The 144,179-nt window shown below is 43.9% G+C and overlaps 1 protein-coding gene across 1 annotated transcript in view; it reads right to left on the reverse strand.

The window, feature by feature from the left end:
* Window positions 1-136,858: 136,858 nt before the first annotated feature.
* The window catches only part of LOC126199130 (NADH-ubiquinone oxidoreductase chain 5-like), a 19,728-nt gene continuing 12,407 nt past the window's right edge, over window positions 136,859-144,179 (reverse strand). The window contains exons 2-6 of the mRNA XM_049935885.1: window positions 142,492-142,655; window positions 142,394-142,445; window positions 141,907-142,340; window positions 141,757-141,860; window positions 136,859-136,881 (exon numbers count right to left, since the gene is read on the reverse strand). Of these exons, the coding sequence (XP_049791842.1) occupies window positions 136,859-136,881; window positions 141,757-141,860; window positions 141,907-142,340; window positions 142,394-142,445; window positions 142,492-142,655 (777 nt within the window). The remainder of the gene's footprint in view (window positions 136,882-141,756; window positions 141,861-141,906; window positions 142,341-142,393; window positions 142,446-142,491; window positions 142,656-144,179) is intronic.

The following is a 144,179-nucleotide window of genomic DNA, read 5'->3' on the forward strand; positions in this document are numbered from 1 at the left end:
CCATATACATTAGATTCCAGAGTAGGAGTAGGAGTAGTAGTAGTAGTATTAGTATTAGTAGTAGTAGAGTAGAGTAGAGTAGGAACACCAACCTCCAACTGTGGGCTCTCACTCACCTGGTGAGTCTGCAGCTGGAGACCTGGTACTGGGGCCGGCCTCCGGTTCCCGATCACGATGACTGGCCTTACCCCCAGTACCTCCAGCTGTAAATACACAGAGAGGAAAACTACTTTTAAAAATCTTTATCTACTGCTTTAATGCTGTGTTCCTATTATAACTGCAATGACTGGCATATAAGGGTTTTTTAACATACACAGAGCTGTACGGAACCCACAACAGATTTCAGCAGCCATTATTAAGAAACAGAAACCCATGTTCATTGCATGTTTGTACAACAGAAAGAAAGGAAGAAAGAAAGAAAGCTTCCGGCATTGTCCTTGCGACAGAAATTTTATGAACTGTGCTTATACATGACACTCCAGAGGAGTGATGCACAGACCTATGCCCTCTTAAAAATAATTTTTTTTTAATATTATGATTACAGTATGAAAATAGTGATATTAAACAATATATCACACATAAATGTACATATATTTGTCATTAGATTTATTTCTATTTTGTATGTGGTGACGTATGTCAGCGAATAATGTGCACAAATTGCACTGGACAGCTATCGCAGCATTTTTGTGTGAGAAAGAGTGAGTGTGAGTGTCCGTAGTGAGTGTGAGGGGGTGTGAGGGGGTGTGAGTGTGTGAGGGGGGGTGTGAGGGGGTGTGAGTGTGTGAGGGGGTGTGTGAGGGGGTGTGAGTGAGTGAGTGAGTGTGAGTGTCCGTAGTGAGTGTGAGGGGGTGTGAGTGAGTGAGTGAGTGTGAGTGTCCGTAGTGAGTGTGAGGGGGTGTGAGTGTGTGAGGGGGGGTGTGAGGGGGTGTGAGTGAGTGAGTGAGTGTGAGTGAGTGAGTGAGTGAGTGAGTGAGTGTGAGTGAGTGAGTGAGTGAGTGTGTGTGTGTGTGTGAGAGAGAGAGAGTGTGTGTGTGTGTGTGTGTGTGTGTGTGAGAGAGAGGGTGTGTGTGTGTGTGTGTGTGTGTGTGTGTGTGTGTGTGTGAGAGTGTGTGTGTGTGTGTGTGTGTGTGTGTGTGTGAGTGTGTGTGTGTGAGTGTGTGTGTGTGTGTGTGTGTGTGAGAGAGTGTGTGTGTGTGTGTGTGTGAGAGTGTGTGTGTGTGTGAGTGTGTGAGTGTGTGAGTGTGTGAGTGTGTGAGTGTGTGAGTGTGTGAGTGTGAGTGTTTTTGAGGGAAAGTATAATTTGTTAAATCAAAAGTAATATAGTAAGTTATTTATAAAAATGTGGTGTAGCAAAGACATTAATTACGAATTTTAAAGTAATTATAAAAGAGTTTCAGAAAACTATAGAAGATAAGGTATAGAAGATAATTTGTCATTTGATTAAATAGCTACACTGCAACATCTGGCTGTAGTGTTAGGAGAAAGAAAGACATGAAACAGAAGCTGTGGTTGACAGGTGTTGAAGTCTTCCACAACTCAACAAGGAAGCACAAAAAGTGAGATTAAGTGACCAGAGGGTAAATTTATAGTTTGCCCACACCACTTGTCATAGCCAAGAACAGAAAATGTGACGAACCTAGAAAATTTATAAATATAGTGCCTGTTCTTTTGGTCCAACATCCATAACAACAGACACCATACCTTTATAAATACAGATGCCTAATGGCATATTTGCCTTTCAGTCCCAATGCATTATGTTGTGTGCTATTCCGCAGAAATACAGTAGACCTGCAAGCAAAGAAGAAAACATACTGGGTACGTAATATGGAGATTTGGGCTAGATAGGAAACATGCTCCGACACCAACAGCGATTAAGGTGACCACTCATGTAAAGTGAGAAATCTCTATCCAAATCCCAGTACAGAAGAAATTTTCACTTCCACTATTGAATAGTATCAATGCCATATTCACATAGAAGTCAAATTTCTTTTGTCAGTCCTGGATAATGGTTCATTCCGAACATGTTGAATGTATCTACAGTCCTTAACCATCACCATCCCTATCTTCGCATTTGTGTGCAAATAATCCTGCAGCATGAGAAAAAAATGCTGTGAAAAGACTGGTATCAATACATACACACTGATGAATTATATTGGGAGCATCTGAACAGTGAAGTTTGGAATACATTATAATTGGTTGTGGATGAAAGCAGGAAGTCAACTATGTGCGTATACTGTTTTGCATTATTCTGTTTCCAGTCAGGAACTACTCACTTAAAGCAATGCATTTGTAAGAAAACCCAAATTGACACAGCTATTTCAGTGATACTGAACATATTAAACAACAGTATAACAACAAAGTTTGTAGCCATGTGTGCTGAAGGTACAGGTCCTTCTTATGCTGTTTCTGGTGAAGGTTTCAAAGAACTAGGCCAATGATTAATGGATGTAGGTGCATATTCAGCACTTCATATGTACTGAATACATCAGCACAACACGACAAATATCAATGGTGTCTACCATGTCTTATGTTTGGAAACAAATCTGTTCCATTCATTAACAGTAGTTACTGTTAGCAACATAATGCATATCTTACTCTTCATCTTTGAGCTTGCATTCAGTACTGCTCAGTTCTGTCTCAGGATTGTTCTTCCATCCCTATTAGTTCTACATGAACAGTGACACACACAACTATGGATATCATAGCTCACTTAGAATTGGCCGATATGTAGTTTTGGTATGGGTTCATTGAATGCTGTGGAATGATTACACTGTGCTGAATTATTCCTGCAGCAAAGGCTGCCACACCACAGTTTCATCAATGTGTAGTGGCATTAACCTGAGTTTTGTGTTTTGATGTTTACATACGCAAACTCTGCCATTTTTGCAAAAGTTTTTCATAGAAACCATTGTAATATGGGTAACAGACTAAATCAATTAAACTTACTGTGTGACAAGCTGCTGTAGACAGTGTGTTCCTTATACCAAAATACTTAGGGACCCCTGAACAATGTCTAGACGTTTGTCTGTGGAGTTCTGGTTCACTATTTGTACTTTCTACAACCCTGCATATTTTGTGACATTGTTTTCCAGTTTTGTTAATTAGTTCATCCCAAATGTTGTTGTTGTTGTAGTCTTCAGTCCTGAGACTGGTTTGATGCAGCTCTCCATGCTACTCTATCCTGTGCAAGCTTCCTCATCTCCCAGCACTTACTGCAACCTACATCCTTCTGAATCTGCTTAGTGTATTCATCTCTTGGTCTCCCTCTACGATTTTTGCCTTCCATGCTGTCCTCCAATGCTAAATTTGTGATCCCTTGATACCTCAGAACATGCCCTACCAACCGGTCCCTTCTTACAGTCAAGTTGTGCCACAAACTCCTCTTCTCCCCAATTCTATTCAATACTTCATTAGTTATGTGATCTACCCATCTATTCTTCAGCATTCTTCTGTAGCACCACATTTCAAAAGCTGCTATTCTCTTCTTGTCCAAACTATTTATCGACCATGTTTCACTTCCACACATGGCTACACTCCATACAGATACTTTCAGAAATGACTTCCTGACACTTAAATCTATACTTGATGTTAACAAATTACTATTCTTCAGAAATGCTTTCCTTGCCATTGCCAGTCTATATTTTATATCCTCTCTACTTTGACCATCATCGGTTATTTTGCTCCCCAAACAGCAAAACTACTTTACTACTTTAAGTGTCTCATTACCTAATCTAATTCCCTCAGAATCACCCCGACTTAATTCGACTACATTCCATTATCCTCATTTTGCTTTTGTTGATGTTCATCTTATATCCTCCTTTCAAGACACTGTCCATTCCGTTCAACTGCTCATCCAAGTCCTTTTCTGTCTCTGACAGAATTACAGTGTCATCGGCAAACCTTGAAGTTTTTATTTCTTGTCCATGGATTTCAATACCTACTCAGAATATTTCGTTTGTTTCCTTTACTGCTTGCTCAATATACAGATTGAATAACATCGGAGACAGGCTACAACCCTGCCTCACTCCCTTCTCAACCACTGCCTACCTTTCATGTCCATCGACTCTTATTACTGCCATCTGGTTTCTATACAAATTGCAAATAGACTGTTGCTCCCTGTATTTTAGCCCTGCCACCTTTAGAATTTGAAAGAATATTCCAGTCAACATTGTCAAAAGCTTTCTCTAAGCCTACAAATGGTAGTAACGAAGTTTTGCCCTTCCTTAATCTTTCTTCTAAGATAAGTCGTAAGGTCATTATTGCCTCATGTGTTCCAACATTTCTACAGAATCCAAACTGATCTTCCCCCGAGGTCTATTTCTACCAGTTAGTATTTTGTAGCCATGACTTACTAAACTGATAGTTTTGTTATTTACACATCTGTCAACACCTGCTTTCTTTGGGATTGGAATTATTATATTATTCTTGAAGTCTGGGGGTATTTCGCCTGTCTCATACATCTTGCTCACCAGATGGTACAGTTTTGTGAGGACTGATTCTCACAAGGCCGCCAGTAGTTCTAATGGAATGTTGTCTACTCCCGGGGCCTTGTTTTGACTCAGGTCTTACAGTGCTCTGTCAAACTCTTCACGCAGTATTACATCTCCCATTTCATTTTCATCTACATCCTCTTCCATTTCCATCATATTGTCCTCAAGAACATCGCCCTGTATAGACCCTCTGTATACTCGTTCCATCTTTCTGCTTTCCCTTCTTTGCTTAGTTCTGCGCTCTTGATATTCATACAAGTGGCTCTCTTTTCTCCAAAGGTCTCTTTAATTTTCCTGTAGGCAGTATCTATCTTACCCCTACTGAGATAACCCTCTACATCCTCACATTTGTCCTCTAGCCATCCCTTTTTAGCACTATTGCATTTCCTGTCGATCTCATTTTTGAGACATTTGTATTCCTCTTTGCCTGCTTCATTTACTGCATTTTTATATTTTCTCCTTCCATCAATTAAATTCAATGTATCTTCTGTTACCCAAGGATTTCTGCCAGCCCTCGTCCTTTTACCTACTTGATCCTCTGCTGCCTTCTCTACTTCATCCCTCATAGCTACCCATTGTTCTTCTACTGTATTTCTTTCCCCCATTCCTGTCAATTGTTCCCTTATGCTCTTCCTGAAACTCTCTACAACCTCTGGTTTAGTCCATTTATCCAGTTCCCATCTCGTTAAATTCCCACTTTTTTGCAGTTTCATCATCTAAGATACAATTTCAGTATACTGTACATTCATTAATAAGTAAAAATACATGTGTCGCAATTTAAACTTACAGAGCAATAAACTAGTCAGCTTTGTAGACCAGTTGTTCCAGACACTGAATAAGTAATTATTTATACATTATTTATGTGGTTCAAAATCATTAATTACTTAAGATACTATTTCGTGACACCACTTATTCCTGTACACTGTCAAAAAAATGGTTCAAATGGCTCTGAGCACTATGGGACTCAACTGCTGAGGTCATTAGTCCCCTAGAACTTAGAACTAGTTAAACCTAACTAACCTAAGGACATCACAAACATCCATGCCCGAGGCAGGATTCGAACCTGCGACCGTAGCGGTCTCGCGGTTCCAGACTGCAGCGCCTTTAACCGCACGGCCACTTCGGCCGGCTTGTACACTGTCACACTTTTCTAAAATTCTCATAACTGACAGTCTGAAATTTTCTGTACATGGTGCCATTCTTAAGTTCCCTAAATAATTTAGCTCAAAGGAATTATTGAAAATTAAAATTTTTTAGTTACTTGAAAACAGTGACTGTTGGAAATCAGGGATATTTTGTTGAATATCAACAAAGAAGCGCCTTGTGGTGTAAAACAAGGATACAAATCATTTGGTACATGAAAGAGTTAGTTCTCAAACTCATCTGTTTGCCACTATAATCATCATCATCATCATCATCATCATCATCATCATCATCAACAAAGATAGCAGGAAGAATGTGTCAGAGTAACCTTTGTAGTCTTCCAAATTCAAGTTCAAAAGGAAACTCTTCACAGACACCTTGAATGTGAACTCATTATTAAAATTTGGTAAACAAGAAGAACTTTAAATTCTCTTAGACAAGCATGACATACAAATTTTAGCAGTACAAGAAAATTTTTGGAGAAAAATGATACAGAATCGAAAACAAACACTAAATTTTTTGAGGAGAAACCAGCAATAAAAATTATAAAAGGAATGCCAATACTTGCTACTGCCCTCTAAATTCATAAAATGTTTGAATATAATGTGATAATTTCAATCTCATTCAGAAAGAGACACTTCTGACAGTGAAATTGCAAAAATAAACAGTATACCCTTTAATTGCCACATTCCTTTTAATGATGATGATAAGAAAAATATGAGTGCAGTAGCAGTATCTGATAACTTTTGGAAGACAAAATATCAAAAGCTACAAAAGCCAATTTTGTGATGCTACTAGATTATTTTCAGAGAGTATCCATCGCATAAAAGAATGAACAAAAATGGCTCAGGACTTACTCATCTTCATAAAACAATTCAGTTGAAGTTTATGTCAACTTCTTTCATAAAATGCCAAGGAAAGCAAAATGGTGGATATCTCCAAATATAATACTAGATGCACTGCAATGAGATCAAGTGGCTATTTCTCAAAGCAATACTAAAGATATAACGAATGTGGAAGTAACAATGAGGGAATTTGTCTCTGATTATTACATGACAAATTAAACTGTAACTTCTCCCTAATAAAAACCACAAGAGACAGCAAAAATTGATTAAATATAACACAGAGAGGCTCAACATCAAAAGAGAGACAATACAACATTTTCAAGAAGAAATTAAAATATAAAAATGAGGAAAATGGGAAGAATTATCCAAAGCAATCAAGAAGGAAGTGAAGAATGTATTGGAACAACACAAATGAAGATAGTCTGGTGGAATGAAACGTGTGAAAAAGCAGTTGCAGAAAGAACAAAAGAAAGGAAAAAAGGTATTGTTCTCGGAAGACTAAGCACTTTGATGAATTTGAAGTGCAAAGGAAAGAAACAAAGAATAATAAAGGGTGCTAAATGGTCTTTTGGGAAATGTAAACTTCTTGACATACAAAACAACTTTGTTAGAAATCACACCCAGAATTTCTGTAGGATTTTTAAAAATCACCTAAAGGGCAACCAAGCTTCAAGTATTTACACTACTGGCCATTAAAATTGCTACATCACAAAGAGGACATCTTACAGACGTGAAATTTAACCGACAGGAAACTGATGCTGTGATATGGAAATTATTAGCTTTTCAGAGCATTCACACAATGTTAGCACCGGTGGGGACACCTATAACGTGCTGACATGAGTAAAGTTTCCAACTGATTTCTCATACACAAACAGCAGTTGACCGGCATTGCCTGGTGAAATGCTGTTGTGATGCCTTGTGTAAGGAGGAGAAATGCGTACCATCATGTTTCTGACTTTGATAAAGGTCGGTTTGTTGCCTATCGTGATTGCGGTTTATCGCATCGCGACATTGCTGCTCGCATTGGTCGAGATCAAACAAGTGTTAGCAGAATATGGAATCAGTGGGTTCAGGAGGGTAATATGGAATGCTGTGCTGAATCCCAACAGGCTCGTATCACTAGCAGTCGAGAGGACAGGCATCTTATCCACATGGCTGTAATGGATCTTGCAGCAATGTCTCGAACCCTGAGTCAGCAAGACAACAACCATCTGCACAAACAGTTTCACAACATTTGCACTAGCATGTACTATCAGCCCGGAGACCATGGCTGAAATTACCCTTGATGCTGCATAACAGACAGGTGCACCAGTGATGGAGTACTCAATGATGAACCTGGGTACACGAATGGTAAAATGTCATTTATCGGATGAGTTCAGGTTCTGTTTATAGCATCATGATGATCACATCCATGTTTGGCGACACCGCAGTGAATGCACAATGGAAGCATGTATTTATTAGCACCATACTGGCTTATCATCCGTCATGTTGGCATGGGGTGCCATTGGTTACACATCTCAGTCACCTCTTGTTCGCATTGACAGCACTTTGAACAGTGGACGTTACATTTCAGATGCGTTACGACCCATGGCTCTACCCTTCATTCGATCCCTGCAAAACCCTACATTTCAGCAGGATAATGCACGACCGCATGTTGCAGGTACTGTACGGGCTTTTCTGGATACAGAAAATGTTCGACTGCTTCCCTGGCCAGCAAATTCTCCAGATCTCACACCAATTGAGACATCTGGTCAATGGTGGCCGAGCAACTGGCTCATCACAATACGCCAGTCACTACTCTTGATTAACTGTGATATCGTGTTGAAGCTGCATCGACAGCTGTACCTGTACGTGCCATCCAAGCTCTGTATGACTCAATGCCCAGGTATATCAAGGTTGTTATAACGGCCACAGGTGATTGTTCTGGGTACTGATTTCTCAGGATTTATGCGCCCAAATTGCGTGAAAATGTAATCATATGTCAGTTCTAGTATAATATAGTTACACAATGAATACCCATTTATCATCTGCATTTCTTCTTGGTGTAGCAATTTTAATGGCCAGTAGTGTACTTCAGAAATGAAAATGGTAAAATAAGCAAATAACCAGACCTGTAAATTAATAATAAAGTTTGGTACTTTCAACAACTCTGCAACTGTGGACAAATGAACTATTAGCTAGGATTTCCAGATCTTCATGGAAAAACAGAAGCAAATCTACCTCCCACAGCTAAGGAAATTTTAAAAACTTAATAAATACTGTGGAAAACAACAAAGCCAGTGGACAAAGTTATAAAATGTCCCAACCAAAAATAACAACTTCAGACCATATTTTAAGAAATATGGGAAACTGGAAAGTGACTCTTACCCATCCTGTGCACAAAAATGGCGATTAGCATGATGTAAACAGTTGCAGAGATATATCTCTACTGTCAGTGAGCAGGTAGAAGCAACACTTGATAGCTATCTGTGAGAATATCAGAGTGGATTTAGAAAGGGCAGATCTTCCTCAGAACAGAATTTCAACATCAAGTCCATAATCTGCCACACTTACAAACTCTAAGGGCATAGCTTTAACATTTATATATTTTAAAAAGGCAATTAAATTTTTGGGACAAATGATACATGGAGATACCATGTGGTATAACCATGAATGTTTACAACACAAGGTCTCTGTCTAACAATTTGAAAATATAGCACTACAACCCAGTTGCAGAGCCAGGTGAAGGTTTAGTGTCGAATAACAAATTACACAAATTTTAAGTCATAGACAGAAGAATCATTTGAAACATGCTCACTGTGCTAAGAAATATGGAGGTGTAGATATTGGGAAGTAACAAATAACTAAATCACAACATAGAAAACATAGTTAAAATGCTACAGAAGAGGTGATCGCTATTTTTGGACACTTATATCGAATAAACAGCAGCAGCTTCACCAAATAGATTTTAAAATATATTTGTAACAAGAAAGCAACAACAACATGGATTCAAGAAGTTGGCAAAGATTTGCAAAGAAGCATAAGTATAAAGATGCAACATAAAGACAGTCTTAAGAAGAAATTGTTGCAAATGAAAGGATACAAGGCAGGAGGGAGAAGAGAACAGGGTCATAATTGTCTGAGGAGATAAAAGGATATGTAGTGAGAAGATGAAAGAAACCAGGAGGAAGAAGAAAGAAGAAGAACAAAGGTGGAAGCATTAAGACTGCATGTGGTCACTGGCAAACCCAAATGGAAAAAGAAAAGTGGGAGAATAATGTCTGCCAAATCATTAATATACATCCACAGCAAGGGCCACACACTTCCCTAGAGCACATCTAAAGTTACTTCTAGTATGTTCTGTGAAGCTCTAGGCTGTGTCTTACCTACCAATATATCCTCAGTCTGGTCACAAATTGTATTTCCTTTGTACATATCTTAGTGCAAAAAAACATCAATATTTTATGATGCTGGTACACGATTAGATTGACAAGTTTTGGAACACAGAAGAGATACATCTTTAGTGCATCCTGTTAAATCTGTTATTGCTATATATGCAGCTGATACCAATAATGGTGAGCAAATTATTCTTGCCTGAAGTCAGCCTTTCCATTCTTTGTGCTTTTATTGTTAGGGGCATTACACATGATCTAACACAAGTTCATATGCCTACAGTCCAAAGGTTACAGTGTGCTTTTCCACTATTTTTATAAATTACATTACCTTGTTCTCACATAATGTGGGCAAACACTCTTCAGCAAATAGTCAACCTATGGATATTATGTTGACACAAGGCACTGCTAGATTTTAACTGAAAATGGCTGAATGGGTAAAACAACTTTAAAATGTTAATTGCCTTTGAGTTACAGCCTCAAAAAAAAATTAACAATATTAGGTTGGTACATAAGTTCATAGAGTTTCTGTTTTGCATGCTGGTGTTCTGGTTGCTATGGGTGGCCGTATGTGACCTATCCACTTGCTTGTTATTGATTAGAATGTGAATAGCACTGACCATTCCTATCCTCTACCATTAATGGTGACTAAACATTTTGTCTTTATGCTTAATGTAAGTGGAAGAATGGAAAGGAATGCTCGAGTCTGAGCAAAGGAGAAACTCCCCATACAAAAACAGGTGTGCATCCACAAAAGATAATGTTATGCATCTGGTGGAACAGAGATAATGTTCTTTTCTACAAACTCCTTCCCTGAGTTGTAATCTTCACTGCTGACATTTATTGTTTACAACAGACCTCCTGCAGATGCAATCAAGAACAACAATCAGGAAGACTATTTGCTAGTCCACAATAACACCCACCAGCATTCTACTAGACTGACGAACACTATACCAGAGTTGGGTTCAGAATTCATTCTGCACCCACCTTTTTCACCTGATTTTTTCACCTTTTCTGCTCCGTCAAATGACCTTCACCAAACTTCCTTTTTAAGTGAAAATACACTGTGAACATCATTGTACGAGTTCTCCACTACAAAACCACATTACTTCTAGAGTTGCTAATTCAGAATGTTACCCCAGTATTTATAGACTGTAGTAAACAGTGAAGCAGATTATGTTACTGATGATGACAGAAGCCTCCATTATGCATAACCATGTTTATTGAACTTTAAGACAACACTATATTCTTGTGCATCAACTTAGTATGTTCCATTGGTCATGAAAGGGTTAATCTGGAAACAAGCAGTAAAAGGCTAAGCCTGGAATAACATTTGCCACTGTGTGTCCATCTGCAAATCAGATATATTGTCTTAGACCTTCAGGCCAACTGGGTGAGGACCTGTGTTGGGCAGATCAGGTGAGAAGGTCAGGATGGAGCTATGTGCAGGAAAGGTGATAGTGAGTACTGAGGCAAGGAGGATTGTGTAACTTAAGGATGAGTTAAGGGGAATTCCCATATGTTTAAATAAGGAAAGCTGGTATGGGAGTGGAGTCTCCAGGCCACAGGTTGTGAAGCTGCCAACAAGTCAGGCATCTTGTGCACAACAGCATGTTGTCACGGCGTAGTCAATTGCATGCTTGCCGTATGCGGATTGAGAGCAATTGTGGTTCAGAAATGGGCCAGGCTATTTCAGACATCAGTCACATGGCAAAATACTGGTTTGGGGGAGAGGAGAAGGATTACAGGGACGCTATTCTTCATTTCAAGACATGACAATGAGGTTTCAAATCACTGGCTATGAATGTGGTTGACTTTTTCCAGTCCCCAATAATATTGGAAATTTTCCTCTTCAAGAATCTCAGCTATGTTGAGTGACAGTTGTATGCTTAAATATATTTACCTCAAGATGATGAGCTAAATATGTGCCATGACTACACAATAAAGTGTGTGGGGTCTAAACATTGTTGGTGCTTATCGTACTGTGCCAATTGGCAATGATTACTTACCTTCATCCTGGGCTACTTTTCAATGTCTGTCTGGTACTTAAAAATTTGCCTTCCTTTATCTTTGATCACATTTCCCCTACAGTCTACCACAGTACACATTTTGAACACAACTGCAACATCTGTAGCCACTGCCAATTATACACTATGAATTATGCACTACATAATTAACATCCAGTGTCAAGTTTAAGTATAGAACTTTGAACAAACGTTTCACTGAAATAATTTAGCTTACCACCAATAAAGAATTAAAGTCAAAGAAGAAGACTAAAAAGAAAGTATCACATAAGAACACATTAACATGCAATCATTAATGTAAAATTAAGCTACTGAAGAAAGCAAAAAGCCTCACCTGCCAACAGCTCCTCGAGCCTTATCTTTTTAGGGAGCTGAAAAAAAAGGATAATATTAATAATAATAATAACAACAATAACAATAATAATATATATGAACTGAATTTAAGTGTAAATCAAACGCCTTTGAACATGGCAGTAGTATGTCCTGTCACTGCAATGCTCATCTCTGTATTAGTAAGATGGTAAATTAAAATAGTATTGGAGATAACAAATCAGGTGCAGATACAAGTAGATAGATGTGAAAGTTTATTGAAGTGACATTTATGAAAACTGCATAATGATCCAAGTGAATAATCACAAAATTTTTGAGTTTCAAGTGAGCTCAATTATGTGAATTCACTAGAGCTGCCAGCTGCCACGTACAGCCACTGTCACAGAGCAGACAAAGGTGGCCAGAAAATGCAAGTTAGCATGGTGGGAATGCAGACCTCAGCTGCCAGATGTTTGAAGGTTGGTGTAAGCATACTCCCAGTGACAAATACAGTATAGTTTGCAAAAATGAACACTACCTCAGCTATGACCTGGTGAAATAGTCCAAGAGATCATGAAAAGGGAAAGGAGTAACAGACCATTATAAAATTACAGGTTGTCAGTCAGGAGGAAGGAAGTAGGAGATGATATATCACATAATTGTCTCCATTGTATTCCAGGTTACTGATCACCAACAGATCCCTAACTTTTGAGGCTTGGTGGTTCTAGTCCCATTTAGCAGACATCACAAGACATACGCCACACAGTGTAGCAGAGTTGTGGTAGCTTAGAACTGTAACTTCATATATGAATCCCTTTCTTTTTCATTGGCAGTGTGATGCTGAGAAGAAGCACTAAAGGTCACATGATCACTGAATCCCAATCATAGCAATGTTATCTTTTTGCAAATAATGTAATGACTGCATACCTATGCAACTGGAGGACACTGGTCTCAACAGTACGTTATTATTTAATAAGATTTGTCTATTTGTGGACAGACTGACCTGTTCCATAGTATTGCATCTTAGAATAATTCATCATCAGAGTTCATATGATTGATTCCAGCATACTCCAGCATGCTCCCAGAGCATGTTGAAGATGTGCTCCTGGATACTTAAGATAGAGGGTCATGCAACCATGTTAGGTTGCTTCTTACTGATGCACGCAGACTGTTCAAGGTACAGTGTTGGTTCGGATCCAGAAAGTTATTTTCCTGCTATGTGAAAATATGTATTTTTTGTGTGTGTGTGTGTGTGTGTGTGTGTGTGTGTGTGTGTGTGTGTGTGTGTGGTGTGTGTGAGCACACAGTCTGTTAGCCACCATACTACAGTCGTGAATTACTGCAGTTCAAGTGGCTACAGCAGACTGCAAATGTGACAAACATAGCACTGTGGGCATCCAAATAGCTGTTGATGGCATTCATCTGTGGCCACTGGCATCTGTGAACCAGCCTCACTGCATTGTAGCTGTACACACAGACAAGTGAGACTGATGTGTTTCATAGCGAACACTTAATACTGTGGATGGCGTTAAGGTGCTATGCAGAAATGTATGTCTAATTTACAAAGAAGATACTGTACATGTCTTTGAGTTGACTATGTGACAGTGGGATCGATGATATAGGCATCACAATGCAAAAGTATTGTGACAGCTTAACATGTATTCATATTGACACTGCAGAGAGGAACAGTGGGAGTGAGGAAACAGCACACCAGTATGGGAGTTCCAATATCTCCAAAATTTTATATCCTGCAACGAAATGAACCACCTATCCATGTGGCTACACAGCTTATCCAGCAAATTACCATGAACAAGTGTGGTACTCAGTACTCATGAACTAACATTAGGCAGTCCTTATATGTAGTTAGAACTATTACAAGTAGCTAATTAAACATTTATACAAAATCCAACTGCAATGTAATTTTGGATTCTGTGATGTGCAAAAGGGAAATCTTACATCACCTGGAAGAGATACAAAGTGTCAAAATGGAAGGCTTAAAATAGTCTGTAAGATCACTGTTCAATAGAGCTACAGACAATGCATCCATACTCCATTTTTGATACACTGTAGCATTTGATCAGGAAGATGCTAGAGCAGTTGATGTGGGCAATTTCGAAGCTTCTTTGTATTTTGGCCTGGTGTATCCTCTGTGATCATGACTAATACAGATGGAAGGTGATGTGACAGCAGCAGCACAATGTGACCAATGTGAACATGTCCAATAAACACAAAACTGCAAGTAAGAAATGCTTGTGGAGTAGTGGCATGAGCAGGGGCATAATTTGACTGGGGCAGGCAAAGGGCTAGGGGTCTCAATGACATACACAATAAATAAAATAAGAAAAATTAAAAGTGGAACAAAAAGTGGAAAAATAGATAAAAGCAACATATCTTAATCAGGTCCATGAATGTCCACAGTTTGCCATGGGGTTGCAGCAGTGGTAAGTTATTAATCCTCTGAATGGGAAGCATATCCATTTTGGTTGCAACAGCCTGTTTTGTTATGGTTTTAGGATGCAAAACTGCTACGGTCATTAGTGCCCAATCTGTGGCTTAGGAAAAGGTAAAGAACCAAACTGGAAATCAGGAGCAATGAGAGTGGAAACTCAAAAAAATGGGTAAACTAAGAAACAGAAGGGAAGCTTAGGAAACCACTATACAAGGGGGGTTGTTTGTCCCAAAAAGAGCTTCAAATGGCTGATGTCATCTCACTGATACTAATAAACTCGAGATCGCAATCAGCTGAGCTCGTGTCATCTGCTAAAATGGAAGACGTATCAGGTGACAGCTGTAGATGGGTGCATAACAGAGTAAAATAGGGGCACTCAAGTAAAAGGTGTCTCACCGTCCACAGTTGAGAGCAGTGGGGACGAAGCACGGGAGAACCACCACTTAACAGATGTCGATGGCTAAAAAGACAGTGCCCTATCCAGAGTCTAGTTAAAATTACCTTCTCCTGATGATGAGATCTGGGGGAAGAGGTCCAAACACAAGGAAGAGCTTTCACGTCCCACAATTTATTATTGAGAACTGCAGACCAATGTGAGTGCCATGAAAGAGCAACACAATGACATAAACCCTTCTGTAGATCGGTTAAGAGAACCGTGCGAACAGCAGACTGAAGAAGAGAGACTGCAGCCTTGGCTGCTATATGAGCCACCTCATTTCCATGGATACCAACGTGTCCTGTCATCCAGAGGAACACCACAGAGATGGCCCTCAAGTGGAACAAGTGAAGACAGTCCTGAAACTGGTGGACCAGAGGGTGGACAGGGTAGAGGGCTTGGAGACTGAGGAGAGAGCCGAATGAATCTGAGCATGTAATATACTGTATCTGCTGATGGCGACAGATGTATTGGACAGCCTGGAGAACAGCGTAAAATTCCACAGTTAAAATTGAACACTGGTCGGGAAGCCGAAATTTATTAGGGGTGTCACCAACAATATTAGCACTCCCTACACCAAATGATGTTTTGGAGCCGTCAGTGTAAATAAATGTGGCATCCTTCATTTGTACACATAGAGCAGAAAATGCCTTATGATAAACAAGAGAGGGAGGGGTACCTTCCTAGGGAAACTGACAAAGGTCACTGAGCAGGCAGGTCCGGGGCGAAGCCAAGGTGGTGCTCTACCCCTAATTGTCAACAAAGTTTTAGGAAAGTGGAAGGGAAGAGAACATGGAAATTGACAGAAGCAGACTCCTGGTGGTAGTAGAGAGTAAGGGTGGCCTGCATACCCTAAATCCAAGAAGCTGCCAAAAACAAATGTCATGGGCCAGATTAGCAGTCATGGAAGGCAGATGGCTAGCATAATGACTCATTGTCAGAAGGACAGATCAACGATTGGACAGCAGAAGTTCAGCAGTCTCAGCATAAAGGCTTTCCACAGGACTGGAGTAAAAAGCTCCAGATGCTAAACGTAATCCACAGTGGTGGACAGAGTAGAGACGCCGAAGAATAGACGTCCAAGCAGAGGAGTAAACTATGCTTCCACAGACCAATTTCAAGTGTACTAGAGTGTACTAAGGTGTGATAGGGGCAGAGAAGGACCACTCAGTCCGCTCCCCAGGAGGTACCATTCAGGACACAGTGGATGTTGAGAGATCACAGACTGCGAGCCATAAGATAGGATGTGTGGGAGGACCAGCTCATTTTCCTGTCAAACGTAAGACTCAAGAATTAGCGACCTCTGCTAATGGATTGTTGACAGGACATGTACAGAGGTTCTCTGGCCCTCACTACATATAACGGCAGAAATTGACAAACGGTCATACTGGGAGTAAAGCGGAAGCCGGTTCCAATGCTCGAAGAGTGGAGACGATTGAGACATCCTTGAAGACTTCATTCAAGAAGGCTGGTCCATTGAGAGCTGTAGTAGATCGCAAAATAGTCCACAAAGAAGGAGCCCGCGACATCGGGAAGTAGACAATCCATAATTGGATTTATGGCGATGGGAAACAGTACAACACTTAGCATGGAGCCCTGGGGTACCCCATTTTCTTGGGAGAAAGTACGGGTGAGCGTAGTGTTCAATTGCACTTTAAATATGCGCTCTGCCATAAATTTGCGAATAAAAAGGGGCAGCTGAAATCGAAAGCCCCAAGAAAACAGTGTGCGGAGGATGCCTCTCCTCAAACAGGTATCTTATGCTCTCTCCAGATCAAAAAATATTGCTACTGTTTGGAGTTTCCTGAGAAAATTTTTTCATGATGAAGTGGAGAGAGCAACAAGGTGGTCAACTGCATAACGATGCTTTTTCAAACTGCACTGGGCAGGTGTTAAAAGACTTCAGGGCTCCAGCCACCAGGTTGAATGGCAATCCACTATACGCTCTGAAACCTTATTTACACTACTCGTGAGAGTAATGGGGGATAGCTAGAGGGGAGATGTTTGTCCTTTCCAGGTTTCAGAACAATAATGACAATAGCTTTCTGCCATCTTCTGGGAGAAGTACTCTCCGTCCAAATTCGATTATAAAGGCGAAGGAGGTAGCACAGACTGTGGTATGGTAAATGCAGCAACATTTGGATGTCGATACCATTTGGTCCCGGGGTGGAAGAGAGAGAGGAAGAGAGTGCGTGCTGGAGTTCCCGCATGGAGAAAACAGTATTCTAGCTTTCGCCATTTTGAGAGGAGATAGCAAGGGGTCGAACTTCTGCTGTACATTTCTTCAGGGGAAAGGCTGGCGGGTAATTTGAAGAGCTTGAAATCTCAGCAAAGTGTTGACCCAATGAGTTAGAAATAGCGACTGGGTCCACTAAGGTATCATGCACGACAGTGAGCCCAGATTGGGGAGAAACTAGGTGCACCAGATAACTGTCGAATTTGACTCCGAACTTCAGAGGAGGGAGTGATGGTGTCAAAAGAGCTAGTAAAGAAGTCCTAGCTTGCCTTCTTGCTATTGCGGATGATGCGACAGTATCACACACAGAACTGCTTATAGTGGATACAGTTGGCCAAAGTAGGATGGTGGCGGAAAACCCAAAGAGCATGTTGCCACTCACGCCTCGTTCAACCAAGGAATTGCCAAGGGGGGGCAGATAAATCGGACGTCTGAGGTCTGAGGTATTGAACATTCCATGGCTGTAAGAATAACTTCTTTAATATGAGTGACCTGATCGTCGACGCTATGAAAGTGACGGTCATCGAATGTCACTAGAGTGAGCAGGTGATAATGGGGAGGTTGAACGGATGATATTTGCGCTGGCCGATCTTATGACTGTGGCATCAAAGGTGAGATCACAAGCCTGCCGGGCTGCCTCCTTAGTAGGCTGAGGAGATGCAAGGACAGTGCTATATTTACCTGTGGGAGGCACCGTGGGCTTGTGACTTGTGAGTAACTTACGAGCAGCAAGTGTCAACACCTTTTCCTTCCCTCTGATTTCCTGAATAAGATGTTCATCTTTGAAAATGGGGCAATCTCGAGAGGAAGCAGCATGGGCATCCTTGCCTCATGAAAAGCATTTGCCCGGATTTGAACACAACTGGCTGGTATGATTAAACCACTGACACTGTTAGCAATGCCTAGGTTTGGGATGTAAGGGTGAAATGAAATTATCTTGTAGCCCACTTTAATGTTTGATTGAAGTTGAACTCTGTCAAATATCAAGAAGATAGTACAGGTTGGTACCAAGTCCTTGTCAACCCTTTTCATGACTATGTACAGTTGTTACGAAACTACCAGTCTGACAAGGTCGTATTTCCTCATTGGACAATCCATTGAGTGAGTGTGTATAAACCACACTGCATGATGAATTTAAAGTGCATTGCACTTCCACCCAGACAGGGAAGGTGTGTAGCAGTGAAGTTCACAGCAATTTTTGTGCCTGGATGGCACTGACTGCTTCTAACAACAAGGTGCCATTTCGTCATCGGGAACAAGACTTTACAGGAACTGCAATCATGTCGACACCTTTCTGAATAATGAAAGGGTTGACCGTGGAGAAGTCGTGACCTTTGTCAGACCGAGAAACAACAAGGAACTGTGGCAACGATGGAAGAACTGTCTGTGGCTGTAACTCATTCAATGTTCGCTTGTGAGCAGACATAGTAGATGATGATGAAACCCTTGCAGAAGTATGTCCCATGGTTACTAGCATCTCCAATGGTGTGCTCCTTCCTTGTGGGAGCCATCTCTGTGTGCTGTGATGTGATCATACTATGCCTCCTGCCAGATTTACATATATGATAATCAATTTAACAATGTTTGTGGAGAGACGAGGGTATGAAGTGTCAGAGACAAGTGGCATTATGGTTACTCCCCATATCATTTGCTCCTATTGAAAGGTGCAGGAATGAAAGACAGATTGCCACTTAACAAGGAAATTTAGTGCCTGCTCTTGCTATTGTTATGTAGCACTAACTAGGCAAAATGGTCAATTGTTGAGATCAGATAGCCTCTTAACAATGATGTGCTGTATCAGGCTATGAAGCAAGCACGATGGAAATTACATGTTGCAGTGTCAATAGTTTCATTTGGTCTCCATTTACAGGAAGAACAATTTCAATGCTGTAGTCCACCCCTCAGAAAAAAATTTGTCCAATGCAAACAAATATGACATTCTTTATTATCCTAGCCCACCATAGGAAGAACAGCACACTCCATCAATTAACTACAGCACACAGACCAGTTTCAATATTTGAACACTATTTAGAAACTACAAGCCATTCTCATAGCCTGGTTCCTGAGAGAGAGAGAGAGAGAGAGAGATATATAATGTTAGAAGAAATGTTTTGATTATTTTTGGGCAAGTCCAGTGGATAGCAATAGAGTGGAAGGTGGGCAAATCAAAAATAACAAAAAATAGCTTTAAAACAGTGCTCTCTTGATTTATATCTATTCATGTATGTCGGCACAGATTAAGTAAACAGAATGTAATAATCAAAACTTAACTGGAAGTAGTTTATTTCAGTTACAAGAATGAAGTGAACTAGAACTAGCTCAAATTTTCTCATCTCATGTTTGATTTTTTCCGGTCACCAAGGGATTTTCCACTGGCCCTCGGACAGAAAAGTAAGCAGCAGAAGATGAAAAATCATTAGATACCTTATGTGTGAAAATACATCTTCCCATGCTGCATTCAGACAGAACTCTGCAACTGCCAGCCAATGTAGCACATTTTCCTCACTGAGTTCCTGTTTTACAGTTGATCTTTGGGCAAGCAGTACAGCTTTCCTCAGCCGTCAGTTAACTGTGTCATTCGAACTGAAGTTGGTCACTCACTTCAACTGCTTCATATTTAGGAAACGAGAGGACAGCTCTTACACACAAGCTCCATATGGCCCTGCTTTGCACTGTCTCTTCCTGCTCGAGCAAGGAATGCTGCTGGTAGTGCCTGTTTCAACATAATTCTTCCAATATCTCTACAGTAGTCAGTGGAGTGCCATATCTCCCACATGCATCTGAAACCAAAAACTTGTATTATTGAATCAGAGTGTCAACTGTCTCCAACTGAATGCTACCAGTGAGCCATTGCAACTACTTGCTCACAATGTTATTTCTTCTTGTCACTTTCATGCTGACACCTGGGGAAGAAGTAAATATGCTGCCATGAAAAGGTGTGACTGTGGTGACAGGCTGATCACCGTCTGGGCATAACCGCTGTGGTGCCTACCTGTGGAGGCTGTGTAGGGCAAGACAGATGCTTTCCCAGGGGTTGTAGGTCTTAATCCCACCTCTGACAGAGGTGATGCTTCCTCGAGTTTTTGCACATCTATTCGTATCTGTGTCCCTAAATAAAAATTTATGAACCAGTTCTTAAGAAACTTATCTTACCTTGAACAATTACTTGATAACCGTACTGATGACTCTCTGAATGCCAGTGACTATAGCAGATGTGTCAGAGTCTGATGTTTCAGAAGATATACAGATAAAGGGAAAAGTTTGTCTGGTTGACTTGTTGCAAATGGAACTAAGTTGAGAAGACATAGGCAGCTAGTTTGAATTTGATCCAAGTATGAACCATTTTAATATACATGTGTCCAATTTTGAATTCTTAAGCAAAAGGAAGAACGGAAGCAGCTACAGCAGATACACATGTAATGTAACCCATGTAATGTATGTTAGTTGCTGATGGCTTGTCCTTAATACCATCCATTTATTGGGTCACGAGTCTGACATTCCAAAGATTCATCCATCACACAAGTTGATATTAATCTACAGTTCCCAATACTCCAGCAACTTCCATTCCTATTGTCATCCTTGAGATGATTGGTTGGTTTGTGGGATTGAAGGGACCAGACTACTAGGACCATATGTCCCTTTATCCATGAACTTGAAACCACCACAAGGAATAAAAGCAAACAATAGAGATAACAAGAGACAACAACACAGGACAAGAAAGACACAGACAGATACCTGACAAAAGGAATTAGAATCACACGGAGTGGGACAGTGGTTGGCCGACCATAAAAACATATAAAAAAACAAAAAAAAAAGGAAAAGCCAACCACCAAGAAACCCACTAAAAACCCCAGTCTAAAATCGTTGACCAAATGCCAGACTCTACACAAAAAAACAATGACACACACTTAGATCAAGCGATAAAAACCCCCTGCATCAATTAAACTCAAAACTAAATCTGCCATCGCAACATCATCTGATAAAAGTTTAGGAAGTGTGTCAGGAAGTGCAAACATCTGCCTGAGCAGCGTTAAAAGCGAGCAGTCCAACAAGATGAGGACCACAGTCAAAGGTGACCCACAGCGACAAAGGTGGGTCCTCATGCTGTAATAAATAGCTGTGCGTTATCCAGGTGTGACCAATGCTGAGCCAGCAGAGGACAACAGAGTCCATGTGAGAGACCCGCAAGGAGTGCCACGCACCGGTAGCCTCCTTGATGGCCCGAAGTTTGTTGGGTGAAGGAAGGGTGCGCCATTCTTCACCCCAGGTGCGAAGTACCTTCTGCCGCAAAACTGACCAGAGGTCACACTCCAAAAAGCCAATCTCCATGGCTGGTGCACCGACAGCCTGTTTGGTCACTGTGTCAACACATTCATTTCCCAGCATGCATACAGGACCCAGGGTCCACACAAAGACCACAGAGCGGCCACTACTGGCAAGTGTATGGAGGGACCCCTGGATAGCCATCACCAGACGAGAGTGAGGGAAACACTGGTCGATAGCTCGTAAACCGCTCAGGGAGTCACTACAGATAATGCAGTACTCACCTGGGCAGAAGCATAAATACTCTAGAGCGCGAGAGATGGTGACCATCTTGGCAGTGAAAACACTGCAGCCAGCTGGCAGTGAATGTTGTTCATAATGTTCCTGTAGAATAAGAGCATGACCGACATGACCAGCAACCATTGAACCATCAGTATAGACAATGACACAGCCTTGAACCGTGGCAAGAATTGAGAGAAAGCTGCAACAGAGGGCCTCAGGAAGGACTGAGTCCTTCAGGCCCAGTGCCAAATCGAGCCAACACCATGGGTGGCACACACATCCTGGGGGTATACACTGGGGGCCCAGAAAAGAATGGAAGACGGAAAACCTAAAGCCCAGAGAGAAGAGCTCTGACGGAAACTGTGAGCATACACCCTGACCTGTGCTACCATTCCAGAAGGTGGATGATTGAATGAGGGAACAGAAGACGATAAGTGGGATGCCCGGGCAAGCTACAGATGTGTGTAGCATAAGTGGCCAGTAATTGTTGGCGCCAGAACCACAATGGAGGGACAACTGCCTCCACAAGTACACTGTTGACAGGGCTTGTTAGGGAAGCACCAGTGGTGAGTCAGACCCCGCTGTGAAATATTGGGCCCAGCAACCACTATGCGGAAGGTGTTACCGAACCATAAGCCAGGCTTCCATAATCTAGGCAGGACTGAATTAATGCCTGGTACAGCCGCAGAAGGGTAGACCGATCAGCACCTCAGTTGGTGTGACTCAAGCAATGAAGAGCATTAAGATGCCAACAGCACATTTGTTTAAGCTGCCAAATATGAGGCAGCCAAGTCAACCAGCTATCGAAAACCAATCCCAAAAACTGATGCGTCTCCACAGCACGAGAGGTTTCGTGTCGAGATAAAGCCACGGCTCACGTTGAACAGCGTGTTGCTGACAAACGGATAACGCAGGTCTTGGCAGCCGAAAACTGGGAGACATGTGCTACAGCCCAAGACTGCACATTTTGGGTAGCACCCTGCAGCTGCTGTTCAGCAGCTGCAATGCCAGTGGAGCTATAGTACAGGCAGAAGTCGTCAGCCTACAAGGAAGATGAGACAGGCATTCCACCGCCACAGCAAGCCCATTAATTGCTATCAAAAAGAGGCAGCCTCTTAATACAGATCCTTGTGGGACCCCATTCTCCTGAACTCGGGGAGGAACTATAGGAGGCCACAACTTGCATACGGAAGGAACCAAGCGACAGAAAATTGTATTAAAATTGGGAGGGGACCCCAAAGATCGTAACCATGAAGCGTAGAGAGGATGTGATGTTGCAATGCCTTCCACTTGTCAAAAATGATGGTGACCAGATGCTGATAGTGGGCAAAGGTTGTACAGATGGCAGACAACAGGCATACCAGATTATTGGTGGCAGAGCGGCCCTTACGGAACCCACCCTGAGATGGAGCCAGAAGCCCCTGAGACTCAACTAGCCAACTCAACCTCTGGCTCATCATGGGTTTGAGCAACTTGCAAAGAAAGTAGGTGAGGTTAATGGGGCGGTAGCTGTCCAACTCCAGTGGGTTCTTGCCAGGTTTCAACATGGGGATTACGATGCTTTCTCACCATTGTGACAGGAACTAACCCTCAATGCAGATATGATTGAAAAGGTCTAGGAGGAATCGCTGGCAGTCCACCGAGAGGTGTTTGAGCATCTGACAGTGGATGCCATTTGGCCCAGGAGCCGTATCAGGGCAAGTGGCTAAGGCACTTTGGAATTTCCTTTCACTGAACGGAGCATTGTACGATTCAGGGTGGCGCGTGTGAAATGAAAGGCTCCGACATTCCAACGACTCCTTCAGGGAGTAAAAGGACAGTGGGTAATTCACAGAAGTGGAACTCTGAGCAAAATGCTCTGCTAAGTAGTTTGCAATTGTGTCCGAGTCAGTGCAGACTGTTCCAATCAGTGGAAGTGCAGGTACACTGACGAGGGTATGATAGCCACAGAGTCTCCTAATCTTGGCCCAAACCCACAATGGAGAGGTACGGAGGCGAATGGTGGAGACATACCTTTCCCAGCACTCCTGCTTGCATCGGCGAATCAGGCAGTGAGCTTGCGCACAAAGCTGTTTAAAGGCGATGAGGTGTTCCAATGAGGGATGCCACCTGTGATGCTGGAGTGCCCGCCTGAGATCTTTAATCCCCTCAGCCATCTCGGGCGACCACCAAGGCACAGTCCTCCACCAAGGGGCCCCAGAAGAACACAGAATGGCACATTCTGAGGCAGTAACGATGCCGGTGGTGACCGAGTGAACCACGGCGTCAATGGCGTTATTGGAATGAGTCTCAATAGTGGCAATGGAGGTGAACAGGTCCCAGTCAGCCTTATTCATAGTCCATCTGCAGGGGCACCCAGAAGGGTGATGCTTTGGCTGTGACAGAAATATTGGAAAGTGGTCACTACTACACAAGTTGTCAAGCGCACTCCATGGGACAGATGGTAATAGGCTAGGGCTGCAGCTGGTAAGGTCGTTTGCTGACTATGTGCCATGTGCCACACTGAAATGTGTGAAGGTACCACTATTTAAAAGAGAAAGGTCGAGCTGTACCAATACTTGCTCAACGATGGTGCCTCAGCCTGTTGCCACTGATCCACCCCACAGAGGTTTATGGGCATTGAAGTCGCCGAGTAACAGAAAGATGGCAGCAATTGGACTATCAGCGCAGCCAGGACATGCTGCAGGTCATCACCATCTGGTGGAAGAGAGAGACTGCAGATAGTAACAGCCAGAGGCATCCACACCCAAACAGTGACGACCTCTAAAGGCATTTGTAGAGGGACAGACTCACTGTAAATGGAGTGATGGAAATAGATGCAGACACTACCAGGTACCCTCTCATAAGCTACCCTGTTCCTATAATAATCCCTGTAGCTATGGAGGGCAGGGGTACACGTCACCAGAAATCAAGATTCCTGAAGAACGATGTAGAGGAAAGGGTCAAGGCTGAGAAGTTGACTGAGATCAGCAAGATGGCGGAAAAAACCACTGCAGTTCCAATGGAGGCTGACATTGCCCCTGGCTGAGAAAGGTGTGAAGGGACCGAAGACGCAGATTACGCCACTGGGTCACATGCTGCCACCGATTGAGCACCTGTGTGAGTGACATCCATTGTGTCCCGAGTCAGGCCAGATATTGGTCCGCAGCGTACGCCAGAGTCTCTACCTCGCCCTCAGATGCAGAGCTTGTAGTTTGCGGTGGGCTAGATGCCATCACAAGTTTCTTCATCTTAGAGGTGGTCTTCTTGGATTTTTCTCTCTGCCCCTTGGGTTTCACTGGCTGGGAGGGCTTCACCAATTCAGTCTCCGGCATGGAGTAGGATCACAAAGCCCTACAACCAGCTGCTCATGGGCACTTATGCCATTGCCGGGCGTCATCTTTCCCACTTGTGAAAACCTGGGAAGGGAGGGACCCAAGGGACCCCTTGCAAGAGAGAGCAGCTGAACAAGTTGGACATTTCTCTAGCTTAGAAGTGGGGACGGACATCCCCAATACCCAATAGGTGTGTGGGGAGGGGATGGTTGCTCCCAAAGTAGGTGGAGCAGGAGCAGCAGGGTGGGTAGTGCCCCCATGGTCAAGGGGGTGTTTGGACTTGATCGACTTTGTGAGCCGACTGAAATTCTCTGAGCTGATAGGGCCATCACGGTGGTGGTTGTGGTGGCATATGAGGATGCCATTCACACAGGATGGAGTCATTCATATTTCCTCTTAGCCCCAGTACAAGTCAGTCGGTCCAGTGTCTTATGTCCATGATTTTCTGCTCCTTCTGTAAGATCCGGCAGTCCGGCGAGCAAGGTGAATGAGGCTCTGCAGTTGACACAGATGGGAGGTGCGGCACATGGAGTATTGGGATATGATGGGTATCCACAATCTCGACATGTGAGGCTGGAAGTACAGCAGGAAGACATATGGCCGACATTGCAGCACGTAAAGCACTTTGTCAGGGGAGGGATATAGGGCTTGATGTCACAGTAGTAGACTATCACCTTGACCTTCTCCAGTCATGTATCACCCTTGAAGGCTAAGACGAAGGCACCAGTAGCAATCTGATTATCCTTCAGACCCCAATGTATGTGCCAGATGAAATGAACACCTTGATGTTCTTAATTGGCGCACAGCTAGTCATTAGACTAAAAAGGTGGTCCCTACGGAAAATAATATCCTGGACCATATTTAAACTCTTATGGTGTGTTATGGTAACTGAAACATCCCCCAACTTGTCACAAGCAAGTAATCTCCAGGACTGGGCATAGAATGCTGTTTTTGTCAATACTGACCAAGAGCGCATTTTGGACAAGCCCTCCACCTCCCCAAACATGTCCTCTAAATGCTCTATGAAGAATTTAGACTTTTTTGACATGAAAGTCTTCAGCTCTTGTACAAACTAGCAACCGGAGAAAGTAAGTGTCACTGCCATCCTGAGACACTCCTCCCACAGTGTGGCCAGGGAGGGGAATGATTTGTGATTGTATTTCTGAGCATTGAACTGAGCCCAAGAATGCTTAGAGACTGCTGGTAGATGGCCACCAGCAAGAGATGATGTACCACACTTCATTGTGGGTCATCTGCACTGATGCCACCCACTCCGACCAAGGGCGCTCCCCACGGGCACCACCCAGCCTCTACAAGGGCCACCTGGCAGGATGGCCATTGCCGGGAGTCCCTATACCCCAGGGAGATGGGCCTCTACTCCTTGGCATACGTGGGGAGTTGGCGCAGGCATCAGCAGAGTGATCCCTGTGTTGTAAGGGGGCTACAACCAACAGGGTACATGGCAGCTCCACCACAATTGACTGGCTACTATGCTGGATATTAGGTGCAAGGAAGTCCTCGGTCATCAGCTCCGCAAAAAGCAACAATGCACAGTGCATGGTGGAAATTGCACCTAGGAATGTATCCTCACCCAAAAGATGGGGAACGAACAGAATGGCAGTGCGACAATGAGAAGGCTGGCTAGAGGTCTCTATGCACAATGGGCACAATGTACCATGTAAGGTGCCCTTCCCCAATTGGTTCGCTCTTCAGAAGAATTGGAAATATGGAGGTCAAATCCGAGAGGGGACCATCACATATAGGTTGAAGCATTTGAGACTCCTTTTAGTCACCTCTTATGACAGGCAGGAATACTGTGGGCCTATTCTAACCCCCGTACCTGCAGGGGGACCTTGAGATGAATTTGTATAGCTTTAACATTACCTGTCCCCACAAAATAATAGTATTTGTGTGAATGGAGGATACCTAGAAATTCATTAATGTGCCAGATACATGACCTGCATTGATCGAAAGTAAATTCATCTGCATACTTCAGATGTTTGCCGAATCCTTAACAGCTTACACTGGAGGTCAAGCAATTGGGCAAGAAAATTTCTTTAATTGTTTTCAACATTATTAGCATGATGCGAGGAAAATCAAAACTGGATCAATATGCTATTTGTTGTATGTAAGTCAATCACCTTTGACAATACCTCAGTTACAATCATCCATTCACCATCAGCACCAAAAGAATATCGCAGTGAGGCAGACATCAGCAGTTTGATTTGTACCCAAGTCATGAGTGATGACAGCCAATGGTGTATTTGTTCATCTATGTTTATTTGTTATGTTTGTCACTAGTAATTAGGGCCTTGCAGGTGTTCAAAGCCCTCCCATGACATCTTCACTCCTCTGTGCCCCAAACTATTGTTGCTATGATGGTCCATCGCAAGACTGCTCACCTCACCATCATCTTCCTGATCTTCCCTTTCTCATCGTTTCTTTTTGGAGCAATTAGTCTGTTGTTAATTTGCTTGTAAATAATTGCACATGCATCCACATGATATAAAGTATGCTAGAACGCTCGTTCAGTACAAACCATGTGTGACCTGAATAATATTGTAAATCCTGTGAAGGAATTGGACATTTTTTGCCATAAAATTGTCTGTGGATCTGCACTTCACAATGTCTACATTGCACTGGGTCATACACAAGCATGGTAATGGAAAGTAAACTAATAGTTTGGCACTTGTGACAGATGAGACCTGTTGGAATATAATCAAGTATTTTGTTGCATCATTTTGCTTAATTAGGCCAGCGACTGAATGATACTGTGAATTATTGGTTTTAGTGTTTCTATTCTTTACCATGATGTTTGGTTTGTGTTCAACAAGTTATATAAAAGTGAAAATCCATCATATGTCTACATCAGTAATTGCACTTCAAACCTTGGTCTTGGACCTGACTGGAAACTTGTTGCCTTGTTGGATGAGTCATCTCAAGCTGTATCAAGTGGATGAAAGTGTATGGGTATGGGTATGGAGACAACCTCACGGATCCATAGACCCCACAAGACAGGAGGTGGAAGCTCTGTAATGGTGTGGGGCATGTGCAATTTGAGTGATATTGAACACCTGATATGAAAATGCCACGTAGCTAGTGCCTCCCATCAAGTAGACAGTTAGCCTGGTGCAAGTCTTGCGAGTTGACACCACTTTGGTGACTTGTGTGTTGATGGGGATGAAATTATGAATGTAAGGACAACCCAACATCCAGTCCCTGAGCAAAGAAAATCCCTGACACAGCCAGGAATCGAACCTGGGCCGTTAAGTATGATATTCTGTCGAACTGACCACTCAAATACCAGGGATGGACACCCCTAGTATGTCTAGATGTGATAGACAGGTGACATGTACTTAAGAATCCTGGCTGATCACTTGCATCCATTCATGTCCATTGTGCATTCCAACAGACTTCAGCAATTACAGCAGGTAAATGTGACACTCCACATATCCGGAATTGCTGCTGAGTGACTCCGGAAACACTCCTTCGAGTTTGAACACTTACTCTGGTCCCCTCATGTGTGTGAATCTTATGGGTGCCCAACAATGAGGTCATCATGATAGAAAGTGTTACTGGTACCTTTTTGCGAGGACACAGTTTCCCAAAAATACAGAATATATAATGACTAAAAATAAATTGGGTTTGATGGGTTAAGTCACACAGAAGAGCTACACAGCAACAAGAAAAGAATGGCTGTAGTTTCTCCACGATTTCAGCTGTTCATGGTACCAGCACATCAAGGCCATATTCACAGATGTTACAAGAACAAACTTGTGTTACAGGCAGTTGCCACTACAACTACTGGAAAAGAATCTACACCACCACCACCACCACCACCACCACCACCACCACCACCACCACCACCACCACCACATCTCTAGCTGCTCAGGCCAGACCAATATATTAAACAGAACTAACAATCCATAGTGGAGCAGAGCAGGTAGAGGGACATCCCACACAGGTTGAAGAGGAGGAAACAGTGCAACGTAGCAGAGCGTGCAGGGACTAGAGGTGGCAGATGAGACTATCTGGTTTAGAATCGGGAGGGAGTTTGGGTGGCAGGGCGGGAGGGAGGGAGGGAGGGAGGGAGGGAGGGAGGGAGGGAGGGAGGGAGGGAGGAAAGGAAGGGGAGAAACTGAGCAGAAAGGAAAGGAGCACACAAAAGGAGAAGGGACTGGTTGGTGCACTTGCAGAGAGCTGTGCACAGAGGGGATGTGAATTGGGAGATGATAGAACAGTGGGGTGAGGGTGGGAGGGAACATTTTGGCAGAAGAAGGGAGACAGTACGTTACTGTAGGTTGAGGCAGGGATGGTTTCAGGAGCAGAGTATGTGTTTTAAGGGTAATCCAGTCTCCAGAGTTCAGAAAAGCTGGTGGTGTATGCGACAACACAGATTGCCTGGGTTGTGAAGCAGCCATTGAAATTGGGCATGTTATGTTTATCTCCATGTTATGCAGGGTGTTCCACTTTCCTGTAGTAGGTCATGTGTCACATTTACAATGAGCAGCAAACTATCCCTTCTGTAACTCTCGTCATTATACAGCAAGGAACTTTCAGGCCAGTACATTCTGACTCTTTAATTTAGAAATTCACGGCAATCCTCCTACAGTACTAGCCAGTCAATTTCTCTCTCTCTTTAATGGGTAGAGAAGGTGAATTATGAACTTCATAGTTGTTCCAGTACAAATAACTGAGTTATTCATCACATGGCCCTTACTTAAAGAATACTAATTTCAGTTAGAATTTACAGAAGAAAATCATTATGCAAGCAGAAAAATGAAAGTTCCAGTTTAAGTTGATAACGCAAAGTGCAACTTTATTTTATAGGTCCTCCTCATTATCAGGAGAAGTGAAGTTATCTGTCATCCTTTGGTAGGCCTGGGAGATTACTTGGGCCGATCATTGCTACAACCTTGTGACTCTGGCTGAAAATGGGGGTGAGATGCAATTACAAGAACGCAACAAGGGTGTTCTCTTAGCCTCTCTCACCTTAATTCTCCACAATCCTACCTACACATCATGGTCCTGTTAAGCTGAGCAACCCAGTGGACGGTTGGGTAACCAACCCCAGTGGTGAACTGGGTCAGCAAGCTGATAGGATATGGAGGACAGTGGAAGGAAATGGGAAACCACTACTGGAATTACTTCCCTAGATGTTCATGGGCTTGATCTCTTTGTAAAATATTCCAGAGGTAAAGCTTCCCCTCAATCGGTTCTCCAGGAGGCGAATACAATGAGCAGTCCAGAGATTTGGGAAAATGGAAAAGGAAGGAAGGAAAAGAAGGAAGACTTATTGAGGATTGGTAGTTGAAATGTTTTAACCCTTCTCCAGGAAGGGAAATTAGAAAACGCCAAACATGAAGTGACAAGAAACGAATTGGGTATACTCTGTATGTGTGAGGTGAGATGGGGTGGTTGTGGAAAACTAGAAAGTGATGACTTCTGATTGTACTATTCAGGTGAAGATAAAAATGGAATGAATAAGGTTGAAATTTTGACAGGTGGAGGACAAGGTGATCAAGGTTAAATATGTTAGTGGAAGAATATTGATGATGAGACAGAGAGAAAAAGAAAGACTTACTTATCATCCAGGTCTATATGCCAACAAGTAATCATTCAGATGAAGAGGTATAAGAATGTTGTGAGATGATAGAAAACTTAGCAGAGAGAGAGAAAAGAAATGCATGTATTGTTATAATGGGTGATTGGAATGTGGTAGTTGGTGAAGGACCAGAAGGAGGAGCTCTGGGAAAATATGGACTGGGTGAAAGAAATGAGAAAAGGCAAATGTTTTTGGAATACTGCAATCAAAATTTCATGGTAGTTGGAAATGCTCTATTTGGTAACCACAAAAGATGACAGTGTACTTGGATACCTCGATTTGACAACAGAAGATATCAAATTGATTACATAATGATACAACAAAGACACCAAAATTGCCTAAAGAGTCTCAAAAGCTATCCAGGGGCAGATACTTATTCAGATCGTATATTAGTCATAGCTGATGTTCTAGTTTAATTGAAAGGAACCTGGGAAGGACAGAAGAGAGAGCACATTAACTTTGAGAAACAAAGACAAAGGCAATTGTGAAAAATTGGAGAATGCATATTGTGAAATCATAAAGAAAAGTCAGGAAATGGAATTCACAGAAGGAAGGCAGGATCATTTTAAAAATAGGATCAAAAATGCAGCTAAGGAAACACTGAGTCAAGGAGAGGAAAATAATAAAAAAAGAACGGGTAACACCAGTTATGATAACCAAGATCGGTGATTGCAGGAAATGGAAAACTGTAGACACAGAAGAAGGGAAGCATAACTACAGAAGTTTAAAAAATGAATTAAGAAGGGAGACAGAAGAAGCAAAGGACAAATGGCTGACAGGAGATTGTGACAAGACAGTGAAATTAGAGAAAGAAGGAAAATATGATTTCATGTACAAAGAAGCAATGGATTTGACATTCAGGGGAAAAGAGAAACGACAATGGACTGAAGGAAGTAGACGCAGCAGATGGTAAAATGGTGAGTGAACCCCAAGAAATTATGATAAGATGGGAAGAATATATAAAATGGCTATATGCTGTAAACAGCCGACCAAGTGAAGAAGACATTGGGATAGAAGAAGAAGAAGCAGATGATGACAAAGGAAATGCAATACTAACTAGTGAGATTTAAGAGTCTATAAAGTCATTGGAGAAAGAAGGGAAAAGGGAGTTTATTGAATTGTGTAATCAAATATTCATGACAGGAAAATAGCCAATGGACTTTACAGAAAGAATCTTAATACCTGTAGAAAAGAAAAAGAACAGCAAAAAGTGTGAGAAACATAGAACAGTGTGCCTGATACACATGCAGCAGAAGTCTTGCTGAGGATGCTCAGCACAAAGCTATGTGGACAGTTGAATTGCATACTAGGAGATGAACAATTTGGTTTCAGGTGAGGAGTGGGGACTACAGGTGCCATTGGGCTACTAAAGGTGATAGGGAAAAGGTACATGGAGAGGAAAAGGAAGGTGTATATTGCATTCATTGATCTTGAGAAGCCTATTGACACTGTCAGATGGAACAAACTGATGGAAATCTTAAGGAAACATGGAGCTGGCTGAATGGATAGATGGCTAATTGAAATCTATATTTGAACCAGAGAGCAAGAGTAAAAGTAGGACGTGTGATGAATGAAGAAATTGAACTCTGAAGAGGTGTAAGACTAGGTGGTTGCTTATCACAAACACTGTTCAGTATATACCTCAAGGAAATTATTAATGAAAGTTTTGATGGAAGGGGAGGAGTTTATATAGGGGTTCAGAGAGTGGAGCGTATAAGATTTGCAGATGACATGGTTGTGATGGCAGAGAGTACAAGAGAGATGGAACAAATGTTATATAATCTAAACACAAAATTAGAAGAATAGTGGAGGGAACAAGGGGAAGAGGAAAAAGAAGATATCAAACGTTGGACAATATGAAAGGAGGCAAATATTCAGAAATGAAAAGACTGGCTATGGACAGACAAAAGTGGAAGAGGCTTAATCCACGATAAGAGCTGCTGTAAGGCAGAATACCATATTACTACTACTACTACTACTACTACTACTACTACTACTACTACTACTACTTTGGTAGTATTCCCTGCGTGATTCTATTGAGTACCCCCTACATTAGATCAATAGCTTAGGGAGAACTGTCAACTGCTGAATCATCACATGGTAAGTTAGATGCATCTTGGCTGAAATTTGTTTCAATAGAATGCTCAGCAAAAACTGAAGGTGCAAATCTAGACTTGTGAATCACTTACGAGATTGGAAGGAAAGATTTCTGTTTCTTCGAAACAGCAGTCAGGCTCATTTGTGTAGTTTCTCTCAGCCAGGCACTTACAAATATCACATCTATAACTCTTAACTTTTCCAGATGTCCAGGAATTAGGTCAGCAACGTCCCAGAATATTCACATGTTTTGAAAACACATTTATCAATTGGCATACATTCACATTTAATTCCTTTATAGGCAATAGAATATTTTGTTTTCTTAAGCAGCAGCAACAATACTAGGCATCCTGATGTGATTTAGCTCCATTAAGAAGTAGGAAGGTTTTGCAAGGATACTGGCTGTCATTGAGCTTTTTCTGTTATTTTGAAACAAGTGTCATCACAGAACTTTTAATGCTTTTCATCTTTACACAGCATTCCTCTGAACAGAATTATAGGTGGGATGCTTGCAATTACAGCATCTCCACATTCAATACCGTTACATTCTCACCATGATCACCAGCAATAATCTGAACTCTTTTTGTCTCTGAAAAAGGGTCAAGTGGCAATCCACCTTGTCCACACTAAATATATTTTAGTGTTTACCAATAAATCCTTTATTTAATTTGCAACTTGTGCCAACGTTTTGGCAATATCAGTGAAATAAATATTGTCAGCCATGTCCTGCAAGCTAGTAATTTATCGTTTTGAATGTTATTTAAATATTATTCATTTAGCAAAAGCTAAACAATCTGCCAAAAGATATGTCCTGGTTCCAGGGTTTATATTGTGGATCTACCCATATGAACCTGCTAATGAGGTGTTCACAGGTGTCACCTGTCTCAAAAACAATAATTAATTATGGCAGAGCACAATATGAAGAAATCCTCACTAAAAGAAACATAATTCTTCTTATTACAATGAACCATCGGGGTCTTATTAGAGACCTACATTCAAACAATGAAAATCCAGGGTAGGATGTAATGATGTGAGAGTGGTCTCAGTTGCCCGAGACTGCAGTGAGTGTGTTGTGCCAATGCATGTGACAAGGTTCCGTTAGATGGTGGATCTGACTTGAGTACATCGAAAGTACCATCAAGTTGCCCATCACTTAACTGCCACCATTTAATGATGATGTAATGCAGTTCAGGCATTTTTATGGCATTTTTGAGTCTTGTGGTAAATAATGAGGAATTACAGAGCACTGCTAAGCATTATCATTTGCTTAGTTAAATAATGTGAATCTCACAATGCCACTGCTCATATTCTAGTGACTAGCACTTACTTTAATGTGGCCTTTAATATGGTTTGCAACAGATACAATAACACTCAGTTTCTTGCATCAACACGTGGGAAGAAACTTAGCACTCCCATCAATGACAAGGGCATGTGCAAGTGCATTTCATGCACTGCTTAACAAGGCTCCAAGCAATTGTGCATGCACCGGTGGCATTACAACTTGATGCATCCCTGCAAGACATGATTATGTTTCAGCCCCTGAAAGAAAAAGTTGACCAGTCTGTAAGAACAAAATCTGAAGCCAGTCTGAGTCCCAATAGCTCCCAGTCATCTGAAGAGAGAGTGCTTTCCTCAAAAATAAATGTGAATCATTGCAGATCACAAGACTACAGTACCACCATGGCACAGCACACCTGGGAACAAACAGCAGTCTCCCTCCAATGCCAAGCACTTAGGTCATTGGAGACAAATCTAAGTTGCTATTAGAAGGCAAGGATTGTCTCCATAGGAAGTGATCGTCCTGTGCTTCAGTATATGTCAGGGCAGTATCAAATGGTAGAGCACATTTCATCAAGGTGTTCAGTCATGTTATGCTTTGCAAAAACTTACACTGATGCTCAAACTTCCTTGAACAGATTCTTGGAGTCAGAAGAACTAAATCATGTTGTAATGATGAGAAGAGCAGCAATGCAAAAACACACAAATATAGATTCCACAGGCAGGTTCATTGTTTGTCTTCTGTTTTGGGAAGAGATGAGTCAGTACTCAATTCTTTTCACACTGCAGCAAAATGCTTCTCTCAGACTGAATAGAAACTTGTGAGACAACCAAAGTTTAAAGAAACCTATGCCGAGTTTATGAGGGAGAACAAAGACTTAGCTACCAGTAGTCATTACAGATGCCATTTTGTGTTACATGGTGCATAGTACTGTCTCTGAGGAAGGAAGATCGACTACTGACAGTAGTGTTTGATTTTTCTACCATATTGAACATGGATTAGTAACTGAACAGTTTGCTAATGACAGGACCAATCATTCAACAGGAATTGTAATCCATAATATTGTGTTTCTGAATGCACTGCATTGCCTTCACAGCAGATATAGAGAAGACATATTGACAAGTTCTGGTAGCGGGTTAAGATCATGCTTACCAACAAATATTGTGGAATAGTGGTATGTGCAACACTTCAGGAATACCAACTGAAGACAGTCACATGACAAACGGCTTGTGCAACCTTTCTTGCAGAATGGTGTCTGTTACAACCAGCTCACAAAGAGAGTGACCACATTGAAGCAGCAAACATCATCACTAATTGTTTCTCTGTGGACAATCTTTCGTTGTGATTCAGTAAGGCCAGCAATCAAGCTCCAGCAAGATCTCACAAGGATATTTATGAAAGGTGGATCCTCACTATAGAAATGGTGCAGCAACAGTGTGACTACTCGAAAATATCCCCTCAGTGGCGCAAGACACACAATTACCTCTACTGCTTGATAACAATGAGGATGTTAAAACTTTAGGTTTACTCTAGCATCCAGCATCTTGTGAACAGTGTCAAACCAGCCCCTGATGTCTACAGCTTCATAAAATGCACTGTATTGTTTGTCACTTTGTCACATTTTTATTCATTTGGATTAATTAGACACATTGTGAGCACATGCAAGATATTTGACATTGACTATGGCAATTTAAGTTAATGTGGAATGAGCCCTTGCCTTTAGAATTGCACTCCTTGTGGCAGACGCTATACAGTGTAATTTTTATGACAGACAGCAGTTGTGTTGATCATAGAGTCATTGCTGGAGGGACACCTGTCAGCATAAAGAAGTCAGTACAAGAACTGGTGGATTGCCAAAAGAATCATCATTTGATTCTGTTTCATGTACCAGAGACCTGTCTGAATATTACATAGCCACAAAGTTACTTTTACATTACACTGCACAAGCTGTGATACATGAGCTTAAAACCATGAAGGCAGTTTTATTGAATTACTAAGCAACATGTGTGTGAAACTCTTGATACCCAGAGACAATAAGACCTGTCAATGAAGTATGTGCGATATTGATTTAAAAACCAGTGAAGTATTTTAAGAAGATTTTAGGAAGTTTGTCCGGGCACAAATGTATCAAGAGGAGTGGCTCTTCTGTCATTTTAGAGAAGTACTTGGATGTGTAATTGCAATACATATAAATATTTTTGTAAACTGTAAGTGGCAATTGGCATGTTTAATGAATACTAACTGTCGTGATGTGCACAGGCACACAAACACAACAGTTGGCTACCGCAGCACAGTTAAGTGGCGCCTGCAACTTACTGCCGGCACCTTCCGCCAGCCAGCACTACAGGCGTTCCCGCCAAACATTCAATCAGCCGCCAACTAAGCATGTGCACGAGCCTTTTTCCAGCGCAGATGGTCACACTATGATATGACCACCTGCCAGTCAGGGATCACCAACAGTTGCCAATCATCACTCTGGAATCAGCAGAGGAAGACTGGAGCTGCTGGGTTAAATAGCCGCAAGAAAGGGAAACCGGCATCCTTCAACCTGCCGCAGACTGCCACCTGGAATATACTTCAATGCAGCCAGAACATCCAGGTGCCACGTCTTTACTATGCCAGCCACCGACCCCAGACACTGCACCCCTGTACTTCCTTGTCATCTGCCAGGAAACGTTGTGAGAAAACCCCAACAAAAGAATGTAAATTCAGTTCAGTTGCTAATATTTCGATTCAATAAGGTGGCATATTCTTTGGCTTGTTATAAAATTTTGGTAGGAGAAGAAACCTTTTGGTTTTTAAGAAAGTTTATCTTTCTGTAAAATTAAGTGGTGGCCTAGTTCCACCTAATAAAATTTTTTGTTCGCTCATGGGTTGTAATCTTTGTATATATAACACAAACTGTCATATAACCTATTACTTTGGTAACATTATGTATTTCACAATGTGTATAGTATGTATGAATGAATGACAGTGGCTACCATAAAGTTATTTTTAAGTTCAAATAAAGGATTTACACTTTTATATGCTTTCGGAGTTCTCTCTCTCTTGTGCATGAAATCTGGTGCAGGTGAATGAAGCATTTCTGCAAGGTGGGACAGTAGCTGCTTTATCGTGCTTCACTGTATCTGCTGATTTGACTTGTTTATTCCATGCCGTCTCAATCTGGTTCAGTTATGTGCCATGCCCTTAGACCTGTGAGCACTGTGAGTACTGCCATTACATCAATAGAATGAAAATGAAGTTGATTGTCATTAAGATTCCATATACTATGTACAGCCTTTAGTTATTAAGGAGAGATTCTCTTCTAGATGAAGATGCAGTATGTCAGTATTCTTTGATAAACATTTTGGATTGTTCATAGAGAATTTAGACTTTAGGTAACATTTCAGTTACCAGTGCAGAAGAAGTTGCAAAGGTTCTGGGGTCAGGAAACCAACTAGAGTGCTGGACATAATGTTACTGAAGTTGTGGTAAATAGGATGAGCAGAAAGGAGTTTACTTCATTAAGTAAGTTGGAAGTGTGCAGGGCAGCACACAAAATCAGGAAGTATTGTAATGGCTGAAACCTCTGGGCTGATTAAATTTGTGGAAAGAGGTCAGGAAGCAATGTGATGTGAATTATATGCTACAAAATCTAACTTTCTTGCTCCTGGTGAAACTCACATGTGCTCTGCCAGGCTCAGGGGTGCTGCCTGACTGTCCCCTCTTCCCCAGTATCGGGGACAGCTCCTCTTGAAGAGGTCCTGATTGACAGAAAAAGAAATTGGCAGTTAATGCAACGAACATTTTACCTGCAAACCTAAAGCAACCAAATAAAATAAGATTGTTTCAACACAAAATGAAAGAGAATTGAATCATTTATGTCAGTATTTTCAAATCCCTACTGATAAGTGAATGATCAGCATCTAATCTACTCAATTATACACAAGAATCAATATTACTAACAAACTTCCAGAAAGCCAGAACTTTACTCCAGTTGGAGGCTGGCTACCTGAAGACCTTCAAGGCAAACAAACATTTACCATCAACATTTCAAAACATTACTGAACAAATTTTAAAATTTTAAATCCTGTAGTCATCTGCCTATTAAAACACACAACCTTATGTTACAGAGTTAACTCACTGTGCCAAGTTCTACAGTTACAAACAGTGAATAAGACTGTATAAGCAGCCTCACTCACTGCAGGCATATACTCACACTATATTAATCCAGTCTTTTGCAAAGAGAGAACATAGTGACTAGCAAAAAGCTTCACCCACAATTTCAAACTATCATGAATTTTTCTCAGGTATACCCAACACAAAGTTATAGGAAAAATGTTTTGCTGTTCACACAGTAAAATTGCCACACCAAACACATGCAATGTAACTCTCCTTTCTTTACTTACTGATGAGTAGATGCAGCCAGGAGAATGAGTGGCAAATGGGTGGGGTATTTCTCAGCTGGATTCTTTGTAGAAGTGGGGCAGGAAGAAAAGCGGATGGTTATGACAACATGACGGAATAGGAGACACAATAGGATTGAGGTGCAAGTGGGTGATGTAGCATCTGACTGCTGCCTTACAATCCATCCTTATACCACACAACAGACGGCTTTCTGTTGCTGCCATGTTAAGAAGCCTGAAATCCAAACTCAATGCCTATGATCTTGCCTGTGACAGCCACAGCATAGTTCCCATCCATGAGCCATGTGACACTGGACAACTTTCAAGCTTTCCTCCAATGGTCAGTCTTTATAGGTCACTGCAGAGTGGAGCACCACCCAATCCAAGTTCCAGACATGACACCAATTATCTACTTTGGAGTGCTGTGACTATATTCCTAGCAGTGCAGCACACAATACTGGTTTTTCAAGTGCAGCCTATACTGATGGTGCCTACAGCAGTGTTTGTCAGTTGTTACAAGACAGAGTGCAGGAATGTAAGCTTCAACAATAGTTCTCATATTAGTGCCAATCTTTTAGTGGATCAGGACAATGTCTACCTTGCCTTCACTGGAAAGCTGTTTCATTTGCTGCATGTTACCGTGTACAATGTGTGTGTTGCAATGAATCTCTATTCTTCTTCGCTACTCAGCAACATCTCTTTTCTTGTGCATTTTTCTTTACTTTTCCGTCTCTGAAAATTTATTACCAGTGTCTTGTATTCCATCAGGTAACCTACTTATCTGTGTTCATGTGCTTCCACACCAAGTTTACATGGTTCTGCTCCATGTTTTAAAAACATTGCTTTTGTTTCCTTTGGGTTGCAGGTGACTATACACTTTTGTTTTCTCATGTTCTGTGATTCTTTGCCTCATTCTTACCTGTTTTATCTTGTGCCTGTCTTGTGCCACTGCATCCCTTCATTCTGGTATCTTCCTGCATGTGTTGTTACACCACACAATCCCTACTTCAAGATGTCCTGGCCTGATTGCTGTATTTTTCTTCCAGGTCTGCACCTCCTTGATGGCACTGCCATCTCCTCCATGGGAATAACAGTTTTCATATTTTTTGCTGCTGTTACAGTGACAACTTTACCCTTGAGTACAGCACACAACATTGGAATCTAGGACATCACCAGTGCACCTTGCAGTGCCCTACTTGCACCTTCATGAATGATTCTCTTTAGTGACAACATTACAGCCTGTCAGGACTATTTACGCATTGCTTTCACTAGGAAGCTGTTTCACTTGCTAAGTATTATGTTGTTCCTTCCATGTTGCAATGATATTCTAATGTTCATGGCTACCTGTGCACATTTCTTTGTTGTGCATGGATCATCCAGAATTGGTGGTACATCAGACCATGAGTGTGGGTGGCAGGTTGGGCAAGGGAGTTCCTTGTTGAACTCCCTATAGAAGATGAGGCAGAATGACAAACACATTGGTCTGGGAACCGACTGTAGAGAAAGGCTTAGTGGGAAAAATTTATGAGCAAAGGCAATGGCATCCCACATAAATCAAGAGGACAAGATGTGTTTTTGTATGTACATTATCTTTGGATACATTATCTGTACATTTGTGAGGGCTAATCTAAAACTACAGTCAGGATTTTCACATGGTTTTGCATTAATAGACACACGGGTGAGTTAGCAAGGTTGGTTTTTATAGCCTATTACTGCAATGCCAGACATGTCCAGCCATTGATACTTAGTGTTAGCTGTGGTAGCTATGAGAAATGTAGAAACAGTTTTTGATGTAAAGAAATGGTCAGAATGTTAATTTTTCTGAACAGTCTACTTACAAGACACAGACATAAGTTCTCTTTCATAATAAGTCATCAGTGAACATTTACATCCATGACTAGAAGTGTAGCAAATATTGTAGTATAATACCTTCACTGACTTTGCCACCCACAAAGAAGGGAAAGATAAGAAGCTCCTTCCACAAAACATACAGTGCTCGGTTCTGTAGAAATACAGCAGAAATATACATTTCTAACACCAACTGTCAGCCTGTGTGGTCAGATCGTACGCAAACTAAACAACACATCACAGTACCACACAGAAATTGGACATTCCTACAGATGTGTGGACTCGGAAACAAACATTCTGGCAGGTCCCTTAAGTCCAATGGTTCACAGAAGAGTTAAGGGAGCCTCTGAAAATGTTGGTACCAAATACTTCATAGGGTAGTGCTGAATTTATCAACTACAGCCTGTCAAACTAGATTCGCACCCCAATATTTAATGTCATTTTCTCCCCTAAGAGGCTGTACAAAAATATTCTGTTTTGAAATTCAAATCATCCTCAATGAATGAAAAATGAGTACATAGAAAATATTTTTCATCCAAGAGCAAACTTCAAATGGAATACTCCCATTTCTAAATATTTTTGATGGGAGAATCATGAAAGTGAAGGAGTGAAATGACAAGGAAGAGTGCTTGGTAGTGGAGACGTAATGTTTTCTGTTCATCTGTCGAATAGCCAACTTGCATTGGAGCTCTCATGTTACTTGATGTGATATTATTTCTTGGTCAAAGAGGCTTGGCAGTCAGAGGTTCCGCTCAGGAAATTGCAGATACAAACAAAGAAAATCTCTTGTGAATATTAGTACCCTTATTTCTACAATGATCCAATACATAAGCAAGGTCAGATACCAACAAGTGTCTGGAAAGATTTTACATGTGCATTATCTGATATGCGATGCTCACAATGAACGCATTTCTAGTTGTCATGTCACTGGTGCCATATTGGAACAGAGAGAAAATAAAACATATTTCTCAATTACTGTTGCTGCAACTCCAGATTCAAATCACACTGAACAAACAACATTCATCCTGCATTATATTTACTGTGATAAGGATACTGATAAATGTCAAACACTTGACTGGTTTTTGGAATTTGTAGATTGTAATCAGGAAACAAGAATTGCTATTCCACACTTATTTCAATCAACACTTTTAGAACATTCAGTTCCTACTAATGACTGCCACAGACATGATTATAGTTTTGTTTTGTTTTGGGACGCATAAACCCCCAAGGTCATAAGCACCCATGTCAAAACTATGTAACACAAAAACAGAGGAGTTAAACTACTGAATATCTATCCCAAATGACCCAGAACAAGAAAGCTAAAGGCAGGGGCATGGAGAGAGGCCTACAGAAGATACCATACAGAATCAGAGGTCCAAAACTAAAATTTAAAGGTCTTTCACCATATTGCTTTGGCATTTACTCTAGCAGAACTGCACTAGGGTTTGAACAGATGGCAAGAATATATTGAATGTCTGTATAATGGGGATGAGATACAAAATGAAATTAATTTTGAAGAGGAGTAATATGTGCTGGAAGATTGAAACGGATTCACAGTATTGGAAGCAGAAGTAGAAAAGGCACTGAAGGAGATGAACAAAAAGGCATGTGGAATTGATGATTTACCAGCAGAACTGTTGAGTCATGGAAACAAGGCAAGAAAAGAAAAACGGCACTGAGATTGTCTGAGCAGAGAACAATTGAAAAGCCTGTGTCCCTGGATGGATTCCGTGGCCTGATACAAGGCAAAGAGCTTGGCTGTAAATACTGAGAAGTGTGCAAGAAGCTGATATCTAAAGATGTGGGTGCCAATAATGAAGACACACCCAACATCATGGTGAGACAGAACCATCAGTGTACACAAACGAACTATTGCGATATTCCATGCATAGGTCTTAACACCGAAGGTGCTAGAGCAAGGCTCAAACAGTGACCTTTGGAAGCAAATGGATGCCAAGGCTAACATGAGCCACTTCACAAAACCATGGTGGTGAAGGGTTCACACCCACTGGGAAAGTTGCAGGTAGTGTCAAGTTAAGCTGACTAGGCAAGCGCCAAAAGTGGACTGCAGCATAGGGCTCACAATCAATACTGGCGATCAAAGGTATCATCAAAAAAAGGATGCATAGGATGGGTGGCCACACATGGCAAACAAATGGCATACATACCTGCTGAGGAGGAAGTAACAGTGGTAGAACAGTGGTAGTTCAGCAGCTTCAGCATACAGACACAATCAGACTAGTGTTGAAGGCACTAGTGGCCAAATGGATGCCACAGTGGTGGATAGTGCTGAGAAGGCATAAGACAGATGGATGTGCAGATGCATAAACAAAACACCCATAGCCAAGTTTCGAACGGACAAGGGACCAGTACAAATGGAGGAGGGTGGTTTGAACAGAATCCCAGGCAGTACCATAGTGGACATGTAGGACACTGAGGAACCACACACAGCAGGCTGTCAGGTAAGACACATGGGAGGACCAAGAGTGTTTCCTATCATGCTTGAGCTCCAGGAATTTCATAGTTTCAATGGATGGAAGGACAAGAGGCCCAGATACAAAAATGGATAGAGAAACCATTTCTGCCACCAGAATGTCATACAGAGTGTTTTGTCGGCGAAAACAAAGCCATTAGAGATACTCCAGGAGTAAAGATGATCAAGACATCACTGAAGACACTGCTCAGTGAGACAGGTCTGTGGAGAACTGCAATAGATGGCCAAATCGTCAACAAAAAGTGAGCTGGAGGTGCCTGGTGGGAGGCAGGCGATTATAGAGTTAATGGCGATAGCAAAGTGGATGACACACAGGATGGAACACTTTCTTGGATAAAGGCAGGACCCACACACACCCTGAAAACTGATTCTTAAAAATTCCTCAAGGAAAGAGGGCAGGTGGCCATGGAAGCCACACCTGTAAAGAGTGTGGAGCTGACTTAGACCTTCTCAAAATCTAAATACATGACCACAGTCTGGGATTTCTGCAGAAAACCATTCATGACATGGGTGGGCAAAGAAACACGACGGTCAACGACAGAATACCATGCTCAAAATCCACACTGGGCAATCATAAGTAAATTGTGAGACTCGAGCCACCATACCAGCCATGTATGAATCCTATGTTCCATCACCTTGAAAATGCAGCTGGTAAGAGAGATGGGGAGGTGGCTAGAAGGGAAGTGTTTGTCCTTACTGTGCTTAGGTATGGGTATGACAGTGGCTTCACACCACCATCCGGGAAATGTGCCCTATGCCCAGATGCAGTTGTGTGTGTTAAGCAGAAAGGGCTTGTCCATAAGAGTAAGGTGTTGCAGCATCTAAATGTGGACAACTATTAAAATATCTAGTGAATTATCCATCAAGCTTTTAGCTATCCTGAAGAACATGACAACAGTCTGCACACATCTGTTTGGAATGAACAGTTTGCCATCTTAGGATGACTGTTAAAAGGTGAAGGGTACAACTCCCTGTGCAAATTGCATCACGGCATACCTCAGTTCACCAAGAACTGGGACATGATATGGTAAGGAGAAAGTGTGAGGAATGGGACATTCTGCAGCAGTAAGGATAATATTTGTGAATAAGTCCTTCTGGTCATTACACCTGGGAATTCCTGTTCTTCGAAGGTCACCAGGGAGGAGTGAAGCCTCCAGTCAGTCTTAGTAGATGTGTGAGGAGTCAGAGAGGAATATGGGTGCTCCAGTTCTAAGGCAGAAGAGGTTGACTTTATTAAGATGATCAGCCAAGAGGTCACCCCTCTGACGGGTTCTGTGAGAACCTCAAAGATGATGATGCACATTTATGTCACCAAGCAGCAGAAATGGGTGAGGTACCTGCCCAATAAACTGAAGGAAGCCTGCCCTGATGACATTAAATGACGGAGGGACATAAATGCTAGAAGGGAAAAAGTCAGGTGAGGAAGGAAAAGGTGAACTGCTACAGCTTGAAGAAGGGTAATCAGTTAAATAGGTTGACTATGAATGTCATCCACTAAGAGCAGCACGACAGCTAGGGAAAACGTCAAATGGAAATGGGGAGAAATGTGAAAGCTCAAAGCAGCCGTGAGGACATAATTTTGTTTCCTGAAGGCAAAGTACAAGGGGATGCTGTGTTGCTAAGAGCAGCGATAAATCCTCTTTGTTGAAATAAATGTCCCGAAATTTTCATTGGAGGAGAGTAATGATAAAGAGGAGATGAAAGGGCATAACCTCAGTGGCTGCCAAGTGACAGCCTGCAAATAGTCTGAGGAAGTCTTCACGGGAGTACTCATCCTGTCTTTCCGAGCCTACCGGTTGTTCGGAAGGTGAGTGTTTGATGGCTTGATGCACAGCTGGATGGGGGATGGGGATGCTACCTTCAAACTGGGTGATTTCACAACCTGATAGCTGAATTTGGCGTAATGACTGCCTGGCCACGTCCTTCATGGATCAAGAGGTAACAATAACGAACTATAGGTGCCAGATGAGAGAATGCAGGGTTTGCAATTAGCTGAGAACTTGCAAGCAACTGTGTAAGACACTTTTTCCTTTACCTGGATCTACCAGACAGCCCACTCATCAAGATACATCGGACAATCCAGAGAGGCAGCGGCATGGCCAACATTGCAGTTTATACAGTGGGGAGAAGGAGGCAGACAATCGTCCTCATGCACATCCCTACCACAGGTTACACATTTGGCTGGGTGTCAACAAGAAATTCTAATGTGTTTGAAATGACGACACTGGTAGAATAGCATCAAGTTTTTATGTACGGTTGGACTACAATAATTCCATAGCCTGCTTTGATCTTTGATAGAAACACCACTCTGTCAAAGGTGAGAAAGAGTGTGGGTGGTTACTAAGGAGGAATCTACCTTTCCCATCACCCAATGGACAGCTATGATACCTTGATCAGAGAGGTAAGATTGGATTTCGTCCTCTGTCAGACCATTGAGCAGCCTAGTGTCAATAGGATCAAGGGAAGAATTCAGAGTTCTATGGGCCTTGAAACAAACAGGATAGCTGTGGAGAAATGAGGCATAAGCAATTGTTGTGCTTCAAAATCAGAATTAGTCTCTAAAAGCAAAGAGCCATTCCATAAATGAGAGCAGGATTCACAGGGTTAACAACTGCATAAATACCCTTATGAATAATGAACAGATTTACCATGGCAAAGGGCTGATCTTCTTCAGTATGCAAGACCATGAGGTACCGTGGTGCAGCTGGAAAGGTCTTTGAATCATTAGCCTCATTCTGTCTAGGTTTTTGTATGCACTGATTGTGAAGATGACTGGCTCATTGTGAGAAAATCCTGAATGATTGCCAGTGTCTCCAGTGGCAGGCTCCTTCGAACTGGGGGTCACCTTCACAAGGGAGCGCACCCACCTTAGGTGATTGGTCGCACCTCAGCTCACACCTCCCGAACACCTCACAGACAGACCAATTCGGCAATTTGGGAAGGTTGCAGCTCAGGCAATAACTCCTCCCTGGGCCAGGCCTGTACCAGGGTTTATGTGCGAACCCTGCCTATCGACCCTGGAATTATGCATTACCCAGTCACCTGTTACACGCCAGATGCATGTGCTAGCCATCAGGAGCACACAGAGAGGAAGAAGAAAAATATTAACCTCAAAAGCCAAAGCAGAGGAATGAGAGCAGGAGGGAAACAAAGAAAGGAAAATGGAATGAATAGCTGTGGTGAGACAGTTCTAATGTCAGCAACATGCAATGCGGAACATTCCCAGTAACATCACAGACATGTTCCCCAAGGGAGGGTGCAAAGAATAGCAAGAAGATAGACATGCAGAACAGAAGGGAAAAAGACACTGCTAATGCTGGGGCCCCGTGGTAGGCAAGCACAAACCTGCCAAAGAGTGGTGAGCTCCCGGGAACGGGGAAGACATGGTTATGGCAAGGGAACTAATATTAGAGGGTCATATGAGGTTGCTCTGACATTTTTTTCAATGAAATCCTCTTGTGAAATGTTCTCCATGTGCTTTTCTTAACCTTATGTGGCTGAATGTTGCCATTACCATATACTTCATTTGGAGAGATTTGACATTTAAAACCAGTTCAGTAGCAGTTCACAATATTAGGAAATTCTGAAACACTATATTCCACATTTGATACCCACTGGAATGCTTAGTTTGACACTGTAATACCAATTGATGCTCTCTTGGGTACACTTGCCATTGCTGTTTAAACTCTCAGTAAGCTAAATTTGTCAGCTGAAACATCTTGTGGTATGCGGTGTTCTGTGCGAGATCATTCAGGTGTTTGATTATGCCATCCATTTAACTAACGTTGTTGGCATCAACTTAGTAGAGAAGCAAATTACTAGAAGCTCAAAACATTACCACTGGTGTTGAGGTAAGACACTCAGATCATATTAAGTGAATTTCAATATCTTTGTGGAAACTTGGGCATCATTCCTCCCGATCTAAATTTGCTGTGACTGCAATTACTATCAATCCTGAATTACATTAGGTGTGCACTGAGGAAAGGAAATTATTTCTTGGTGAAACCAGAAACCAATTTATTAAAGATAAATATATTTCATGTCATTATTGACAATCTTACCTGAACCCAATATGAAACAGTGAAAATTTTGGATAAAACCTTTCCTGAAATCTGTTATCACCACTACTTTTCACACCAATTTATTATTATTCTTTCTGACTCTTACTACATGAAGGCATCATGGTGCTAGTATTCTTTGTCACAATATTTAACCTTCACATACTCCACAACTTAGCCAGTGCTTGTGTCCCTTCCAGACCACTGTGGGAAACTGGAGATATGGTTTATGCCTTTTTTGTTTTACTATCTTCCAAATAATTTTGCTTGTAGTAACACATTATACAGGACATATCATAATAGCTCTTACTAGTTTTCTCAAATGCTAGAGGGCATGAAATTAAACATTTTGTTTAATAACACAATGTTAAATAGTTGCAAATATTCATTCTGTTGATGGTGCGAATGGAGCTGTCTACTGCCTGTCTAATCTCTGTAACACATCTGAAGTGAGTGCCACAAAGTGGTTCCTTCATCATCAGAATCAAGTCAAAGTCACAACAACTTAAGACTGGGGAGTATGGTGGATGGTACAGTACAACCAAGTTCCATCGACTGAACAGAGCAGCCACAGCTTGCACTCTATGCACCTGTGCATTGTTGTGCAAAATGATGGCTGGGTTGTGTAGAAAGTGTCGCTCCTTATTTAGCAATGCTGGTTCCAGGCTATGCTCCAAAAACTAACAGTAATACTGTGCATTGACGGTCTGCCATGGAGGAATGTAATGCGTTAGTGTCTCCACAGCAATATTGCCACTATAAGTTCAAACCCTCGCACTTACACTGGGGTGTGTCGAAAGGGCGCTAAGTAGTAGTAGTAGTAGTAGAGGGGTTTTGTGGGCGCACGACAGCAAGGACTTCAGTGCCCGTTCAGTATCCTAGTGAGACGGGTGTCAAGAAAAAAAGGTCAGAACATTTACATGAAACGGAACATAAAACACGGGGAACAATCATTGGAAAATATGTGCTCACCCACACCGAAGCATGGGATGAAGCAGGGCGTCAGCAGTAAAACATGGACAACACAGGAAGAAAATGAGAGAGGGAGCTAAAACAATGTAGGAGATGGAAGTGGCTGGCTGACCGCAAGGAAAAAAAGGGAGGAGGCAGCCACTCTGCAATACACTAAAACCTCCAGCCTAAAAGTTTAGGCCAGAGTCCAGACACATCACAAAACTTAAAAACCCTAGACACACACGTCTCATCGTTTGCTAAAACACAAGGCAGATCCCCATCAACTTGTGCTTCTGCCCTTGCATCATGATAGAAAATGCAGTCCGTTAAAATGTGCCGGACAGAGATGTGCACACCACAGGCATCACAAAACTGAGGAGCCTCCCGCCGTAATAAATAGCTATGCGTCAGAGGACAGTGCCCGATCCGAAGACGTGTGAGGGCCACCTCTTCCCGCCTGAGCAACCGGCAGGAGGAACGCCATGGCCGAGTGGTTGACTTTACCGACCGCAGTTTATTGGCCGTCACCGCCAGCCATTCGTCCTCCCACAACTCCATGCACTTCCTGTGGAGTGCAGCGATGACTGACTGCAAGGGGATAGGACACTGGACCACATCCTGCTCTCTGCAGGCCTCCTTGGCAGCCTGATCAGCCTGTTCATTGCCCCATATGCCGACATGACCAGGCACCCAGCAGAAGGATACCTCTTTACCCCGCCGTTGCAGCTAGTACAGTTGGTCATGTATCAACTGGACCATCTCCTCAGTCGGGTATAGGTTCTGCAGCTATTGTAAGGCACTAAGAGAATCGGAGCAGAGAAGAAATCGATCGCCCCTAACACGATTCATCTTCTCCAGTGCCGTCAGGATCGCGTGGAGCTCCGCTGCGAAAACGGTATATTCAGCAGGGAGGCGAATCCGGGTAACATGGTCAGGGAACACCACAGAACAGCCAAGGAAATTCTCCTGTTTGGAGCCATCAGTGTAAACGACAGTGAAACCGTGATGCACATCTAAAATGTTAAAAAAAAGTGACTGGAATGTAAAATCTGGTGTGCCATCCTTCTTAGAACTTGTCAAATCTAAAATAAGTTTGGGACTCTGGAGGAGCCAAGGTGGAGATCTGCTCCAACCACGACGTAAAACACGAAGACCAGCCATAGACATTGCAGCGAGGCAATCCTGTGCGCGAATCCCATAGGGCTGCGTCGCACGTTGCCGGTTATGAAATAACCGCGCCAGAGGAGGCTGAGCAACGGTATGGTATGCAGGTGTGTATGGTGTGGACAAAGTTTTATACGCCTGGCGTACCGTAAGTAGCCGTCGCCGCATATGAAGTGGCGGTTCACCAGCCTCTGCACAGAGGCTTGGTATGGGGCTAGTTCGGAAAGCCCCAGTGGCCAACCGAAGCCCTTCATGGTGGACAACGTCCAAAATCTTTAAGTATGAAGGCCTCGCGGACCCATACACCGTGCACCCATAATCGAGCCGAGATCGCACAAACGCCCTGTAAAACTGGAGCAGACAAGTCCTGTCAGCTCCCCATGTACTGTGGCTAAGACATTTTAAAATACTTAAAGCCTGAAGCGACCGCCATTTCAGGTCTTTAAGATGAGGTAACCACGTGAGCCTCGAGTCAAAAATGAGCCCCAGAAATCTCACCGTGTCTTTAAAAGAAAGAATAGTGTCCCTCAAGCGCAACTCAGGAAAGGTGAAAATCGAACGAGAACGGTTGAAAAGAACACATACAGACTTCTCGGTGGAAAACTTAAATCCACTCTTCAGCGCCCAGTCATCCAAACACCTAATCGTAAGTTGCAACTGACGAGTTGTCGTTGCAAGGCTTGAAGAAGAGCAAAACAAAGGGAAATCATCCACAAACAAAGAACACTGGACAGGACTTTTCACTATGGACGTAATGCTATTAATAGCGATGGCAAACAGAGTCACACTTAAAACGCTACCCTGAGGGACACCATTCTCCTGTTCAAAGCGATCAGACAGGACGTCACCAATTCGGTATCTAAAATATCGTGGCGAGAGGAAAGACTGAATAAAAAGAGGAAGACAACCACGAAAACACCATTCGTGAGGCTGCTCCAGGATGAGACGCCGCCAAGTGGTATCGTAGGCCTTCTCGATGTCGAAAAATACACCTAGAAAGTGATGACGGCGTAGGAAAGCTTGTTGGATAGCCGCCTCCAGGAGGGCAAGGTTATCGAAGGTGGAACGAAACCTCCTGAACCCACACTGAAAGCGACTAAGGAGTTGCCGGGATTCTAACATCCAGACAAGGCGGCGGTTGACCATCTGCTCCAAGGTCTTCCCTATGCAACTAGTGAGGGCAATACTACGGTAGCTACTTGGGCTCGTGCGGTCTTTCCCAGGTTTTAAAACAGGGATTAAAACTGCCTCACGCCACGCGTCAGGAAAGTGACCCGACGCCCAAATGGCCTTAAAAAGTGCGAGGAGGATTTCTTTGTTGCGCATTGTGAGGCGCCATAGCATACTGTAATGGATCCTGTCGTGACCAGGGGATGTGTCACGAGCTCCAGACAATGCAGAATCCAGCTCCCACATAGAGAAAGGGCAGTTGTAAACTTCATGAGAGGTGGACTGGAAGTTCAGACTACATCTCTCAGCAACCGCTCTATGGCGCTGGAAACCTGGATCCTGACTGCCCAGACTATGGCAGCATATTTTGCGACAGTTACTGCCACAACCAATGTCTCGCGGATCTGTGTGGAGAGTGCCGTTATTCATTACAGCAGCTATGGGGCACCTCCCTCCTCTGCCAGAAATTCTCCTGATGGTCTCCCACACAATGGAACTTTTGGTGGAATGATTAATGGTGTTCAGGAACTTTTGCCACGACCTCTTCTTGCTCTCACGAATAATGCGGTGACATCTTGCCCTCGCCACCCGAAAGGCTGCAAGATTCTCAGCAGTCGGCCGACACTTGAACCGACGCAGAGCCGCACGCCTGGTCCTGATTGCAGGGCGGCATTCGTCACTCCACCAAGGCACAGGTGGCCTTTTCCGGTGGCCTGTGGACTGTGGAATGGAAGCTGCAGCGGCGTGGTGGATCGTTTTGGTAATATGATCCACCCACACCTCAACATTCGCACAGTGGTCGAATTGGGCCAACTGGCTATAAAGTGTCCAGTCAGCTCCAATGAGCACCCATCGTGGTGGTCTCCTTTCGGGGCCCACGCCATCTGGCAGGTGAATCCAGATTGGAAAATGATCACTGCCGTGCAAGTCAGCGACCACTTCCCAGTGAGCACTGGCGGCAAGAGCTGGAGAGCAAAGCGAGAGATCAATGGCAGAGAACGACCCAGTCGCTGTGCAGAAATGAGTACTCTGTCCTCCATTGAGCAAGTAGGCACAGGATGACAGGAGAAGCCTCTCAATCGCTCTACCCCTGGGGCAGGTAATGGCAGAGCCCCAAAGCACATTGTGGGCATTAAAATCACCACAAATAATGAATGGCTGGGGGAGCTGTGTAAGAAGGTCGGTGAGGGCCGCGTCATCAAGAGCATCATGTGGGGGCAAGTAAAGTGAACAGACAGTCAATGGATGACGCACGTGCACGGACACAGCGACGGCCTGTAAAGTCGTCGTAAGGGAGAGAGGCAAGGAGTGGTAGTCCGTCCCGACGAAAATACCTACGCCTCCTCTAGCTCTCTCTCCACGCAGGTCGTCCTTTTTGTGGAGTGTATAGCCTCGTATCTCAGGGGAGTATGATGGATGGAAATACGTCTCCTGGAGACAGAGACACAGTGGTCTACCCTGCGATAGTAGACGAAGTTCCTCCACATGGGTCCTGAACCCTTGCAAGTTCCACTGAAGTATTGGAGCCATCTATGATGGGGGTAGCACTTTCATCCTGTCTCTCCGACGGGGCGGGGAGACTGCAGCAGGTGGAGGGGCAGGCGTGGGGCGAGATGACTTCCCCACACATACATCGGATTCCATCAACTCTGGGGAAGAGTCAGAGGAAGCCTCACGGAAAACCACATCTGCATGGTCAGACGGTTTACTACGGGATTTGGCCCGCTGTTGCTGCTGTATGGGAGCTTTCTGCGGTTTGGTGGGCTTTGGGGGAGCTGATGTGGGAGTGGTAATGGCTGTACTCGGCTTCGGAACATCCTCAGCTGTTGGAGGCGTCAGGGGCTGGCCCAAGTTCGCCACTGTAGCTTTGTCTGCCATTCGAATAGGGGCTACTGGCTCTGAAACACTGGCTGCGTTGCAAGTGCGCTGACAGCTGCATGTATTAGTGCCAACACTCACCACCTCCGTCTGCGTGGAGGCATCGACTTTTGGAGTAGGCTTCTGAACCAGGGAGGCAAAAGATGTAGCAAATGTGGGAGGTAGCATCGACTTATAAATCTTCTTGGCCTCACCATAGGGGATACGCTTAGTGGTTTTGATTTCCTGGACTTTGCGTTCCTCTAAAAATATTCAGCAGTCCCTACTCCAAACAGGGTGGTTCCCAGAGCAATTGATACATTTGGCGGGAAAGGAGCAGCCAACTCCGTCATGAGCAGCTTTACCACAGTTGCTACAAGTCGCGTCGCCTTTGCATCCTAAGGTGGTATGCCCAAAACGCTGGCATTTGAAGCAGCGCATTGGGGTCGGGAAATAAGGCCTCACACTAAGGCGAAGAAAGCCAGCTTTCACATGTTCATGTTCAGGAAGTTTCGTGCTACTGAAGGTTAGAATAAAGGAGTCGGATTTGACAAGATTGCCATCAACCCCCCTCATGATATGTTGAACATCAACGATACCTGCCGGAGCCCACTCACGTTGCAGTTCTTCCTTGGGAATGTCAACTAGATCCCAGCACGTCACAACACCTTTGCTTTTTTCTTTTTTTTTGTGTGGTTTTAGGGCGCACAACATCAACGGTTATTAGCGCCCAGACTACTTTAGGAATGCACCGCGAGTCAAGTTTAAAACAGCAACGAAACGGAAAACACGATGAAAGAGATACTAACAGGCATAGGATTAAAAAAGAAACCAGCATAATCAAATGTCCTTTGAGAGGGTTGTCAAATTGATAAAATGAAGAACGCGAGCAGCTTCTCGTGGGTCATCCGCTAAAATGGCTTCTACAGTACATGGCAGGCCAATATCGAGACGCAGGGTGTTAAAATTCGGACACGACGTTAAAATGTGGTGGACCGTCAGCAATTGCCCACATGGGCAGAACGGTGCCGGCGCAGCCGTCAGCAGATGGTGATGGCTGAACCGGCAGTGGCCAATTTGCAACCGGGCCAAAACTACCTCCTCCCGCCGAGAAGGGCGTGAGGAGGACGTCCAAGCCACGGGTAGAGCTTTCAAGGCCCGAAGCTTGTTGTCTGGAAGTGCAGCCCAATCGGCATGCCACAGCGAGACAATGCGCCGACAAATTACCCTGCTACAATTTGACGAAGGGACACAACAAGAAGCTGTCCGAGGCTGGAGGACCGCAGCCTTGGCCGCGGCATCTGCAGCTTCGTTCCCAGGGATACCGACATGGCCAGGAACCCACATAAAGCTAACCGGAGAACCGACGTCCACCAGCTGCTGAAGAGAGCGTTGGATCCGGTGCACGAAAAGGTGAACCGGGTACGGATCACCGAGGCTCTGGATAGCACTCAGGGAATCGGAGCAGATGACATATGCAGAATGGCGGTGGCGGTAGATGTAAAGGACAGCCTGGTAGAGGGCAAAGAGCTCAGCTATGAAGACCGAACAATGGCCATGGAGCCGATATTGGAAACTTTGTGCCCCGGCAATAAAAGAACACCCGACCCCGTCATTGGTCTTAGAGCCATCTGTATAAATTAAGGTCATATTAATGAACTTCGAACGAAGTTCGACAAAACGGGAGTGGTAGACTGAATCGGGTGTAACCTCCTTCGGGAGCGAGCAGAGGTCAAGGTGGACGCGAACCTGAGCCTGGAGCCAAGGTAGCGTGTGGCTCTCGCCCACTCGAAAGGTGGCAGGGAGTGAAAAATGAAGGTGTTGAAGGAGGCGACAAAAGCGAACTCCAGGGGGTAGCAGGGCGGAGACATACAACCCGTATTGACTGTCGAGAGAGTCATCAAAAAAGGAACGATAAGATGGGTGTTCGGGCATTGCCAGTAGCCGACAGGCATACCGACAAAGCAGTATATCGCGCCGGTAGGTGAGTGGCAACTCACCAGCGTCAGCATGAAGACTCTCGACGGGACTAGTATAAAACGCTCCGATCGCAAGTCGTAAACCCCGATGTTGTATGGAGTTGAGGCGGCGTAAGATTGATGGCCGTGCAGAGGAGTAGACGAAGCTCCCATAATCCAGCTTGGAGCGGACGATCGACCGATATAGGCGAAGTAGGACGGTTCGATCCGCTCCCCACGACATACCACTGAGAACACGGAGGACATTGAGAGAACGGGTACAACGGGCAGCCAAATAAGACATGTGGAGACCAACTAAGTTTCCTGTCAAATGTAAGACCTAAAAATTTTGTTGTCTCCAAGAATGGGAGAGCAATGGGACCGAGTCGTAAAGACGGTGGGAGAAATTCTTTGTAGCGCCAGAAGTTAATACATACCGTCTTCTCGGCAGAAAAACTGAAGCCATTGGCGACACTCCACGAGTAAAGACGGTCAAGGAGAAGAAGGCAATGAGAAGGCAAGGAGAAGAAGGCAATGAGACGGCAAGGAGATTATGCAGGGGAAAGAGTAAGGAAGACAGTGAGGTGGAGAAGAGCAAAGAAAGGAACCAACCAAAGGAAGGAAGAAACGAGAAGTGAAAAAGCAAAATGACCACAAATAGAGGTATTGGAACCGTCCGTCTCCGGACGCAGGCGCTAACTACCCCCTTGAGGGGGAGGGACTCCTTTTAGTCACCTCGTAGGACAGGCAGAAATACCTCGGGCCTATTCTTACCCCGGACCCGCAGGGGGGAACACCTTTGCTGTAGTTCAAGGTGCTGTGCAGTTCAGTGTCTTTGGCATACTCTCCAAGGCATTTAGCAGAATGAAGTTTAGTCGCTTGCTGGGAAGTCGAAGTTTCTACTAGCAAGGTCCCATTACGTAAGCGCTTCACCGATTTTAAGGAGCCACAGATTCCCTCCAATCCCTTTTGTATATAGAAGGGCGAAACCTTCTCGAAACTACCCTCCTTCCGTTTCACAACGAGAAACACATTCGGATCACCAGAATGCATTCTGTTACCTAAGACTGGACTTTGTAAAGAAGCGCCGGAATCAGGGGGACTGACTGCACGGGCCCTCTTAAGAGATTGGGTGGGAGAACCTTCCAGCGGCCCACCCTTTCCGCTGGGAGGAAGTCAAGAAGATTTCGAAGGATCCATCGCGGTCCCACGAGCAGCTAGGGAACTACAAGTCCACCTAGACAGAGCCCCGCGTGCCTAGGTAAGCCTTATACAACTGAGGTGCGGCAGGTTCCCCAGAGGTTGCCCGCTATCAACTGTTCCACCTCAACAGCCATGCATCTCATCGGTGCGCAGCACACCTTGAGATTGAGGGATTTTTTTTTATAGAGGTTTATGCCATCCTTGCAATCCGGGCGGTCAAGCCAAGATCCCCATTCCCTGAGACACACAACGTTCCACCGCCGCGCCGTACGGTGGTCGCTGAAGTATGCTCAGAGTTTATGGTGACAGGGGACTGGCGGCGCTTACCAGTCCCCAGCTCAGGCACCCTGGGGTCGCCAAGCCCGTACCCAGCAAATGAATGCTGAGCCCCTGGGGGGGAAAGGGCTCTAAGTACTTCACTGCAAAACAAATGTGAAATTTAGAGTATGACCTTAGCAAGAGCTCATCACAAATATGCTAGTTTTCTATCAGTGAAATTATTATAATTACATACAATGAAAATTGCAAATATTTTTATAAATGATATTTAAAATTTTAGATAGCAAAATCTGCTCAAATCCTGACTAAAAATTGTGTGGAGTAGCAGAAATATGATTTCAGAAAATGTGCTTGGATAAAAAAAATGTGTTGGAGGCTGCAAATTTAACTTGCTGTGTCAGTTCTGTAATTGGGAATCCCGTATTTCCATCATTTGACTATTAATTGTTCATTTGTTTTACACAGTCATGATCTCTCTTCATAGCCTCTCTCAAGATCATGTAGAAATATTAAAATATCTGTGACCTGCCTCAAAGATATGGAATCTTGATGACATTGTGCACAGTTGAAAACCACAACTGGCCTATGAAACTAGAAGTATGTTTTTTCAGTGATGACATGTCATAGCAGGACAGACATTTTTCAACATTTCAACATACACTCAAGAATGGCTATAAACCCATCATTGTGCAAAATAAAAGCACACTTAAATTAAGGACACTTGTTACAAAACATTCTATCATTTTTTTTGCTTTTCCGATAGTTTGCTCATCAATTGCCATTCATTCATGGAAAATATCTAACTTGTGATTTGTACCCTAAAAGAGCAAAACTGTTAGAAATATTTTACTGAATTTCCAGTCTTCCCAGTTTTACAAGATTGTTGCCATCTTTCTTTCCAGGTATATTAAGATCCTTGTTACCCTATGTTTTGTTACTGCAATGCCACTCTGGCCATATCTGTATAGGTATCAAGTGCCCATTGTTTAGAGCGAGTGATCGCAAAGCTTCACTGGTGAAAAAGTATGACTAAAATAATAATTTAGTGACCTCAGAAATCATTGATGACCTTACAACCCTTGCCACACATCCACGGCATCAGACAAAACTATATTTATGCATCAGACCAGTAATTACATGCATATTTTGCAACGAAAGTACGACAACTCTGAACCACTGGTTCTTAGCAACAAGTAATGTTATAAATAAATGTTTAGATGTTCCCTGAGAATATCATCTTTAGAACACACAGTAATATTTTCCTTATTTCCAATCAAAAGGAACTGCTAAAGTGGGCATCCCCACAATTTTTTTCCTTTTTGTACAGAAGAAATTGTGGATTTTGCAGCTCCTCAGGAATCCCACATGGACAGAAGATGGCATATTACAGCAACCTTAAGTCCTCTCTATACCACACCTAAGGCAAAAGAACCAACCAATTTGATCTCCTGGTTTTGAGGAAGTGCATAACGTTTACATTTTTACCCTGTACTGTAGGATAGTTGCAGTATCACAATTCTTCCTACAGGGAGACAAATCGTCATGCATAAACCGATTGCAATTGTAAAGGTGTGGTTAGTACTTTAATAAGAAATTACATATACTCTGTATTTTATCCCAATGAGCACATTTTGTTTATCTCCAATATTCCTCAAACTGTCATGTTTCATGTCAAACCACCTTTAAAATAACAATAAAATTGGGTTAGTATAACAATACCATGAAAATCAAATTTTAACTTATGCAAGCTTCCAGAGCCACACCAAGTATGTTACATTGTCAATAAAATTCGGTTGCTATATTTCTAGATAGCGGCCAGCCCTGTATCATGCTCCATGGCCAGTCCTCACTCTCAGCAGCCCTGATTACAATGGCTAAACAGCTTCTGGATACTGCACATTCCTGTTCTTAATGTTAAGCAATGCTGAAGTTCATGTAATGAGCAATATCCACTCGATAGTGGACAACTGGAAGCTAGGGTTTTGGAGTGAAGTGACAAATTATTCTATACTCCATGGCAATCTGATGGCTGGGTTCAGTTTGAAAAACCCTATTTTTACTTTACCTGCCATTATCATAGTGCCAACAATGACATTCACAGGAGGCATGTCTTACAATATGCCAGTCCTCCTTGTTAACTTGTTCTCCCCTTATTGCACTTTCAAAAATGCTAAATGCAGAAGGATAAGCATATATTTGACAGTACTGTGTACTGTGTACAGCAGAGGAAGATTGTCTCTGCAATGACCATTTGAATCAGTTCAACAATGCCACCTGTCATGAAGAAAAATTGTGAGGAAATTATTTATGGACAGTGACATTCCTGAAGAGTACCTTTCTGCCCATGTTCCAGCCTGAAAGCATTGGTTCATCTTAGGGATGAGATATGAAGGTGGCTTCACTCCAAACCCAATGTCCACTATTTCCATCTTCTCCAGTATCGACTATCGAGGAAGAATGGATGAAAGTTTCCCCACATGAGTTCAATCATTTAAAGGAGAAGTGTGGACACACCTCATCTTGAAGTCCACTAATAGGTGCTCAAACACATTTGATTCCAGAGTAGGAGTAGTAGAGTAGAGTAGAGTAGAGTAGAGTAGAGTAGAGTAGAGTAGAAACACCAACCTCCAACTGTGGGCTCTTATTGTTACTCACCTGGTGTGTGTGCTGCTGGAGACCTGGAACTGGGGCCAGGCTCCGGCTCCAGATGACGCTGCCTGGTCTTAGCCCCAGCACCTCCAGCTGTAAACACACAGAGGAAAACTTCTTTTAAAATCTTTATCTACTGCTTTAATGATGTGTTCCTATTATACCTCCAATGACTGGCATATAAGCATATTTTATGATACACAGAAGTGTAGTGAGCCTACAACGCATTTCAGCAGCCATTATTAAGAAAGAGAGAGACCCATGACCATTGCATGTTTGTAAAACAGAAAGAAAGAAAGAAAGAAAGAAAGCTTTTGGCATTGTTCTCCGGGACACACATTTTATGAACTGTGCTTATACATTATACTCCCGAGGAATGATGCACAGAACTATGCCCTATTAACAATATACTTAAAAAAGTAATATTATTAATACAGTATGAAAATAGTGACCTTAAACAACATATCATACATAAATGTACAGATATTGTTCATTAGATTTATTTGTATTTTGTATGTGGTGACATATGTCGGGGGACAACATGCACATTCAGCAGTGGATGCCTATTGCAGCGGATTCGAGTGAGAAAGAGTGTGTGTGTGTGTGTGTGTGTGTGTGTGTGTGTGTGTGTTTTTTTTTTTTTTTTTTTTTTTTTTGAGGGAAAGTATAATTTGTTAAATCAAAAGTAATACAGTAAGTTATTTATAAAAATGTGACGTAACAAAGACATTAATTATGTATTTTAAAGTAATTATTAAAAGGGTTTCAGGAAAGTATAGAAGATAAGGTAAAGAAGATAGTTTGTCATTTGACTAAATAGTTACACCACAACACATCTGACTGTAGTGTTAGGAGAAAATAGACATGAAACGGAAGCTGTGGTTGACAGAGGAGTCAGACAGGTGCTGGCATCTTGCACAACTTAGCAAGTGAGCACAAAATGTGATATTAAGTGACCACAGGCTAAATTTATAGTAGTAGGCAAAACGCAAGGGGGGAACAGCACTATTAATGTGCTAATGGTAAACTGCCGTAGCGTCTATAGAAAGGTCCCAGAACGGCTCTCATTAATAAATGGTCATAACGCCCACATAGTACTAGGGACAGAAAGTTGGCTAAACCAGATGTAAACAGGAATGAAATTTTAAAATCAGATTGGAATGTATAATGCAGAGACAGGCTCGACATTGAAGGGGGAGGTGTGTTTATAGTGATAAAAAGTACAAAAGTATCGAAGGAAATAGACGGAGATCTGAAATGTGAAATAATTTGGGTGAAGTTCATGGTTAAAGTGGGCTCAAACATGATAAATGGATGTCTCTACAAGCCCCCTGGCTCAGCAGCTGTTGTGGCAGAGCACCTGAAGGAAAATTTGGAAAATATTTTGAGTAGATTTCCTGACCATGTTGTAGTTCTGGGTAGAGATTTTAATTTGGTGGCTATGGACTGCGAGACTCAAACGTTTGTAACGGGTGGCAGGGACAAAGAATCCAGTGAAATGTTTTTACGTGCATTATGTAAAGACTACCTTGAGCAGTTAAACAGAGAGCGTACTCGTGGCAATAACATATTAGACCTTCTGGTGACAAACAGCCCCGAACAATTTGAAACAGTTAATACAGAACAGGGAATCAGTGATCATAAAGTGATTACTATATCGATGATTTCAGCCATTAATAGAAATATTAAAAAAGGCAGGAGGATTTTTCTGTTTAGCAAAAGTGACAAAAAGCAGATTTCAGAGTACTTGACAGCTCAATGCAACAGTTTTGTCTCGAGTAGCGATAGTGTTGAGGATCAGTGGACAAAGTTCAAAACCATTGTACAGTATGCATTAGACGAGTATGTGCCAAGCAAGTCATAGGAGATGGAAAAGAACCACCATGGTACAACAACCGAGTTAGAAAACTGCTGCGGAAGCAAAGGGAACTTCACAGCAAACATAAACATAGCCGAAGCCTTGCAGACAAAGAAAAATTACATGAAGCGAAATGTAGTGTGAGGAGGGCTATGCAAGAGGTGTTCAATGAATTCGAAAGTAAAGTTCTGTGTACTGACTTGGCAGAAAATCCTAAGAAATTTTGGTCTTATGTCAAAGCGGTAGGTGGATCAAAACAAAATGTCCAGACAGTCTGTAACCAAAATGGTACTGAAACAGAGGATGACAGACAAAAGGCCGAAATACTAAATGTCTTTTTCCAAAGCTGTTTCACAGAGGAAGACTGCACTGTAGTTCCCTCTAGATTGTTGCACAGATATCAAAATAGTTGACAGAGGGATAGAGAAACAATTAAAATCACTCAAAAGAGGAAAGGCTGCTGGACCTGATGGAAAACCAGTTCGATTTTACACAAAGTATGCAAAGGAACTTGCCCCCCTTCTTGCAGCAGTGTACTGTAGGTCTCTAGAAGAGCATAGCGTTCCAAAGGAGTGGAGAAGGGCACAGATCACCTCCGTTTTCATGAAGGGACATCGAACGGATGTGCAGAACTATAGACCTATATCTCTAACGTCTATCAGTTGTAGAAGTATGGAACACGTACTATGTTCGAGTATAATGACTTTTCTGGATACAAGAAATTTACTCTGTAGGAATCAGCATGGGTTTTGAAAAAGACCATCGTATGAAACCCAGCTCACGCTATTCATCCATGAGACTCGGAGGGCCATGGACACGGGTTCCCAGGTAGATGCCGTGTTTCTTGACTTCTGCAAGGTGTTCAACACATTTCCCCACAGTCGTTTAATGAACAAAGAGCATATGCACTATCAGCCCAATTGTGTGATTGGATTGAAGAGTTCCTACATAACAGAATGCAGCATGTCATTCTCAATGGAGAGAGGTCTTCCGAAGTACGAGTGATTTCAGGTGTGCCGCAGGGGAGTGTTGTAGGAACGTTGCTATTCACAATATACATAAATGACCTTGTGGATAACACCGGAAGTTCACTGATACTTTTTGCAGATGATGCTGTAGTATATTGAGAGGTTGTAACAATGGAAAATTGTACTGAAATGCAGGAGGATCTGCAATGAATCGATGCATGGTGCAGGGAGTGGCAATTGAATCTCAATGTTGACAAGTGTAATGTGCTGCGAGTACATAGAAAGAAAGATCCTTTCTCATTTAGCTACAATATAGCAGGTCAGCAACTGCAAGCAGTTAATTCCATCAATTATCTGGGAGTAGGCATTAGGAGTGATTTAAAAGGAATGATCATATGAAGCTGTTCGTTGGTAAAGCAGATGCCAGACAGATTCATTGGAAGAATCCTAAGGAAATGCAATCTGAAAACAAAGGAAGTAGGTTACAGTACACTTGTTCGCCCACTGCTTGAATACTGCTCAGCAGTGTGGGATCCATACCACATAGGGTTGATAGAAGAGATAGAGAAGATCCAACGGAGAGAAGTGCACTTTGTTACAGGATCATTTAATAATCACGAAAGCGTTATGGAGATGATAGATAAACTCCAGTGGAAGACTTTGAAGGAGAGACTCTCAGTAGCTCGGTACGGGCTTTTGTTGAAGTTTGGAGAACTTACCTTCACAGAGGACTCTAGCAGTATATTGCTCCCTCCTACATATATCTCGCAAAGAGACCATGAGGATAAAATCAGAGAGATTAGAGCCCACACAGATGCATACTGATGATCTTTCTTTCCACAAACAATACGAGACTGCAATAGAAGGGAGAACCGATAGAGGTACTAGAGGTACCCTCCACCACACACCATCAGGTGGCTTGTGGAGTATGGATGTAGATGTAGATCTAGTCTGCCCACACCACCTGTCATAGCCAAGCACAGAAAATGTGGCAAACCTAGATAATTTAAAGATATAGTGTCTGTTCTTTTGGTCACACATCCATAACAACAGACACCATACCTTTATAAATCCACGTGCCTAATGCCATATTTGCCTTTCAGTCCAGATGCACGATGTTGTCTTATTTCACAGAAACACAATAGACCTGCAAGCAAAGTAGAACAACATACTGGGAACAACATGCTGTAGTGTCCATCATATGGAGATTTGGGTTAGATAGGAAACATGCTCTGACAGCCAGAGCAATTAAGGTGACCAGTCATGTAAAGTGAGAAAACAGGAAGTCAACTATGTACATATACTGCTTTGCATTATTGTGTTTCCAGTCAGGAACTACTCATTTAAGGGAATGCATTTGTAAGAAAACCCACATTGACACAGCTCCTTCAGTGATACTGAACGTATTAAACAATAGGTTAACAACAAAGGGTGTAGGCATGTGTGCTAAAGGTATAAGTGCTTCTAATGCTGTTTCTGGTGAAGGTTTTAAAGAACTAGGCCAATGATTAATAGATCTAGGTGCACATTCAGCACTTCATATGTACTGAATACATCAGCGCAACACCACATATCAATGGTGTCTGCCATGTCTTGTGTTTGGAAACAAATCTGATCCATTCATTAACAGTAGTTGCTGTTAGCAACATAATGCATATCTTACTCTTCATCTTTGAGCTTGCATTAAGTACTGCTCAGTTTTGTCTCAGGATTGTTCTTCCACCGCTATTAGTTCTACATGAACAGTGACACACACAACTATGGATAACGTAGCTCACTTAGAATTGGCCGACATGTAGTTTTTGTATGGGTTCATTGAATGCTGTGGAATGATTGCACTGTGCTGAACTATTCCCACAGCAAAGGCCACCACACCACAGTTTCGTCAATGTGTAGTGGCATTAACCTGCATTTTGTGTTTTGATGTTTAAATACGCAAACTCTTCCATTTTTGCAAAAGTTTTTCATAGAAACCATTGTAATATGGGTAACAGACAATCAATTAAACTTACTGTGTGACAAGCTGCTGTAGACAGTGTGTTCCTTATACCAAAATACTTAGGGACCCCACAACAATGTCTAGACGTATGTCTGGAGTTCTGGTTCACTATTTGTACTTTCTTCAAGTCTGAATATTTTGTGACAATTGTTTTCCAGTTTTGTTAATTATTTCATAAAAGATACAATTTCAATATACTGTATATTTGTTACTAAGCAAAAAATACATGTGTCACAATTTAACCTTGAGAAACAACAACCTAGTCAGCTTTGTAGGTCAGTTGTTCCTGACACTGAAGTAGTAATTATGTATACATTACTTATGTAGTTCAAAAGTCATTAATTACTTAAGATACTATTTCAAGTCACCACCTATCCCTGTACACTGTCACACTTTCCTAAAATTCTGATAACTTGCAGTCTGCAATTTTCTGCACATGGTGGCATCCTTAAGTTTCTGAAATAATTTGGCTCTGAGCTAAAATTATTAAAGCTAAAGCTAAAGATAAAGCTAAATCTTTGAGCTAAAATTATTAAAAATTTAAATTGTTTAGTTACTTAAAAATAGCAACTGTTGGAAATCAGGGATAACTTGTTGAATATCAAGAAAGAAGCGCCTTATGGTGTAAACCAAAGATATAAATCATTTAGTACATGAAAGAATAAGTCCTAAAACTCATCTGTTTACCACAACAACATCATTAACAACAACAACAACAACAACAAAAACAACAAAGACAGCATGAAGGATGAGTCAGAGCATCCTTGGTGTTCTTCCAATCTTAAGTTCAGAAGGAAATTCTTCACAGGCACCTTGAATGTGAACTCATTACTAACATTTGGTGAACAGGAATAACTTTGAATTCTCTTAGACAAGCATGACATACAAATTTTAGCAGTACAAGAAACAGAATTTTTCGACAAAAATGTTACATAATCAAAGAAAACAACAAAATTTTTTGAGGAGAAACCAGCAATAAGAATTATAAAAGGTATGCCAATAATTGGTACTGCATTCTAATGACGATAAGAAAAATATGAGGTAAGTAGCAGCATTTGATAACTTTTTAAAGAAAAAATATCAAAATTTACGTAAGCTCAAAAGGGACAATACAACATTTTAAGAAGAAATTAAAATAGGAAAATCAGGAAAATGAGAAGAATTATCCAAAGCAATCAATAGGGCAGTGAAGAATCTATTGGTACAACAAAAAAGAAGAAAGTCTGGTGGAATGAAACCTGTGAAAAAGCAGTTTCAGAAACAAAATGGCAATGTTCTTGGAAGACTAAGCACTCTGATGAATTTGAAGTGCAAAGGAAAGAAACTGAAAGAACAACAAAGGGTGCTAAATGGTCTTTTGGGAAGTGTAATCTTCTTGACATACAAAACAGCTTTGTTAAAAATCACACCCAGAATTTCTATAGGATGTTTAAAAATCACCTAAAGGGCTGCCAAGCTTTAAGTATTTACTTCAGAAAATAAAATGGTAAAATAAGCAAAATAAGCAAATAACCTGTGAATTAATGAGAAAGTATGGTACTTTCAACAAATCTTGAACTCTGGAAAACTGAACTGTCAGCTATAATTTCCACATCTTCATGGAAAAACAGAAGCAAATCCACCACCTACAGCCAAGGAAATCTATAAAAAAGGCAATAAATACCTTGAAAAACAACAAAGCCAGCTTAGAAAATTATAAAATGGTCTCAACCAAAAAAGATGAATTCAGACCGTATTTTAAGAAATACGGGAAACTGCAAAGATGCCAAAAGGCTCTAAAGTGGCTCTTAACCATCCTGTGCACAAAAAAGGCAATAAGCATAATGTAAGTAGCTCCAGAGATGTATCTCTACTGTCAGTGAGCAGGTAGAAGCAACACTTGATAGCTACTTGTGAGAATATCAAAGTGGATTTAGAAAGGGCAGATCTTCCTCAGAACAGAATTTCAATATCAAGTCCATAATCTGCCACACTTACAAACTCTAAGGGCATAGCTTTAACATTTATATATTTTAAAAAGGCAATTAAATTTTTGGGACAAATGATAAATGGAGATACCATGTGGTATAACCATGAATGTTTACAACACAAGGTCTCTGTCTAACAATTTGAAAATATAGCACTACTACCCAGTTGCAGAGCCAGGTGAAGGTTTAGTGTCGAATAACAAATTACACAAATTTTAAGTCATAGATAGAAGAATCATCTGAAACATGCTCACTGTGCTAAGAAATATGGAGGTGTAGATATTGGGAAGTAACAAATAACTAAATCACAACATAGAAAACATAGTTAAAATGCTACAGAAGAGGTGATCGCTATTTTTGGACACTTATATTGAATAAACAGCAGCAGCTTCACCAAATAGATTTTAAAATATATTTGTAACAAGAAAGCAACAATAACATGGATTCAAGAAGTTGGCAAAGATTTGCAAAGAAGCATAAGTATAAAGATGCAACATAAAGACAGTCTTAAGAAGAAATTGTTGCAAATGAAAGGATACAAGGCAGGAGGGAGAAGAGAACAGGGTCATAATTGTCTGAGGAGATAAAAGGATACGTAGTGAGAAGATGAAAGAAACCAGGAGGAAGAAGAAAGAAGAAGAAAAAAGATGGAAGCATTAAGACTGCATGTGGTCACTGGCAGATCCAAATGGAAAAAGAAAAGTGGGAGAATAATGTCTGCCAAATCATTAATATACACTCCTGGAAATTGAAATAAGAACACCGTGAATTCATTGTCCCAGGAAGGGGAAACTTTATTGACACATTCCTGGGGTCAGATACATCACATGATCACACTGACAGAACCACAGGCACATAGACACAGGCAACAGAGCATGCACAATGTCGGCACTAGTACAGTGTATATCCACCTTTCGCAGCAATGCAGGCTGCTATTCTCCCATGGAGACGATCGTAGAGATGCTGGATGTAGTCCTGTGGAACGGCTTGCCATGCCATTTCCACCTGGCACCTCAGTTGGACCAGCGTTCGTGCTGGACGTGCAGACCGCGTGGGACAACGCTTCATCCAGTCCCAAACATGCTCAATGGGGGACAGATCCGGAGATCTTGCTGGCCAGGGTAGTTGACTTACACCTTCTAGAGCACGTTGGGTGGCACGGGATACATGCGGACGTGCATTGTCCTGTTGGAACAGCAAGTTCCCTTGCCGGTCTAGGAATGGTAGAACGATGGGTTCGATGACGGTTTGGATGTACCGTGCACTATTCAGTGTCCCCTCGATGATCACCAGTGGTGTATGGCCAGTGTAGGAGATCGCTCCCCACACCATGATGCCGGGTGTTGGCCCTGTGTGCCTCGGTCGTATGCAGTCCTGATTGTGGCGCTCACCTGCACGGCGCCAAACACGCATACGACCATCATTGGCACCAAGGCAGAAGCGACTCTCATCACTGAAGACGACACGTCTCCATTCGTCCCTCCATTCACGCCTGTCGCGACACCACTGCAGGCGGGCTGCACGATGTTGGAGCGTGAGCGGAAGATGGCCTAACGGTGTGCGGGACCGTAGCCCAGCTTCATGGAGACGGTTGCGAATGGTCCTCGTCGATACCCCAGGAGCAACAGTGTCCTTAATTTGCTGGGAAGTGGCGGTGTGGTCCCCTACGGCACTGCGTAGGATCCTACGGTTTTGGCGTGCATCCGTGTGTCGCTGCGGTCCGGTCCCAGGTCGACGGGCACGTGCACCTTCCGCCGACCACTGGCGACAACATCGATGTACTGTGGAGACCTCACGCCCCACGTGTTGAGCAATTCGGCGGTACGTCCACCCGGCCTCCCGCATGCCCACTATACTCCCTGGCTCAAAGTCCGTCAACTGCACATACGGTTCACGTCCACGCTGTCGCGGCATGCTACCAGTGTTAAAGACTGCGATGGAGCTCCGTATGCCACGGCAAACTGGCTGACACTGACGGCGGCGGTGCACAAATGCTGCGCAGCTAGCGCCATTCAACGGCCAACACCGCGGTTCCTGGTGTGTCCGCTGTGCCGTGCGTGTGATCATTGCTTGTACAGCCCTCTCGCAGTGTCCGGAGCAAGTATGGTGGGTCTGACACACTGGTGTCAATGTGTTCTTTTTTCCATTTCCAGGAGTGTACATCCACAGCAAGGGCCACACACTTCCCTAGAGCACATCTAAAGTTACTTCTACTATGTTCTGTGAAGCTCTAGGCTGTGTCTTACCTACCAATATATCCTCAGTCTGGTCACAAATTGTATTTCCTTTGTACATATCTTAGTGCAAAAAAACATCAATATTTTATGATGCTGGTACACCATTAGATTGACAAGTTTTGGAACACAGAAGAGATACATCTTTAGTGCATCCTGTTAAATGTGTTATCGCTATATATGCAGCTGATACCAATAATGGTGAGCAAATTATTCATGCCTGAAGTCAGCCTTCCATTCTTTGTGCTTTTATTGTTAGGGGCATTACACATGATCTAACAAGTTCATATGCCTACAGTCCAAAGGTTACAGTGTGCTTTTCCACTATTTTTATAAATTACATTACCTTGTTCTCACATAATGTGGGCAAACACTCTTCAGCAAATAGTCAACCTATGGATGTTATGTTGACACAAGGCACTGCTAGATTTTAACTGAAAATGGCTGAATGGGTAAAACAACTTTAAAATGTTAATTGCCTTTGAGTTACAGCCTCAAAAAAAATTAACAATATTAGGTTGGTACATAAGTTCATAGAGTTTGTTTTGCATGCTGGTGTTCTGGTTGCTATGGGTGGCCGAATGTGACCTATCCACTTGCTTGTTATTGATTAGAATGTGAATAGCACTGACCATTCCTATCCTCTACCATTAATGGTGACTAAACATTTTGTCTTTATGCTTAATGTAAGTGGAAGAATGGAAAGGAATGCTCGAGTCTGAGCAAAGGAGAAACTCCCCATACAAAAACAGGTGTGCATCCACAAAAGATAATGTTATGCATCTGGTGGAAAAGAGATAATGTTCTTTTCTACAAATTCCTTCCCCGAGGTGTAATCTTCACTGCTGACATTTATTGTTTACAACAGACCTCCTGCAGATGCAATCAAGAACAACAACCAGGAAGACTATTAGCTAGTCCACAATAACACCCACCAGCATTCTACTAGACTGACGAACACTATACCAGAGTTGGGTTCAGAATTCATTCTGCACCCACCTTTTTCACCTGATTTTTTCACCTTTTCTGCTCCGTCAAATGACCTTCACCAAACTTCCTTTTTAAGTGAAAATACACTGTGAACATCATTGTACGAGTTCTCCACTACAAAACCACATTACTTCTAGAGTTGCTAATTCAGAATGTTCCCCCAGTATTTATAGACTGTAGTAAACAGTGAAGCAGATTATGTTACTGATGATGACAGAAGCCTCCATTATGCATAACCATGTTTATTGAACTTTAAGACAACACTATATTCTTGTGCATCAACTTAGTATGTTCCATTGGTCATGAAAGGGTTAATCTGGAAACAAGCAGTAAAAGGCTAAGCCTGGAATAACATTTGCCACTGTGTGTCCATCTGCAAATCAGATATATTGTCTTAGACCTTCAGGCCAACTGGGTGAGGACCTGTGTTGGGCAGATCAGGTGAGAAGGTCAGGATGGAGCTATGTGCAGGAAAGGTGATAGTGAGTACTGAGGCAAGGAGGATTGTGTAACTTAAGGATGAGTTAAGGGGAATTCCCATATGTTTAAATAAGGAAAGCTGGTATGGGAGTGGAGTCTCCAGGCCACAGGTTGTGAAGCTGCCAACAAGTCAGGCATCTTGTGCACAACAGCATGTTGTCACGGCGTAGTCAATTGCATGCTTGCCGTATGCGGATTGAGAGCAATTGTGGTTCAGAAATGGGCCAGGCTATTTCAGACATCAGTCACATGGCAAAATACCGGTTTGGGGGAGAGAAGAAGGATTACAGGGATGCTATTCTTCATTTCAAGACATGACAATGAGGTTTCAAATCACTGGCTATGAATGTGGTTGACTTTTTCCAGTCCCCAATAATATTGGAAATTTTCCTCTTCAAGAATCTCAGCTATGTTGAGTGACAGTTGTATGCTTAAATATATTTACCTCAAGATGATGAGCCAAATATGTGCCATGACTACACAATAAAGTGTGTGGGGTCTAAACATTGCTGCTTATCGTAGTGTGCCAATTGGCAATCATTACTTACCTTCATTGTGAGCTATTTTTAAATGTCAGTTTGATACTTAACAATTTGTCTTCTTTATCTTTGATCACATTTCCCTCGCAGTCTACCACAGTATACATTTTGGACACAACTATCTGTTGTAGTTATGATGACACTGCCAATTATACACTATGAATTATGCACTAGATAATTAATATCCAGTGTCAAGTTTAAGTATAAAATTTTGAACAACTGTTTCACTAAACTAATTTAGCATACCACAAATAAAGGATTAAAGTCAAAGAAGAAGACTAAAAAGGAAGTACCACAGAAGAAAACATTTACATGCAATCATTAATGTATAATTAAGCTACTGAAGAAAGCAAAAAGCCTCACCTGCCAACAGCTCCTCGAGCCTTATCTTTTTAGGGAGCTGAAAAAAAAGGATAACATTAATAATAATAATAATAATAATAATAATAATAACAACAATAACAATAATAATATATATGAACTGAATTTAAGTGTAAATCAAACGCCTTTGAACATGGCAGTAGTATGTCATGTCACTGCAATGCTCATCTCTGTATTAGTAAGATGGTAAATTAAAATAGTATTGGAGATAACAAATCAGGTGCAGATACAAGTAGATAGATGTGAAAGTTTATTGAAGTGACATTTATGAAAACTGCATAATGATCCAAGTGAATAATCACAAAATATTTGAGTTTCAAGTGAGCTCAATTATGTGAATTCACTAGAGCTGCCAGCTGCCACGTACAGCCACTGTCACAGAGCAGACAAAGGTGGCCAGGAAATGCAAGTTAGCATGGTGGGAATGCAGACCTCAGCTGCCAGATGTTTGAAGGTTGGTGTAAGCATACTCCCAATGACAAATACAGTATAGTTTGCAAAAATGAACACTACCTCAGCTATGACCTGGTGAAATAGTCCAAGAGATCATGAAAAGGGAAAGGAGTAACAGACCATTATAAAATTACAGGTTGTCAGTCAGGAGGTAGGAAGTAGGAGATGATATATCACATAATTGTCTCCATTGTATTCCAGGTTACTGATCACCAACAGATCCCTAACTTTTGAGGCTTGGTGGTTCTAGTCCCATTTAGCAGACATCACAAGACATACGCCACACAGTGTAACAGAGTTGTGGTAGCATAGAAATTTAACTTCATATATGAATCCCTTTCTTTTTCATTGGCAGTGTGATGCTGAGAAGAAGCACTAAAGGTCACATGATCACTGTGAATCCCGATCACAGCAATGTTATCTTTTTGCAACTAATGTAATGACTGCATACCTATGCAACTGGAGGACACTGGCCTCAACAGTACGTTATTATTTAATAAGATTTGTCTATTTGTGGACAGACTGACCTGTTCCATAGTATTGCATCTTAGAATAATTCATCATCAGAGTTCATATGATTGATTCCAGCATGCTCCAGCATGCTCCCAGAGCATGTTGAAGATGTGCTCCTGGATACTTAAGATAGAGGGTCATGCAACCATGTTAGGTTGCTTCTTACTGATGCACGTAGACTGTTCAAGGTACAGTGTTGGTTCGGATCCAGAAAGTTATTTTCCCGCTATGTGAAAATATGCATTTTGTGTGTGTGTGTGTGTGTGTGTGTGTGTGTGTGTGTGTGTGTGTGTTAGCACACAGTCTGTTAGCCACCATACTACAGTCTTGAATTACTGCAGTTCAAGTGGCTACAGCAGACTGCAAATGTGACAAACATAGCACTGTGGGCATCCAAATAGCTGTTGATGGCATTCATCTGTGGCCACTGGCATCAGTGAACCAGCCTCACTGCATTGTAGCTGTACACACAGACAAGTGAGACTGATGTGTTTCATAACAAACACTTAATACTGTGGATGGCGTTAAGGTGCTATGCAGAAATGTATGTCTAATTTACAAAGAAGATACTGTACATGTCTTTGAGTTGACTATGTGACAGTGGGATCGATGATATAGGCATCACAATGCAAAAGTATTGTGACAGCTTAACATGTATTCATATTGACACTGCAGAGAGTAACAGTGGGAGTGAGGAAACAGCACACCAGTATGGGAGTCCCAACATCTCCAAAATTTTATATCCTGCAACGAAATGAACCACATGTCCATGTGGATACACAGCTTATCCAGCAAATTACCATGAACAAGTGTGGTACTCAGTAGTCATGATTTAACATTAGGCAGTCCTTATATGTAGTTAGAACTATTACAAGTAGCTAATTAAACATTTATACAAAATCCAACCGCAATGTAATTTTGGATTCTGTGATGTGCAAAAGGGAAATCTAACATCACCTGGAGGAGATACAAAGTGTCAAAATGGAAGGCTTAAAATAGTCTGTAAGATCACTGTTCGATAGAGCTACAGACAATGCATCCATACTCCATTTTTGATACACTGTAGCATTTGATCAGGAAGATGCTAGAGCAGTTGATGTGGGCAATTTCGAAGCTTCTTTGTATTTTGGCCTGGTGTATCCTCTGTGATCATGACTAATACAGATGGAAGGTGATGTGACAGCAGCAGCACAATGTGACCAATGTGAACATGTCCAATAAACACAAAACTGCAAGTAAGAAATGCTTGTGGAGTAGTGGCATGAGCAGGGGCATAATTTGACTTGGGCAGGCAAAGGGCTAGGGGTCTCAATGACATACACAATAAATAAAATAAGAAAAATTAAAATGGGAACAAAAAGTGGAAAAATAGATAAAAGCAATATATCTTAATCAGGTCCATGAATGTCCACAGTTTGCCATGGGGTTGCAGCAGTGGTAAGTTATTAATCCTCTGAATGGGAAGCATATCCATTTTGGTTGCAACAGCCTGTTTTGTTATGGTTTTAGGATGCAAAACTGCTACGGTCATTAGTGCCCAATCTGTGGCTTAGGAAAAGGTAAAGAACCAAACTGGAAATCAGGAGCAATGAGAGTGGAAACTCAAAAAAATGGGTAAACTAAGAAACAGAAGGGAAGCTTAGGAAACCACTATACAAGGGGGGTTGTTTGTCCCAAAAAGAGCTTCAAATGGCTGATGTCATCTCACTGATACTAATAAACTCGAGATCGCAATCAGCTGAGCTCGTGTCATCTGCTAAAATGGAAGACGTATCAGGTGACAGCTGTAGATGGGTGCATAACAGAGTAAAATAGGGGCACTCAAGTAAAAGGTGTCTCACCGTCCACAGTTGAGAGCAGTGGGGACGAAGCACGGGAGAACCACCACTTAACAGATGTCGATGGCTAAAAAGACAGTGCCCTATCCAGAGTCTAGTTAAAATTACCTTCTCCTGATGATGAGATCTGGGGGAAGAGGTCCAAACACAAGGAAGAGCTTTCACGTCCCACAATTTATTATTGAGAACTGCAGACCAATGTGAGTGCCATAAAAGAGCAACACAATGACATAAACCCTTCTGTAGATCGGTTAAGAGAACCGTGCGAACAGCAGACTGAAGAAGAGAGACTGCAGCCTTGGCTGCTATATGAGCCACCTCATTTCCATGGATACCAACGTGTCCTGTCATCCAGAGGAACACCACAGAGATGGCCCTCAAGTGGAACAAGTGAAGACAGTCCTGAAACTGGTGGACCAGAGGGTGGACAGGGTAGAGGGCTTGGAGACTGAGGAGAGAGCCGGATGAATCTGAGCATGTAATATACTGTATCTGCTGATGGCGACAGATGTATTGGACAGCCTGGTGAACAGCGTAAAATTCCACAGTTAAAATTGAACACTGGTCGGGAAGCCGAAATTTATTAGGGGTGTCACCAACAATATTAGCACTCCCTACACCAAATGATGTTTTGGAGCCGTCAGTGTAAATAAATGTGGCATCCTTCATTTGTACACATAGAGCAGAAAATGCCTTATGATAAACGAGAGAGGGAGGGGTACCTTCCTAGGGAAACTGACAAAGGTCACTGAGCAGGCAGGTCCGGGGCGAAGCCAAGGTGGTGCTCTACCCCTAATTGTCAACAAAGTTTAAGGAAAGTGGAAGGGAAGAGAACATGGCAATTGACAGAAGCGGACTCCTGGTGGTAGTAGAGAGTAAGGGCGGCCTGCATACCCTAAATCCAAGAAGCTGCCAAAAACAAATGTCATGGGCCAGATTAGCAGTCATGGAAGGCAGATGGCTAGCATAATGACTCATTGTCAGAAGGACAGATCAACGATTGGACAGCAGAAGCTCAGCAGTCTCAGCATAAAGGCTTTCCACAGGGCTGGAGTAAAAAGCTCCAGATGCTAAACGCAATCCACAGTGGTGGACAGAGTAGAGACGCCGAAGAATAGACGTCCAAGCAGAGGAGTAAACTATGCTTCCACAGACAAATTTCAAGTGTACTAGAGTGTACTAAGGTGCGATAGGGGCAGAGAAGGACCACTCAGTCCACTCCCCAGGAGGTACCATTCAGGACACAGTGGATGCTGAGAGATCACAGACTGCGAGCCGTAAAATAGGATATGTGGGAGGACCAGCTCAGTTTCCTGTCAAACGTAAGACCCAAGAATTAGCGACCTCTGCTAATGGATTGTTGACAGGACCTAGATGTAGGGAAGGCCGGAGAACCTCTGTACAACGGCAGAAATTGACAAACGGTCATACTGGGGGTAAAGCGGAAGCCGGTTTCGATGCTCCAAGAGTGGAGGCGATTGAGACATCCTTGAAGACTTCGTTCAAGAAGGCTGGTCGATTGAGAGCTGTAGTAGATCGCAAAATGGTCCACAAAGAAGGAGCCCGAGCATCAGGAAGTAGACAATCCATAATTGGATTTATGGCAATGGCAAACAGTACAACACTTAGCATGGTGCCCTGGGGTACCCCGTTTTCTTGGGAGAAAGTACGGGAGAGTGTAGTGTTCAATCGCCCTTTAAATATGCACTCTGCCATAAATTCGCAAATAAAAAGGGGCAGCTGACCTCGAAAGCCCCAAGAGAACAGTGTGCAGAGGATGCCTGTCCTCAAACAGGTATCTTATGCTCTCTCCAGATCAAAAAATATTGCTACTGTTTGGAGTTTCCTGAGAAAATTTTTCATGATGAAGTGGAGAGAGCAACAAGGTGGTCAACTGCAGAACGATGCTTTTTCAAACTGCACTGGGCAGGTGTTAAAAGACCTCAGGGCTCCAGCCACCAGGCTGAATGGCAATCCACCATACACTCTGAAACCTTATTTACACTACTGGCAGGTAATTTGAAGAGCTTGAAATCTCAGCAAAGTGTTGACCCAATGAGTTAGAAATAGCGACTGGGTCCACTAAGGTATCATGCACGACAGTGAGCCCAGATTGGGGAGAAACTAGGTGCACCAGATAACTGTCGAATTTGACTCCAAACTTCAGAGGAGGGAGTGATGGTGTCAAAAGAGCTAGTAAAGAAGTCCTAGCTTGCCTTCTTGCTATTGCGGATGATGCGACAGAATCACACACATAACTGCTTATAGTGGATACAGTTGGCCAAAGTAGGATGGTGGCGGAAAACCCAAAGAGCATGTTGCCACTCACGCCTCGTTCAACCAAGGAATTGCCCAGGGGGGCAGATAAATCGGACGTCTGAGGTCTGAGGTATTGAACATTCCATGGCTGTAAGAATAACTTCTTTAATATGAGTGACCTGATCTGCGACGCTATGAAAGTGACGGTCATCGAATGTCACTAGAGTGAGCAGGTGATAATGGGGAGGTTGAACGGACGATATTTGTGCTGGCCAATCTGATGACTGTGGCATCAAAGGTGAGATCACAAGTCTGCGGGGCTGCCTCCTTAGTAGGCTGAGGAGATGCAAGGGCAGTGCTATATTTACCTGTGGGAGGCACAGTGGGCTTGTGTCTTGTGAGTCACTTACGAGCAGCAAGTGTCAACACCTTTTCCTTCCCTCTGATTGCCCCATTTTCAAAGATGAACATCTTACTCAGGAAATCTCGAGAGGAAGCAGCATGGGCATCCTTGCCTCATGAAAAGCATTTGCCCGGATTTGAACACAACTGGCTGGTATGATTAAACCACTGACACTGTTAGCAATGCCTAGGTTTGGGATGTAAGGGTGAAATGAAATTATCTTGTAGCCCACTTTAATGTTTGTTTGAAGTTGAACTCTGTCAAATATCAAGAAGATAGTACAAGTTGGTACCAAGTCCTTGTCAACCCTTTTCGTGACTATGTTCAGTTGTTACAAAACTACCAGTCTGACAAGGTCGTATTTCCTCATTGGACAATCCATTGAGTGAGTGTGTATAAACCACACTGCATGATGAATTTAAAGTGCATTGCACTTCCACCCAGACAGGGAAGGTGTGTAGCAGTGAAGTTCACAGCAATTTTTGTGCCTGGATAGCACTGACTGCTTCTAACAACAAGGTGCCATTTCGTCATCGGGAACAAGACTTTACAGGAACTGCAATCATGTCGACACCTTTTTGAATAATGAAAGGGTTGACTTTCGAGGAGTCTTGACCTTCGTCCAAATGAGAAACAACAAGGAACTGTGGCACTGATGGAAGAATTGTCTGTGGCTGTAACTCATTCAATGTTCGCTTGTGAGCAGACATAGTAGATGATGATGAAACCCTTGCAGAAGTATGTCCCATGGTTACTAGCATCTCCAATGGTGTGCTCCTTCCTTGTGGGAGCCATCTCTGTGTGCTGTGATGTGATCATACTATGCTTCCTGCCAGATTTACATATATGATAATCAATTTATCAATGTTTGTGGAGAGATGACGGTATGAAGTGTCAGAGACAAGTGGCATTATGGTTACTCCTCATATCATTTGCTCCTATTGAAAGGTGCAGGAATGTAAGACAGATTGCCACTTAGCAAGGAAATTTAGTGCCTGCAATTGCTATTGTTATGTAGCACTAACTAGGCAAAATGGTCAATTGTTGAGATCAGATAGCCTCTTAACAATGATGTGCTGTATCAGGCTATGAAGCAAGCATGATGGAAATTACATGTTGCAGTGTGAATAGTTTCATTTGGTCTCCATTTACAGGAAGAACAATTTCAATGCTGTAGTCCACCCTTCAGAAAAAATTTGTCCAATGCAAACAAATATGACGTTCTTTATTATCCTATGTCCACCATAGGAAGAACAGCACACTCCATCAATTTACTACAGCACACAGGCCAGTTTCAATATTTGAACACTATTTAGAAACTACAAGCCATTCTCATAGCCTGGTTCCTGAGAGACAGAGAGAGAGAGAGAGAGAGAGAGAGAGAGAGAGAGAGAGAGAGACAGAGAGAGAGAGAGAGAGAGAGAGAATGTTAGAAGAAATGTTTTGATTATTTTTGGGCAAGTCCTGTGGATAGCAACAGAGTGGATGGCGGGCAAATCAAAAATAACAAAAAATAGCTTTAAAACAGTGCTCTCTTGATTTATATCTATTCATGTATGTCGGTTCAGATTAAGTAAACAGAATGTAAAAATCAAAACATAACTGGAAGTAGTTTATTTCAGTTACAAGAATGAAGTGAACTAGAACTAGCTCATATTTTCTCATCTCATGTTTGATGTTTTCCCGTCACCAAGGGATTTTCCACTGGCTCAGACAGAAAAGTAAGCAGCAGAACATGAAAAATCATTAGATACCTTATGTGTGAAAATACATCTTCCCATGCTGCATTCAGACAGAACTCTGCAACTGCCAGCCAATGTAGCACATTTTCCTCACTGAGTTCCTGTTTTACAGTTGATCTTTGGGCAAGCAGTACAAGCTTTCCTCAGCCTTCAGTTAACTGTGTCATTCGAACTGAAGTTGGTCACTCATTTCAACTGCTTCATATTTAGGAAACGAGAGGACAGCTCTTACACACAAGCTCCATATGGCCCTGCTTTGCACTCAGTCTCTTCCTGCTCGAGCAAGGAATGCTGCTGGTAGTGCCTGTTTCAGCATAATTCTTCCAATATCTCTACAGTAGTCAGTGGAGTGCCATATCTCCCACATGCATCTGAAACCAAAAACTTGTATTCTTGAATCAGAGCGTCAGCTGTCTCCAACTGAATGCTACCAGTGAGCCATTGCAACAACTTGCTCACAATGTTATTTCTTCTTATCACTTTCATGCTGACACCTGGGGAAGAAGTAAATATGCTGCCATGAAAAGGTGTGACTGTGGTGACAGGCTGATCACCGTCTGGGCATAACCGCTGTGGTGCCTGCCTGTGGAGGCTGTGTAGGGCAAGATAGATGCTTTCCCACGGGTTGTAGGTCTTAATCCCACCTCTGACAGAGGTGATGCTTCCTCGAGTTTTTGCACATCTATTCGTATCTGTGTCCCTAAATAAAAATTTATGAACCAGTTCTTAAGAAACTTATCTTACCTTGAACAATTACTTGATAACCGTACTGATGACTCTGAATGCCAGTGACTATAGCAGATGTGTCAGAGTCTGATGCTTCAGAAGATATATAGATAAAGGGAAAAGTTTGTCTGGTTGACTTGTTGCAAATGGAACTAAGTTGAGAAGACATAGGCAGCTAGTTTGAATTTGATCCAAGTAGGAACCATTTTAATATACATGTGTCCAATTTTGAATTCTTAAGCAAAAGGAAGAACGGAAGCAGCTACAGCAGATACACATGTAATGTAACCCATGAAATGTATGTTAGTTGCTGATGGCTTGTCCTTAATACCATCCATTTATTGGGTCACGAGTCTGACATTCCAAAGATTCATCCATCACACAAGTTGATATTAATCTACAGTTCCCAATACTCCAGCAACTTCCATTCCTATTGTCATCCTTGAGATGATTGGTTGGTTTGTGGGATTGAAGGGACCAGACTACTAGGACCATATGTCCCTTTATCCATGAACTTGAAACCACCACAAGGAATAAAAGCAAACAATAGAGATGACAAGAGACAGCAACACAGGACAAGAAAGACACAGACAGATACCTGACAAAAGGAATTAGAATCACACGGAGTGTGACAGTGGTTGGTCGACCATAACAACAAATAAAAAAAAACAAAAAAAAGGAAAAGGAAAAGCCAACCACCAAGAAACCCACTAAAAACCCCAGTCTAAAATCGTTGACCAAATGCCAGACTCTACACAAAAAAAAAAAAAAGACACACACTTAGATCAAGCGATAAAAACCCCCTGCATCAATTAAACTCTGCCATCGCAACATTATCTGATAAAAGTTTAGGAAGCGTATCAGGAAGTGCAAACATCTGCCTGAGCAGCGTTAAAATCGAACAGTCCAACAAGATGAGGACCACAGTCAAAGGTGACCCACAGCGACAAAGGTGGGTCCTCATGCTGTAATAAATAGCTGTGCGTTATCCAGGTGTGACCAATGCTCAGCCAGCAGAGGACAACAGAGTCCATGTGGGAGACCCACAAGGAGGAGTGCCACGCACCAGTAGCCTCCTTGATGGCCCGAAGTTTGTTGGGTGAAGGAAGGGCGCGCCATTCTTCACCCCAGGTGCGAAGTACCTTCTGCTGCAACACTGACCAGAGGTCACACTCCAAAAGGCCAATCTCCATGGCTGGTGCACCGACAGCCTGTTTGGTCACTGTGTCAACACATTTATTTCCCAGCATGCATACAGGACCCAGGGTCCACACAAAGACCACAGAGCGGCCACTACTGGCAAGAGTATGGAGGGACCCCTGGATAGCTATCACCAGACGAGAGTGAGGGAAACACTGGTCGATAGCTCGTAAACCGCTCAGGTAGTCACTACAGATAATGCAGTACTCACCTGAGCAGAAGCGTAAATACTCTAGAGCGCGAGAGATGGTGACCATCTTGGCAGTGAAAACACTGCAGCCAGCTGGCAGTGAGTGTTGTTCATAATGTTCCTGTAGAATAAGAGCATGACCGACATGACCAGCAACCATTGAACCATCAGTATAGACAATGTCACAGCCTTGAACCATGGCAAGAATTGAGAGAAAGCTGCAACAGAGGGCCTCAGGAAAGACTGAGTCCTTCAGGCCCAGTGCCAAATCGAGCCAACACCATGGGTGGCACACACCTCCTGGGGGTATACACTGAGGGGCCCAGAAAAGAAATGAAGACGGAAAACCTCAAGCCCAGAGAGAAGAGCTCTGACGGAAACTGTGAGCGTACACCCTGACTTTTTTTTTTTTTTTTTTTGTTTGGTGTTAGGGCGCAAAACTGCTATGGTCATTAGCGCCCAACCTGTGACTTAGGAAATAGTAAAAAAAAAACCGAAACTGAAAATCAGCATCAATGGGAACAAAGTCATAAAATTGGAGAAACTAAAAGCAGAAGGAAGGCTTAAAAATCCACTACAGAAAGGGGTTGGTTGTCCCCAAAAAAAGCTTCAAATGACTGATGTCATATCACTGGCACTAATAAACTGGAGAACGCGGTCGGCTGAGCGCGTGTCATCTGCTAAAATCGACGATAGATCAGGCGATAGCTGTAGACGGGCGCGTAACGGATTAAAATAGGGGCATTCAATTAAAAGGTGTCTTACCATCCACAGCTGAGAGCAGTGGGGACAGAGTGGGGGAGGATCGCCGCTTAAAATATGTCGATGGCTAAAAAGACAGTGCCCTATCTGGAGTCTAGCTAAAATCACCTCCTCCCGATGACGCGTTCGGGAGGAAGAGGTCCAAGCGCAAGGAAGAGCTTTCACTTCCAGCAATTTATTATTGGGAAGTGTTAACCAATGCGCATGCCATAAATGAGCAACTTTGTGACATAAACCGCTCCGTATATCGGTGAAGGGAAGCAATTGAAGAGAGACTGCAGCCTTGGCCGCTATATCGGCCGCCTCATTCCCACAGATACCAGCGTGTCCCGGGAGCCAGAGGAACGCCACCGAGACGCCCCCCAGATGGAGCAAGCGCAGACAGTCCTGAATCCGGTGGACCAGAGGGTGCACAGGGTAAAGAGCTTCGAGACTGAGGAGAGAGCTGAGAGAATCTGAGCAGATAACGTACTGTATCCGCCGATGGCGGCGGATGTAGTGGACAGCCTGGAGAACAGCGTAAAGCTCCGCAGTATACACCGAACACTGGTCGGGAAGCCGAAATTGATTTGGGGTGTCGCCAGCAATATAGGCACTCCCTACACCTAACGATGTTTTCGAGCCGTCGGTGTAAATAAATATGGCGTCCGTCATTTGTGCACATAGAGCAGCAAATGCCCGACGATAAACAAGTGTAGGGGTACCATCCTTGGGAAATCGACAAAGGTCTCTGAGCAGGCAGATCCGGGGACGGAGCCAAGGCGGTGCTGTAACCGAAGTTGTCAAAAAAGTTTTAGGAAAGCGGAAGGAAAGAGAATGGAGCAGTTGACGGAAGTGGACTCCCGGGGGTAGTAGGGAGGAGGAGCGGCCAGCATACCCTACATCAAATGAGGCGTCGAAAAAAAGGGCATGGGCTGGATTAGCAGGCATGGAAGACAGATGGCTAGCGTAACGACTTAGAAGGACCACTCGCTGATTGGACAACGGAGGTTCAGCTGTCTCAGCATAAAGGCTTTCCACAGGGCTAGTGTAAAAAGCTCCAGACACTAAACGTAATCCACGGTGGTGGATAGAGTCGAGACGCCGAAGAATAGACGGCCGAGCAGAGGAGTAGACTATGCTTCCATAATCCAATTTCGAGCGCACTAAGGCGTGATAGAGGCGGAGAAGGACCACTCGGTCCGCTCCCCAGGAGGTTCCATTCAGGACACGGAGGGTGTTAAGCGATCGCAGACAGCGAGCCGAAAGATAGGAAACGTGGGAGGACCAGCACAGTTTTCTGTCAAACGTAAGACCCAAGAATTTAGCGACGTCTGAAAACGGAAGGTTGACAGGTCCTAGATGTATGGAAGGCGGAAGAAACTCCTTACGTCGCCAAAAATTAACACAAACGGTCTTACTGGGAGAGAAACGGAAGCCTGTTTCGATGCTCCAAGAGTGGAGGCGATCGAGACATCCTTGAAGACGTCGTTCAAGAAGGCTGGTCCGTTGAGACCTGTAGTAGATCGCAAAATCATCCACAAAGAGGGAGCCCGAGACATCGGGAAGGAGACAATCCATAATTGGATTTATAGCGATGGCAAACAGGACAACACTCAGCACGGAGCCCTGGGGTACCCCGTTTTCTTGGGAGAAAGTGCGGGAGAGAGTAGTGTTCACCCGCACCCTAAATGTGCGCTCTGCCATAAATTCGCAAAGAAAAAGGGGCAGCCGGCCTCGAAAGCCCCAAGAGAACAGTGTGCGGAGGATGCCTGTCCTCCAACAGGTATCGTATGCTCTCTCCAGATCAAAAAATATTGCTACCGTTTGGCGTTTCCGGAGAAAATTGTTCATGATATAAGTGGAGAGAGCAACAAGATGGTCAACTGCAGAACGATGCTTTCGGAATCCGCATTGGGCTGGTGTTAAAAAGACTGCGGGATTCCAGCCACCACGCTGAACGGTAATTCACCATACGCTCCAAAACCTTACAGACACTACTCGTGAGAGAAATGGGGCGATAGCTAGAGGGGAGATGTTTGTCCTTTCCAGGTTTTGGAACAGGAACGATGATAGCTTCCCACCATCGTCTGGGAAAAGTACTGTCGGTCCAAATGCGATTATAAAGGCGAAGGAGGTAACGCAGACTATCGGTTGATAAATGCAGCAACATTTGGACGTGGATACCATCTGGTCCTGGGACGGAGGAGCGAGAAGAAGAGAGTGCATGTTGGAGTTCCCGCAAGGAGAAAACAGTATTATAGCTTTCGCGATTTTGAGAGGAGAAAGCAAGAGGTCCCACTTCCGCTGCACGTTTCTTCGGGAGAAACGCTGGCGGGTAATTTGAAGAGCTCGAAATCTCGGCAAAGTGCTGGCCCAAGGAGTTAGAAATTGCGACGGGGTCCATTAATGTGTCATGCGCGACAGTGAGCCCAGAGACCGGGGAGAAACTAGGCGCGCCTGAGAACCGCCGTAGCCGACTCCAAACTTCCGAGGCGGGAGTGAAGGTGTTAAATGAGCTAATAAAGAATTGCCAGCTTGCCTTCTTGCTATCGCGGATGACACGACGGCATCGCGCTCGTAGCTGCTTATAGCGGATACAGTTGGCCAAAGTAGGATGGTGGCGGAAAACGCGGAGAGCACGTCGCCGCTCACGTAGTGCATCATGGCATGCCTCGTTCCACCAAGGAACTGGGGGGCGCCGGGGCAATTCGGAGGTGCGTGGTATTGAATGTTCCGCAGCTGTAAGAATAACGTCGGTAATATATGTGACCTCATCGTCGACGCTGGGAAAGTGACGGTCATCGAATGTCGCTGGAGACGAAAAAAGTGTCCAATCGGCTTGGGCAAACTTCCAGCGATGCGGGCGCATATATGGCTGTGGTGGCTGCAGTCGAAGGACACATGGAAAGTGGTCACTCGAGTGTGTATCATCAAGGGCGAACCATTCGAAGCGCCGAGCTAGCGGAACAGTACCGACCGCAAGGTCCAAATGAGATAAATTTGCCGTGGAGGCAGACAAAAACGTAGGGACCCCAGTGTTGAGGCAAACTAGATCTGCTTGGTGGAAGACGTCTAGCAATAGTGAGCCACGTGGACAAGGATGTGGAGATCCCCAAAGCGGGTGGTGGGCATTCAAGTCCCCAACCAGCAAATATGGGGGTGGAAGCTGACCAAGAAGATGAAGGAGATGAAGGAGATCAGCTCGTGCCATTGGTGTGGACGATGGAATGTATACCGTACAAAGAGAGAACGTGTATCCAGAAAGGGAAAGATGGACGGCGACAGCTTGGAAGGAACTGTTTAAATGGATTGGGTGATAATGGACAGTTTGATGGAGAAGAATCATGAGTCCTCCGTGTGCTGGAGTGCCTTCAACAGAGGGGAGATCATATCGGACGGACTGAAAATGAGGGAGAACAAAGCGGTCATGGGGACGCAGCTTTGTTTCCTGAAGACAGAAGATGACCGTCGAGTAGGATTGTAAGAGGATCGACAATTCATCCCGATTGGCTCGAATACCGCGGATATTCCAGTGGATAATGGACATAGGGTGAACAGAAAATGGAGGAATGCGACCAAGGTCGCTGTCAACTCAACGACTGCTCTGAGCCTGCGACCGACAGCATGGAATGGCATTCAGCCGAAGGCAGAAGATCCTGATCCATAGGTTGGTCAGGAGCAGCTCCTGCCACCAGCGACTGGCCGGTTGATCGGCCACCAGCAGTGCGCCTCGGCGACACAGAAGACGGCCGAGGGCGACTTCCGCCAGGTGGTGCTGTAGATGGGACACGCCTTGGCGGAGAAGGAGAGGAACTGGGTTTCTTTGCAGCCTTCTTGGAAGTATGATGTTTAGAGGAAGGAGGAACCGATGGTTGGGAAGTTGCCGTACGTAAAAACTCTTCACGAGTATGCTCTTTTTTCGATGTCCTGGTGTCTGACTTTTGGGCTCGAGATTTAGCAGAACTCGACGAAGGGTGAGCCAGAGAGTGGGCAGGCGAAAGTGGTGAGGTTGAACGGGCGATCTTTGCGCTGGCCGATCTTACGACTGTGGCACTAAAGGTGAGGTCGCAAGTCTGCGTGGCCGCCTCCTTTGTTGGCCGAGGAGAAGCAAGGACAGTGCTGTAGTTTCCTTTCTGAGGCACGGTGGGCTGTCGACTGGCGAATAATTTTCGAGCAGCAAAGGTCGACACCTTTTCCTTCACCCTAATTTCCTGTATGAGTTTTTCGTCCTTAAAAACGGGGCAATCTCGAGAGGAAGCGGCGTGGTCACCCATACAGTTGATGCAGCGAGGGGATGGAGGTGGACAAGCACCCTCATGGGCATCCCTGCCACATGTAACACATTTGGCCGGATTGGAACAGGACTGGCTGGTGTGATTGAACCGCTGGCACCGATAGCAACGCGTAGGGTTCGGGACGTAAGGGCAAACGGAAATTATCTCATAGCCGGCTTTGATTTTCGATGGTAGTTGAACTCTGTCAAATGTCAAGAAGACAGTGCAGGTTGGAATGATGTTCGTGTCAACCCTTTTCATAACCCTATGAACAGCCGTTACGCCCTGGTCAGACAGGTAGTGCTAAATTTATTTGTCAGACAGTCCATAGAGGGAGCGTGTATAAACGACCCCACACGAGGAATTTAAGGTACGGTGCGGTTCCACCCGGACAGGGAAGGTGTGTAGTAGTGACGTACGCAGCAATTTTTGTGCCTGGAGGGCACTGACTGTTTCTAACAACAGGGTGCCATTCCGTAATCTGGAACAAGACTTTACAGGACCTGCAATTGCGTCGACACCTTTCTGAATAATGAAAGGGTTGACCGTGGAGAAGTCGTGACCTTCGTCAGACCGAGAAACAACAAGGAACTGTGGCAACGATGGAAGAACTGACTGTGGTTGAGACTCAGTGAACTTAAGTTTGTGAGCAGACATAGTGGAAGGTGAGGAAACCATTGCGGAAGAATCCCCCATGATTACCGGCGTCTCCGATGGCGCGCTCCTCCCTCGTGGGGGCCCTCTCTGAGGGCACTCCCGCCTTAGGTGATTGTTCACACCTCAGGTCACACCTCCTGACAAACGGGCGGAGGGACCAATCGGCACTTTCGGAAGGTATCAGCTCGGGTAATCACCCCTCCCTGGGCCTGGCCGTTACCAGGGGGTACGTACGTGTCCTACCTGTCTACCCGGGGCGGGGAATTACGCGTTACCCCGTCACCGGCTACGCATGGAAGTGCGTGGGTTGGCCTTCAGACACGCACAGGGAGGAAGAAAGAGAAAGGGAAAGGAAAGAAGAGAGGTCTCAAACGCCGCAGCGGAGAAGGTAGAGAGAAGAGGTAAGGAAAAGAGAAGGACAAAGGAAGGATGAAGACTTACAAGCAAGGAAGGAAGGCGAAGAATGTAGTATATGTACAAGCGTCCGTCTCCGGACGTAGGCACAAACCATAACCCCAGATAAAGGGAAAGAAAGAGCCAGAGGTGAAGGGGGGGGGGGGGGGGGGTGGCGAAGATGGGGGATGGGGAAGGATGCGGAAAGGGGAGTTATGCAGCCCGGAAAGGAAGGAAGGCCACATCAGCTCGGGGTCCCGTGCTCGCTACGCACGTATCCACAAAAGAGTTGTGGATCCCCTGGGGGGACACCCTGACCTGTGCTACCATTCCGGAAGGTGGACGATTGAATGAGGGAACAGAAGACGATAAGTGGTTGGTTGGTTGTTTGAGGTTTAAGGGACCAAACAGCAAGGTCATCAGTCCCTTGTTTCAAATATACTCCATTCTGCTAACGGGACATCTCAGAAAAGTCAGAATAATAAAACGGAAATAGGGAAAAACGTAAAAGGGCAGTCACATTGTCATTGGTAAAAAACAAATGAGGGAAGTCGGCAAGAGAACGAACCCAACACTATGCTGAAGCAGCATAGGCAAGACCACCTGTGACTTAAAAGGTACAACTGCGATAATGCAGAAAATACGTATGGGAATAGAAAGACTAACCAAGCCTTAAAAAAAGGGTTAAAAAAGAGTAAAAGGGGAAGAAAAGAGGATTCCGGTCAGGGAGGTGAATCGGGAATCTCTGAACACTGCCTACAGTGGGAGACACCCAAACACTCACCGCCCTGTCCCAACACCAGAGAGATTAAAAACCTTAAAACTGAGAATAAAAACCACTCTCCCGGAGGAAACCGAGAACCAGAGAGACCATCCGGGAATCGTCAGCCAACATCAAAGGTAAAGTGTGGGGGAGTCGGTACTTAGCACGCAGAGCCAAAAGAAGGGGGCATTCAACCAAAATGTGGGCCACTGACTGGAAGGCTCCACAGCCACATAATGGGGGTGGCTCATCACGCAAAAGAAAACCATGGGTCAGCCTGGTATGGCCAATGCGGAGACGACACAGTGTGGTCGAGTCCTTTCGGGAGAGGCGAAAGGAAGAACACCATGGGCCTGGTGTCACCTTAATTGCACGAAGTTTATTAGACAGTGGAGTAGCCTCCCAAGAATTGGCCCATGACTGTGCGAAGTGGGATTTGATGTGAAGCCGTAAATCCGCTGCAGGAGGGGTTACAGAAAACGGGGGGTTAGTAACTGCTCCCCCAGCCAAACGATCAGCGAGCTCATTTCCCGGGATACCCACATGGCCAGGGACCCATAGGAAGTCAACGGAACAAGCAGCACAGTGAATATCAGCGAGATGGTCATGGATGGCAGAGACCAAGGGATGGCGCGAAAAACACCGGTCAATAGCAAGAAGGCCACTCATCGAGTCCGTACATAACAAAACGCGGTTGTGTGGGGATTGTTTAATAAAGGTAAGGGCCCGGGAAATTGCCATCAATTCCGCAGTAAACACCCCACATGTAGGTGGCAGCAGATTATTTTCCGTTCCAACAGAGGACGTGAAGGAATACCCAACATGATCAGCAGATTTAGAGCCATCAGTGTAAAAAACAACAGCATCCCGAAACTCCCATAAAATTTGGCGGAAAAAGGAACGGAACATCACTGGGGGGATGGAATCTTTCGGACCGCGGCGGAGATCCATCCGAATTCGAGGCCGAGGAACTAACCAAGGAGGGGTGGAGGGGAGGGAGCGAGGAAGACAGGACAAAGAAGGAAGCTGAAAATCACGGTAAAGAGACGCAAGACGCAGCCCAACCGGTAAACCCGCCCGAGGGCGGGAGTCGGGTGGGCGACGTCCATGGTCTGGGAACAGGATAGAATAGGAAGGATGAGTGGGAGAAGAACGGATAGTGAGGGCATAAGACACCAGAAGCTGGGACCGCCGAACAGAAAGGGGTGGGATCCCAGCTTCAACCAGGAGACTATCAACAGGGCTAGTAGGGAAGGCACCGGTGGCCAAACGGATACCACGATGGTGGACTGGATCCAGCACGTGCAGTGTGGAAGGAGCAGCTGAACCATAAACTTGACAACCATAGTCCAAACGAGACAGAACTAGAGCACGATAAAGACGGAGGAGGAGGGAACGGTCCGCACCCCAAGAGGAGTGGGCAAGGAAGCGAAGGACATTGAGTTTACGGAAACATCCTACCTTCAGGAGTCTGATATGGGGCAACCAAGTGAGCTTGTTGTCGAAAAGAAGACCCAGGAAACGAAACTGTGAAACCACAGGAAATTGTTGTGCAGCGAGATAGAGCTCTGGATCAGGGTGGACCGTAGTACGGCGACAGAAGTGGACCACCCGCGATTTTAAAGGAGAGAATTGAAACCCATGTGAGAGGGTCCATGCAGAGGCACGCCGTATAGCCACCTGGAGCTGCCGTTCTGCAGATGCCATCGAGGAGGAACTAACCCAAATGCAGAAATCATCCACATACAGGGCAGGGGCGACCAAGGGACCGACAGAGGCCACAAGTCCATCGATAGCAATGAGGAAAAGAAGGACACTCAAGACAGAACCCTGTGGGATGCCCGTCTCCTGGGTCCATGGAGAACTAAAAGCAGTACCAACTCGAACTCTGAATGACCGATGGATCAGGAACTGGCGGATAAAAATCGGGAGTGGGCCCCGAAGACCCCACTGATGAAGGGTTAGTAAGATGTGATGGCGCCAGGCCGTGTCATAGGCCTTACGAAGGTCAAAAAACACAGCAACGAAATGGCGGCGCTGGGAAAAAGCCTGTCGAACTGCGGATTCCAAGCGAAGTAAATGATCGATTGGAGATCGTCCCTCTCGAAAGCCACACTGGTAAGGGGACAAGAGATCCCGAGATTCGAGGACCCAAGTGAGCCAACGGGCTACCATCCATTCAAGTAACTTACAAACAACATTGGTCAAACTAATTGGCCGATAGTTGTCAACAGATAGGGGGTTCTTACCAGGCGTAAGGACTGGAACCACAATGCTATCCCTCCACTGAGAAGGGAAGTCACCCTGGAGCCAGATACGGTTAAACACCCGAAGAAGACGTTGCCGTTGTGGAGCACTGAGATGTTGAAGCAGTTGGTTATGAATGGAATCTGGGCCAGGGGCCGTATCATGAGAAGATGATAGAGCAGAAAGAAATTCCCATTCAATAAAAGGTTCGTTATAAGATTCTGACTCACAAGTGGTGAAACGTAAGGTGAGAGCTTCAGCCTGCTGTTTTTGATGAAGGAAAGCAGCTGGATAGGAGGCTGACGCTGATGCCACTGCAAAATGGGTCGCAAGATGTTCTGCGATAACTAATGGGTCCGTACAAATGCCATCTGGGAGGTGAAGGCCTGGTAGGGTGGACTGCCGATGGCAACCTTGGAGAGAGCGAAGTGTAGCCCATACCCGTGACAGAGGGACAGTGGAACCAAGGGAAGAAACGAATCGTTCCCAACATATCCGCTTGCTCTGTTTGATTAAATAACGGGCTTTAGCGCGAAGGCGTTTAAAGGTAGTAAGGCTGGCTACAGATGGGTGCCTCTTAAAGTGTTGCAAAGCTCGACGGCGATCACGGATGGCAATGGCAATGGCCGTACTCCACCACGGGACTTGCCGGCGACGAAATGGTCCAGATGAGCGCGGGACAGCAAGGTTAGCAGCGCGAACAATCGCGTCAGACACGTCACGTAGGACGTCATCAATACAACCCGACAAAGAGGGAGAAAACTCGACCTGCGCAGTGTATAGAGGCCAATCGGCGCGGTGGAAAGACCAACGAGGTAACCTGTCCATCGGGGAGCGGGAAGGGAGCATGATAATCAACGGGAAATGGTCACTATCACAAAGGTCGTCGTGTGGCGACCAGTGTAATGAAGGGAGGAGAGAGGGAGAAGAAAGAGAAAGATCAATGGCAGAAAAGGTACCATGACCGGCACTAAAATGAGTAGGGGAGCCATCATTAAGAAGGCACAGGTCGTGGTCTGCAATAAATTGGTCTATAAGAAGACCTCGTCTAGATGGAAAGGCACTGCCCCACAAAGGATGATGAGCATTAAAATCCCCAAGGAGGAGGAAGGGAGGAGGAAGTTGCTGAAGAAGGGTGGTTAAGGCATCAGGTGTAAGAGTCCTGTCAGGATCGAGATAAAGATTGCAAACCGTGACTGCAGAGTCTAAGTGGACCCTAACAGCAACCGCTTCCAATGTAGTTTGGAGAGGAATCCACGTGCTAGCAATGTCTGTACGGACCAACGTACAAACGCCACCAGAAGCCAGCAAGGGTCCGACCCGATTTCGACAGAAAACACGGAACCCACGGAGGGTCGGTGAGTGAGCATCAGTAAAATGAGATTCCTGGAGAACCACACAAGCTGCAGAGTAGGATGAAAGAAGGGATTTCAATTCCGGAAGGTGACGATAGTAGCCATTACAATTCCATTGGAGAACCACAGAACGATGGTTTAAATGAGGGCTGAACACGCTAAATCCAGTCATACCGCCGGGTCCCCACCCGTCACTGACAAGGAGGGGGCGACATCCATGAATGACAGGTCAGAATCCGGTTGTGAAGTCGGGGAAGGGACCTCCAGTGACACCAGAGGCTCTTTGTCCCGGGACTTATGTTTCTTCTTCTTTTCAGGCTGAGATCGAGGAGGGCTGTGTGGCATAAAGGAGCCAGCTGCAGCAAGATCAGGAACAGGAACAGAAAGAGACCGGGCGACCTGGGGGCCGACAGACCGCAGCTCTCGCGGTCGCCGCGCGGCAGCAGACCTTTGACCTGGAAGGTGCCGGGAAGGGGCATCCCGGGAGAGGCGCCCTTGACCGGCAGACGCCGAAGGAGTGGGACACTTCTCCGGCTGGGGAGGGGGAGCAGCGCCCAGAGAAGAAGGTGTGGGAGCTGCAGGGGAGGGGGGGAGGAGTGGGGTCCGGGATGGGGGTAAGGAAGGGGGAGGAAGGGGTGAAGATGTAACCAAGGCATAACTAGATGTCATGGAAACAGGGTGCAGTCGTGCATATTTCTTACGGGCCTCTGTGTAGCTTAAACGATCGAGGGACTTATACTCCTGTATCTTTTTTTCTTTCTTATAGACTGGGCAATCTGGTGAACGTGGAGAATGACTACCATGACAATTTACACATACAGGAGGGGGAACACAGGGACTCCCCTCATGGAGTGGACGTCCACAGTCACCACAGAGAGGGTCCTGGGAACAGCGAGAAGACATGTGGCCAAAACGCAAGCACTTAAAACACCGCATAGGAGGTGGGATGTACGGCTTCACATCACAGCGATAGACCATAATCTTAACTTTCTCAGGAAGGGTATCCCCTTCAAAGACCAGGATAAAGGCACCAGTATCAATACGATTATCTTTAGGACCCTTCTGAACACGCCGAACGAAGTGAACACCCCGCCGTCCGAGATTGTCCCGAAGTTCCTCATCAGTTTGAAGGATGAGGTCCCTGTGAAAAAAATCACACATTGTACCATATTTAGAGACTGGTGAGAGGTAATGGACACAGGAATTGTGCCAAGATGGGTACAGGCACGAAGGGCCGCAGATTGGGCAGCTGAAGCGGTTTTTATCAGCAACGAACCCGACCGCATCTTGCTCAGGGAGTCCACCTCGCCGAACTTGTCTTCAATGTGTTCCACAAAGAATAAAGCTTTGACACTGGTGAAAGTATCCCCATCAGTCCTGGTGCAAACTAGATAACGGGGGAGAGGTTTTGCCCCTAGACGACGGGCCTGACCCTCTTCCCAGGGGGTAGCCATGGAAGGGAAGGCCGAAGGGGAAGAGAAGCAGCACTTGAGGAATCAGTACCACGCAGAGAGACGGCCGCAGAAGAACGGCCAGAGTTTTGGACCCGTATGCGTTTCATCTGCATAGCGTCCGCCCTGATACCACCCACTCCGATCAGGGGCTCTCCTCACGGGCGCCACCCAGCCACAGCAAGGGCCGTCTGGCACGGCGGCCATTGCCGGGAGTTCCGATGCTCCAGGAAGATGAGCAACCACTCCAAGGCATGCATGAGGAGGTCACAGCTCAGGTATCAGAAGTGTGATCCCTGTGTGTTCAGGGGGCTCAACCAAAAGGGTACATAGCGACCCCACCACACGGGCTGGCTACCGTGCTGGCTATGCACCCTAGCATCAAACAATGACGTGAACGAAAAGGTGGAATGTACTAGGAGGGCGCACGTCGGAGACACTAGGTAAGGTGCTCTTCCCCAAATGGCTCACACTACGGAGGAGCAATTTTGGAATGGAGGTCAAACCCAGAGGGGGACCAAGGAATGCCAAAAGGAGGAGACGATTACGCAACAAAGCCGGAGTGTAAAACCAACAGAACCAGGAGGATAGCGGGGCCAACATAAGCTAGGACACCAATAGTGGGAGAGGAGAGGGAGAGGGCGACGGGAAAGGAGCATGGAGGGGAAAGGAGGGGAAGGGAAAGGAAATGCAGCCCGGGAGAGGAAGAAGGCTGCAATGGCTCGGGGCCCCGTGCTCGCCACGGACGTATCCACAAAAGAGTTGTGGACCCCCTGGGGGGGGACGATAAGTGGGATGCCCGGGCAAGCTACAGATGTGTGTAGCATAAGCAGCCAGTAATTGTTGGCGCCAGAACCACAATGGAGGGACAACTGCCTCCACAAGTACACTGTTGACAGGGCTTGTCAGGGAAGCACCAGTGGTGAGTCAGACCCCGCTGTGAAATATTGCGCCCAGCAACCACTATGCGGAAGGTGTTACCGAACCATAAGCCGGGCTTCCATAATCTAGGCAGGACTGAATTAACACCTGTTACAGCCGTAGAAGGGTATACCGATCGGCACCTCGGTTGGTGTGACTCAAGCAATGAAGAGCATTAAGATGCCGACAGCACATTTGTTTAAGCTGCCAAATATGAGGCAGCCAAGTCAACCAGGTATCGAAAACCGATCCCAAAAACTGATGCGTCTCCACAACACAGGAGGTTTGGTGTCGAGATAAAGCCATGGCTCACGTTTAACAGCGTGTCACTGACAAATGCATAACGCAGGACTTGGCAGCCGAAAACTGGAAGACATGTGCTACAGCCCAAGACTGCTCATTTTGGGTAGCACCCTGCAGCTGCTGTTCAGCAGCTGCAATGCCAGTGGAGCTATAGTACAGGCAGAAGTCGTCAGCCTACAAGGAAGATGAGACAGACTTCCACCGCCACAGCAAGCCCATTAATTGCTATCAAAAAGAGGCAGCCTCTTAATACAGATCCTTGTGGGACTCCATTCTCCTGAACTCAGGAGGAACTATAGGAGGCCACAACTTGCACACGGAAGGAACCAAGCGACAGAAAATTTTGTATTAAAATTGGGAGGGAACCCCAAAGATCGTAACCATGAAGCATAGAGAGGATGTGATGTTGCAATGTCATATCGTATGCCTTCCACATGTCAAAAAAGATGGCGACCAGATGATGATGGTGGGCAAAGGTTGTACAGATGGCAGACAACAGGCATACCAGATTATTGGTGGCAGAGCGGCCCTTACGGAACCCACCCTGAGATGGAGCCAGAAGCCCCTGAGACTCAACTAGCCAACTCAACCTCTGGCTCATCATGGGTTTGAGCAACTTGCAAAGAAAGTAGGTGAGGTTAATGGGGCGGTAGCTGTCCAACTCCAGTGGGTTCTTGCCAGGTTTCAACACGGGGATTACAATGCTTTCTCACCATTGTGACAGGAACTAACCCTCAATGCAGATATGATTGAAAAGGTCTAGGAGGAATCGCTGGCAGTCCACTGAGAGGTGTTTGAGCATCTGACAGTGGATGCCATTGGGCCCGGGAGCCGTATCAGGGCAAGTGGCTAAGGCACTTTGGAATTTCCTTTTACTGAACGGAGCATTGTACGATTCAGGGTGCTGCGTGTGAAATGAAAGGCTCCGATGTTCCAACGACTCCTTCAGGGAGTAAAAGGACAGTGGGTAATTCACAGAAGTGGAACTCTGAGCAAAATGCTCTGCTAAGTGGTTTGCAATTGTGTCTGAGTCAGTGCAGACTGTTCCAATCAGTGGAAGTGCAGGTACACTGACGAGGGTATGATAGCCACAGAGTCTCCTAATCTTGGCCCAAACCCACAATGGAGAGGTGCGGAGGCCAATGATGGAGACATAACTTTCCCAGCACTCCGGCTTGCATCGTCGAATCAGGCAGTGAGTTTGCGCACAAAGCCGTTTAAAGGCGATGAGGTGTTCCAATGAGGGATGCCACTTGTGATGCTGGAGTGCCCGCCTGAGATCTTTAATCCCCTCAGCCATCCCGGGCGACCACCAAGGCACAGTCCTCCATCAAGGGGCCCCCAGAAGAACACAGAATGGCACATTCTGTGGCAGTAATGATGCCAGTGGTGACTGAGTGAACCACGGCGTCAATGGCGTCATTGGAATGAGTCTCAATAGTGGCAATGGAGGTGAACAGGTCCCAGTCAGCCTTATTCATAGTCCAGCTGCAGGGGCGCCCAGAAGGGTGATGCTTTGGCTGTGACAGAAATATTGGAAAGTGGTCACTACTACACAAGTTGTCAAGCGCACTCCATGGGACAGATGGTAATAGGCTAGGGCTGCAGCTGGTAAGGTCGTTTGCTGACTATGTGCCATGTGCCACACTGAAATGTGTGAAGGTACCACTATTTAAAAGAGAAAGGTCGAGCTGTACCAATACTTGCTCAACGATGGTGCCTCAGCCTGTTGCCACTGATCCACCCCACAGAGGTTTATGGGCATTGAAGTCGCCGAGTAACAGAAAGATGGCAGCAATTGGACTATCAGCGCAGCCAGGACATGCTACAGGTCATCACCATCTGGTGGAAGAGAGAGACTGCAGATAGTAACAGCCAGAGGCATACACACCCAAACAGTGACGACCTCCAAAGGCATTTGTAGAGGGACAGACTCACTGTAAAGGGAGTGATGGAAATAGATGCAGACACTACCAGGTACCCTCTCATAAGCTACCCTGTTCCTATAATAATCCCTGTAGCTATGGAGGGCAGGGGTACACGTCACCAGAAATCAAGATTCCTGAAGAACGATGTAGAGGAAAGGGTCAAGGCTGAGAAGTTGACTGAGATCAGCAAGATGGCGGAAAAAACCACTGCAGTTCCAATGGAGGCTGACATTGCCCCTGGCTGAGAAAGGTGTGAAGGGACCGAAGACGCAGATTACGCCACTGGGTCACATGCTGCCACCGATTGAGCACCTGTGTGAGTGACATCCATTGTGTCCCGAGTCACGCCAGATATTGGTCCGCAGCGTACGCCAGAGTCTCTACCTCGCCCTCAGATGCAGAGCTTGTAGTTTGCGGTGGGCTAGATGCCATCACAAGTTTCTTCATCTTAGAGGTGGTCTTCTTGGATTTTTCTCTCTGCCCCTTGGGTTTCACTGGCTGGGAGGGCTTCACCAATTCAGTCTCCGGCATGGAGTAGGATCACAAAGCCCTACAACCAGCTGCTTGTGGGCACTTATGCCATTGCCGGGCGTCATCTTTCCCACTTGTGGAAACCTGGGAAGGGAGGGACCTAAGGGACGCCTTGCAAGAGAGAGCAGCTGAACAAGTTGGACATTTCTCTAGCTTAGAAGTGGGGACGGACATCCCCAATACCCAATAGGTGTGTGGGGAGGGGATGGTTGCTCCCAAAGTAGGTGGAGCAGGAGCAGCAGAGTGGGTAGTGCCCCCATGGTCAAGGGGGTGTTTGGACTTGATCGACTTTGTGAGCCGACTGAAATTCTCTGAGCTGATAGGGCCATCACGGTGGTGGTTGTGGTGGCATATGAGGATGCCATTCACACAGGATGGAGTCATTCATATTTCCTCTTAGCCCCAGTATAAGTCAGTCGGTCCAGTGACTTATGTCCATGATTTCCTGCTCCTTCTGTAAGATCCGGCAGTCTGGCTAGCAAGGTGAATGAGGCTCTCTGCAGTTGACACAGATGGGAGGTGGGGCACATGGAGTATTGGGATATGATGGGTATCCACAATCTCGACATGTGAGGCTGGAAGTACAGCAGGAAGACATATGGCCGACATTGCAGCACATAAAGCACTTTGTCAGGGGAGGGATATAGGGCTATATGTCACAGTGGTAGACTATCACCTTGACCTTCTCCAGTCACGTATCACCCTTGAAGGCTAAGATGAAGGCACCAGTAGCAATCTGATTATCCTTCAGACCCCAATGTATGTGCCAGATGAAATGAACACCTTCATGTTCTTAATTGGCGCGCAGCTAGTCATTAGACTAAAAAGGTGGTCCCTACGGAATATAATATCCTGGACCATATTTAAACTCTTATGGTGTGTTATGGTAACTGAAACATCCCCCAACTTGTCACAAGCAAGTAATCTCCAGGACTGGGCATAGAATGCTGTTTTTGTCAATACTGACCAAGAGCGCATTTTGGACAAGCCCTCCACCTCCCCAAACGTGTCTTCTAAATGCTCTATGAAGAATTTAGACTTTTTTGACACGAAAGTCTTCAGCTCTTGTACGAACTAGGAACCAGAGCAAATAAGTGTCACTACCATCCTGAGACACTCCTCTCACAGTGTGGCCAGGGAGGGGAATGATATGGGATTGTATATCTGAGCATTGAACTGAGCCCAAGAATGCTTAGAGACTGCTGGTAGATGGCCACCAGCAAGAGATGATGTACCACGCTTCATTGTGGGTCATCTGCACTGATGCCACCCACTCCGACCAAGGGCCCTCCCCACGGGCACCACGCAGCCTCTACAAGGGCCACCTGGCAGGATGGCCATTGCCGGGAGTCCCTATACCCCAGGGAGATAGGCCTCTACTCCTTGGCATACGTGGGGAGTTGGCGCAGGCATCAGCAGAGTGATCCCTGTGTTGTAAGGGGGCTACAACCAACAGGGTACATGGCAGCTCCACCACAATTGACTGGCTACTATGCTGGATATTAGGTGCAAGGAAGTCCTTGGTCATCAGTTCCGCAAAAAGCAACAATGCACAGTGCATGGTGGAAATTGCACCTAGGAATGTAACCTCACCCAAAAGATGGGGAACGAACAGAATGGCAGTGCGACAATGAGAACGCTGGCTAGAGGTCTCTATGCACAATGGGCACAATGTACCATGTAAGGTGCCCATCCCCAATTAGTTCGCTCTTCAGAAGAATTGGAAATATGGAGGTGAAACCCAAGAGGGGACCATCACATACAGGTTGAAGCATTTGAGACTCCTTTTAGTCACCCCTTATGACAGGCAGGAATACTGTGGGCCTATTCTAACCCCCGTACCTGCAGGGGGACCTTGAGATGAATTTGTATAGCTTTAACATTACCTGTCCCCACCAAATAATAGTATTTTTGTGAATGGAGGATACCTAGAAATTCATTAATGTGCCAGATACATGACCTGCATTGATCGAAAGTCAATTCATCTGCATACTTCAGATGTTTGCCGAATCCTTAACAGCTTACACTGGAGGTCAAGCAATTGGGCAAGAAAATTTCTTTAATTGTTTTCAACATTATTAGCATGATGCGAGGAAAATCAAAACTGGATCAATATGCTATTTGTTGTATGTAAGTCAATCACCTTTGACAATACCTCAGTTACAATCATCCATTCACCATCAGCACCAAAAGGATATTCCAGTGAAGCAGACATCAGCAGTTTGATTTGTACCCAAGTCATGAGTGATGACAGCCAATGGTGTATTTGTTCATCTATGTTTATTTGTTATGTTTGTCACTAGTAATTAGGGCCTTGCAGGTGTTCAAAGCCCTCCCATGACATCTTCACTCCTCTGTGCCCCAAACTATTGCTGCTATGATGGTCCATCGCAAGACTGCTCACCTCACCATCATCTTCCTGATCTTCCCTTTCTCATTGTTTCTTTTTGGAGCAATTAGTCTGTTGTTAATTTGCTTGTAAATAATTGCACATGCATCCACATGATATAAAGTAGGCTAGAACTCTCTTTCAGTACAAACCATGTGTGACCTGAATAATATTGTAAATCCTGTGAAGGAATTGGACATTTTTTGCCATAAAATTGTCTGTGGATCTGCACTTCACAATGTCTACATTGCACTGGGTCATACACAAGCATGGTAATGGAAAGTAAACTAATAGTTTGGCACTTGTGACAGATGAGACCTGTTGGAATATAATCAAGTATTTTGTTGCATCATTTTGCTTAATTAGGCCAGCGACTGAATGATACTGTGAATTATTGGTTTTAGTGTTTCTATTCTTTACCATGATGTTTGGTTTGTGTTCAACAAGTTATATAAAAGTGAAAATCCATCATATGTCTACATCAGTAATTGCACTTCAAACCTTGGTCTTGGACCTGACTGGAAACTTGTTGCCTTGTTGGATGAGTCATCTCAAGCTGTATCAAGTGGATGAAAGTGTATGGGTATGGAGACAACCTCACGGATCCATAGACCCCACAAGACAGGAGGTGGAAGCTCTGTAATGGTGTGGGGCATGTGCAATTTGAGTGATATTGAACGCCTGATATGGAAATGCCACGTAGCTAGTGCCTCCCATCAAGTAGACAGTTAGCCTGGTGCAAGTCTTGCGAGTTGACACCACTTTGGTGACTTGCGTGTTGATGGGGATGAAATTATGAATGTAAGGACAACCCAACATCCAGTCTCTGAGCAAAGAAAATCCCCGACGCAGCCAGGAATCGAACCTGGGCCGTTAAGTATGATATTCTGTCGAACTGACCACTCAAATACCAGGGATGGACACCCCTAATATGTCTAGATGTGATAGACAGGTGACATGTACTTAAGAATCCTGGCTGATCACTTGCATCCATTCATGTCCATTGTGCATTCCAACAGACTTCAGCAATTCCAGCAGGTAAATGCGACACTCCACATATCCGGAATTGCTGCTGAGTGACTCCGGAAACACTCCTTCGAGTTTGAACACTTACTCTGGTCCCCTCATGTGTGCGAATCTCATGGGTGCCCAACAATGAGGTCATCATGATAGAAAGTGTTACTGGTACCTTTTTGCGAGGACACAGTTTCCCAAAAATACAGAATATATAATGACTAAAAATAAATTGGGTTTGATGGGTTAAGTCACACAGAAGAGCTACACAACAACAAGAAAAGAATGGCTGTAGTTTCTCCACGATTTCAGCTGTTCATGGTACCAGCACATCAAGGCCATATTCACAGATGTTACAAGAACAAAATTGTGTTACAGGCAGTTGCCACTACAACTACTGAAAAAGAAGCTACACCACCACCACCACCACCACCACCACCACCACCACCACCACCACCACCACCACACCATATCTTTAGCTGCTCAGGCCAGACCAATATATTAAACAGAACTAACAATCCATAGTGGAGCAGAGCAGGTAGAGGGACATCCCACACAGGTTGAAGAGGAGGAAACAGTGCAACTTAGCAGAGCGTGCAGGTACTAGAGGCGGCAGATGAGGCTATCTGGTTTAGAATTGGGAGGGAGTTTGGGTGGCAGGGTGGGAGGGAGGGAGGGAGGGAGGGAGGGAGGGAGGAAAGGAAGGGGAGAAACTGAGCAGAAAGGAAAGGAGCACACAAAAGGAGAAGGGACTGGTTGGTGCACTTGCAGAGAGCCGTGCACAGTGGGGATGTGAATTGGGAGATGATAGAACAGTGGGGTGAGGGTGGGAGGGAACATTTTGGCAGAAGAAGGGAGACAGTACGTTACTGTAGGTTGAGGCAGGGATGGTATCAGGAGCAGAGTATGTGTTTTAAGGGTAATCCAGTCTCCAGAGTTCAGAAAAGCTGGTGGTGTATGCAACAACACAGATTGCCTGGGTTGTGAAGCAGCCATTGAAATTGGGCATGTTATGTTTATCTCCAAGCTGTGCAGGGTGTTCCACTTTCCTGTAGTAGGTCATGTGTCACATTTACAATGAGCAGCAATCTATCCCTTCTGTAACTCTCGACATTATACACCAAGAAACTTTGAGGCCAGTACATTCTGACTAATTTAGAAATTCATGGCAATCCTCCTACAGTACTAGCCAGTTAATTTCTCTCTCTCTTTGATGGGTAGAGAAGGTGAATTATCAACTTCATAGTTGTTCCGGTACAAATAACAGAGTTATTCATCACATGGCCCTTGCTTAAAGAATACTAATTTCAGTTAGAATTTACAGAGGAAAATAATTATGCAAGCAGAAAAATGAAAGTTCCAGGTTAAGTTAATAACGCAATGTGCAACTTTATTTTATAGGTCATCCTCATTATCAGGAGAAGTGAAGTTATCTGTCATCCTTTGGTAAACCTGGGAGATTACTTGGGCCGATCACTGCTACAACCTTGTGACTGGCTGAAAATGGGGGTGAGATGCAAATACAAGATCGCAACAAGAGAGTTCTCTTAGCCTCTCTCATCTTAATTCTCCACAATCCTACCTACACATCATGGTCCTGTTAAGCTGAGCAACCCAGTGGACGGTTGGGTAACCAACCCCAGTGGTGAACTGGGTCAGCAAGCTGACAGGATATAGAGGACAGTGGAAGGAAATGGAAAACCACTACTGGAATTACTTCCCTAGATGTTCATGGTCTTGATCTCTTTGTAAAATATTCCAGAGGTAAAGCTTCCCCTCAATCGGTTCTCCAGGAGGCGAATACAATGAGGAGTCCAGAGATTTGGGAAAATGGAAAAGGAAGGAAGGAGGAGAAGAAGGAAGACTTATTGAGGATTGGTAGTTGGAATGTTTTAACCCTTCTCCAGGAAGGGAAATTAGAAAACGCCAAACATGAAGTGACAAGAAACGAATTGGGTATACTCTGTATGTGTGAGGTGAGATGGGGTGGTTGTGGAAAACTAGAAAGTGATGACTTCTGATTGTACTATTCAAGTGAAGATAAAAATGGAATGAATAAGGTTGAAATTTTGACAGGTGGAGGACAAGGTAATCAAGGTTAAATATGTTAGTGGAAGAATATTGATGATGAGACAGACAGAAAAAGAAAGACTTACTTATCATCCAGGTCTATATGCCAACAAGTAATCATTCAGATGAAGAGGTATAAGAATGTTGTGAGATGATAGAAAACTTAGCAGAGAGAGAAAAGAAATGCATGTATTGTTATAATGGGTGATTGGAATGTTGTAGTTTGTGAAGGACCAGAAGGAGGAGCTCTGGGAAAATATGGACTGGGTGAAAGAAATGAGAAAAGGCAAATGTTTTTGGAATACTGCAATGAAAATTTCATGGTAGTTGGAAATGCTCTATTTGGTAACCACAAAAGATGTCAGTGTACTTGGATACCTCGATTTGACAACAAAAGATATCAAATTGATTACATAATGACACAACAAAGACACCAAAATTGCCTAAAGAGTCTCAAAAGCTATCCAGGGGCAGATACTTATTCACATCATATATTAGTAATAGCTGATGTTCTAGTTTAATTGAAAGGAACCTGGGAAGGACAGAAGAGAGAGCACATTAACTTTGAGAAACAAAGACAAAGGCAATTGTGAAAAATTGGAGAATGCATATTGTGAAATCATAATGAAAAGTCAGGAAATGGAATGCACAGAAGGAAGGCAGGATCATTTTAAAAATAGGATCAAAAATGCAGCTAAGGAAACACTGAGTCAAGGAGAGAAAAATAATAAAAAAATAACAGGTAACACCAGTTATGATAACCAAGATTGGTGATTGCAGGAAATGGAAAACTGTAGACACAGAAGAAGGGAAGCATAACTACAGAAGTTTAAAAAATGAATTAAGAAGGGAGACAGAAGAAGCAAAGGACAAATGGCTGACAGGAGAGTGTGACATGACAGTGAAATTAGAGAAAAACGTAAAATATGATTTCATGTATAAAGAAGCAATGGATTTGACATTCAAGGGAAAAGAGAAACGACAATGGACTGAAGGAAGTAGAGGCAGCAGATGGTAAAATGTTGAGTGAATCCCAAGAAATTATGATAAGATGGGAAGAATATATAAAATGGCTATATGCTGTAAACAGCCGACCAAGTGAAGAAGACACTGGGATAGAAGAAGAAGAAGAAGAAGCAGATGATGACAAAGGAAATGCAATACTAACTAGTGAGATTTAAGAGTCTATAAAGTCATTGGAGAAAGAAGGGAAAAGGGAGTTTATTGAATTGTGTAATCAAATATTCATGACAGGAAAATAGCCAATGGACTTTACAGAAAGAATCTTAATACCTGTAGAAAAGAAAAAGAACAGCAAAAAGTGTGAGAAACATAGAACAGTGTGCCTGATACACATGCAGCGAAAGTCTTGCTGAGGATGCTCAGCACAAAGCTATGTGGACAGTTGAATTGCATACTAGGAGATGAACAATTTGGTTTCAGGTGAGGAGTGGGGACTACAGGTGCCATTGGGCTACTAAAGGTGATAGGGAAAACGTACATGGAGAGGAAAAGGAAGGTGTATATTGCATTCATTGATCTTGAGAAGCCTATTGACACTGTCAGATGGGACAAACTGATGGAAATCTTAAGGAAACATGGAGCTGACTGAATGGATAGATGGCTAATTGAAATCTATATTTGAACCAGAGAGCAAGAGTAAAACTAGGAGGTGTGATGAATGAAGAAATTGAACTCTGAAGAGGTGTAAGACTAGGTGGTTGCTTATCACGAACACTGTGCAGTATATACCTGAAGAAAATTATTAATGAAAGTACTGATGGAGAGGGAGGAGTTTATATAGGGGGTCAGAGAGTGAAGCGTATAAGATTTGCAGATGACATGGTTGTGATGGCAGAGAGTACAAGAGAGATGGAACAAATGTTATATAATCTAAACACAAAATTAGAAGAATAGTGGAGGGAACAAGGGGAAGAGGAAAAAGAAGATATCAAATGTTGGACAATATGAAAGGAGGCAAATATTCAGAAATGAAAAGACTGGCTATGGACAGACAAAAGTGGAAGAGGCTTAATCCACGATAAGAGCTGCTGTAAGGCAGAATACCATATTACTACTACTACTACTACTACTACTACTACTACTACTACTACTTTGGTAGTATTCCCTGCGTGATTCTATTGAGTACCCCCTACATTAGATCAATAGCTTAGGGAGAACTGTCAACTGCTGAATCATCACATGATAAGTTTGATGCATCTTGGCTGAAATTTGTTTCAATACAATGCTCAGCAAAAACTGAAGGTGCAAATCTAGACTTGTGAATCACTTAAAGATTGGAAGGGAAGATTTCTGTTTCTTTGAAACAGCAGTCAGGCTCATTTGTGTAGTTTCTCTAAGCCAGGCACTTACAAGTATCACATCTATAACTCTTAACTTTTCCAGATGTCCAGGAATTAGGTCAGCAACGTCCCAGAATATTCACATGTTTTGAAAACACATTTATCAATTGGCATACATTCACATTTAGTTCCTTTATAGGCAATAGAATATTTTGTTTTCTTAAGCAGCAGCAACAATACTAGGCATCCTGATGTGATTTAGCTCCATTAAGAAGTAGGAAGGTTTTGCAAGGATACTGGTTGTCATTGAGCTTTTTCTGTTATTTTGAAACAGGTGTCATCACAGAACTTTTAATGCTTTTCATCTTTACACAGCATTTCTCTGAACAGAATTATACTTGCAATTACAGCATCTCCACATTCAACTATTGTTACATTCTCACCATGATCACCAGCAATAATCTGAACTCTTTTTGTCTCTGAAAAAGGGTCAAGTGGCAATCCACCTTGTCCACACTAAATATATTTTAGTGTTTACCAATAAATCCTTTATTTAATTTGCAACTTGTGCCAATGTTTTGGCAATATCAGTGAAATAAATATTGTCAGCCATGTCCTGCAAGCTAGTAATTTATCGTTTTGAATGTTATTAAAATATTATTCATTTTGCAAAAGCTAAACAATCTGCCAAAAGATATGTTCTGGTTCCAAGGTTTATATTGTGGATCTACCCATATGAACCTGCTAATGAGGTGTTCACAGGTGTCAGCTGTCTCAAAAACAATAATTAATTATGGCAGAGCACAATATGAAGAAATCCTCAGTAAAAGAAACATAATTCTTCATATTACAATGAACCATCGGGGTCTTATTAGAGATCTACATTCAAACAATGAAAATCCAGGGTAGGATGTAATGGTATCAGAGTGGTCTCAGTTGCCCGAGACTGCAGTGAGTGTGTTGTGCCAATGCATGTGACAAGGTTCCGTTAGATGGTGGATCTGACTTGAGTACATCGAAAGTACCATCAAGTTGCCCATCACTTAACTGCCACCATTTAATGATGATGTAATGCAGTTCAGGCATTTTTATGGCATTTTTGAGTCTTGTGGTAAATAATGAGGAATTACAGAGCACTGCTAAGCATTATCATTTGCTTAGTTAAATAATGTGAATCTCACAATGCCACTGCTCATATTCTAGTGACTAGCACTTACTTTAATGTGGCCTTTAATATGGTTTGCAACAGATACAATAACACTCAGTTTCTTGCATCAACACGTGGGAAGAAACTTAGCACTCCCATCAATGACAAGGGCATGTGCAAGTGCATTTCATGCACTGCTTAACAAGGCTCCAAGCCATTGTGCATGCACCGGTGGCATTACAACTTGATGCATCCCTGCAAGACATGATTATGTTTCAGCCCCTGAAAGAAAAAGTTGACCAGTCTGTAAGAACAAAATCTGAAGCCAGTCTGAGTCCCAATAGCTCCCAGTCATCTGAAGAGAGAGTGCTTTCCTCAAAAATAAATGTGAATCATTGCAGATCACAAGACTACAGTACCACCATGGCACAGCACACCTGGGAACAAACAGCAGTCTCCCTCCAATGCCAAGCACTTAGGTCATTGGAGACAAATCTAAGTTGCTATTAGAAGGCAAGGATTGTCTCCATAGGAAGTGATCGTCCTGTGCTTCAGTATATGTCAGGGCAGTATCAAATGGTAGAGCACATTTCATCAAGGTGTTCAGTCATGTTATGCTTTGCAAAAACTTACACTGATGCTCAAACTTCCTTGAACAGATTCTTGGAGTCAGAAGAACTAAATCATGTTGTAATGATGAGAAGAGCAGCAATGCAAAAACACACAAATATAGATTCCACAGGCAGGTTCATTGTTTGTCTTCTGTTTTGGGAAGAGATGAGTCAGTACGCAATTCTTTTCACACTGCAGCAAAATGCTTCTCTCAGACTGAATAGAAACTAGTGAGACAACCAAAGTTTAAAGAAACCTATGCCGAGTTTATGAGGGAGAACAAAGACTTAGCTACCAGTAGTCATTACAGATGCCATTTTGTGTTACATGGTGCATAGTACTGTCTCTGAGGAAGGAAGATCGACTACTGACAGTAGTGTTTGATTTTTCTACCATATTGAACATGGATTAGTAACTGAACAGTTTGCTAATGACAGGACCAATCATTCAACAGGAATTGTAATCCATAATATTGTGTTTCTGAATGCACTGCATTGCCTTCACAGCAGATATAGAGAAGACATATTGACAAGTTCTGGTAGCGGGTTAAGATCATGCTTACCAACAAATATTGTGGAATAGTGGTATGTGCAACACTTCAGGAATACCAACTGAAGACAGTCACATGACAAACGGCTTGTGCAACCTTTCTTGCAGAATGGTGTCTGTTACAACCAGCTCACAAAGAGAGTGACCACATTGAAGCAGCAAACATCATCACTAATTGTTTCTCTGTGGACAATCTTTCGTTGTGATTCAGTAAGGCCAGCAATCAAGCTCCAGCAAGATCTCACAAGGATATTTATGAAAGGTGGATCCTCACTATAGAAATGGTGCAGCAACAGTGTGACTACTCGAAAATATCCCCTCAGTGGCGCAAGACACACAATTACCTCTACTGCTTGACAACAATGAGGATGTTAAAACTTTAGGTTTACTCTAGCATCCAGCATCTTGTGAACAGTGTCAAACCAGCCCCTGATGTCTACAGCTTCATAAAATGCACTGTATTGTTTGTCACTTTGTCACATTTTTATTCATTTGGATTAATTAGGCACATTGTGAGCACATGCAAGATATTTGACATTGACTATGGCAATGTAAGTTAATGTGGAATGAGCCCTTGCCTTTAGAATTGCACTCCTTGTGGCAGACGCTATACAGTGTAATTTTTATGACAGACAGCAGTTGTGTTGATCATAGAGTCATTGCTGGAGGGACACCTGTCAGCATAAAGAAGTCAGTACAAGAACTGGTGGATTGCCAAAAGAATCATCATTTGATTCTGTTTCATGTACCAGAGACCTATCTGAATATTACATAGCCACAAAGTTACTTTTACACTACACTGCACAAGCTGTGATACATGAGCTTAAAAACATGAAGTCAGTTTTATTGAATTACTAAACAACATGTGTGTGAAACTCGATACCCGGAGACAATAAGACCTGTCTATGAAGTGTGTGCGATATTGATTTAAAAACCAGTGAAGTATTTTAAGAAGATTTTAGGAAGTTTGTCCAGCCATAAATGTATCAAGAGGAGTGGCTCTTCTGTCATTTTAGAAAAGTACTTGGATGTGTAATTGCAATACATATAAATATTTTTGTAAACTGTAAGTGGCAATTGGCATGTTTAATGAATACTAACTGTTGTGACATGCGCAGGCACACAAACACACTATGATATGACCATCTGCCAGTCAGGGTTCACCAACGGCTGCCAATCATCACTCTGGAATCAGCGGAGGAAGACTGGAGCTGCTGGGTTAAATAGCCGCAAGAAAGGGAAACCGGCGTCCTTCAACCTGCCGCAGACTGCCACCTGGAATATACTTCAATGCAGCCAGAACATCCAGGTGCCACGTCTTTACTATGCCAGCCACCGACCCCAGACACTGCACCACTGTACTTCCTTGTCATCTGCCAGAAAACATTGTGAGAAAACCCCAACAGAAGAATGTAAATTCAGTTCAGTTGTTAATATTTCCATTCAATAAGGTGGCATATTCTTTGGCTTGTTACGTAACGTTATGTATTTCACAGTGTGTATAGTATGTATGAATGAATGACAGTGGCTACCATAAAGTTATTTTTAAGTTCAAATAAAGGATTTACACTTTTATATGCTTTCGGAGTTCTCTCTCTCTTGTGCATGAAATCTGGTGCAGGTGAATGAAGCATTTCTGCAAGGTGGGACAGTAGCTGCTTTATCGTGCTTCACTGTATCTGCTGATTTGACTTGTTTATTCCATGCCGTCTCAATCTGGTTCAGTTATGTGCCATGCCCTTAGACCTGTGAGCACTGTGAGTACTGCCATTACATCAATAGAATGAAAATGAAGTTGATTGTCATTAAGATTCCATATACTATGTACAGCCTTTAGTTATTAAGGAGAGATTCTCTTCTAGATGAAGATGCAGTATGTCAGTATTCTTTGATAAACATTTTGGATTGTTCATAGAGAATTTAGACTTTAGGTAACATTTCAGTTACCAGTGCAGAAGAAGTTGCAAAGGTTCTGGGGTCAGGAAACCAACTAGAGTGCTGGACATAATGTTACTGAAGTTGTGGTAAATAGGATGACCAGAAAGGAGTTTACTTCATTAAGTAAGTTGGAAGTGTGCAGGGCAGCACACAAAATCAGGAAGTATTGTAATGGCTGAAACCTCTGGGCTGATTAAATTTGCGGAAAGAGGTCAGGAAGCAATGTGATGTGAATTATATGCTACAAAATCTAACTTTCTTGCTCCTGGTGAAACTCACATGTGCTCTGCCAGGCGCAGGGATGCTGCCTGACTGTCCCCTCTTCCCCAGTATCGGGGACAGCTCCTCTCGAAGAGGTCCTGATTGACAGAAAAAGAAATTGGCAGTTAATGCAACGAACATTTTACCTGCAAACCTAAAGCAACCAAATAAAATAAGATTGTTTCAACACAAAATGAAAGAGAATTGAATCATTTATGTCAGTATTTTCAAATCCCTACTGATAAGTGAATGATCAGCATGTAATCTACTCAATTATACACAGGAATCAATATTACTAACAAACTTCCAGAAAGCCAGAACTTTACTCCAGTTGGAGGCTGGCTACCTGAAGACCTTCAAGGCAAACAAACATTTACCATCAACATTTCAAGACATTACTGAACAAATTTTAAAATTTTAAATCCTGTAGTCAAATGCCTATTAAAACACACAACCTTATGTTACAGAGTTAACTCACTGTGCCAAGTTCTACAGTTACAAACAGTGAATAAGACTGTATAAGCAGCCTCACTCACTGCAGGCATATACTCACACTATATTAATCCAGTCTTTTGCAAAGAGAGAACATAGTGACTAGCAAAAAGCTTCACCCACAATTTCAAACTATCATGAATTTTTCTCAGGTATACCCAACACAAAGTTATAGGAAAAATGTTTATCGCTTATAAGATTTTTGCTGTTCACACAGTCAAATTGCCACACCAAACACATGCAATGTAACTCTCCTTTCTTTACTTACTGATGAGTAGATGCAGCCAGGAGAATGAGTGGCAAATGGGTGGGATATTTCTCAGCTGGATTCTTTGTAGAAGTGGGGCAGGAAGAAAAGCGGATGGTTATGACAACATGACGGAATAGGAGACACAATAGGATTGAGGTGCAAGTGGGTGATGTACCATCTGACCGCTCCCTTAAAATCCAACCTTACACCACACAACAGACGGCTGTCTGTTGCTGCTATGTTAAGAAGCCTGAAATCCAAACTCAATGCCTATGATCTTGCCTGTGACAGCCACAGCATAGTTCCCATCCATGAGCCATGTGACACTGGACAACTTTCAAGCATTCCTCCAATGGTCAGCCTTTATAGGTCACTGCAGAGTGGAGCACCACCCAATCCAAGTTCCAGGCACAACTCCAGTTATCTACTTTGGAGTGCTGTGACTATATTCCTAGCAGTGCAGCACACAATATTGGTATTTCAAGTGCAGTCTATACTGATGGTGCCTACAGCAGTGTTTTTCAGTTGTTAGAAGACAGAGTGCAGGAATGTAAGCTTCAACAATAGTTCTCATATTAGTGCCAATCTTTTAGTGGATCAGGACAATGTCTACCTTGCCTTCACTGGAAAGCTGTTTCATTTGCTGCATGTTACCGTGTACAATGTGTGTGTTGCAATGAAGCTCTATTCTTCTCGCCTATTCAGGAACATCTCTCTTCTTGTGCACTTTTCCTTACTTTTCTGTCTCTGAAAATTTATTTCCATTGTCTTGTGTTCCATCAGGTAGCATTCCGATCTGTGTTCATGTGCTTCCACACCAAGCTTGATGGTTCTGCTCCATGTTTAAAAAACATTGCTTTTGTTTCCTTTGGGTTGCAGATGACTATACACTTTTGTTTTCTCATGTTCTGTGATTCTTTGCCTCATTCTTACCTGTTTTATCTGGTACCTGTCTTGTGCCACTTGATCCCTTTATTCTGGTATCTTCCTGCCAGTGTCATTACACCACACAATCCCTCCTTCAAGATGTCCTGGCCTGATTGCTGTATTTTCTTCCAGGTCTGCACCTCCTTGATGGCACTGCCATCTCCTCCATGGGAATAACAGTTTTCATATTTTTTGCTGCTGTTACAGTGACAACTTTACCCTTGAGTACAGCACACAACATTGGAATCTAGGACGTCACCAGTGCACCTTGCAGTGCCCTACTTGCACCTTCATGAATGATTCTCTTTAGTGACAACATTACAGCCTGTCAGGACTATTTACACTTGCTGAGTATTATGTTGTTCCTTCCGTGTTGCAATGATATTCTAATGTTCATGGCTACCTGTGCACATTTCTTTCTTGTGCATGGATCATCCAGAATTGGTGGTACATCGGACCATGAGTGTGGGTGGCAGGTTGGGCAAGGGAGTTCCTTGTTTAACTCCCTATAGAAGATGAGGCAGAATGACAAACACATTGGTCTGGGAACCGACTGTAGAGAAAGGCTTAGTGGGAAAATTTTATGAGCAAAGGCAATGGCATCCCACATAAATCAAGAGGACAAGATGTGTTATTGTATGTACATTATCTTTGGATACAGTATCTGTACATTTGTGAGGGCTAATCTAAAACTACAGTCAGGATTTTCACATGGTTTTGCATTAATAGACACACGGGTGAGTTAGCAAGGTTGGTTTTTATAGCCTATTACTGCAATGCCAGACATGTCCAGCCATTGATACTTAGTGTTAGCTGTGGTAGCTATGAGAAATGTAGAAACAGTTTTTGATGTAAAGAAATGGTCAGAATGTTAATTTTTCTGAACAGTCTACTTACAAGACACAGACATAAGTTCTCTTTCATAATAAGTCATCAGTGAACATATACATCCATGACTAGAAGTGTAGCAAATATTGTAGTATAATACCTTCACTGACTTTGCCACCCACAAAGAAGGGAAAGATAAGAAGCTCCTTCCACAAAACATACAGTGCTCGGTTCTGTAGAAATACAGCAGAAATATACATTTCTAACACCAACTGTCAGCCTGTGTGGTCAGATCGTACGCAAACTAAACAACACATCACAGTACCACACAGAAATTGGACATTCCTACAGATGTGTGGACTCGGAAACAAACATTCTGGCAGGTCCCTTAAGTCCAATGGTTCACAGAAGAGTTAAGGGAGCCTCTGAAAATGTTGGTACCAAATACTTCATAGGGTAGTGCTGAATTTATCAACTACAGCCTGTCAAACTAGATTCAACCCCAATATTTAATGTCAATTTCTCCCCTAAGAGGCTGTACAAAAATATTCTGTTTTGAAATTCAAATCATCCTCAATGAATGAAAAATGAGTACATAGAAAATATTTTTCATCCAAGAGCAAACTTCAAATGGAATACTCCCATTTCTAAATATTTTTGATGGGAGAATCATGAAAGTGAAGGAGTGAAATGACAAGGAAGAGTGCTTGGTAGTGGAGACGTAATGTTTTCTGTTCATCTGTCGAATAGCCAACTTGCATTGGAGCTCTCATGTTACTTGATGTGATATTATTTCTTGGTCAAAGAGGCTTGGCAGTCAGAGGTTCCGCTCAGGAAATTGCAAATACAAACAAAGAAAATCTCTTGTGAATATTAGTACCCTTATTTCTACAATGATCCAATACATAAGCAAGGTCAGATACCAACAAGTGTCTGGAAAGATTTTACATGTGCATTATCTGATATGCGATGCTCACAATGAACACATTTCTAGTTGTCATGTCACTGGTGCCATATTGGAACAGAGAGAAAATAAAACATATTTCTCAATTACTGTTGCTGCAACTCCAGATTCAAATCACACTGAACAAACAACATTCACCCTGCATTATATTTACTGTGATAAGGATACTGATAAATGTCAAACACTTGATGGTTTTTAGAATTTGTAGATTGTAATCAGGAAACAAGAGTAAAACTCTTAGAAATATTTTACTGAATTTCCAGTCTTCCCAGTTTTTACAAGATTTTTACCATCTTTCTCTTCCCAGGTATATTAAGATCCTTGTTACCCTATGTTTTGTTACTGCAATACCACTCTAGCCATATCTGTAGAAGTATCAAGTGCCTATTGTTTAGAGCGACTGACCATGAAGCATCACTGGTGAAAAAAGTATGACTAAAAAAATATGACTAAAAAAATAATTTTGTGACCTGAGTAATCATTCATGACCCTACAACCCTTGCCACACGTCCACGGCATCACACAAAACTATATTTATGCATCAGACCAGTAATTACATGCATAATTTGCAATAAAAGTATGACAACTCTGAACCACTGGTTCTTAGCAACAAGTAATGTTATAAATAGATGTTTTGATGTTCGCTGAGAATATCATCTTTAGAACCAACAGTAAAATTTTCCCTTATTTCCAATCAAAAGAAACTGCAAAAGTGGACATCCCCACAGTTTTTTTTCTTTTCGTACAGAAGAAATTGGGGATTTTGCAGCTTCTCAGAAATCCCACATGGAAAAGATGGCATATTACAGCAACAAAAGTCCTGTCTATACCACACCTAAGACAAAAGAACCAACCAATTTGATCTCCTGGTTTTGAGGAAGTGCATAACGTTTACATTTTTACCCTGTACTGTAGGATAGTTGCACTATCACAATTCTTCCTACAGGGATACAAATCGTCATGCATAAACCGATTGCAATTGTAAAGATGTGGTTAGTGTTTTAATAAGAAATTACATATACTTTTTATTTTATCCCAATGAGCACGTTTTGTTTATCTTCAATATTCCTCAAACTGTCATGTTTCATGTCAAACCACCTTTAAAATAACAATAAAATTGGGTTAGTATAACAATACCATGAAAATCAAATTTTAACTTATGCAAGCTTCCAGAGCCACACCAAGTATGTTACATTGTCAATAAAATTCGGTTGCTATATTTCTAGATAGCGGCCAGCCCTGTATCATGCTCCATGGCAATCTGATGGCTGGGTTCAGTTTGAAAAACCCTATTTTTACTTTACCTGCCATTATCATAGTGCCAACAATGACATTCACAGGAGGCATGTCTTACAATATGCCAGTCCTCCTCATTAACTTGTTCTCCCCTTATTGCACTTTCAAAAATGCTAAATGCAGAAGGATAAGCATATATTTGACAGTTCTGTGTAATGTGTACAGCAGAGGAAGATTGCAGAGACAATGACCATTTGAATCAGTTCAACAATGCCACCTGTCATGAAGCAGAATTGTGAGAAAATTATTTATGGACAGTGACATTCCTGAAGTGTACCTTTCTGCCCATGTTCCAGCATGAAAGCAATGGTTCATCTTAGGGATGAGATATGAAGGTGGCTTCACACCAAACCCAATGTCCACTATTTCCATCTTCTCCAGTATCGACTATCGAGGAAGAATGGATGAAAGTTTCCCCACATGATTCAATCATTTAAAGGAGAAGTGTGGACACACCTCATCTTGAAGTCCACTAATAGGTGCTCAAACACATTTGATACTAGAGTATACGTAGAGTATATACTAGAGTATACGTAGAGTAGATTATATACTAGAGTAGAGTAGATACTAGAGTAGAGTAGAGTAGAAACACCAACCTCCAACTGTGGGCTCTTATTGTTACTCACCTGGTGTGTGTGCAGCTGGAGACCTGGAACTGGGGCCAGGCTCCGGCTCCAGATGACGCTGCCTGGTCTTAGCCCCAGCACCTCCAGCTGTAAACACACAGAGGAAAACTTCTTTTAAAATCATTATCTACTGCTTTAATGATGTGTTCCTATTATACCTCCAATGACTGGCATATAAGCATATTTTATGATACACAGAAGTGTAGTGAGCCTACAACTCATTTCAGCAGCCATTATTAAGAAAAAGAGACCCATGACCATTGCATGTTTGTAAAACAGAAAGAAAGAAAGAAAGAAAGATAGAAAGATTGAAAGATAGAAAGAAAGAAAGAAAGAAAGAAAGCTTTTGGCATTGTTCTCCGGGACACACATTTTATGAACTGTGCTTATACATTATACTTCCGAGGAATGATGCACAGAACTATGCCCTATTAACAATATACTTAAAAAAGTAATATTATTAATACAGTATGAAAATAGTGACCTTAAACAACATATCATACATAAATGTACAGATATTGTTCATTAGATTTATTTGTGTTTTGTATGTGGTGACATATGTCGGGGGACAATATGCACATTCAGCAGTGGATGCCTATTGCAGCGGCTTCGAGTGAGACTGTGTGTGTGTGTGTGTGTGTGTGTGTGTGTGTGTGTGTGTGTGTGTGTGTGTGTGTGTGTGTGTGTTTGAGGGAAAGTATAATTTGTTAAATCAAAAGTAATACAGTAAGTTATTTATAAAAATGTGACGTAACAAAGACATTAATTATGTATTTTAAAGTAATTATTAAAAGGGTTTCAGGAAAGTATAGAAGATATGGTAAAGAAGATAGTTTGTCATTTGACTAAATAGTTACACCACAACACATCTGACTGTAGTGTTAGGAGAAAAAAGACATGAAACGGAAGCTGTGGTTGACAGAGGAGGGAGACAGGTGCTGGCATCTTGCACAACTTAGCAAGTGAGCACAAAATGTGATTTTAAGTGACCACAGGCTAAATTTATAGTAGTAGGCAAAACACAAGGGGGGGAACAGCACTATTAATGTGCTAATGGTAAACTGCAGGAGCGTCTATAGAAAGGTCCCAGAACGGCTCTCATTAATAAATGGTCATAACGCCCACATAGTACTAGGGACAGAAAGTTGGCTAAACCAGATGTAAACAGGAATGAAATTTTAAACTCAGATTGGAATGTATAATGCAGAGACAGGCTTGACATTGAAGGGGGAGGTGTGTTTATAGTGATAAAAAGTACAAAAGTATCGAAGGAAATAGACGGAGATCTGAAATGTGAAATAATTTGGGTGAAGTTCATGGTTAAAGTGGGCTCAAACATGATAAATGGATGTCTCTACAAGCCCCCTGGCTCAGCAGCTGTTGTGGCAGAGCACCTGAAGGAAAATTTGGAAAATATTTTGAGTAGATTTCCTGACCATGTTGTAGTTCTGGGTAGAGATTTTAATTTGGTGGCTATAGACTGCGAGACTCAAACGTTTGTAACGGGTGGCAGGGACAAAGAATCCAGTGAAATGTTTTTACGTGCATTATGTAAAGACTACCTTGAGCAGTTAAACAGAGAGCGTACTCGTGGCAATAACATATTAGACCTTCTGGTGACAAACAGCCCCGAACAATTTGAAACAGTTAATACAGAACAGGGAATCAGTGATCATAAAGTGATTACTATATCGATGATTTCAGCCATTAATAGAAATATTAAAAAAGGCAGGAGGATTTTTCTGTTTAGCAAAAGTGACAAAAAGCAGATTTCAGAGTACTTGACAGCTCAATGCAACAGTTTTGTCTCGAGTAGCGATAGTGTTGAGGATCAGTGGACAAAGTTCAAAACCATTGTACAGTATGCATTAGATGAGTATGTGCCAAGCAAGTCATAGGAGATGGAAAAGAACCACCATGGTACAACAACCGAGTTAGAAAACTGCTGCGGAAGCAAAGGGAACTTCACAGCAAACATAAACATAGCCAAAGCCTTGCAGACAAAGAAAAATTACATGAAGCGAAATGTAGTGTGAGGAGGGCTATGCAAGAGGTGTTCAATGAATTCGAAAGTAAAGTTCTGTGTACTGACTTGGCAGAAAATCCTAAGAAATTTTGGTCTTATGTCAAAGCGGTAGGTGGATCAAAACAAAATGTCCAGACACTCTGTAACCAAAATGGTACTGAAACAGAGGATGACAGACAAAAGGCCGAAATACTAAATGTCTTTTTCCAAAGCTGTTTCACAGAGGAAGACTGCACTGTAGTTCCCTCTAGATTGTTGCACAGATGACAAAATGGTAGATATCAAAATAGTTGACAGAGGGATAGAGAAACAATTAAAATCACTCAAAAGAGGAAAGGCTGCTGGACCTGATGGAAAACCAGTTCGATTTTACACAAAGTATGCAAAGGAACTTGCCCCCCTTCTTGCAGCAGTGTACCGTAGGTCTCTAGAAGAGCATAGCGTTCCAAAGGAGTGGAGAAGGGCACAGATCACCTCCGTTTTCATGAAGGGACATCGAACGGATGTGCAGAACTATAGACCTATATCTCTAACGTCTATCAGTTGTAGAAATATGGAACACGTACATGTTCGAGTATAATGACTTTTCTGGATACAAGAAATTTACTCTGCAGGAATCAGCATGGGTTTTGAAAAAGACCATCGTATGAAACCCAGCTCACGCTATTCATCCATGAGACTCGGAGGGCCATAGACACGGGTTCCCAGGTAGATGTCGTGTTTCTTGACTTCTGCAAGGTGTTCAACACAGTTCCCCACAGTCGTTTAATGAACAAAGAGCATATGCACTATCAGCCCAATTGTGTGATTGGATTGAAGAGTTCCTACATAACAGAATGCAGCATGTCATTCTCAATGGAGAGAGGTCTTCCGAAGTACGAGTGATTTCAGGTGTGCCGCAGGGGAGTGTTGTAGGAACGTTGCTATTCACAATATACATAAATGACCTTGTGGATAACACCGGAAGTTCACTGATACTTTTTGCAGATGATGCTGTAGTATATTGAGAGGTTGTAACAATGGAAAATTGTACTGAAATGCAGGAGCATCTGCAATGAATCGATGCATGGTGCAGGGAGTGGCAATTGAATCTCAATGTTGACAAGTGTAATGTGCTGTGAGTACATAGAAAGAAAGATCCTTTCTCATTTAGCTACAATATAGCAGGTCAGCAACTGCAAGCAGTTAATTCCATCAATTATCTGGGAGTAGGCATTAGGAGTGATTTAAAAGGAATGATCATATGAAGCTGTTCGTTGGTAAAGCAGATGCCAGACAGATTCATTGGAAGAATCCTAAGAAAATGCAATCTGAAAACAAAGGAAGTAGGTTACAGTACACTTGTTCGCCCACTGCTTGAATACTGCTCAGCAGTGTGGGATCCATACCACATAGGGTTGATAGAAGAGAGAGAGAAGATCCAACGGAGAGAAGTGCACTTTGTTACAGGATCATTTAATAATCACGAAAGCGTTATGGAGATGATAGGTAAACTCCAGTGGAAGACTTTGAAGGAGAGACTCTCAGTAGCTCGGTACGGGCTTTTGTTGAAGTTTGGAGAACTTACCTTCACAGAGGACTCTAGCAGTATATTGCTCCCTCCTACATATATCTCGCAAAGAGACCATGAGGATAAAATCAGAGAGATTAGAGCCCACACAGATGCATACTGATGATCTTTCTTTCCACAAACAATACGAGACTGCAATAGAAGGGAGAACCGATAGAGGTACTAGAGGTACCCTCCACCACACTTGTGGAGTATGGATGTAGATGTAGATCTAGTCTGCCCACACCACCTGTCATAGCCAAGCACAGAAAATGTAGCAAACCTAGATAATTTAAAGATATAGTGTCTGTTCTTTTGGTCACACATCCATAACAACAGACACCATACCTTTACAAATCCACGTGCCTAATGCCATATTTGCCTTTCAGTCCAGATGCACGATGTTGTCTTATTTCACAGAAACACAATAGACCTGCAAGCAAAGTAGAACAACATACTGGGAACAACATGCTGTAGTGTCCATCATATGGAGATTTGGGTTAGATAGGAAACATGCTCTGACAGCCAGAGCAATTAAGGTGACCACTCATGTAAAGTGAGAAAACAGGAAGTCAACTATGTACATATACTGCTTTGCATTATTGTGTTTCCAGTCAGGAACTACTCATTTAAGGCAATGCATTTGTAAGAAAACCCACATTGACACAGCTCCTTCAGTGATACTGAACATATTAAACAAAGGTTAACAACAAAGAGTGTAGGCATGTGTGCTAAAGGTACAAGTGCTTCTAATGCTGTTTCTGGTGAAGGTTTTAAAGAACTAGGCCAATGATTAATAGATCTAGGTGCACATTCAGCACTTCATATGTACTGAATACATCAGCGCAACACCACATATCAATGGTGTCTGCCATGTCTTGTGTTTGGAAACAAATCTGATCCATTCATTAACAGTATGGGCTGTTAGCAACATAATGCATATCTTACTCTTCATCTTTGAGCTTGCATTCAGTACTGCTCAGTTTTGTCTCAGGATTGTTCTTCCACCGCTATTAGTTCTACATGAACAGTGACACACACAACTACGGATAACGTAGCTCACTTAGAATTGGCCGACATGTAGTTTTTGTATGGGTTCATTGAATGCTGTGGAATGATTGCACTGTGCTGAACTATTCCCACAGCAAAGGCCACCACACCACAGTTTCATCAATGTGTAGTTGCATTAACCTGCGTTTTGTGTTTTGATGTTTAAATACGCAAACTCTTCCATTTTTGCAAAAGTTTCATAGAAACCATTGTAATATGGGTAACAGACTAAATCAATTAAACTTACTGTGTGACAAGCTGCTGTAGACAGTGTGTTCCTTATACCAAAATACTTAGGGACCCCAGAACAATGTCTAGACGTATGTCTGTGGAGTTCTGGTTCACTATTTGTACTTTCTTCAAGCCTGAATATTTTGTGACAATTTTTTTCCAGTTTTGTTAATTATTTCATACAAGATACAATTTCAATATACTGTATATTTGTTACTAAGCAAATAATACATGTGTCACAATTTAATCTTGAGAAACAACAACCTAGTCAGCTTTGTAGGTCAGTTGTTCCTGACACTGAAGTAGTAATTATGTATACATTACTTATGTAGTTCAAAAGTCATTAATTACTTAAGATACTATTTCAAGTCTCCACCTATCCCTGTACACTGTCACACTTTCCTAAAATTCTGATAACTTGCAGTCTGCAATTTTCTGCACATGGTGGCATTCTAAAGTTTCCAAATTAATTTGGCTCTGAGCTAAAATTATTAAAGCTAAAGCTAAAGATAAAGCTAAATCTTTGAGCTAAAATTATTAAAAATTTAAATTTTTTAGTTACTTAAAAATAGCAACTGTTGGAAATCAGGGGTATCTTGTTGAATATCAAGAAAGAAGCGCCTTGTGGTGTAAACCAATGATATAAATCATTTGGTACATGAAAGAAACCAGCAATAAGAATTATGATAGGTATGCAAATAATTGGTACTGCCTCCTATGTTCATAAAAAGATTGAATACAATGTGGCAATTTCAATCCCATTGAGAAAGACACACTTCTCACCGCGAAATGCAAAAATAAACAGTGTAATTGTCAATTGCCACATTCCAATTAATGACGATAAGAAAAATATGAGAGAAGTAGCAGCATTTAATAACTTTTTGAAGACAAAATATCAAAATTTACATAGACAAATTTTGTGATGCTACTGGGGTATTTTAAGAGAATATCCGCCCATAAAAAAAAAATGAACGAAAATGGTTGAGGACTTACTAATCTTCATAAAACATTTCAGTTGAAGTTTATGTCAGCTTCTTTCATAAAATGACAAGGAAAGCAAAATGGTGGCTATCTCCAAATATAATACTAGATGCAATGCAATAAGATCAAGTGGCTATTTCTCAAAACAATACTAAAGATATCATGAATGTGAAAGTAACAAGAAACAGGGAATTTGTCTCTTATCATCACATGACAAATTAAACTCAAGCTTCTCCGTAATATAACCACAAAAGACAGCAAAAACAGATTAAATATAACACAGAGGCTCAAAAGAGACAATACAACAATTTTAAGAAGAAACTAAAATAGGTGAATCAGGAAAATGGGAAGAATTATCCAAAGCAATCAATAGGGCAGTGAAGAATCTATTGGTACAACAAAAAAGAAGGAAGTCTGGTGGAATGAAAAATGTGAAAAAGCAGTTGCAGAAACAAAAGAAAGGAAAAAATGAAATGTTCTTGGAAGACTAAGCACTTTGATAAATTTGAAGGGCAAAGGAAAGAAACTGAAAGAATAATAAAGGGTGCTAAATGGTCTTTTGGGAAGTGTAATCTTCTTGACATACAAAACAGCTTTGTTAAAAATCACACCCACAATTTCTATAGGATGTTTAAAAATCACCTAAAGGGCTGCCAAGCTTGAAGTATTTGCTTCAGAGATGAAAATGTTAAAATAAGCAAATAACCTGTGAATTAATGAGGAAGTATGGTACTTTCAACAAATCTTGAACTCTGGAGAACTGAACTGTCAGCTATAATTTCCACATCTTCATGGAGAAACAGAAGCAAATCCACCACCTACAGCCAAGGAAATCTAAAAAAAGGCAATAAATACCTTGAAAAACAACAAAGCCAGCGGAGAAAATTATAAAATGGTCTCAACCAAAAATGATGAAATCAGACCATATTTTAAGAAATATGGGAAACTGCAAAGATGCCAAAAGGCTCTAAAATGGCTCTTAACCATCCTGTGCACAAAAAAGGCAATAAGCATAATGTAAGTAGCTCCAGAGATGTATCTCTACTGTCAGTGAGCAGGTAGAAGCAACACTTGATAGCTACTTTTGAGAATATTAGAGTGGATTTAGAAAGGGCCGATCTTCCTCACAACAGAATTTCAACATCAAGTCAATTATCTGCCACACACATACAAACTCTGAAGACATAATTTTAACATTTATATATTTTAAAAAGGCAATTTATTTGATTGACAGGGAATCACTTGACAAAGTGACTCCAGAATTTGGCATTGAAGCTAAACTACCTTATTCATGAAACACTCACAGACAATGAAGCAAAAGTACATTTTTGGTGTGAAGTATTGAAGGCACTCCAAATAAAAATAGGTGTAATGCAAGGTACAGCATGTCTCCACTCCTCTTTAACTTCATCCTAGAGAAAATAGTAAGATAATGCAAACAAAAACTGACAGAACACAAGATAGTACCAGTAAGACTAGATGCTAAGAAAATAAATAGTGAAATTCACTGTCGATCATTTGGAAATGATTATGCCATTCTAGGTGAAAATCCAACAAATGTAGAAATACAAATCAGACTCTCAAGAGAAACAGCCAACAAAGCAGCATTAAGAGTTTCTGTAGAAAAAACAAAATTTCTGACAAACATGAGAAATGCCCCTGAAATCCTAGAAACAGATGGGGAGGTAAGGAGGGTTAATGAATTTAAATATTTGGGACAAATTATAAATGGAGAGACCATGTGGTATAACCACGAATGTTTACAACACAAGGTCTCTGTCTAACAATTTGAAAATATAGCACTACAACCCAGTAGCAGAGCCAGGTGAAGGATTAGTCTTGAATAACAAATTGCACAAATTTCAAGTCCTAGAAAGAAGAATCATTTGAAACATACTCACTGTGCTAAGAAATATGGAGGTGTAGATATTAGGAAGTATGTTGTTGTTGTTGTTGTTGTTGTCTTCAGTCCTGAGACTGGTTTGATGCAGTTCTCCATGCTACCCTATCCTGTGCAAGTTTCTTCATCTCCCAGTACATACTGCAACCCACATCCTTCTGAATCTGCTTAGTGTATTCATCTCTTGGTCTCCCTCTACGATTTTTACCCTACACCCTGCCCTCCAATGCTAAATTTGTGATCCCTTGATGCCTCAGAACATGTCCTACTAACCGGTCCCTTCTTTTTGCCAAGTTGTGCCACATACTCCTCTTCTCCCCAGTTCTATTCAATACTTCATCATTAGTTATGTGATCTACCCATGTAATCTTCAGCATTCCTCTGTAGCACCACATTTCGAAAGCTTCTATTCTCTTCTTGTCCAAACTATTTATCGTCCATGTTTCACTTCCATACATGGCTACACTCCATACAAATACTTTCAGAAATGACTTCCTGACAAATATATACTTGATGTTAACAAATTTCTCTTCTTCAGGAACACTTTCCTTGCCATTGCCAGTCTACATTTTATATCCTCTCTACTTTGACCATCATCAGTTATGTTGCTCCCCAAATAGCAAAACTCCTTTTCTACTTTAAGTGTCTCATTTCCTAATCTAATTCCCTCAGCATCGCCCGTCTTAATTCGACTACATTCCATTATCCTCGTTTTGTTTTTGTTGATGTCCATCTTATATCCTCCTTTCAAGACACTGTCCATTCCGTTCAACTGCTCTTCCAAGTCCTTTGCTGTCTCAGAATTACAATGTCATCACCGAGCCTGAAAGTTTTATTTCTTCTCCATGGATTTTAATACCTACACCGAATTTTTCTTTTGTTTCCTTTACTGCTTGCTCAATATACAGATTGAATAACATCGGGGAGAGGCTACAACCCTGTCTCACTCCCTTACCAACCACTGCTTCCCTTTCATGCCCCTCAACTCTTATAACCGCCATCTGGTTACTGTACAAACTGTATATAGCCTGAAACTTCCTGGCAGATTAAAACTGTGTGCCCGACCGAGACTCAAACTCGGGACCTTTGCCTTTTGCAGGCATGGAAGGGCCAGGAAGTTTCATATCAGTGCACACTCTGCTGCAGAGTGAAAACGTCATTCTGGAAACATCCCCCAGGCTGTGGCTAAGCCATGTCTCCGCAGTATCCTTTCTTTCAGGAGTGCTAGTTCTGCAAGGTTCGCAGGAGAGCTTCTGTAAAGTTTGGAAGGTAGGAGACGAGATACTGTCAGAAGTAAAGCTGTTAGGACTGGGCGTGAGTCTTGCTTCGGTAGCTCAGATGGTAGAGCACTTGCCTGCGAAAGGCAAAGGTCCCGAGTTCGAGTCTCTGTCGGGCACACAGTTTTAATCTGCCAGGAAGTTTCATATCAGTGCACACTCCGCTGCAGAGTGAAAATCTCATTCTGTAAATAGCCCTTTGCTCCCTGTATTTTACGCCTGCCACCTTCAGAATTTGAAAGAGAGCATTCCAATAAACATTGTCTAAAGCTTTATCTAAGTCTACAAATGCTAGAAACGTAGGTTTGCCTTTCCCTAATCTTTCTTCTAAGATAAGTTGTTAGGTCAATATTGCCTCACATGTTCCAATATTTATACAGAATCCAAACTGATCTTCCCCGAGGTCAGCTTCTACTAGTTTTTCCATTCTTCTGTAAAGAATACACATTAGTATTTTGCAACTGTGACTCATTAAACTGATTGTTCTGTAATTCTCACATCTGTCAATACCTGCTTTCTTTGGGATTGGAAGTATTATATTCTTCTTGAAGTCTGACGGTATTTCACCTGTCTCATACATCTTGCTCACCAGATGGCAGAGTTTTGTCAAGACTGGCTCTCCCAAGGCCATCAGTAGTTCTAATGTAATGTTGTCTACTCCCGGGGCCTTGTTTCAACTCAGGTCTTTCAGTGCTGTGTCAAACTCTTCACGCAGTATTATATCTCCCATTTCATTTTCATCTACAACCCCTTCCATTTCCATAATATTGTCCTGAAGTACATCACCCTCAATATAGATCCTCTATATACTCCTGCCACCTTTCTGCTTTCTCTTCTTTGCTTAGAACTGGGTTTCCATCTGAGCTCTTGATATTCATACAAGTGGTTCCCTTTTCTCCAAAGGTCTCTTTAATTTTCCTGTAGGCAGTATCTATCTTACCCCTAGTGAGATACGCCTCTACATCCTTACATTTATCCTCTAGCCATCCCTGCTTAGCAATTTTGCACTTCCTGTCGGTCTCATTTTTGAAACTTGTGTATTCCTTTTTGCATGCTTCATTTACTGCATTTTTATATTTTCTCCTTTCATCAATTACGTTCAATATTGCTAATGTTACCCAAGGAGTTCTACTAGCCCTCGTCTTTTTACCTACTTGATCCTCTCCTGCCTTCACTACTTCATCCCTCAGAGCTACCTGTTCTTCTTCTACTGTACTTCTTTCCCCCATTCCTGTCAATTGTTCCCTTATGATCTCCCTGAAATTCTGTACAATCTCTGATTCTTTCAGTTTATCCAGGTACTATCTCCTTAAATTCCCACCTTTTTGAAGCTTCTTCAGTTTTAATACGCAGTTCATAACCAATAAATTGTGGTCAGAGTCCACATCTGCCCCCTGGATATGTCTTACAATTTAAAACCTGGTTTCTAAATCTCTGTCTTACCATTATATAATCTATCTGATAGCTTCTAGTATCTCCAGGATTCTTCCAATTATACAACCTTCTTTCGTGATTCTTGAACGAAGTGTTAGCTATGATTAAGTTATGCTCTGTGCAAAATTCTACCAGACGTCTTCCTCTTTCATTTCTCTCCCCCAATCCATATTCACCCACTATGTTTCCTTCTCTCCCTTTTCCTACTCTCGAATTCCAGTCACCCATGACTATTAAATTTTCGCATCCCTTCACTAGCTGAATAATTTCTTTTATCTCATCATATATTTCTTCAATTTCATCATCATCTGCAGAGCTAGTTGGCATATGAAGTTGTACTACTGTAGTAGGCGTGGGCTTTGTGTCTATCTTGGCCACAATAATGTATTCACTATGCTGTTTGGGCTTTCATCCAAAGAGTGATTGCAAGTTTTCTTATCTACGCCTTCAGCCATATTGTTTTGATTAGATCCTTTTAAGGCTAAGTGTAATTTAGTGGTTCTTAGGAAAATAAACTTTTGTGTGTTTTGTGCAGCTAACAGTAACTGATTACAGCCCCCACCACAACCATAACCTGACTGACTATCCTGCAAAACCAGTTTTTACATCACCACCTTGGTCTGAACGGGCCAGTCAGACTTTTTTTTTTAGGGCGCAAAACTGCTATGGTTATTAGCGCCCAGCCCATGACTTAGGAAACAGTAAAAAACCGAAATTGAAAACCAGCAGCAATGGGAACAAAGTCATAAAATTGGAGAAACTAAAAGCAGAAGGAAGGCTTAAAAATCCACTACAGAAAGAGGTTGATTGTCCCCAACAAAAAGCTTCAAATGACTGACGTCATTTCACTGGCACTAATAAACTTCAGAATGCGGTCGGTTGAGCGCGTGTCATCTGCTAAAATCGACGATAGATCAGGCGATAGCTGTAGATGGGAGCGTAACAGATTAAAATAGGGGCACTCAGTTAAAAGGTGTCTTACCATCCACAGCTGAGAGCAGTGGGGACAGAGTGGGGGAGGATTGCTGCTTAAAAGATGTCGATGGCTAAAAGGACAGTGCCCTATCCGGAGTCTAGTTAAAATTACCTCCTCCCGACGACGCGTTCGGGAGGAAGAGGTCCAAGCACAAGGAAGCGCTTTCACGTCCCACAATTTATTATGGGGAAGTGTCGACCAATGCGCGTGCCATAAATCAACAACACGACGATATAAAATGCTCCGTAGATCGGCGAAACGAATCGATTGAATAGCTGGCCGAAGAAGAGAGACTGCAGCCTTGGCTGCAATATCAGCCGCCTCATTTCCACAGATACCAAAGTGTCCCGGGAGCCTGAGGAACGCCACCGAGATGCCCCCCAGGTGGAGCAAACGCAGACACACCTGAATCCGGTGGACCAGAGGGTGCACAGGATAAAGAGCTTGGAGACTGAGGAGAGAGCTGAGAGAATCTGAGCAGATAACGTACTCTATCCGCTGATGGCGGCGGATGTAGTGGACAGCCTGGAGAACAGCGTAAACCTCAGCAGTATAAACCGAACACTGTTCGGGAAGCCGAAAGTGATTTGGGGTGTCGCCAACAATATAGGCACTCCCTACACCTAACGATGTTTTCGAGCCGTCGGGGTAAATAAATGTGGCGTCCGCCATTTGTGCACATAGAGCAACAAATGCCCGACGATAAACAAGTGTAGGGGTACCATCCTTGGGAAATCGACAGAGGTCACGGAGCAGACAGATCCGTGGATGGAGCCAAGGCGGTGATGTACCCCAAATTGTCAAGAAGGTTTTAGGAAAGTGGAAGGAAAGAGAATGGAGCAGTTGACGGAAGCGGACTCCCGGGGGTAGTAGGGAGGAGGAGCGGCCCGCATACCCTACATCAAAGGAGGCGTCAAAACAAAGGTTATGGGCTGCATTAGCAGGCATGGAAGACAGATGGCTAGCATAACGACTCAGAAGGACTGCTCGCCGATTGGACAACGAAGGTTCAGCAGTCTCAGCATAAAGGCTTTCCACAGGTCTAGTGTAAAAAGCTCCAGACACTAAACGTAATCCACGGTGGTGGATAGAGTCGAGACGCCGAAGAATAGACGGCCGAGCAGAGGAGTAGACTATGCTTCCATAATCCAATTTCGAGCACACTAAGGCGTGATAGAGGCGGAGAAGGACCACTCGGTCCGCTCCCCAGGAGGTACCATTCAGGACACGGAGGGTGTTGAGGGATCGCAGACAGCGAGCCGAAAGATAGGAAACATGGGAGGACCAGCACAGTTTTCTGTCAAACATAAGACCCAAGAATTTAGCGATGTCTGAAAACAGAAGGTTGGCAGGACCTAGATGTAAGGAGGGTGGAAGAAACTCCTTACGTCGCCAAAAATTAACACAAACGGTCTTACTGGGAGAGAAACGGAAGCCGGTTTCGATGCTCCAAGAGTGGAGGCGATCGAGAGAGCCTTGAAGACGTCGTTCAAGAAGGCTGGTCCGTTGAGAGCTGTAGTAGATCGCAAAATCGTCCACAAAGAGGGAGCCTGAGACATCAGGAAGGAGACAATCCATAATTGGATTGATGGCAATGGAAAACAGTACAACACTCAGCACGGAGCCCTGGGCTACCCCGTTTTCTTGGGAGAAAGTACGGGAGAGAGTAGTGTTCACCCGCACCCTAAATGTGCGCTCTGCCATAAATTCGCGAAGAAAAAGAGGCAGCCGGCCTCGAAAGCCCCAAGAGAACAGTGTGCGGAGCATGCCTGTCCTCCAGCAGGTATCGTATGCTCTCTCCAGATCAAAAAATATTACCACTGTTTGGCGTTTCCGGAGAAAATTGTTAATGATATAAGTGGAGAGAGCAACAAGATGGTCAACTGCAGAACGATGCTTTCGGAATCCGCATTGGGCAGGTGTTAAAAAGACTGCGGGATTCCAGCCACCAAGCTAAACGGTAATTCACCATATGCTCCGAAACCTTACAAACACTACTCGTGAGAAATAGGGCGATAGCTAGAGGGGAGATGTTTGTCCTTTCCAGGTTTCGGAACAGGAACGACGATAGCTTCCCGCCATCGTCTGGGAAAAGTACTGTCGGTCCAAATTCGATTATAAAGGCGAAGGAGGTAACGCAGACTGTGGGTTGATAAATGCAGCAACATTTGGATGTGGATACCATCCGGTCCTGGGGCGGAGGAGCGAGAAGAAGAGAGTGCATGTTGGAGTTCCCGCATGGAGAAAACAGTATTATAGCTTTCGCGATTTTGAGAGGAGAAAGCAAGAGGTCGCACTTCCGCTGCACGTTTCTTCGGAAGAAACGCTGGCGGGTAATTGGAAGAGCTCGAAAACTCAGCAAAGTGCTGACCCAATGAGTTAGAAATTGCGACGGGGTCCACTACGGTATCATGCGCGACAGTGAGCCCGGAGACCGGGGAGAAACTAGATGTGCCTGAGAACCGTCCAAGCCGACTCCAAACTTCCGAGGAGGGAGTAAAGGTGTTTAATGAGTTAATAAAGAATTTCCAGCTTGCCTTCTTGCTATCGCAGATGATACGACGGCATCGCGCACGGAACTGCTTATAGCGGATACAGTTGGCCGAAGTAGGATGGTGGCGGAAAACGCGGAAAGCACGTCGCCGCTCACGTATTGCATCACGGCATGCCTCGTTCGACCAAGGAACTGGGGGGCGCCGGGGCAATTCGGAGGTGCGTGGTATTGAATGTTCCGCAGCTGTAAGAATAACGTCGGTAATATGGGTGACCTCATCGTCGACGCTGGTAAAGCGACGGTCATCGAATGTCGCTAGAGACGAAAAAAGTGTCCAATCAGCTTGGGCAAACTTCCAGCGTCGCGGGCGCGTATATGGCAGTTGAGGCTGCAGTCTAAGGACACATGGAAAGTGGTCACTCGATCGTGTATCATCAAGGGCGAACCATTCGAAGCGCCGAGCTAGCGCAACAGTACCGACCACAAGGTCCAAATGAGATAAATTTGTCGTGGAGGCAGACAAAAATGTAGGGACCCCAGTGTTGAGGCAAACTAGATCTGCTTGGTGGAAGACGTCTAGCAATAGTGAGCCACGTGGACAAGGATGTGGAGATCCCAAAGCAGGTGGTGGGCATTGAAGTCCCCAACCAGCAAATAGGGGGGTGGAAGCTGACCAAGAAGATGAAGGAGATCAGCTCGTGCCATTGGTGTGGACGATGGAATGTATACAGTACAAAGAGAGAACGTGTATCCAGAAAGGGAAAGACGGATGGCGACAGCTTGGAAGGAAGTGTTTAAATGGATTGGGTGATAATGGAGAGTTTCATGGAGAAGAATCATGAGTCCTCCATGTGCTGGAGTGCCTTCAACAGAGGGGAGATCATATCGGACGGACTGAAAATGAGGGAGAACAAAGTGGTCATGGGGATGCAGCTTTGTTTCCTGAAGACAGAAGATGACCGGCGAGTAGGATCGTAAGAGGATCGACAATTCATCCTGATTGGCTCGAATGCCGTGGATATTCCAGTGGATAATGAACATAGGGTGAACAGAAAATGGAGGAATGTGACCAAAGGTGCTGTCAACTCAAAGACTGCTCAGAGCTTGTGACCGACAGCATGGAATGGCATCCATAGGTTGGTCAGGAGCAGCTCCTGCCACCAGCGGTCGGCCAGTTGACCGGCCACCAGCAGTGCGCCTCGGCGACACAGAAGACGGCCGAGGGCGATTTCCGCCAGGTGGTACTGTAGATGGGACACGCCTTGGCGGAGAAGGAGAGGAACTGGGTTTCTTTGTAGCCTTCTTGGAAGTATGATGTTTAGATGAAGGAGGAACCGATGGTTGTGAAGTTGCGGTACGTAAAAACTCTTCACGAGTATGCTCTTTTTTGGAAGTCTTGGGCTCGAGATTTAGCAGAACCCAACGAAGGGTGAGCCAGAGAGTGGGCAGGCGAAAGTGGTGAGGTTGAATGGGCGATCTTTGCGCTGGCCGATCTGACGACCGTGGCACTAAAGGTGAGGTCGCAAGTCTGCGTGGCCGCCTCCTTTGTTGGCCGAGGAGAAGCAAGGACAGTGCTGTATTTTCCTGTCTGAGGCACGGTGGGCTGTCGACTGGCGAATAATTCTTGAGGAGCAAAGGTCGACACCTTTTCCTTCACTCTTATTTCCTGGATGAGCTTTTCGTCCTTAAAAACGGGGAAATCTCGAGAGGAAGCAGCGTAGTCACCTATACAGTTGATGCAGCGAGGGGATGGAGGTGGACAACCACCCTCATGGGCATCCTTGCCACACGTAACACATTTGGCCGGATTGGAACAGGACTGGCTGGTGTGATTGAACCGCTGACATCGATAGCAACGCGTAGGGTTTGGGACATAAGGCCGAACGGAAATTATCTCATAGCCTGCTTTGATTTTCGATGGGAGTTGAACTTTGTCAAATGTCAAGAAGACAGTGCGGGTTGGAATGATGTTCGTGTCAACCCTTTTCGTAACACTATGAACAGCCGTTACGCCCTGGTCAGACAGGTAGTGCTGAATTTCTTCGTCAGACAATCCATCGAATGAGTGTGTATAAACGGCTGCACGCAAGGAATTTAAGGTACGGTGTGGTTCCACCCGGACAGGGAAGGTGTGGAGCAGAGAAGTATGTAGCAATTTTTGTGCCTGTAGGGCACTGACTGTTTCTAACAACAGGGTGCCATTCCGTAGTCTGGAACAAGACTTTACAGGACCTGCAATTGCATCGTCACCTTTCTGAATAATGAAAGGGTTGACCCTGGAGAAGTCTTAACTTTCGTCAGACCGAGAAACAACAAGGAACTGTGGCAAAGATGGAAGAACTGTCTGTGGCTGACACTCAGTGAACTTACGTTTGTGAGCAGACATAGTGGAAGGGGAGGAAACCATTGCGGAAGAATCCCCTACCATTACCGGCGTTTCCGATGGTGCGCTCCTCCCTTGTGGGGGCCCTCTCTGAGGGACTCCCGCCTTAGGTGATTGTTCACACCTCAGGTCACACCTCCCGACAAACGGACGGAGGGACCAATCGGCACTTTCGGAAGGTATCAGCTCGGGTAATCACCCCTCCCTGGGCCTGGCCGTTACCAGGGTGTACGTACGTGTCCTACCTGTCTACCCGGGGCGGGGAATCATGCGTTACCCCGTCACCAGCTACGCATGGAAGTGCGTGGGTCGGCCTTCAGACACGCACAGGGAGGAAAAAAAGAAAGGGAAAGGAAAGAAAAGGGGTCTCAAACGCCGCAGCGGAGAAAAGGGCAAAGAGAAGAGGGTAGGAAAAGAGAAGGACAGAGGAAGGACGAAGACTGGCAAGTGTAGAAAGCAAGGAATTTGTAACAGTTTCGAGCGTCCGTCTCCGGACGTAGGCACAAACCATACTCCCAGAGGGGGAGAAAGGGAAGGAAAGAGCCAGAGGTGAGGGGGGAGGGGCGAAGATGGGGGACGGGGAAGGATGCGGAAAGGGAAGGTATGCAGCCCGGAAAGGAAGGAGGGCCACATTAGCTCGGTGTCCCATGCTCGCTACGCACGTGTCCACAAAAGAGTTGTGGACCCCCTGGGGGGGGGGGGGGGCAGTAAGTTTGTTTCTATCTTTCATCCAACGAGTCAACAAGTAGAGTCTGCAGTCGTGTGTGTGTGTGTGTGTGTGTGTGTGTGTGTGTGTGTGTGTGTGTGTGTGTGTGTGTGTGTGTGTGTTTGAGGGTTACGGGCGCTAAACAGCGGGGTCATCAGCGCCCAAACGCATAAAAACAGGATCACATGCAGTGAAGGGACTAAGACGTACAGCGAACAAGGAGTACGGCTAAAAGAGACAGACCTGACGCAGTTTCAAATCCTCACATCCAGAGGCAAAACAAGAGGAGAAGGAACACACGAAAAAGGAAGGGAAACTAGGAAAAGAGAACAGAAACCGAAGGGAAACAAGGAGGTAATCGTGACTGGCTGACCTCTTACCTAAAACCTGGGTGAGCCAGTCACCCAGCAGCACATTAAAACCCTCTCCCTAAAACCCGGGCAACAAATTGGACAGGACACAAAACCGTAAGACCTTAAGTACAGTAGTTGCGTCATCCTGTAAAATAGAGGGCAAATCCGGTGGCAAAGAAACCACCGCCCTCTGGTCAGAGAATAAAAGACAGTCAAGTAAAATGTGGCGGACAGTAATCTGGACGCCACAAGCACTGCAGATTGGGGGGTCCTCCCGCCGGAGTAAAAAGCCATGCGTGAAGGGACTGTGCCCGATGCGGAGGCGAGTGAGGAGAACCTCATCCCGCCTGCATGACTGGTAGGACATACGCCATGGCCGCGTGGTGGCCTTGACCAGACGCAGCTTATTTTCACCGACTGCCAGCCACTCCTCTTTCCACTGACGCAGAACGCGAAAACGCAGGAGGGAGGTAACAGCATGGAGGGGGACGGCACATGCAACAATGTGAGGGAGGGAACACGCATCTTTGGCAGCCACATCCGCCAGTTTGTTTCTCCTAATACCCACGTGCCCCGGCACCCAGCAGAAGGAAACCACCCTCCCCTGCCGTTGCAGGTGGAGTAGGGCATCATGGATGTTCTGGACGACCGTATCCGCTGGGTACAAGTGTTGCATGGTCTCAAGGGCACTCAGGGAGTCAGAACAGATGAGAAACTTAAGACTGGGAACACATCTCATCTGCTCCAATGCCCGCAGGATCGCAAACAATTCGGCATCAAAGATGGTAAACGCCGCAGGAAGCCGTAACTTGACGACTCGATCAGGGAAAACAACAGCACAACCAACAGAGTCCCCCTGTTTAGAGCCATCCGTAAATACTGGTACATGGTCGGGATGCTGGTTTAAAATATCATAAAATAAGGAGGTAAAAAACGCAGGAGTGCAGCTCCTCCGGTACTCCGACAAGTCTAAAAGGACGCTGGGCCTCTGGAGCAACCAGGGAGGCAGGCGAGTAAAACCTTGTCGTTGGGGGGCCACACGCTCGACACCAAGGGACTCAAGCAAATGCTTGGCACGAATCCCAAATGGTCTCGTTGCCCTGGGACGACTGGAAAAGAGACGTTCCATAGGCGGTCGGGCAACGGTAGGGTACGCAGGGGAGGTAGGACAGGCAAGGAATTGACACACCTGTCGCACTATGAGGAGATTCCGCCGGATGGCGAGCGGCGGTTCCCCTGCCTCAGCACACAGGCTGGGGATGGGACTGGTACGGAAGGCACCAGTGGCCAGCCTGATACCCTCATGGTGTACTGCGTCAAGAATCTTCAGGTACGAAGGCCTTGCGGACCCATACACGGTGCAACCATACTGAAGACGCGATCGAACGAAAGCCCTATAAAACTGCAGCAGACGCGCCCGATCTGCTCCCCAGGACCGATGGCTCAAACACTTCAAAATATTCAGCGCCTTCAGGGCCCGCACCTTGAGGTCTGTAAGGTGAGACAGCCACGACAACTTGGAATCAAAAGTGAGGCCCAGGAACCTCACAGTGTCTCTAAAAGGAAGAATAGTGTCCCTCAGACGCAATTCAGGGGAGGTAAAAAGACGTCGAGAACGATTAAAATGAACACACACACATTTGTCTGCAGAAAAGGTAAAACCCGTCTTCGCAGTCCATGCCTCTAATCGCTGTATCGTAAGCTGCAACTGCCGACTAGCAGTGACAAGACTGGAGGAAGAACAGAAAACAGCAAAATCGTCCACAAACAACGAGCATTGGGCAGGACTCCGGACAGTGGACGTGATACTGTTAATGGCGACGGCAAAGAGGGTGACACTTAAAACGGTGCCCTGAGGAACACCATTCTCCGGCACATACAAATCAGATAGCACATTACCAACCCTATATCGAAAGAGGCGGTGGGAAAGAAAGGACCGAATGAAGATGGGGAGACGGCCACGAAAGCCCCACTGATGGAGTTGATTGAGGATATGGCGGCGCCAAGTAGTGTCATACGCCTTATGAATGTCGAAGAAGACACCTAGACAATGCTGGTTACGCAGGAAGGCCTGCTGGATGGCCGCCTCAAGCAGGGTCAAGTTGTCGATAGGGGAACGACATCTCCGAAAGCCACACTGAGAGGGGCTAAGGAGCTGCCTGGTCTCGAGCAGCCAAACCAGGCGACGGTTGACCATGCGTTCCAACGTCTTCCCGACACAGCTCGTCAAAGCAATACTCCGATAACTACTGGGATGCGTTTGGTCCTTCCCCGGTTTGAGGAGGGGAATCAAAATCGCCTCCCTCCACGAGTCAGGGTACGTGCCAGATAACCATATCATATTAAAAAAATTCAGGAGAACTTCCTTGGAAGGCAGTAACAAGTGCTGCAGCATGCTGTACCGGATTTGATCATGGCCAGGCGGAGTATCATGAGCCTCAGACAGCGCCGAATCCAGTTCCCACATTGTGAAGGGGCAATTGTAGGGTTCAGAATTTGGAGACCGGAAGTCCAAGCGACCCCTCTCGATGGCAGTGCGGTAGCGGCAGAAATCTGGATCACAGTGAATAGTAGCGGTAGATTCCGCAAAATGCATAGCCAGTGTCTGGGCAATGTCTCTCGGCACCGTGAGGAGACTTCCTTGATGCAGCAATGCTGTGACAGGTAGTTGGCTGAGTTTCCCGGAAATCCTCCTGATGGCTTCCCATACTTTCGTAGAATTAGTGGAACGGGAGATGGAGTTCAAGAACGATTGCCATGACCGTCGTTTGCTCTCTTTAATCACTCGCCGCGCTTGGGCCCTTGCCACCCGAAAGGCCGCAAGATTGTCAGCTGAGGGACGGCACTTGAAGCGGCGCAGAGCTGCACGGCGGGCTCGGATGGCTGTGCGGCACTCAGTGGTCCACCAAGGGACAGGACGCCTCTTGGGATGACCGGATGACCGTGGGATTGACAGTTCAGCAGCACGGGAGATCACGGCTGTAACATGGTCTACCCATTCGTGGACACTGGCACGGTGTTCCAAAACAGCCAGTTGGCTGAAAAGTGTCCAGTCAGCTCTGCAGAGGTGCCACCGGGGCGGCACTGGTAATGCCATAGCCTCATACAGGAGGCGAATCCAAAGAGGGAAGTGGTCACTAGAATGGAGGTCAGCAGCAACCTCCCACACAGCAGAATCCGCTTGTGCTGGAGAGCAAAAGGAAAGGTCAATAGCTGTTGACGATCCAGAAGCAGTACAGAAATGAGTGGGAGCACCAAAGTTGAGGATGCACAGTTCTTCAGACATCATGAGGCTTTCCAGAATGCGACCCCTGGAGCAAGTAGTCGAAGAGCCCCATAAGACATTATGAGAATTGAAGTCCCCCAGAAGAAGAAATGGGCGGGGGAGTTGGCTAATAAGGTCTGCGAGAGCCTCAGAGTCTATCGCATCCTGAGGTGGTAAGTAAAGTGAACAGACTGTGAGCCTCCGACCCACAAGAAGGTCAACTGCAACTGCTTGCAAGTCGGTAACGAGAGGGAGCTCAGATGAGGGGTGCATGTCACGGACAAAAACCCCAACACCACCCTTTGCCCTTTCCCCCGTCAGATCATCTTTCCGATAGACGGTATAGCCCCATAAAGAAGGAGCATCAGTGGCCCGAAAATGTGTTTCTTGGAGACGTAAGCACAAAGGGCACTCTCGGACAAGGAGCTGTAATTCGGCCACATGCGTCCTGAACCCATTTAGGTTCCACTGTAATATGGGAGCCATTGATCAGGGGGGCTGAACTCTCGTCCTGCCTCTGTGCTTTGGAGGAGAGCCCTTACTGGCCGGAGATTTATTCCTGGGGCGAGAAGATCGCCCCCGGTCGACGTCAATGTCCATCAGCTCCGATGACGACCCACGGGAGACGTCAGACAGTACGATGGCCTCGTCATCGGACCGACCCTGACTAGTCTCCGCAGGTGGCAAAACCTTCAGCTTCGGCGTCTGTCTTGGGGGGCTTAGAAGGCAGAGCCTTGTCAACAGGTGGAGCATTACTCGCCTGGGCAGAAGGCCCCATATGGGGAGAGGGAGGAAGTACCCCAATATCAGCAACCACAGCCTTTTCAGACGTTGCGGGGAGAGCCGCAGGTTGCAAAACAACCGCAGCAGCAGAAGTGCACTGGCAAACGCAGGTATTAGTGCTAACACTAGCAACCTCCGTTTGCGTAGCAACAGTGGCCATTTGTACCGGTTTTTTCAGAGCGGAAGCGAAAGATGTAGTAAACACAGGAGGTTGCATGGCCTTAAAGAGCTTCTTGGCCTCACCATAGGGGATGCGATTAGATGTTTTAATCTCCTGTATCTTCCGTTCGTCGAGATAGATGGGGCAGACCCGGCTCCAGACAGGGTGACTCCCAGAGCAATTCACGCACTTCACAGGCGATGAACAATCGGCTCCTTCATGGGCAGGCTGACCACATTTACCACAAGTGGCAATCCCATTGCACCCCAACGTAGTATGCCCAAAGCGCTGACATTTAAAGCAGCGCAATGGGTTGGGGAAATATGGCCTTACCGGCAAATGTAAGAACCCCGCTGTAACATGCTCTGGGAGTTGTGGGCAACTGAACGTGAGAATAAACGAGTCGGATTTGACTAGGTTCCCATCGACTCGTTTCATAATATGCTGCACGTCATCAGCCCATTCAGATTTTAACTCGTCTATGAGGATATCCACCAAGCCCCTACATGTCAAACACCCTTACTGTAATTCAGAGTGGAGTGGAGCTCGGTCTCGATAGCATACTCACCGAGACAGGTTGCCTTCCGAAGAGAAGTGACTTGACGGGAACTAGATGTCTCAACTAACAGAGTCCCATTGCGCAGTCGCTTCACAGATTTCAGTGTTCCTGCAATTCCCTCAAGACCCTTGTGGATGTAAAAGGGAGAAACCCTCTCAAAGCTACCCTCCTTCCGTTTAATAATCAAAAACACATTCTGATTATCAGCATGTGCTCTGTTACGACAGTCTGATAAATCTCGATCAACACTAGGTGCTGGAGGACTCGCAGCACGAAGGCGCTTCTTCGATGGGGTGTGTTTTCCTACCAGTGGCCCACCCAAGCCAATGGTAGGGGGAAATGTAGAGGTCGAAGGGTCCATTGCGGTCCCACGAGCAGCTAGGGAACTAAAGGTCCGCTCAGACAGAGCCCCCCGTGCCTGAGTAAGGCTTATAACAATTGGGGTGCGGCAGGTGCCCCCAGAGGTTGCCCGCTTGCGACTGTTCCACCTCAACAGCCATGCATCTCATAGGTGCGGAGCACACCGGACGATTGAGGGGTTTTTATAGAGGTTGGCCTTCCTCGCAATCCAGGCGGTCAAGCCAAGATTACCATCCCCCGCAGCACACAACATTCCACCGCCGCGCCATACGGTGGTCGCTGAAGCATGTCCGGGGGTTACAGTGACAGGAGACCGGCGGCGCCGACCAGTCCCCAGCTCAGGACCCCGGGGTCGCCATGCCCGTACTCAGCAAATGAATGCCGAGCACCTGGGGGGTTGCAGTCATAGTCACTTACAGTTGGGGACCATCGCAGGCAGTACTAAGTGACCAGAATAGTGTACATGGCAGACTTTTACTGCACCAGCAGTGAGGCTAACACGGTCTATTACAGAGAACTACTACAGCACCACCAGGACTATCTTGAGTTAAGTAATCTATTCTTACAAATAAAGAACCCAGTTAATATATGCTTGCAGTTTGCATTATAGAAAGATGAACCAACCATGAACCAACATACTGTCCTTGCTTCCCATGGTACAAGACTACAGTGACAATGCGATGACACTAAATCATTATCCCGAAACACTGTCCTGCTCATCTTGCCTGTGACAGGCACTGCGTACCTCACACCTGCGGGCCATATGACACTGGAAAACTTCCCAGTATTCATCCACTGGACATCCTTTAGAGGACACTACACGGCAGCTCACCAACCAATCCAAATTCCAAGCTTTACATCAGTTACCTACTTAGGAGTGGCATGACTATATTCCTAATAGTGCAGCCCACTATATTAGCATTCCCCGTGCAATGGGTACTGATGTTTCCTACAGCAGTGTTTGTCAGTCATCACAGATAAAGCACCCAACTGGTAACTTCATGAATAATTCTCATATTAGCACCAATCTTTTAGTAGAGCAGGACCATCTTTAACTGGCCTTCTCTAGTTATCATGTACTTTCCTCAGATTGCAATGAAGTTCTACTCTTCTTGGCTAACTGGGAGCATCCCTCTTGTGCATTTTTCATTATTTTCTTGCCTCCAGATACTTGTGTTCCACCAGGTAGCCTTCCTCTATGTGTTTTGTGCTTCCATACAGTGTTTGCATGGTTTTACTCTGTTCAAAAAACATTGCTCCTGGTTCCTTTGCATTGCAGATGACTGCACACTTTTGCTGTCTCATGTTCAGTGAGTCTTTGCCTTATTCTTACTTTCTCTCTCTTTTTCTGTCTTGTGGTGGTTACACTTCATTCCTTTATTCTGGTGTCGTCCTGATGTGCCATTCCACCATCTTGTCAACCTAGGGATCTCTCATGCTTTTGCCATTGCTCTCACTTGCTCATTTACCTCGGCTCCTTCCATGCCCAAACCTTATCTTCTGCAGCCCCCAGAATCCTCTGCACTCTGGCTGCTCCCCCTTCTCTCTCCCCTGGTACCATTGCTATATATCTTCTCTAGTCAGATCTCATATCTCAGCTCCTGCCATGTCTCCCATCAGTCTGCTCTCACTGATGCTTTAAGCCCATCTTAGATCTCTTCCTTCCCCTCCTGGTCCTCCTCTTTGGTGAATGTGGCTCTTGCCCTATTTTGTTCTCTGACTGACACATGCAAGGCCTGCCTTCTGCCTTTGGTCAGGCCCTGCCTGGCGGTGCTGTGGTCTGGTCACCACAGCCATCTCTTACAGCCTCATTAACTTCCCTGCTCATCTCAGTTTTTGTCTCTAAACTTTTGTTTCAACGCCAAGGTTCAACTAGTGTCTCACTTTTGGCGGCCCAGTTGCCCTTTCTAAACAATGCTGCCACAAATGTTTCATTTTTCCAGGTTTACTCTTCACTCATCTGACTATGTTGACCTAACAGCTTGACTCCACCAGCGATGTCCAATGCTGCTCATACCTTCTGCCAAAAGTCCATTGTTGTGATCAGCTTTCCTTCCTCCCTCTGCAGTTGCTGCACTTTGTGAAGAGAAACCTATGGTCTCCTGGTGCATTTTGCTTGCACTGTTACATCTGGCCCAGCTTCTGTTGTCATATCCAGCTGTTACTGCCTGTCTGGCCCCATTGGCACCCTCATGTCCCACCTGTGTGCCTCCCATTTGCCACCTGTGTCCTGTCACTGTCCAATTCCCAGCCAGCCTGCAACAGTGTTACAAAAAAGACACATGGCTGCAGCAATGGGCACATCCAACACCCTTTTTCAGTGCTGCTAGTGCTAGTGCCACCAACCCTGGTGCCCTTTTTGATTCGAAAACCATCGCTGGCACACATGCCTCTTGTTTCTGACTTGCATACCAGAAGCCATTGTCCCCCTGTAAGCCCCTACATGATGCATGCCAGCACCTTCTCAGTCCAACAGCTGGTTAGTTAAAAGAGGGGGGGAAGGGATCAAACTGAGGTCATTGGTCCCTTGTTCCAATTAAAATAATTCCATAGGAGAAAGAATAAAACGACGCAGCACAAAATGGGGGAGAAAAATCACAAGAATGACAGAAGGGCAACGAACACTACAGTGAACAAAACAGGACATGAAAACCAGAGAGGGAGAAGAAACAGGTTGGAGGGAGAGCAGATGACCATGATTGGCTGACCACAAGAATAAAAAAGAAGCAGCCAGCCACTGTGAACACATTAAAACCTCCAGCCTAAAAGCACTAGGGTGAAGGGAACAGATAGATGAAGAACATGCGCTGAAACTTAGATCAAAAGATAAAACCCACCCTCATGGATAAAATATAAAAATAAATCAGCTGATAAGGCATTCCTCATCCCCCCCATGAACCGTGGACCTTGCCGTTGGTGGGGAGGCTTGTGTGCCTCAACGATACAGATAGCCATACCGTAGGTGCAACCACAACGGAGGGGTTTGTGTTGAGAGGCTAGACAAATGTGTGGTTCCTGAAGAGGGGCAGCAGCCTTTTCAGTAGTTGCAGGGGCAACAGTCTGGATGATTGACTAATCTGGCTTTGTAACACTAACCAAAATGGCCTTGCTGTTCTGGTACTGCGAATGGCTGAAAGCAAGGGGAAACTACAGCCGTAATTTTTCCCGAGGGCATGCAGCTTTACTGTATGATTAAATGACGATGGTGTCCTCTTGGGTAAAATATTCCGGAGGTAAAATAGTCCCCCATTCGGATCTCCGAAGGGGACTACTCAAGAGGACGTCGTTATCAGGAGAAAGAAAACTGGCGTTCTACAGATCGGAGCGTGGAATGTCAGATCCCTTAATCAGGCAGGTAGGTTAGAAAATTTAAAAAGGGAAATGGATAGATTAAAGTTAGATATAGTGGGAATTAGTGAAGTTTGGTGGCAGGAGGAACAAGACTTTTGGTCGGGTGACTACAGGGTTATAAATACAAAAGCAAATAGGGGTAATGCAGGCATAGGTTTAATAATGAATAAAAAATAGGAGTGCGCGTAAGCTACTACAAACAGCATAGTGAACGCATTATTGTGGCCAAGATAGACACAAAGCCCACTCCTACTACAGTAGTACAACTTTATATGCCAACTAGCTCTGCAGATGAAGAAATTGATGAAATGTATGACGAGATAAAAGAAATTATTCAGGTAGTGAAGGGAGACGAAAATTTAATAGTCATGGTTGACTGGAATTCGGTAGTAGGAAAAGGGAGAGAAGGAAACATAGTAGGTGAATATGGATTGGGGCTAAGAAATGAAAGAGGAGGCTGTCTGGTAGAGTTTTGCGCAGAGCATAACTTAATCATAGCTAACACTTGGTTCGAGAATCATGAAAGAAGGTTGTATGCATGGAAGAACCATGGAGATACTAAAAGGTATCAGATAGATTATATAATGGTAAGACAGAGATTTAGGAACCAGGTTTTAAATTGTAATACATATCCAGGGGGCAGATGTGGACTCTGACCACAATTTATTGGTTATGAACTGTGTATTAAAACTGAAGAAGCTTCAAAAAGGTGGGAATTTAAGGAGATGGGACCTGGATAAACTGAATGAACCAGAGATTGTACAGAATCTCCCCGATGTTGTTCAATTTGTATATTGAGCAAGCAGTAAAGGAAACAAAAGAAAAATTCGGAGTAGGTACTAAAATCCATGGAGAAGAAATAAAAACTTTAAGGTTCGCCGATGACATTGTAATTCTGTCAGAGACAGCAAAGGACTTGGAAGAGCTGTTGAACGGAATGGACAGTGTCTTGAAAGGAGGGTATAAGATGAACATCAACAAAAGCAAAACGAGGGTAATGGAATGTAGTCCAATTAAGTCGGGTGATGTTGAGGGAATTAGATTAGGAAATGAGATACTTAAATTAGTAAAGGAGTCTTGCTATTTGGGAAGCAAAATATCTGACGATGGTCAAAGTAGAGAGGATATAAAATGTAGACTGGCAATAGCAAGGAAAGCGTTTCCGAAGAAGAAAAATATGTTAACATCTAGTATAGATTTAAATGTCAGGAAGTCATTTCTGAAAGTATTTGTGTGGAGTGTAGCCATGTATGGAAGTGAAACATGGACAATAAATAGTTTAGACAAGAAGAGAGTAGAAGCTTTCGAAATGTGGTGCTACAGAAGGATGTTGTTGATTCGATGGGTAAATCACACAACCAATGAGGAGATATTTAATAGAATTGGAGAGAAGTGGAGCTTGTGGCACAACTTTACTAGAAGAAGGGATCAGTTGGTAGGACATGTTCTGAGACATCAAGGGATCACCAATTTAGTATTGGAGGACAGCGTGGAGGGTAAAAATCGTAGAGGGAGACCAAGAGATGAATACACTAAGCAGATTCAGAAGGATGTAGGCTGCAGTAGGTACTGGGGGATGGAGAAGCTTGCACAGGATAGAGTAGCATGGAGAGCTGCATCAAACCAGCCTCAGAACTGAAGACCACAACAACAACAACAACAACAACAACAACAACGATAAGGCATTGTCAGATAAAATTATTCGCAACAAGACTAGTAACCGAAGATTTCGTCACAGGGCAGTGAAAGTGGGGCAGTGACCAGAAAATGGGCCACTGTCAACTGGGTACTGCATTGACACTGAGGTGGATCCTCATAGTGCACGAGATAGCCGTGGGTCGCCCATGTGTGGCCAATGTGGACCTGGCAGAGAACCACAGAGTCCCTGCAAGAGGCACTCTTCAATGACTTCCACACATTCACAGTCCCCTTAATGGCTCGCAATTTGGTGTGCATACTGAGCTTATGTGATTAAGTCTCCCAAGGCCAAAAAACCTTGCAGAATATAATGAAGGCAGGTCAATTACGAGAATGCCTATCTCTAGAAACTGTTTCCGTGTAGTCTATTTGGCCAGCCTGTCGGCAAGCTCATTTCCATGGAGCCCAGACAAACACCACAGAATGATTAGACCATTCCATGGCATAGATGGACTCCTTGATGGTTGCTACCAAAGTATGACGACCTCTCCGGGGGACACCACTTTGACAAAGAACTGTCTGTGGAGGTGGAGAGGCTTGTGTATCCGCATGACGCTGAGGGCTATGCCTAAGGTAGGGTATCTACTGCTGGAAAGGCCTCAGCCGATGGATCAGACTAAGAGTGTCCCACAACATCCCATCTTCCCTATCCATTCCTAGTCCTACCCAACTCCCTGACCCAACACAAGTTGTGATGGGATCTGTGCCAACAGGTGCATGGCACATAGGATTACGATCAAAGGCGTGTCTGATATTGCTTTTAGGGTTCTTGCAGGTCAGTGTCAGGGTTCTCAAAGATGGAGACAGGAGATGTTGCAGATTAATCTGCAGCACAGTAAAGGGTGCCTCTGCTGCCCTGAGTCACTGCCTGGGGAGGCAGGAAGTGGACGTGGCCACAACACAAGAAATCTATTTATATGAAGGGGGTGTATTGGGTCTCGATGGTACTCGAGGTAAGCTATTCCATGTTAGAAATCTAAGAAACTCCAGACCATGCATCTACGTAAGAAATGGAATTTCTTTCATGCCAATGATGGACTTCTCCTCAAGGGATTTAGTGACCATTAAATTGCAGCAATTTGATGAAGTTACCACAATGTAAATTGTTTTGGCCTCAGCATACCTCCCTTATGAAGACAGCTCTCCTCCTCCCTCCTTGGAGGTGAGGAGACTGGTAGAGACTTGCCATCAGCAAAGTGACCAACTGCTGGTGGGATGTGACGCCAATGCCCATAACCTACTGTTGGGCAGCAAGGAGACCAACTGTAGAGGTGAATACCTCCTTGAATTCCTTTTAGCTATCAACTTAGAGGTCCTGAATAGGGCAATGAACTTACATTCAGGAATAGCAGGAGGGACGAAGTAATTGACATAATCTTTGGTTTCATGATAATGGGCAGCTATGTCAAACAATGGCATGTGGTGCTGGAGCCATCCTCATTGGACCACATCCATATTAAATTATTAAATTCAAGGTTGAAATGGGAATCAGACAGACCATGACCTATAGGAATCCCAGGAAAACAGACTGGGAGAGATATACGAGGGACCTTGATTTAGGCTTATTGAAAGTTAAAACCTCAATAAGGAATCAAGTAGAACTGGAAGGAGTAGAACTGGAAGGAGTAGAACTGGAAGGAGTAGAACTGGAAGGAGTAGAACTGGAAGGAGTAGAACTGGAAGGAGTAGAACTGGAAGGAGTAGAACTGGAAGGAGTAGAACTGGAAGGAGTAGAACTGGAAGGAGTAGAACTGGAAGGAGTAGAACTGGAAGGAGTAGAACTGGAAGGAGTAGAACTGGAAGGAGTAGAACTGGAAGGAGTAGAACTGGAAGGAGTAGAACTGGAAGGAGTAGAACTGGAAGGAGTAGAACTGGAAGGAGTAGAACTGGAAGGAGTAGAACTGGAAGGAGTAGAACTGGAAGGAGTAGAACTGGAAGGAGTAGAACTGGAAGGAGTAGAACTGGAAGGAGTAGAACTGGAAGGAGTAGAACTGGAAGGAGTAGAACTGGAAGGAGTAGAACTGGAAGGAGTAGAACTGGAAGAAGTAGAACTGGAAGAAGTAGAACTGGAAGAAGTAGAACTGGAAGAAGTAGAACTGGAAGAAGTAGAACTGGAAGAAGTAGAACTGGAAGAAGTAGAACTGGAAGAAGTAGAACTGGAAGAAGTAGAACTGGAAGAAGTAGAACTGGAAGAAGTAGAACTGGAAGAAGTAGAACTGGAAGAAGTAGAACTGGAAGAAGTAGAACTGGAAGAAGTAGAACTGGAAGAAGTAGAACTGGAAGAAGTAGAACTGGAAGAAGTAGAACTGGAAGAAGTAGAACTGGAAGAAGTAGAACTGGAAGAAGTAGAACTGGAAGAAGTAGAACTGGAAGAAGTAGAACTGGAAGAAGTAGAACTGGAAGAAGTAGAACTGGAAGAAGTAGAACTGGAAGAAGTAGAACTGGAAGAAGTAGAACTGGAAGAAGTAGAACTGGAAGAAGTAGAACTGGAAGAAGTAGAACTGGAAGAAGTAGAACTGGAAGAAGTAGAACTGGAAGAAGTAGAACTGGAAGAAGTAGAACTGGAAGAAGTAGAACTGGAAGAAGTAGAACTGGAAGAAGTAGAACTGGAAGAAGTAGAACTGGAAGAAGTAGAACTGGAAGAAGTAGAACTGGAAGAAGTAGAACTGGAAGAAGTAGAACTGGAAGAAGTAGAACTGGAAGAAGTAGAACTGGAAGAAGTAGAACTGGAAGAAGTAGAACTGGAAGAAGTAGAACTGGAAGAAGTAGAACTGGAAGAAGTAGAACTGGAAGAAGTAGAACTGGAAGAAGTAGAACTGGAAGAAGTAGAACTGGAAGAAGTAGAACTGGAAGAAGTAGAACTGGAAGAAGTAGAACTGGAAGAAGTAGAACTGGAAGAAGTAGAACTGGAAGAAGTAGAACTGGAAGAAGTAGAACTGGAAGAAGTAGAACTGGAAGAAGTAGAACTGGAAGAAGTAGAACTGGAAGAAGTAGAATTGGAAGAAGTAGCAGAGGCAGTTACCTCAGGACAACTGCACAACCACTAACAAGTGCACATATAGGATTGTACCTTGGTGTAATAACTTAGAAATGCAAAGGAAACAGGTATGGAGACTGTTTAATATTGGGAGACGTAAAGGACAATGGGCTAGATATCTTGAGGCCCTTGTCAACTACAATATTGCAATCAGACAAGCAAAGGAGGCATCCTGGGAGGCATTCTGTGAGGAAGTAGAGTGCACAAGCCAGACTGCACAAGATTTTCACTAGAGTACCAACCAATCCAGGAGATACATTGAGGAAGGAGGATGTGGAATATACCACAACAGCACATGAGATGCTGGAACTGCTCCTCAAAACTAACTTTCCTCAGTATGATCTGCCAGACCACACAGTCCAAAATGTGATTCCTGAGAGACAACAGTTCTCAGGCACTCAAAGAGAGGACTGGGAATCGGGGGGGGGGGGGGGGGGGACATTCTAACTGTTCATGTCACCTGGCCCAGATGGAATTTTTCCAGCTCTCATTCAACAGGCAGGAGAGAAGCTCATAAGAGTTCTATGCAGGCTATTCAGGGTTAGCCTATCAGTAGGAATCATTCCCAGTGCTTTGAGGGCAGTGAAGGTTGTCTTCACTCCAAAGCCAGAGACAATTTATCATACGAAGGCGAAGGATATGAGACCAATCAGTCTGTCCTCCTCCATTCTCAAAACATTGGAAAAACTGGTTAATGTATATATTAAGGAGAGGATGCTAAGTAGTGCCCCCCTACATTCAAACCAGCACGCATATCAACCAGGTAAATCATACAAGTCAGCTCTCCTCCAACTCGTTGGGAAGGTGGAGAAATCACTTCCAAGAAATAGCCCTGTGTATCTTTATACATACCAAGGGGGCCTTCAGTAACATGACCTTCGATTCCATGGTAAGGGTAGCAGAGGTGCATGACCTGGGGACCACAATATGCAGGTGGACCAGGGCCATGCTTAGTGGAAGGAATGTGGAGGCTACCATGATGAATGAAGAGATGGTAATTAACACCACTAGAGGCTGCACATAAGGAGTAGTTCTGTCCCCGCTATTGTGGAATCTAGTGGTGAATGACATCATTGTGGAATTAATTTCCAGACAATGCTTCTGCCAAGGATATGCAAATGACCTTGTCCTAGTAATACTAGGCAAATTTACTCATACAGTTAGAAATATGGCACAAGAAAGTTTGAACATTGGGCAAAATTTGTGCATTAAACAGGATCTCAGTGTTAATCCTAAGAAGACTGTTGTGGTGCCATTTACAAAGAGACATATTCGACACTCAAGTTGGAATACAAAGCTCTTCGATGAAACTTGACCTGTGAAGGGGATAGTGAAATATTTAGGGGTAACCTAAGATGAGAAGCTAACATGGACCCCTAACACTAAGAGTGTCCATTCCAAGGCAAAAAGTACACTAGTGAGTACTAGAAGGGCTTGTGGCAAAAACTTGGGCCTAAGCCCCAGGGGT

The sequence above is a fragment of the Schistocerca nitens genome, chromosome 8 (assembly GCF_023898315.1).
Source record: "Schistocerca nitens isolate TAMUIC-IGC-003100 chromosome 8, iqSchNite1.1, whole genome shotgun sequence".
Classification (NCBI taxonomy): Eukaryota; Metazoa; Arthropoda; class Insecta; order Orthoptera; family Acrididae; genus Schistocerca; species Schistocerca nitens.